Raw genomic sequence first — 144179 nt, forward strand, 5'->3', positions numbered from 1 at the left:
CATGAAGTAACTTCCCTCCTCTCTGTTTCCGCATCTCATTCCTGCCTGTCTTTCAAAATTTAGCTCCCATCCCACATCCCAAATACAGCTTTTTAAGCACCCATTTGGCTCTTCTCATTCAACTAAAAATCGTATTTTTCACATTCATTCTGGGAGAATGGCACAACCTTTATACCTCCTTACAGAAGAACTCATATGCAAACGTTTTCTACAAACAAGGCACTTGATATATATCTGAACGGCCTTCAGTGTTCACATTTTTTTTTTTTTTTTGAGAGAAGGAGACAAGCATCTTAAACATCAGAGCGCTGATTCATTTTTATAATTTATTGCTTCAAATGCTTCAAACTATGGGAAATCTTTGGTAAAAATAAAGACAGGAAAATTTTCACAATAACTTCACACAAAGCATTGCACAACAATATTCAGTACACACGAATAGAGGAATGTTCAGAGTCCTCAGTGAGGAGATTAACTGTACAATGTTCAGAGTTCTTCATTTAAAACAAAACTTCATAAATATTTAAAATATTTCCTAGATTCTTATCACATATCAACATTTATATTTCAAACAGTATGTTGTCCTTTAAAGGATTTATATTAAAATAAAAATAATTAACAAGTGGTTTTTTTTTTTCTCTTGCCTAATATACAGCATCAAGTTTCCTCCCCAATTCTGCTTAATTCACATAAAACTAGAGGGAGGTAACTAAAAGTTCAGTATGGTTCTCAGTCAAGCCCTCTGTGGAAAAGAGGAAAATGTTTCATGTCTATTTGTACAGACATTTCTCTGGTGGTTTATTTGTGCAGTCTCAAACCGGACAAGCTTTAAGTTGATCTAAATGAGTTCTCAGCTCAGGACACAATTCAGTTAGCAGCAGTTCCATCAGCACCTGAACCAAGAAAGAAAGAAAGAAAAAGTCTTTTTCTCTGAAGATTTATTCAGATATCTACATCTAAGACTAAAATCTAATTTTAAGCCTGAGATGCTCCTCAGTGAACAAGTTACTCTCCAAAGGAATCTGTATTCTATAAACTCCATTCAGATTGATTTATTTCATGGTCCATTAACCATCATCAGACCATCAGGGTATTTAATATTGCTCACTATTATAAGACAGACAGCTAGGAAACAGTTTGCTTTGTTGAAATAAGAAAGCGAAGCAGTCAGGCAGAGATGTTACAGCATAAGAGAGAAACAACAGCAGCTAGGAAGCGGAGGTGGCATCCACTGGGAGTGTTGTTTTTTTTTTAAAGCAAATTGAACAGACAAAAATAAAGCAGAGAAAATGGGTTCAGAGTTATAAGTAATAAAAATGATTACGAGTATAAAGAATTAACATCTACCCCCATATGTGAACAGAAATGTACAACTGAAGAAGCAGTGAATCCTCTGGGAGGCTTTACTCACATATAGCAGGTGCTTATTGGCTCTCTTTTCTTGAAGTGCATTGAATATTTTTATTATACCATAACGGGCATTTTGCTGTCCAACAAGGCTCTGAAGCATATCTGAAAAATTAAGTTTATATTCCGAGCGGCCACTGATACAAGTGCCCCATGCACAGACCTTCAGTGAGAGGCCGTGCCCTGCGCACACAGCACGTAAAGGCTCCGAGGAACCTGAGGGGTGGGTTCCTGCCAGCGTTTCAGGAAAATATAGTTTTTTGACAGGCATTTAAACAGAGTATAATTTTAATACCCCAATTAAAACCATAGCTCTCAAAACAGGGATTTTTAAAGTATAAAATTCTGTTATCTAAAACATTGTTCCAGTGAAATTATAACCAGTACTGTTCTTTTGGGGACTCTCAGTGTAATTTCTTAGCAAGGGACAAGACATGATTTGAGAGAAAAAGGTACGATCACTTTTTTTCACTGTAAATAATGTTTCCTAAGTGGCAGATGTCTTAGTGGGGCTGACGACACTCCCTTTCTGTCCGACTTTCAGGAGCAGAACCCAGGCCTCACCTGGAATGTTCTCGAGCAGCTTCTGCTGGGCTCTCTGCTTTGTTTCCTGGCTGCGCGCGCGGCTTTGTTCTTGGCGTGGGATTGTGTTTGGCGGCGCCAGCTTCCCATTGGGCCAAAAAGCATCCCGGAAAAGGTTGATGTAGTAAACCAACATTTGCTCACTGAAAATCCAGTTCACTGTGTCCCGAATTTGTCTTGTAAGAGAAAAATATGTCTCGGATGAGGTTTTTAAAAATTGTATTCTCTGTTTCTCAAAAGGCATTTATCAGTGGGTAGGTTAAGATACAGTGTGATCTTGGCGTTTGATGAATAAACTAGGAATTGGATTTTTAAACACTGACTCTGAAAGTTATTTTTCCTTTTGGTAACACTGATGGCCATTCATTCCTGCAGCTCACATTTCCACCGTTACTGACTTCTCTAAATGTTTGCCACACGGTGTCTTTCAATTTTGAAAGGCAAGAACTGAGAGGGGATGGATTCATTTGAAGCTGGCAACTACTCTAACTGTGCACGGTACTTAACATACTAATTTCTCCATAAAGTGTTGCAAACTGAAAACATCCATCCATGTAAAGACAGTGAAAAATGGCCTGAAGACCTTCCTGAGCTCTGGCAATCCCGGGGAGAAGCAAGCTTTTTCACGAGTCGTCCCTTGGGGCTGCTGTGGCACGGGGTGCTGGGTAGAGTTATCCAACCCTGGAGGCATCTCACAGGCTCACGAGGCAAAGAGGGGAGAAGATACCCCTTTCCCCACAAAGAGGAGCATTCTGAGAGGATACACTGCCGTCCAGCCACTCCAACCTCCCACAGGAATAAATACCGACAGACCCTGACCCGCAGAGTTGTAAGTAAGTGGCTTTCTCCCCGGTCACTCAGGTCTTCCATAAAGCTGACTTCAGCAGTCCAGTTCCAACCACCCACGGGATCACTGCTGTCAAGAGACCAGCAGAGCTCACAGGGGAGCTGAGCTACAGTCCTGAGGGCGGAGGGAGGTCTCTACAGGAAAGGGGAGCAGAATCACCTTTGACTCTTAGCACCAGGAAGGCCTGAGACTTCAAACTTAATTCACAAATAATCAATCAAACAGCCCTTTAAGAATGTGACATCCCAACCAGATTTTTAAAGGGATGATGTCTGGTTTTCAGGAACAGTATCTGCAATAGATGTTTCCAGCCCAGCACTGTGCACAGAGTAACCTAGTCACCAGTGAAGCCGAGTCCACCATGAGTCAGAACCACGGTAATCCTGTAACTGCATGTCTCCTAAGACACTTCCCAACACTGCTTAGACTAAATAAAATAACTTTATTTATTCAGTGGGACTTCTGCTTCAGGAGAGAACCTGCTGACCTGCCTAATAAAATCCACATCACTAAACAGTCTGTCTTGCCTGGAGTCTTTGGGTTACTCACTGGCACTGCATGAAGAAATGAAGAAGGAAAATTTCAATTCGCAACTTAGAATTAGGTGAGTGGCTTTTACCAAAGGCCATCTCCTACATATGTTCTATCAATTCAAGTCTGACTTTGTATTAGCCAAAACCATAGGAAGCTTCTGAAGCCATTCTGGCATGTGAATGACAGTCAGTACCAGGCAGGAGGCACGTGGAGCTGCTGCTGAACTTCATGGTGTGGCATCGTCTGCCTGAGGCAGAAGAGCAGAGGGCGAGGTGCTCCGCCACCTCTCTACCCGAGGACAAGCCCCCGGAGCCAGCAGCCTGGAGATGCCTACCCGGTGCCCCTCCCCCGGCCAGGAAAACCACTGAAAACGTGTTCACCACTTTCAACCCGCAGCTGCTCATCTTAGCAGTAAGAGCCAACATCATAAATCGGAGCAAGGAACATACACATGACTTTCTGAAACTGGAAAAGAAATGTGCAAGTCTGGAGTTCTGAGAAAAATGGGGCCATTCTGAAAACTTTATCCAAGGCCTGTCAGTACTAAGTTAAGAGGTTTTCATCAGACTGAAACTGTAAGTTAAACAGGGCATTTTTCTGTTTAAAACAAAAGCCCACGATACTAAGTCAACCAAACAAGTCACTAACACCATTAAAAAAAATTCTTAAACAGAAGTAAATTTTGAAATATACTCTATTTGCAAATGAATAAAAATATAAAATGTTCTTTATTATGTTTCCCACAAAATTTATAAGATTTGTGTAATAAAACTATCACTTTAGCCTTGTACATATATTTGACAACTAAACCTTTCACTTTGAAAAAATCTGATAATCATCTTAAAACGTATTTTGCTGTTAAATTGATTTTCCCTTCAATTTTAGCATTTGAGTCTCAGTTTTTCTTGTGTGGGGAAGTCATGTTGCTGCCAGTCTTGAAGAGTGCTGGGTATAGAGTACATAGAACCCCTTATGTATATGGATAATGTGCTACAGTTTAGAATACACATATGGCTTATATAGCAGTGTAACAGGATATACACACCCCTTCGATGGGGGAGCCTGGTGGGCTGCCGTCTATGGGGTCGCACAGAGTCGGACACGACTGAAGCGACTTAGCAGCAGAAGCAGCAGCATGGATACTCAGGTATCATCTAACAAGAGGATATACTATTTTAATGCCATCGCAACTCTAAAAAAAAATGTATGGTGTGCAGACCCTTCAAATAAATACCGGACATGTGATGCTCATCCTACTTTCCTTTGGCTCAAGAGTCTAAGCCTTTAAACTGATCCCCATCATGTGACATAAAAATGTTGCACGCATGGTACTAAAACCAGTCATTAGGGTCAACAGAGAACTTTATAGAACAGTCTTCTGACCCTCACCAGCCAGACAGCGGGAGCACGCGAGTCATCAGGGTCAACAGAGAACTTTACAGAACAGTCTTCCGACCCTCACCAGCCAGCCAGTGGGAGCATGCACCAGCTTATCATCTGGTGCACCGTGTGTTCTAGGGGAGAGATTCTTGCAGAAATTTGCTTCCCTCTCCAGTCTTAGAATCATATCAGAAATACAGAGAGAAACTAAGAGACCTTCATTTGTGGAGGTAATCTGACTGTTGAGGCAAAAGGTAGGGCATGAATTCAAATACTAACTTCATGCAACTTACTTGTTGATGGTTCTTCCAAAAGTGACCTGAACGAGAGCAATCAACGTTCTTCTCACCCATTTAAACACTGAAATACAAATCAGAGGGAAAGCATCACCATGGGCGATCACAGTCGTGACGTCTTCACAGCAGCACAAAGCATAAATCTCACCATGTCATTCAACCTGAGTCCTGACACCAAGTCAGAGGCGATGAGCTCCAGGATTTGCATCTAGGTTAGCAAACTTCTCTACCCAGGAGAATTCTAATAAGCTTTCATTTGCTGCTTAGCAACTGATGAAACCTACAGGTTTTTTGTTTGTTTGTTTTTTACAGCTTTTCAATGCCTAACAACAAATGAGCTAGCAAGTGGAACTAAAAACTTCATGAGTCCTTGGGCTGCTGATATCTTGTTTCCAACTAGTGGACGGTGCAAACCCAGACAGAAGATTTCTGTCTGGCTTCTTAAAGCCAATGTTCTAACAGTGCTGTGAATGAGAAGCATCTGCAGTCAAATGTTGACAAGTATTCTGAAATATTAATGAACTGCTGGGTCTAACTGCTCCCTTTGAATACTGCTGTGTAGACCAAGGGCTTTATATATTTTTATGCCTGTGGGGGAAGAAAGGGGAACTGGGAAGACCCAGGATCCCGAGTGAGCCATGGACCCGGCGCAGCTGCGCCACTGCCTGGAGCAGGCGGCCGCCATCCCCTCCTCCCAGCCTCCGGCGCCTCATCTGGGAAAGGGCAGTGTTAACACAGACTTTTTTTTTTTTTTGCTCAAAGAGTCGCATCAATATTTTGTGTCAGAGTTTTGTGAAGGGTCCTTCCTACAGACCTAAACTCTTAACTATTAGCATTAGATTAGGAGACACATTGCTTTAAGTGTAGAATATGAATATAAACCAAAAGAAGGCAAGGAAATGCTGTGAGGATATTTTTGACCTGCAAATTAGAATCAAAACCAAATATTCCCTTTATATATTCACCTCTGTGCACTGAAATGTTTAGCTCCTGACACACGGCTTGGCTATGATGGAGCCAGGAGTTCAGGTCTCCAGCACCAGTAAGGAAAAAAAGGAGTAAATTCACAAACACCTCTGTACAAATAGCAGCAGCAGTTAACACAGACTTGGAACTAGGCTTGAAAACATTCTCAAGTCATTTCTAACTTTTAAAATGTGTCCAGGTGCAGTAATGTCAATCCTTCAAGCAAGAGTCCTGTCCTGGAATCAGAACCATGCCTCAGAAGTGCCCTTCATGTTTGATGGAATTCAGAGCACCAGGGAGGCATGTGTCTGTTGGGGAGGATCACTGCTGTGCACCTTCTAGAGCAGCAGAGAGGTGGCCACACCCAGAGAGGGTCTCGGACACGAGCAGCTCCAGGAAGAATGCCTGACACCCGAGTGCCTGGTCATAAATATTTAAAACAGCTGTATTTCTGGTCCCTTTTCATAAACTGAACTAGAACTCTGCTACAAATTCTCTCCTGCTACCAATTCCCTTGACTCTGGTGTGTTTTCCTAACCTTCTCTAGTCCCCCAACACACACACACAAACCCATTATTCCTTCCAAGGACTCATCCCTTTAAAGCCACAAGGCAGCTGCAGCAACACTAGGACTTAGCTGATGGCAAACAAATCACATCTCATTATCAATGATGTTCTATTTATTGCCCTCTGAAATGTCACTAGCAAAAGAAAACATTCTTCTGAGCAGGCATGAGGAGGAAGTGCACACTGCAGAGACAGGACTTGGGGCCTGACTCCTGGCCTGACTGCCTCTGACACGTCCACCTCTCTCTCAGTCTCCCTGTGGCAGAGAGAACACACTGACCAAAGGTGAAGACGGTGCTTTCTCACTGTTACCAGCTCTGGAGGAGTCATGGTTTAACAGACCAGATTTCACTGAGAAAGAGTCAGACTCTCGGTGGGTGGAGGAGAGGTTTTTTCTGCCTATACAAACATTAGCAAACATCTCAAAGTGTCTAAAATATAGACCAGGTATAGCTTTTTCATCTGAAAGGATCCTTCAGGCTTAGACAATACTCCATCGTGTGGATAGTTCTTAATTTAACTACCACCTGTTTCTGAAGTTTGACTTAGTTCCAAATTTTCATTATTAAAATTATGCTCAAATGAACATCCTTATATATAAACCTCTGCCTAGAGTTTAGAATTTAATTGTGTCTGTTGCTCAATGTGAATTACATTTTGGGAACCCTTATAGTGTAAATATAACTTATAAATATAAAGGTAAATATAAACCCTTATAGTGAAGGAAGATTCTATCTCTGAGATGTTTCTGTTTCTCCTAGGGAGTTATAGCTAAAACCTAAGTTCCTAAAGTGTTTGCTGATTATTTTAGATTTGGTTTAGAGGAAGAAAGAAACCACTAGTGCTCTAGCAGCTCAGTCAGTAGAGAATCTGCCTGCCGTACAGGAGATCCAGGTTTGATCCCTGGGTCAGGAAGATCCCCTGGAGAAGGGCATGACAGTCCACTCTAGTATTCTTGCCTGGAGAATTCATGGACAGAGGAATCTGGTGGGCTATATAGTCCATGGGGTCCCAAAGGGTCAGACACAACTGAGTAACTAACACACACAGTAGAGAAAGAAAAACTTAAATGACCAAAGCAAGCCCAGCACCAAAAATTTTCTTGCCTATTCATTTATCTACCCAAGCATTTTCTTAATCACCTACTATGGATCACAGATGAGGCATTATAACAGACACCGAGGATTAAAAGACAAAAAAGATGTGCTCAAGTTTATAACAGCCCTTGAAAGTTTCTTCATCTGCACAGAATTCTTTAAGTGGCATGTTAAGGGGTATATAAGTAAGAAGCTACACACAGCCTAGGACCAACTCTCAGCACTCTTTGCCCCAAGGGAAGAAATGCTCATCCAAGGGGACAGAGGCCAGGACACTCTCAGGGCAACACATACTGGCTAGTGGCATGACTGTGCCTTGTGAAACCTGGCTCCCCCCATGTGCTTCCTCTTCTAGGCACTCAGGTGTGCCTTTAGGCACCTGTCGCATCTCTAGCTAGTACCTGAGGCTCCGGGTGTGCCTGAGTATGCTGGCCTCATGACTCAGAGCTGGGGGCTGTGCAAGGTGAGCGTGGGCAGAGGGTCCCACTCAGGAATCGAGACAAGAGCCGAGCAGTGCAGTCTGACCTTTGACCCAGTGCTGCTCTGGGACAGAGGCGCCCGTGCAGGTCTGAGCAGAACAGTCTCCTGATCCTCTCGATGGGGGCCGTCAGGGCAGGAGTTCTCAACATGGCACTGCTGTCACTCGGGTCAGGAGAACCCTGTGTGGTGGGGCTGCCCAGGGCGCTGGGGGTGTACATGCAGCAGCCCTGGCCTCCACCCAGAAGATGCCCGAGGCGCCACCCCACAGGCTGTGACAGCCAGGAATGTCTCCAGACATGCCCAGTGTCCCCAGGGACAAAAGTCCCCCACGCCTCTGTGGATGACCACTGCCCTGGGGCAGAGAGGTGGCTGAAAGCACTGTTGGCCACCGTGCATCCCTGGCCACATACCTTCAACAAGTGGCTCTTCCCCTGCTGTGCAAAATCAATTTTTGTATACCTTTTGGTGATGAAGTCATGAGGCTGTGCTAAGTCCCATGAAAAGAAATTCAAAGCATTCCAGCCTTGAATTCAATTCTTTCTATATTCAAATTCTATTTCTTTCAAATTCAAAGCTTTCTATATTCAGAGGAACAGGGGGCAGGGTAAATCAGGACCCTGCATTCCAGGAGCACAGAGATGATACCTGTCCTAAGAGTTGACCTTGGTGTCTGGCTGGCCTGTGAAAGTATCTGCTGGATGGATATAGATACAAGTCTGCTTCAGGAACAAAGGGATGTAAAATATACGTGTGTCCATGTGTGTATAGCCACCCAACCTGAAAACACGACTGAATCGTAACAAAGAGGCTTACTTCCTCGAAGCTCAAAAATCTCCCCAATCAACATGAAACAGGGTTCAGCCAAGGCATCCTTCCTTCCATCCGCATCATCACCATAATCTGATAGGTCACTGTCCTCCTCTGCCTCCTCCTGGGGGAACAGAAAAGTCACAGAAAGCAGGTCACTCACCCAAGACAGATGCAGGCACCATCCCTCTTGCAGTGTCAGTTCTGAATGACGTCAAGGTTCAGCCTCACACGGTCCTTCCACTTCCCTACATGCAGAACTCTAGGCCTTTTCCAAAAAGGTCAAAGTGTATCTAACCCCAGGGAAAACCTTGATCCCAAGGCCTTACTCAAGCTCTAAAACAATTCTGAAAAGCCTCTGTCACTGCATTAATGAGGAGTGAATTCGCAGATGACAAAATAGCTATCTAACCATTTGGGGTTTTAAAAGGCTTTTCAGCTTAAGTGATTTTAAATTCACTGTGTTTTACAGGCATGTATCATTTAAAGTAATTTATTTTTAAGGCTCTGAATCAAGCTGTTATTCTGTATTTCAGCTGGTCTCATTTCCTGATCTCCATATCAGCAATCTTCAGTTGAAAACTCATTATATGCCAGGCATCAGGCCAGTGCAAACGAGTATGAGGCGGCTCTGGACTTTGAGAGGCTCTGAGCTCTGTGCGGGGGTGACCAGGAGACACGTGGCTGTTTCTGTAGTGGGGTACAGAGCGGAGGCAGAGGTGCAGACATCAGCCAGAAGATGACAGCCGAGGAAGTCCACTCTTCTGTCTGCAGAGGGAGCAGCTGGCACTGTGGACCAGGGCTTCGGGGTTGGACAGCAGAGGAGCGGCCGGGAAGTCGCAGAGGAGGAGTCCTCCCACCACCAGAGGCTGCGGAGAGCAGGGAGGAGCCACAGACCAAGGAGGCCTCCCCTTCAGAGGGCAGATTTCTGCAGTAACTGGGCCACAGGGTACATGGCAAGAGGTTCAGGGATAAACAGGAGGTGGCAGAGGTGAGGGGCCAAGTCAGGCCAGACACAGCACGTACGGCCGTGAAGGAGAGAGGCAGGGAGATGCTCGGGAGGGAGGTGGGCATGGGATCCCCTGTGGGCTCTGCTCCAGCTCACAATGCAGCAGACGCTCCTTCTGCGGTCACTTCCTTCTGTCCGAACTCATTAAACCAATTCCGGTGAAGAGGCAGATTTCAGAGACGGGCTCGAGTATTTTGCTGGAGAGCCAGGTGAGGGCCACAGCCCGAGTAAGGAGCCCGCAGGAGGGAAGCCTGAAGCCCGGTTATGAGATGGCCCATGTCCGCTGTCTCCCTCTATTCACTCCTTCACCCACTAACATGACTGCCAGGTTCATCTTGCTTCACAACACGCCATGGCTTTCCATCCCCTGAGAATAAAGCTTGAACCCCACAGCCTGGCACAGCCTTGCCCCTCCTTCTACCCTCTGCCTCATCAGCCCCCTTCCTGGAGCCGTCCCCCAGTCCAAGACCTGCTGGCTGTCCCCTCATACAGCCTTGCCTCCTGAACCTCATTATCAGCTCCAACTCCTCCATAGTGAAGGTCCCCATCCCAGGGAATGGCCAGGCGGCTGTCCATAGAGGGGCTCCTGCAGAACTTCTGCCGCATTCCACCTACCTACCTGCTTACCCATCCTGTCCCCCAATACGACTGCAATGGTAACTCAAGGGGGTTGCTTTCTCCCCACGTGCAGCAGGCCTGCCACAAACACCTGCTACTTCACACGGCCTGCAAGAAGATGTTTGCTTAAATACGTTTCAAAGACATACAAGCTTTAAGACAGCTCACCTCCTGATGGGAGAAGAAGTCGCGAGGGAGTCTTTCCAAAAATGAGGCTAATGAAAAACTGGCTTTTTTCCCCTGCACGTCAATAACCTTGAGGTAGTCAGGAGAAGGGCTCAAAAAGGCATAAAGTGCTTCACTCTGACACAGTCTTTCATCCGAAAGCAGATTCTGTGGGAGAAAGAGGATTAATTCTTCCTACATGGTAGGAACACGTCCGTGCACTGGGAGCCCCCGACGTCAAGATGAAGAGCTGGCTGTCTCAGGAAGTGTACTTCCCTCGCGATTCTGAACCTAAAGCCATTATCCTTTCCCCCTGAAAGAAAATGCATTAGCCCAATTCTCACTGAATCTCAATGGCCAACAACTCTGGGTAGGTTGACTGGAGCTCCCTGACCATTCTGCTGGTGGGAGATGCTGGCCCACAAGAGAACTCACAGCTTGGGGCAACAGAAAAGTCTCGCTTTGCAAACCGCCTGCAGATCCAGGGGCCACCACCTTTCAAAGTCAACTTAACTGTCGCTTGTCTGTGTTGGAACAAGGTACGTATTCGCACAGCACACCAGGATCTCACTCAATCACTGTTTCATGGCTACCTGTGGACTTTGCACATAAGCTGAGCAAAGAGCTCTATGCTGCCACAAGGTGGTAAATGCCTGCCAGGCGGCAGCTTTCTGTCCCTGGGCTGCCACATTCCCCAGGTGGTGCGTGCTTACATGATTATGTAACTTTTTATTGGCCCCTAAACTGGAAATTTCCTTCAAGTTCTCTATGTGCTTGTCTGGCCTTAGGAGGGAGGAAAGGAGGACATCGTCAGGTTCATTTCTGTGCTAAGCAGGTGCTCCTGGTTGCGGGATCAACAAACCAGTAAGAAATCCTGCCCCATGGATGGGGTGACCCCCTGGGGGATGGAACTCGGGTTCTAACGGCAGAACCCTCTCTGCTGGGAGAGAAGAGAGAAGCTGCCCCATGAGATTTGCGTTATCTTTGTTCAGATGCAAGCTGACATCTGATAAACCCTATGACCCTCCCTAGAAAAGCCCCTCTGAGAATGCCTAATACTGCCACACTGGGGACTGGGGTCCCGGGGCACCCCACCCCCGGCCCCCCACATTCCAGCGGTGGTCAGCTCCCTGTGTCCTGCAGAAGACTGGCCTGAGGCTGCAGGTTCTGCCTCAGGCGTGGGAAGGAGACTGCGGGCACGGGCCGCTGGACTCACTACTGCCTTCCCGGCCCCTGAGCGTTTATTCCTTTCACAGAGCCTTAAATGCTCAGTGGTACGTGAGCATGGATGAGCAGGAGTGAGGTATTCTCCTTCCACCCTGACTTCCTGGCTAATCTACACTCTGACACTCTTTCATAAAGTCATGGAACAGGTAACTAGTGGTAAGCCTCAAATAATACAACAATCATAAACGTGGAAATGATTCAGGACGCGTCAAGTGTTTGGACTGAGTTATATTCTATTATGAAGTTAAATAAACAAATTAATTATGTATGAAAAGTTAGACATGTTCTCAAAGACTATGTCCATGGGGGAAGGTATAATTGGGATTTTATCACATTTTAATGCTGAGAACAGACTTCCAGTCCCAATCCTTCCCCCCGAGGGCTCAGAGCATGTCGTTGCATGTGGCAGAGAGTGGAGGAGGGCTGTGGATAGGAGGGGACAAGCATACAAGGCATTCTGGGAAGAGCAGATAGCAGGGTCACCCCCAGAAGCAGCTGCAGCGTAGTCGGGGGAACGGCTGGAGTAGTGTGTGAGGAACAATCAGCTAGATTACTAAATATCTGTTATTAGTTTGCCTCGACAGAGACCCATATATAAATATTCACATGAACACACACTCAATGGAAATCCTCTTTTCTAGAAGGTCCTGTGGACCTAATAATATCTGCCTTTCAGACTAAACCTTTTGCATTTTGCTTTTCCCATTTATGGGATGATATTATGAAACTTCAGTCGGCTGTGTAACCTACCTAAATATATCAAACAGTGAGCACTTTCAAATAAAGTCTTTGAGGAAACGAAAAACAGTTTACTAACAGTTACTTCCTGACTTACAGTCCTCCTGATTGGAAAACAAGCTGCTCCTTGGGAAGCTGTTGGACCTGCTCAAGCAGGTGGTACCGCCCTCAGCCTCACCCACGCCACCTAGTGGCAGCGCAGAGCACATGCTCCTCTTGGCACCAGGGCAGGAACCACGAACCTATTTCCATCACCAGCAACCCAAGTGGGGCAAGCCTGGCCCCTCTCCACATCCCCACAAGTGCAAGGGTGCCCCGGTCGCTAAAGTACAGCTGGAAAGGCAGCTGAAAGGCTGGCAGCACCGAACAACCCTCCCTTCCCAGAGACCCTCCCTCCCCCAACAGCAGAGGCTGCAAGGAAATGCAAGTGTCAGCTGGAGGGTCCCAGAGCCACACACGAAGGACTTTACAACCTGGAACTGTGAATAATGCAGATTCGTTTCACAAACAAGACCTTATATTAGTCTGAATGATTTAATCAGGTATGATGCTTGAGTGGGTTTAGTATTTCGGAGGAGCCTGGTAGGCTGCAGTCCATGGGGCCACTAAGAGCGACTTCACTTTCACTTTTCACTTTCATGCATTGGAGAAGGAAATGACAACCCACTCCAGTGTTCTCTCCTGGAGAATCCCAGGGACGGGGGAGCCTGGTGGGCTGCCGTCTATGGGGTCGCACAGAGTTGGACACGACTGAAGTGACTTAGCAGCAGCAGCAGCACATTCTGAATCAGCAACAAGATAGTAATATTTCTGTAAGACCACTTAAACATAAATGATTCTCTATCCCACTTCTGCCATAATTAAATTCAGAAAGTTTTTCAAAGCTGCAACTATTTTATTTCCTGATGGACACACGCACACACACAAATTTATATATTTATAACAACACATACATGTATCTTTAGAGAGAAATGAATATATGAGAGAAAAGCAGAAACTGACTGACACCTGTAAGGGAACTCTAGCTAAAATTTACCTAATTTAACTATGATCCGTACACCTGATTCAACTGAATATATTTTAATATAGCCTCTGCTGAGAGATGTTGCGCTGCAACATCTGTGAAGTCCCAGGACTTCCAGCTACTTCTTCATTGGCAAACAGTGTTTTATGAGGCGAAGGTTCATGCCTCCTGCCCCTGAGAACTAGGACTCGGGGGCCCACGGTGTGAGTGACTTAATTATAGTCTGAAGACAGAGGCCCAGCTATGGAAAAAATAAATAGTGGTTGCTACTGGAGACAGCATAGCTTTGTCCGGTCTTATTCTCTAAACATAGACTGAAGGAAAACAAGTGTTTAGAGGAAATCAGGAGACTATCTTTAGGACCATGCAGTAGGCAAAGAGCTCAAAAGCATTAAGCACAAAAAAGGAAAAAAAAAAAAAGGAGAGATTGGACTAAAATTGAGAATTATGCTCATTAAAAGAACTCATTAAGAGACTGAAAAGGCAACCCACAGAAAGAGAGAAGAAATCCACAGCACAGGCTTACACAAGAGACTTACATCCAAACCACACACCCAACTCCTGCAAAGCGACATGGAGAAGACAGGCGACATGACAGAAAACCAGACACAATTTTAACTTCACAAAAGAAAACGGTCCAGTGCGGAGCGACCAGAACCCTGCATGCTGCTGATGAGAGTGTACAAACTGCTTTGACTACTGAGGATAAAGGAAAACCCCCAATCTCCAGGGACCCCCCCAGCAGATATTCACCAAAGACCAGCAGTGGCAGCTTCAGCTTCACTCCCCTGCACAGCCTCTGGCTGCAAACTCTCTGAACGCCCATCAGCAAAAGGACGAATGAAAACAAGAAGGAGAAGGAAATCAAAGATGGTCTGCAATGAAGAAGTTCGGGACCACCACCCCGAGTGAAAGGAGTCACACAGAAGCGGGTTCACAACCTTCATTCATGTGAAGTTCAAAACCTGCTGTAACCACGCGGTTGGGAGTCAGGACTCTGGTCCCCTGTGGTGATGCTGGTGGGACAGAAGACACCCTGTTTCTGGGACTGGGTGCTAGTTACAAGGTTGTGTCCAGCTACAAAACTGGAGAAAGCCTTACATATGGTATCAGCATATTCTATATCTATACATCGGGTCCCATCACTTCATGACAAATAGATGGGGAAAAAGTGGAAACAGTGACAGATTTTATTTTCCTGGGCTCCAAAATCACTGCAGATGGTGACCTGCAGCCATGAAATTAAGGACACTTGCTTAATTTAAGGAACCATTAAGCAAGGACACTTGCTCCTTGGAAGAAAATCTGTAACAAACTTAGCATATTAAAAAGCAGAGGTATCACTTTGCCAACAAAGGTCCGTAGAACCAAAAGCTACGGTTTTTCCAGAAGTCATGTATAGATGTGAGAGCTGTAAAGAAGGCAGAGTGCCGCCAAAGAATTGCTGCTTTCAAACTGTGCTAGAGAAGACACTTGAGAGTCCCTTGGACTGCAAGGAGATCAAACCAGAAAATCCTAAAGGAAATCAACCTGAATATTCATTGGAAGGACTGATGCTGAAGCTCCAATACTTTAGCCACCTGATGTGAAGAGCTGACTCACTGGAAAAGACCCTGATGCTGGTAAAGACTGAACGCAAAAGAATGGGACAACAGAGGATGAGAGGGTTGGATGGCATCACCGACTCGATGGACATGAGTTTGGGTAAACTCTGGGAGATGAAGGACAGGGAAGCCTGGCGTGCTGCACGCAGTCCATGGAGTCACAAAGAGTTGGACAGGACTTAGCGACTGAACAACAACAACAATAGTTTAACCACAAACACACACACACACACACACACAATAATAAAAACAAAGAAGAAAAAAACCCCAAATACCCCAAACCCCAAACCAAAGGTATTTTGAGGATCTGGCATGATGTATGAGAATAGAAGGCGAACAGGCCAACAGTCAGAATGGAGTCAGTTTAACCCCAAGTTACTAATGTTTCCTTCCATATCCAAAAAGTTTTCAGTGGCTTACCTGTAAAAACTTATTTAATTGATTCTTTGACTTTTCCATAAACTTTTGATCTACAGATTTGAATGGCAGCTTGCTAAGAGAAGGCAACTGGACTTTTTTTAAAGAAGGGAAACACTGTGAGAGAAAAGAAATAAATGTTAGTTATCTCAAAATTACATTTAAATCTTCAAAAATTTATTTTAGATTTTTAATAAGAACAAACCAAGTAACTTCATCTTGTATTCATTTCCTCTGAGACTGAACACCTTGAAAACCTACCTGTTCTAACCAGGCTCAAAGAATATGGAGGAACAGGACACGTGACGAGAAAAGCTAAGACTCATCCCTAGACTGACAAGTGCCTGGAAGCTGGAAATCTTGGAGCCAGGCTGGGAAGATGGGTCTGCACACAGCACAGAGTTCTGGGTATGGACAACTGACTCACGGCAAGAGTTTTTCTCTTGGAATGTGTTTTGTTTACAACACATCTGTAAAACATTATCACAGTTAACCAAAGTAGAACATGGGAAGAACCAGCTTTACAGGGGCAAAGTGAAGAATGTAAAGATATTAATAATAATAATAATGGATGTTAATAAATAATAACAATAGGCTTTTCTTTGTGGATTAAATCCTGTGTCCTGCCAGGCACTGTGCGAAAAGTCTGGCGTGTGTAACAGTTATGCGTGTGTTTAATTGCTCAGTCGTATCTGACTCTTCATGACTCCACAGACTGTAGCCCACCAGGCTCCTCTGTCCATACGATTTCCCAGGCAAGAATACTGGAGTGGGCTGCCATTTCCTCCTCCAGCGAATTGTTCCGACCCAGGGATGGAACCCAAGTCTCCTACACTGGCAGGTGGATTCTTTACCACTGAGTCACCAGGAAAGCCCACTCTGACTGTAATTACTACTAATAAAAACAAATAATGTTTGCTATGTGTAACACATTCTTCTAAACGCTTTGTGCGTGGTTACTCCTTTCATTCTCCTGACAGCTCTGGGAGGCGGGTGAGAAGACACTGGTAGTATCTGTGCCCACTGATGAGGGCAGAGAGGCAGGAACAGGCGGAGTGGCAGGGCCAGTCACAAGCTGGTGACCGGGGAAGCGAGGATCGAAGCTGGAGGCAAACTCGGCAACCTGGCCCCAGAGCCTGTGCCTTCCAACGCCGCACTTCACAGACTCGATTCCTCTGTGTGATGCAATGCAATATGTTCTACCCTCTATTGCTGCGACCCCGAACGGAGCCCTTTATCCTCTAACGAGTCACAACCAGCAGCTTTGAAACCACTGGCCAGAGATACCCTCAGCTGTCCTCCAGCTCTGGGGTTCTGTTGGATTCAATGGAAGTCAGACAGCGATCTGTGTATTCAAGGACTCCGACTAGACTAGACGGTTGACCTACAGGTAAATTTCCAGCCATCAGGCTGAAAATACCACTGTGCCAGTGTCAACAGCAAAGGGGAAAGAGGGACCAGTTTCCCTGTGCCATTAGAACGGAAATGGGCCCTGAGATCTCTTCTCGCTCAGTAATTCTAAGCCTGTGCCCCAAGCGTTCGTACCTCACTAAGTCTCCGGTGTAAATTCTGAAACTCACTGAGCCTCCTGGGGACTGTCCAGTTCTTGGTTTCAACTCCTCCAACTTCCTGTAAGCTTACCGTGACAAAATAACAGGGCATTTGCTCGCCGTTCTCTTCTGTGACCTTGGAGAAACGGATAAACGCAACAGCAAGAAAGAGCACGGTGAGCAGACATGGCAGGCAAGATCCCCAGCACCCCTCCAGGCGCCCTCTCCCGGGCGTGCAGGTCCCGCATTGTCCCCAGGACTTGAAAAGGACAGGCTCTGCTCTGGCTTTAGGCTACCTCAGAGGGCACAGCCCACCTGAAACCGGGCCTATCCTAACCTCAGGGGCCCTTGCAGAAGCAGAGGGATTTCTTTGGTGAGTAGAAAAAGAATCGAGGAAGCACAAGAAGGATCTGACATGCGGTGCAGGCAGAAAGATGGACTGGGCCACGCAGACAGATCCGGAGTATCTCTAGGACCTGAGAACAATGCCAGGCTGACAGCAGGAGAACAGAGACCTCAGCCCCACTGGGAACCGGATTCTGCCAAGAACCTGAATGAACTTGGAGGTAGACTTCCCCCGGATTCTCCAGACAGGAACTTAGTCTGGCTAGCAATCTGACTTCAGCCTTACGATATAGCAAGCAGAGAACCCAATCACATAGCTGGACTCTCAACCTGCAGAATTGTGAGCTAAGAAATGGGTGGTGTTTTGAGCCATGAAATGCGAGAAAATTTGCTCTGCGGCAAAAGAAAACTAGCCCAGTGAACTCAACATCCTAACTGCGTTTCCTTGAAAAAGCAAATTAACAGTAAGCAGACAGGTGTGAGAGAGCACAACCTCTCTCAGAGAAGGATGGGAGGCTTCCCAGTTTAACACAGGACTCCACACACCGTGGTTTCTGTTTTCATGAAACTTCACGTTGGGAGACATGATTTCCTCTACCTCCCAACTAAAGACAGCTCTTAGGCACTCACACACACACACCCTGTCATAATTCAGAAAAGGCCACCATTGCTCCTAACATAAATGGATAAGAGAAGAAACAAAAAGAAAATATGCTCAACTGAAGCTTGAATTAGCGTCATGAACCGAATTAGAGACAAAGAGTAAACAGAAGAGCAAAGCAAAGGGACACCATTCTGCTGAGCACCAGCTGAGCCCACCGGGCAGGAGGACCACCGTCCCTCGTGGGAGGCAGGAGGTGGGGCACAGGCAGCCCACGGCTGTCCCGGGGGCACAGCTCACGGAGCCTCGCCTGGCTCAGAAATCCGGAGGGGAACACCCCCCCCACCGTTCCCACGGGGGCCTGCTTCGCGGATGCTGGGCGGTCAGACGACCCCTCTGTGTCCACTGCCGTTAACTTTCCAGGGACCAAGGTCACAGCAAGCTCCTGAGTAACAACTGATGACCAGGGCAAAGGGCCTTGTGAGGGTTCTTCCTCCTTCCCTCCCCTCCTCAGTATCTGCCTTTGGAAGACAATTATAAGCAACTGTGAAACGCCAGAGGCAGCTCTGGGCAAAGCTGAGGAGGCAAGAGAATCGGTTTGTACCCACCCCCAGGGGCTCCTCTTTCATACCTTTTGACACCACGTGCCCTGAGTGCCCCTTCCTAGACTTCTACACCAAAGGTGATTCCATCAGCAGTGAGCAAGCGTTTCTCACGGTGTTCCAGGCTCTGGGCAACCTTGCCTGACCCCGCTGTCCCCCTCCCCTCGACAAAGGCACCTGGTCCTGCACCTTAATGGGAGGACAGCGAGCACCAAAGGCGCACGGACGGCGCTGGGTAAGCGCTCGCGTGGCGTGGCTTTCAGGCCGGCACCTGGAGAACATGCACGGTTTTGCTTCCTAAACAAGAAGTGAATTTCAGGTTGTGAATTCTAAGCCTTTCCCCAAGAAAGAGTGTCAGGCCACTGATGATGGGAAAAGCAGGGATGGACACAGATAAGTTGGGCAGATGGGCCCTTGAAAATCTCAGGAGTTGAGTACTGGTCCAGACATATGAAACAATGATGGAGACCAACAGTCACACTGAGGATCAGTAGTGTGTGTGTGTGTGTGTGTGTGTGTGTGTGTGTGTGTGTGTGTGTGTGTGTCTGTCTGTGAGTATGTGTGTATGTGGGCACAAGTGTGTGTATGTATGTGTGTGTGTGTGTGTGTGACGGTGTGTGTGTGTGAGTGTGTGTGGGGGCACAAGTGTGTGTGTGTATGTGTGTATGTGTATGTGTGTGTGTGTGACAGGGTGTGTGTGTGTGTGTGTGTGTGGCACAAGTGTGTGTGTGTGTGTGTGTGTGTGTGTGTGTGTGTGATAATTGTAACCTCCTAATTTATACCTCCACCACCCTACACTTTCCCCTTTGGTAACAGTAAGTTTGATGCTTTTGAACTGTGGTGTTGGAGAAGACTCTTAGAGTCCCTTGGACTGCAAGAAGATCAAACCAGTTAATTCTAAAGGAAATCAGTCCTGAATATTCATTGGAAGGACTGATGCTGAAGCTGAAGCTCCAACACTTTGGCCACCTGATGAGAAGAACTGACTCACTGGAAAAGACCCTGATGCTGGGAAACATTGAGGGCAGGGGGAAAAGGTGATAACAGAGGATAATATGGCTGGATGGCATCACCGATTCGATGGACATGAGTCTGAGTAAGCTCTGGGAGTTGGTGATGGACAGGGAAGCCTGGCGTGCTGTGGTCCATGGGGTTGCAAAGAGTCGGACACAACTGAATGACTGAACTGAACTAATAGTTTGTTTTCGAAATCTGTGAGTCTGTTTCTGTTTTATAAACAAATTCATTTATATCATTTTTTAAACTCAGATTCCACGAGTGATATTATATGATATTGACTTTCTCTGCTTAGCGTGATAATCTCTAGGTAGGGTGGACCTGACTTTCTTCCCCAGGTGTCAACAGTCAGTTAGATGGAAAAGAAGTTTACACTAATGATATAAATGTATATAAGCATTTTTCCTTCAAATAAAATTATTTTTACACTCAAAAAAAGGGATATGGTATATTCTGAAAACTACTGTCCCATGTCCCTCAGAGAAGAGCAAAATATTTTCTAATTCCAGAAGGAAATATTCATTTTTAAAGATCTTAGAGCTACTGATGTTTGAGCCACTGACATCAGCAGGATGGATCAATCAGAAATACACAAAAAATTTTCATCTCCAAATTTCAAGTAGTGCTTTCCATTTTTTTCCAACCTCGGTAGAAAAGGAAATTGGTAATTTGAGGACATCAACTGTCTCTATCTGAGAGTTGCTTACGATTTGTGAACGAGGACAACCTTCTGTCTCAAGGGGAGGGAGACGAGATCTATACCAGGCAACCCGACAAACAGCTCTCGGCCAGGAAGAGAACGGAAATAAGGAGCGAGTCAGGCAGGACGAGGGCAGTCCAGAAGGATGAACATGAGCTTTTGACTCCCAACCCTAATTCTTTGGGACAATATCTAATCTGATAAAGTCAGACTTAACACTCTGGGAACAAATAGGTAATCAACTGGGAAGGGAAGCAGTCAGGCCTACCTCTCCGCTGGTGATGGAGGCTTTCCACAAGCCCAGGTTCTCACACCACCAGTCTGTTCGCGCCATGTGCAACTGGAGGTCGGTGCGTTCTTTCTCTATTAGAATTATCTCCTCTTTCAATTTAGAAACAATCTGTCACAGGGGGAAATATCCTGGGAGTTACAAAACCATCTAAAACGCTGTGCAGTTCATGAAAGTAGCACGTTACCAAATCAACACACACAAGTCAGCTTTGTTTCTATATACTGACACTGCATACTCTCCAAAAAGGAAATTAAGAAAACAGTTCCATTTACAATAGCATAAAAAAAAAATCACAAAATACTTAGGAAATTAAGTTTAGCAAGGAGGTGAAAGATTCCTACAATGAAAACTACAAAGACAGACAGACATTACGGAAGACACAGATCAAGGGGAAGACACCCCACAATTTACGCAACTCTATCATTTGAAGCCAGTAGCTTTGCCTCAAAACTCTCCTGATCATGCAGTCTACAAGGACCTGTTCCTTCTTGAGGGAGCCTGCAGCAGGTTTGTCCTGCACTGTATCATCAGCACGGGCTGTAATTGTTTCATCTTTGGTTCCACTGTCAGCATGTTTGTGCCCCCCGCCACCCCCCCAACCCCGACCAGGGCAGGTTTCTCTATTTACTCTGGTTCTTCATCCTGCCCTGCACTTACTCATCACTGAGGTTTCTGAACGCACATACAGAAGGTGCCAGAGGAGATCAGGTTGGCAGAGCAAAGAGGCCAGCCGTAGCAACATTAAGGGAAACCTCCTTGTCGGACCCAAGAAGCAGGAACACAAAGCAAGAGACCGCACCACTGCCTGGGTGAGATGCTGTTTACATTTTTTTTTAACTTTCAAATTCTGTTGGTTTCTAGCAAAACAATCCTCCTCCACCCCACTTTTTTGCTGCACAGCATGGCATATGGGATCTTAGTTCCCTGACCACGGATCAAACCTGCGTCAGAAGCAAAGTCTTAATCACTAGACCGCCAGGGAAGTCCCCAAACAATCTGTTTCTTGCATAATCCTATGAGATGATCTAAGCTGTGCTTGGAGTGTTTGAAAGAAAAAAAAAAATTAAGATGGTCCCTGCTTAGTTAACTCACTTCTAGAAATAACTATGGCACAAGGGGCAGTTCAGCCCCTTTCCCAAAGGCACTGCAGACAAGTCAGATAAAAGAGAGTTATAGCCCAGGATGGAGAACACAAACCAGACCATAACAGGTAAAAGACAAACGCCCCCTAATTCTACACTATAAGCGAAAAAGCCCAAAACCCATAAAAACAAAAAAAGTGGAACTTAAAGAATTTCTATCTATCAAATTAGAAAAATGGCAACTTTTACAGACAACCTTGAAAATGGAAGAGTTACCTTTTTGTCGGGTTTTGGCGCATTTTGAATAGAATTTAGAGCTTGCCTTTTATACTCAAGTTTCTCATTTAGTTCTCGTAGCTTGTTTACAGCAAAGCTGGCTTGTTCATTAACCCGACTGGAGCCTTCATCCACAGCTTCCTCACCGACCTCACCTCCCGAGTCCTGGGGGAGAATGCCACGTGAACCACCGTATCTCATACAGATGGAATTTTCCCTCAGTATTACCTACACTACAGGCTCTAGGGCATGACAGTACACCACTCCAAATCACTGGATTCCACTAAGGAAAGAACCATAGTAGAAAGCCTAAAAGCAGCCTGCTTTTTCTCAGCAAAGTGAAAAATCACAGTATTTAGAACCAAGGTAACTGGTATTTGGAATTGCAGTGAAAAAAGAAATATTTAATAGCCTAAAGAAAGGAGGAAAAAAAATTTCATAGTGCTATCTCCCAAATGGGAACCTGCACAGAACAAGGGAAGGCAACTGAGTTATCTTTCCAACTAAACCCAGATGTTCTGTGCCTAAACTCTGCCCCCAAAATGCTGAGACCTGGCTTGCTTGCTTTTGCTCTCCTAGGATATTATGAAAAATTCATACGAGTCTCTTTAAAATCAGTTCAGTTCAGTCGCTCAGTCGTGTCCGACTCTTTGCAACCCTGTGGACTGTAGCACGCCAGGCTTGCCTGTCCACCACCAACTCCAGGAACTTTTAAAAGAAAATTTCCAAATTCCCACTAGTGAAGGTATTTTTAGCATACACTTTGCTCAGCCCTTCTTTTAAAGATGTATTTTACTAATCAAGAGGTAGATTATTTTATAAGTTAGATGGTTAGCACTTGAAAGTGACTTAAGATTCATACAGAACTACATAATTTGGGAAAAACCTGAATAGATTACCAACAAACAGCGTGTTGGTAATTAGATTCATGAGCAGCAAGAGCATTGAAAGAACTGCTGAGAACTGTCTTCTGGTTCGTTTACTCCTTAACTTTCTTCCACGTTTTTTTCTTCTAGTTTTTCTTACTTGTAACAAACAGTAAAGAAAAAAAAATGTCAAAGGAAAATATTAATAATCATAGAATACCAGGCTGTTTTCATTTTTATATATTCTCCCTAATTCCTGTCCATGAGTATATGTATTATGACATTATTCTATGCCTTTATACATTCAAGAGGGTATTCTGCCTTGCTCATAAAATGTATTAATACAATGCTGCATATTTGAGGGTACTGTAATCTTCAAAATTATAATTGCTATGACTGCAGAGTATTCTATGAATTGATAGTAAATTGAGGCACATTCCTATTGCTACTCCTGCTGTGGGTTGATTTCTGCTTTTTTTGCCATCCCAGATGTGCTAAAATAAACTCCACAGTGCATAAACCTTTTCCCCCCTACATTTTAATTATTTTCATAGGATAAATTTCTAAAAGTGACTGTACTAAAACAAAGAATAGGAACTTTCAAAAGGTCAGTGACACATGTCACCCTTCTTTGAATCCTAGGTGACACCAGACATTTTTCATGTTTGTTTACGATTTATTACCTATCGTATCAACGGCAGTTAAGTCTTTATTCAATTTACGTGTTGGATACTCATGTTTTTACTAATCTGAATAAACTGTTCACAACATTTACACATCAACCATTTTAATTTTTGAGCTAGAGATAAAGACCAGTTTGTTTTAGCTGTGCTGCTACTGCTAAGTCACTTCAGTCGTGTCCGACTCTGTGTGACCCCATAGACGGCAGCCCACCAGGCTCCCCCGTCCCTGGGATTCTCCAGGCAAGAACTCTGGAGTGGGTTGCCATTTCCTTCTCCAATGCATGAAAGTGAAAAGTGAAAGTGAAGTCGCTCAGTCATGTCTGACTCTTCACGACCCCATGGACTGCAGCCCACCAGGCTCCTCCATCCATGGGATTTTCCAGGCAAGAGCACTGGAGTGGGGTGCCATCACCTTCTCCGTTAGCTGTGCTATTCTAAAAATAAAATGCAATGAGTAGTGACCAATTAGTTTAGTGGTTCTGTTCACTAAAAATGTAAAGATCCATAACAGAACTTTTTTTAAAAAGTCTGAATGAAGTTCAGAGACATCCACTTCTAAAACTATCATGAAGAAGCACCTGATTCCTCAGGGCTTGAGACACAGTGAAGTGGACAGAAAGAGAGAATCCAAGATAAATTACAATCTTTCTATGTAAAGTGACTCTAAAACACTTTTTCTTTGTACTTTCAAAACTTTCAAACTTATATAAATCATTAATAGCGAAAGGGAGATGGCCACTGGGCTACCCAAAATGATCTAATACACTGTAAGAAAATTAGAATTCAGGTATGGTTGGACAAGATTTGTTTCAAAACATCTTAATTTCACCTGATTGTGTTTAAACTCCAAAATATTCCCTGCAGGTCTTCCTACATTCTCTGCCTCTCATCCTTTCCCCATCCTTTTTGTCTGGTCTCAGGCTAGACTGTCAAGCTACTGATTCTCTTACCTGGCCTAAGTCGCAAATGTCTCCCCCACCCGTCAAGAGTCCTGCCCTCACTTTTCAGGCGTCAAACTCACAATGTGTCCCAGGCAGGGCAAGGAGGTCTCTGACTCAATGCTGGGTAGCGGTACCCAGCCGGTCAGAAGGACAAAGAAAGAAGCACCGACCAGAAGCAGTGAGGTGCTTCGAAGTCCTGTATATTACAAGACGAAGGCGCACACCCTATCTGACTCCCACCATCTGCGCCCACCTAGTCATGTCCAACGCGTAAGCACTCGGAAGGCAGCAAAGGTAAATGAGACTCACCACTTCATCCTTGTTGGAAACCAACTGTGAGACATGTTTTTCTTCCTCTTTCATCATCAGTCTCTCATACAGGTCGCTGACAATGAATGAAGGGTAATACCTATCCTTCAGGGTCTCATAAACGTCTCCCTGGATTTTGCAGAATACTTCGATCCCTTTATTGCCCACAAGACACTGCTGGATTTCTTTGTAAAGTGATTTTTCCACTGATATTTCTTTGCTCTCCACGAAGAAATTCTGGTAAATTTCACCAACTAATTGCGGGATTTCATTCTGAAAAGATGGGAAGATAAGGAAAGAGAAAGTACGAAATACCATCTCTGAGAAAAACTATTTTCTTCCGAATTCTCTGCATTTTAAAGGTGGAAGGAAGACACCTGGAATGCGGGGTGAGTGTGCAGCTCTGTGGGCACATTCAGGGCCAAGGGGTGAGCATCAGACCCTGAAAAAACACCAGTTGAGCCCTTAAAAGGAACACTTTACACTGACCAGTTAACAAATATAAATTCTTTTTAATGCTGAAAGGAAAAAAACAAAGAATGAGAACAGTTCTCTTCTTGCAGCGGATTCCCTTCTCATAAATCTCAGTTTCACAGGAATATAATTCATCAGCTAAATTCAATTTGACTTTTCCATCTAATATAAATAGAAGTGCCAACTTCCTACTCCAGAAGAAAGTCAATATAATAATTGTGGAAGTAAGAGACATATTCTTCAGAATGATGACTTACTACACTGTAATCAAGCTTGGTCTTAAACACTAGACTTAGGTCACAGCCATCCTACTTTGAATGTGCAAACATCTCTTTCGTCTGATTAATAGAACCTTTGCATTTCTGCTAGAGACAACTCTAGGAATGATACACAGTCTTTAACAGCAGCAATAAAATAAAGACAAGCGCCTTAGTGAATACTACGAACGAACATAAACAACGTTGTGGAGCTTTTACATCCTAATCAGTGTTGCTAGATCAAAATAGAGTTATTTGAGGAAGCTATACCTTCTTGCTGTACTGACATTTTTCAACTTGTTTCAGATTGCTCTTTACAGTATTCCTCTGATAGCAGCCAAATCCAAGTTGGTAGTCAAGTCTGGTAGATAAAATATGTAACAAAGCTGGCTAGAACAATATTGAGTAAAATGAGGTCATTGGTGGCTTATAAATTAACACCGAAAGAAATTCCTAAGATTTCAAAATAGTACAAGACTGGATTTAGTTCCTTAACCAACACTGCTGTGATTTATAATGTCTTCTAAGTTGGTGTTACGCTCTAGCAATATTCATATTAAGTATAAATGAGTAATTTAATGTAGGTAGTGCTCTTTGGGCTTATTTTAATAAGCCTCCCAGAATGTACATATTATATATGCTGTATATATTATTATACGTTTGTTGATATAAATTCACAGATACGTATTTCACATTCTTCAACTTAATTCTTAAATATATATTGAGAACTTGCCAAGCACAAAACACAATGCTCATTATTGGGCTTTCCTCTATAACAGGCATCCGTAATCAAGAATTATTTTTTGTCTTCCTTAACACAATCATTTAAAATAAAAGGACAGTTAAGTGTGCACATTACAATATTATTAAAAATAACAAGGTTATGAGAATGAGGTACAGGTGATAAAACCAAACTTATAATAGCAAAGTGGGTAAGACGTGCCTTTTGATAATGAATTACAAAAAACTACCTGAAATTAAATTCAGGAACTGGGTACATCTGTAAATCTTTTCTCCTTGACTACACATTTAAAAGCACTTTCTATAAAAATAAAATCTAATTTTTATTTACCATTGTGAGCTAGAACATAATGCCAATAATATGTCTGGTTTAAAGTATTATTTTAATGTATAGCTTATCTTATGCTTTATTGAAAAACACAGATACACTGCCTAAAACACAAGTTTTCATCAGCCAGTGATTAACATTCCTCTGGACCTATATATCCTACCTTGCTGGCATTCTTCAAGTACTCCACAGACTCCCAAAAACTAATTAGAGCTCTCTTGTCCATCCTTTCCATGTACGTTCGAAACTGCTCTCGGTAGGCAGTGTTGGCCAAGATATCTTCGAACTGAAGAATCTATGAAGCAAATGTAATTAGGAGTTTTAAAAAATCTAATTTTAAATATCAGTTCACTTTGACTTCCAAAGGATTTATTTCCACATTCAGGGAAAAAAAAGCCTCATTTTCTAAGGTCATAGAGTGCCTGTTTCACCTTCCTAAACTTTAAACTGAAAAAGCTTACTGAATATTCAAAGTGCACATATTCAAAAAATACCAATTTTCTATTAACCATTACCTCATTCAGCAAAGGATTTATTTAGCTTCTATTCTGTATCAGGCACATTTCTAAGAAGCAGATAAAAATCCCTGCCTTGCGTGATGAACTGCTGAAAGCAACCATGCTCATAGTAGAAAAAGTCAAGAGAGATGTTTAAAAGACCAGGTAGCTGGACTCTAATAAATTGGTATTTTTGTTTTCCATCCTATTTTCATATAGGTAAGGAAATCTACGAATGATTTCATACCTTGCCTTTTTGTTTATAATATCGCATTCATTTTAAAAAAATCTCTTGTATGTATCATATTATTTTCATTAACCCATATAAAGTCCATTGTATGTCTAGCATTCTATTCACACTAGGTCAAACAAGTGGAATCAAAATGTCATAAATTCTTTAGTTAGGCAAAAATTCATAAATTTTCTAAAACATATATATTGTACACATTATTTATATGTAACAAAAACTTCCCTACTATGCTTGATAAAGGCTTGAGATTTCTAATTTTAAAAAACAGACATGAAACAAGCAACAAAGGCTTACTGTGAGCATGGGACGTATAGTCAATATCTTGTAATAATTTATAATGGGAAATAATTTCAAGAGTGATATATGTGTATATGTATTACTGAATCACACACACAAAAATTCTCCTTTTTGAAATTAAAAAAAAAGTCCAATGTATGGAATTTTCAAAATTACCCCTTCATTTACTATTTTGAGTGCTTACATCTTAAGAAAAACCACTACCTGAAGACACAGTGCGATCAATCTTGAGCACGGACCACTGAAGAAAAAGTGAATAACCTTTATAGTAATTTAGGACTTAACAAGGAGAAATGCCGCAAATTAGTTTAGAAGGGATTTAACTCCTATATCCTTAGTTATCTATTTAGTAATAAAAATGATGTCTAAGTATAATGCGGAGAGGGCAATGGCACCCCACTCCAGTACTCTCGCCTGGAGGATCCCATGGACAGAGGAGCCTGGTGGGGTGCAGTCCATGGGGTCATTAAGAGTCAGACTTGACTGAGCAACTTCACTTTCACCTTTCACTTTCATGCAATGGAGAAGGAAATGGCAACCCACTCCAGTGTTCTTGCCTAGAGAATCCCAGGGACGGGGGAGCCTGGTGGGCTGCCGTCTCTGGGGTTGCACAGAGTCAGACATGACTGAGGCGACTTAGCAGCAGCAGCAGCAAGTATAAGGCAATAAAAAGAAAACTTAAGGTTCTTTAGACTTTATTTTTTGGGGCTCCAAAATCACTGCAGATGGTGACTGCAGCCATCAAATTAAAAGACCCTTACTCCTTGGAAGAAAAGTTATGACCAACCTAGATAGCATATTCAAAAGCAGAGACATTACTTTGCCGACTAAGGTCCATCTAGTCAAGGCTATGGTTTTTCCAGTGGTCATGTATGGATGTGAGAGTTGGACTGTGAAGAAGACTGAGCACCGAAGAATTGATGCTTTTGAACTGTGGTGTTGGAAAAGACTCTTGAGAGTCCCTTGGTCTGCAAGGAGATCCAAACAGTCCATTCTGAAGGAGATCAGCCCTGGGATTTCTTTTGGAAGGAATGATGCTAAAGCTGAAACTCCAGTACTTTGGCCACCTTATGCGAAGAGTTGACTCATTGGAAAAGACTCTGATGCTGGGAGGGATTGGGGGCAGGAGGAGAAGGGGACGACAGAGGATGAAATAGCTAGATGGCATCACTGACTCGATGGACATGAATCTGAGTGAACTCCGGGAGTTGGTGATGGACAGGGAGGCCTAGCGTGCTGTGATTCATGGGGTCGCAGAGTCAGACACAACTGAGTGACTGAACTGAACTGAACTGAACTAAAACTAATATTGTAGCAGATGGAAAAATTTCAGAAACGTTATCAGTAAGATTTTTCTAAAATCAAGTGCATATGATCAATGCATGTTCACCTCCTCTGCCATGCACAGTAAGTCTTCAATCTGTTTTGTGGGCAGAAAGGGGCAGGCATTTTTCTAGCAGCTTTTGGTAACTAATTAAAGGAATGACCATCCCTTGCTACAGATCATTAATACTTAGGATGTAGTGTACTAACTTTGGGAAATCATAGAACGTACCCTCACTTCAGGTAAACCTACCAGTGAAGCATTTTAAAGTACAAATTCTAACTGTACAGGCTCCAAAGAAGTCTGAAGGTTCCCATATCAACTCTGATAGGAATGACAGATTACTCGGAGAACAACCCATTTTCAACACAGGGAGGAGCTGAGCAGGAGAGACATCCAACAGTTCTAAGGAAGTCTTCCCAGTCTAATCTCATAGACTGAAATGAATTCCAAGTAAGATACAAATTCTTGTATTTGCAAAATTAAGCCCAAAACATCTAAAATAATAGCCGCTTTTATTTTCTTATCGTGTCTTATGAACACTCTTATGTTTAGTTCTAAAAGCACACACATAAACAAATAAATGACTAATTTAACATCTGATGCATCTCACATCTTAGCTGGTGAATTAACCTTAAGTTCTCTACTCCAAGTTTTTTGTTTGTTTCTAATCTTCTCTTGAAGCCTGCATAAGCCTTTCACTGAGTAACGCACACTAACGGTGCGGGTCTGGGTGACCAGGACGAACAGATGGCACACTTGTGAGTCAAATATGTTAACGTGCGGTGAACCCAACCTCCCTGCATTAATCTGAGATGAGCTATTCTCAGAAATTCTGAGGCTTCGTACCGAAGTGGGAAAGAGAACACTGGGTAGGTCAAAGTGGACACCACTGCTCAATAGATGATTTAAAAACACAAGTATGTATACACAACATAATACCAATTACCATTTACTAAGGGCTTCCATACAGCAAACACTATGCTCTTGTGTTAATTTCCTCTGTTGGATTAACACATTTCTTTCTGTCCTAAAACCTCTGGTAATTCTGGGAGGGGTGCTGCCACAAATAATCTCTGGGCAGAAAACAAAAAACTGTCCTGGTGGATGTTTCCTGTGCCAAAGGCCACGGAGTGTTTCAGGCTGGAAGGTGCCCTGTGATCATTCTTTATTCCCCGTCAGGGATTTTTATTTACTTCTTTTCACTATGTCCCAGTCCCACCAGATCTGGTTTCATGATGCGTATGCTATTAACTAGTTTTATGTTTTGTGTGTGTTGTCTCTTAACCCACAGGCTAATTTTTCTATAGGAAATACATCCCTATAGCACTCAAAAAGACCACAAGGCCTAGAATAGTAAATAAACATTCTCCTAAAACACCCAACGTGTTACCAAGAGGGACCCAGGCCCAAGATTCTCCGGCCATGGAATATCCACAATATACTCATCAAATTGTCTATAGCAGACTAAAGAGAATGTGGAGAACCAGATCCTGGGAACGATGTTTTATCCTGAAAGGAGAGTTCACAACTGGATTCCTCTTACATTTATGACATCACTAAAACATACCCCGAATAATTAATGCCAGTTGTAACAGATGTTCATTGAGTGCTCATTATACACCGACTACTGTGCTTATCATTTTATGTGCATTATTTAATTCCATAATTATCATGCCCTGTACGGTCTGTATACCTATTGTTACTTTACAAACAGAGTACAGAGAGGCTAACTGACTTGCCCAAAGTGAATCCCCAGTGAACCTGGCTTTCTGACTCTGTAGCATAACTTTTTTGTTGTTGTTGAAACTTTTATTTTATACTGGACTATAGTTGATTAACAATGTTATGATATTTTTCAGGTGGACAGCAAAGGGACTCAGCCATACATATACTTGCACCCTTTCCTCCCATCCAGGCTACCACATGACACTGGGCAGAGCTCCCTGAGCTCTACAGTAGGTCCTTGTTGGTTACCCATTTTAAATAGAGCAGTGTGTACATGTCCATCCCAAACTACCCGTTCCCCCCATCCCATAATAAAAGACTTACTCTTCTTAAGGAATTACCTGATTTCTATTCAGGCCAAAAGATTTAGCAAACTAAAAACAGTACGGAAGTCAAGAAAGAAAGGTGGATTGAGAGCTCTGTAAGAACTTCAGGGGAGACAGAGCCGGAGAGTCTTCGCACATTCAAGTGCAGGATCCTCAGCTACACTCAGACTTGTGAACCAACCAGATCCGGGTTTTTATATAGTTCTGGCTCTTCCTATCCACATGGCCTTAGTAGGTAATTTACTTACACTAACTGTTTCTTCATCTTTTGTAAAATGGAGACACAGAGTACATATTCATAGCCCTGTGGCGAGAGCTAAGTAAAATAACCTCTAGGAGACTTTCTGCTTCGCTGCTGGTAATTTCTATTCAATTAGTAGTGAGTAATCTGATTGGGCCCTTGAAAATATAAATATGCTCCTCTGGGATGGCGGGAGGACAAAAGGGAGATAGGAAAACACACACAGGTGTGTACACACACACACACATGCGTCTCACACCTCCCGATCACACCAATTACCACTCGCGGAAGTCAAGGACACTAAGAAATGTGGATTCTTGACTCCTAAAAGTCAACATGTGAGTTTGTGTTAGGGAATACATCTTTTAGGTTACATTACCAAGAAGTGAAAGCACTGTCTACGTGGTGACATCAGCGTCCATAGCAAACACAAAATGGCCAAACAAGAAACCGCCAAGCTCTACCTTCTGGCTCTGAGGCCCTTCCCCCTCGTCGAAGGCCCCGTCCTCTTGCTGGCCATAGGCAGGGCCTCCCAGGACTCTGATCCTCTTCTCACACTGCTTCTTCGCCACAGTCAGCTGGTTAATGTACCTTTTCATGTTCCTGGCTCTCAGGAGATTAGCCTTCATGGCGGCAGTTTCCTTACCTTGAATGAGACAGATGGGTGGCAGGCAGTCAGAGGAGAAGGTGCCCAAGAGGGAGGGAACATGGTCACGCTGGGCCAAATTTGTGAAAATGTGGGGCTGAAAACTTGCCATTTGTGACACGGATAGACCTGGGGGTCATTATATTTAGCGAAGTCAGTCAGAGAGAAAAAAAATAAATACTGTATGCTTTCACTTATATATGGAATCTGAAAAAAAGAAACAAATGGATACAACAAAAAAGAAACAGACTCACAAGTAATAAACTAGTGGTTACCAGAGCGAAGAGGAATGTGGGGAGGGTCAACACGGGTGAAGGGGACGAAGAGATACAAACCGCCAGGTATAAAACAGGTGAGTTACAAGGACAGAACACACAGCGCAGGAAACAGAGCCAATGTTTTATAATAACTATATGGCGTATAACCTATAAAAACCATGAATCCCTAGCTACAGGGCTGTCTTCGGATTTGCCTCTCCTGGACGCTACATGGTCTCCGGTCACCAGCTTCCTGAACACACTGTGTAGCTTCCTGTGGGGCTTTAATAGCCATTATCTCAGCAGATCCCCCAAGAATCTGCCTGGCTCCGTTCCCTGTCCCCTTCAGGTCCCTAGTTCAGAGCTCAGCAAAGACATCTCTGGTCACCCTCCTTCTCCCTGCAACCTCCACCCTAAAACACCAGTCTTCTCCCGCACGGCTTTATACTTTCTCTACAGCACGGCTGCCATACTACCTACTTTACTTACTTATCCTCCAAGTGTGTCCTCAAAAAGCAGCATTTTGTTTGTTTATACATGGCTGTGCCCCCAGCACCCATAACAGTGCCCGGCAATACCGTCGGGACTCAGGGAACTTGCTGAGTGGATGCGTGATCTATGTCAGATGTTACCGAGGGTTCAATATAGCAGAGCTAATGTTCTGCTGAGTCCTCGCTATGCATCAGGTACTCTGCTCTCTCTCGAGCCCTGGCTGTGAGAGAGAACCAGGGTGAGACTCCTCACCTCCTGCTCCTTACCTTACTCCAACACGGCATCTAGCCCTCCCTGCCACCAATCAGCTGTGGCCAGGACCACAAGCAGACAAGTCCTGTGGACGGCTGTCAGTAGAGTCTGGAATCAGACCAGAAGCTGGTCTCTGCCACCCCGAGCTCTGTGGTCTTGGGGAGAATTTTTTTAAAAATTTAACTTAAAGATATTTACAATGGTTTGCTTCCTTAAGTTGACATTGTGTAATTTAAAGCAAAAGCAAAAAATTCACACAAAATTGCTTTTTAAAAATGATTAAGCATCGAGCACCTCCTTGTGGAGAAGGGACTAGCTTTGTACATATAACCTGCAGGCAGGGAGGGGCAGGGGTTGAGGGCAGGCTTTTTTCTGTTAAATGGGTGAGAAATGAGCTGGTTTTAATGTTGGTGGAAGGAAGCAGTTAAGAAGGAAACAGGCTACAAGTTGGGAGGGTGGTACCCAGTAGACAGTGAGGAAGGAGGCTAGCTTTGGGGGAGGCCACCCCGCCCTGTGGTGACAGGAAAGCACAGGGACGGATGCGGACACCAGCCAGTCTGGACCTGGTGTCAGGGGCTGCAACAGTTCCCTTCCTAGGGGTCTGCTGTCTGGAAGCAGCGAGTGAGGTTATCCGCTCAGAGAAGTGTTAGCCACTGTCGTGTCTGACTTTCTGTGATGTCAAGGACTGTAGCCCACCAGGCTCCTCTCTCCATGGAAATTTTTAGGCAAGAACACTGGAGTGGGTAGCCATTTCCTTCTCCAGGGGATCTTTAGACCCAGGAATCAAACCTGCATCTCAAGCTAGGCAGGCAGATTCTTTGCCATGAGCCACCAGAGAAGCCCTCACACACCGAGGGAGACCTCCAGTTCCCCAGGGTGGTCGTCACACCCTCAGGTCACCGAGTCAGTCTGCGCAGGTGCTGACAACCATGCCTGGACAGGCTGCACACGTCCAACAGGAAAAGCTCAGGCAAGGACCACAAGGCACGAATCTATCAGAGCAGCCTTTCCGACATGCATCACCAATGGTCAGGCACAGACTTCGGGTCAACAGTCGGCCCTGTTCAAGGGGGTCTGTCATGTCCCAGGGTGTTTTCAAACGTGTAACTGAGGAGAAGGGGACGGAAGAGGATGAGGTGGTTGGATGGCATCACTGACTCAATGGACATGAGTTTGGTGATGCACAGGGAGGCCTGGCGTGCTGCAGTCCACGGGGTCACAAAGAGTCAAACACGACTGACCGACTGAACTGAACTGAACTGAACCGAGGAGGCACTTTCATCTGATGCCAATGATGGGTTCTCAGTGTGTCCTGTGCTTGGCTGACAGGGAGGCCCTGCTTGAAGAACTGAACTCAGCATCTCGAGAGGAAAAGTAGTAATTCAGAGCCCTCTTTGTGGGAAGATAAACGTTTGATGTATGGCAGAAACCAACAAAATACTGTAAAGCAATTATCCTCCAATTAAAAATTTTAAATAAAGTAATTGTTAGTCTGTCTCCAAATTAGAACACTGCAAACTGAAATTATTTGTGGGTGTACCTGAAGAAATACTTGCTTGGAATTGTGACTTTTTCAGAAAACCTTTCATTTGTTTTTTTCTGCTTCCAAAACTCACGTTATTTCCATTACACTTAAATTCCAAGGAGCTTAAACTCCCACAGTTGCATTCCACGATTCTGCACTGATTACATTTATTTTAAAAAGATTTGAAGCATATATCCTTAAACTAGTTTGCATTGGTTACATTTATTTTAAACATGCTACACGTATATTCTTAAACTCTAAATTCTGTGCATAATCTTTAAGCTATTTTAAAATGCGAGGACAAAAAGTTGCCTTTTATAAAATAAACCTAGACTACAATTTTAACTTTGGGTTAAAACAGGCTAATCAAGAGAGACACAGAGGAAGAAACTGATACACAATTAACAACAAACACATTCTTCTCCTGAGAAGGCTTAAAAGTCTTTCTAAAAGGACAAAAACAGGCAAATTCCAAAGGGAAGGGAGAAAGAGAATAAACCTTCCCCTAAAACCCAGCTGCAGAGCTGAGGAAACATCCCAGAGTCCTACTGGAGTGCCCCTGCTCGCGTGAATGCCTTCTGTTTGTTGAGGGCCAAAGTCATTGTCTGATCACAAAGCTTGTTGCTAACAAATGCAATGGCAGTTTGTTGCTTAGACAATTCTGTTTATTTTTTTGCCTCGGAAAACTAATGCCACATTCAGAGCGTAATGCCTAACAGGGCGCTGCTGTAGTGCGTGCGACTATTGTGCAAAAATCCTAGCAAATCCAGCGAGAGAGATGAATACACTTCTTTGTGACCTCAGGACCCGTCCAGTCAAGAAACCCTCTGATCAAGAGAAGCGCGGGCCAGCGGGTGGACGACACACTGCCCGGTTCATGCCAGCCTCCTGCGGCCGCGTCTGCTGAGCCCTAGGTAACACATGTGCTGTTGAGCCGGGTGAATCACACAATGTTTATCCAGGTTAAGGAAGAAGGCCGCGACCACGAACGGTGGCAGGCGCCACAGTGGGTGCAGCGGCTCTTTACATGGGTGCCCAGAACAGGTGAGTGCCGTAACTGTCTAAAACAATCAGTGTTTACTGGCTTCCCTCCCAGCAAGTCCAGATTCTGCTCAGGTGAGAGCAAAAGGGAAGGGGGTCATTTGCAGGAAGAGAGAGCTGGATCAGACCTCGGAGGAACCCCCTGCGGGCACTGCAGGGGACCGGTGAACTGCGTCACAGAGCCCTTTGGACCGCAAGCCTTCCGCCCACGATACCGGTCCTCCTTGAGGGAGTAAAGTGACTCGCTGCAAAGCAGAAACACGGGGGACAACCGGTAGGCGCCCCCTCCAACGTGGCAAAGGGCAGTGAAGTGACTCACAGAGCAAACCAAGGGCCCCGAAGCGGCACCAGCGCAGCTGGATGAAAACGGCACCCCCGCGTCTGTCGAGCACTAAGAAGCACCCACAGCAGAGTGTTTCTCTTCTCACGTCAGACTCCAAGGCGCAGCCTAACTGCGGCGGCCTCGGCGGGCTAACTGAGGACACAAAGGACACACGGTCTTGGAACCAGTGACCTTCCGGGCGGTGAAACCTTCCCTGTGGGGCTGTCCCACGTGTCGTGGGATGTCTCCCAGCATCCCTGGCCTTTACCACTAGCTGCCAGAGGCACGCCTTCCCCCTGGGTGACAACCAGAAACGTCTGCAGACCTTGTTAAATCCCCCGTCCCTTGGAAGGCAAACTGTACCCCCCACCACATTGGGAGGATTACTATAGAGGCACAGCTCCGAAGGGGGTGCAGGAGGCAAGGCTGTGCTTGCCCACCCCCACGGGGCTCCCAAGCATGTGATTCCACCCCCCATGATGCACAGGTCTCCTCAGGCCCCCCAGGCAGTGGAGAGAAGGGATTATCGGGGCTCCTCGCTGGCAGAGGTCAGGCCTCCATCCACACTGACAGGCTGACAAGTCTTTGAAATCTCTCCTGTACACTGAAACAAATGTTTCAGTAAAAGGTCCTAAGAAGGGGGTTCAAGAAATGGGTGTGTATTTACTTAGGGATTAGTGAAGTTTCAGCGGAGAAGGCAATGGCACCCCACTCCAGTACTCTTGCCTAGAAAATCCCATGGATGGAGGAGCCTGGTGGGCTGCCATCTATGGGGTCGCACAGAGTCGGACACGACTGAAGTGACTTAGCAGCAGCAGCAGTGAAGTTTCAGCAGGAGAAATGCTGTTTCCTTCTGAACGCAGAGCTGATGGCAGTTCTCGGCAGTTACCGATCATCACAGACTTCCTCAAAGTTATCTGAAGATCACCTCAAAAGTTGCCCAGGAACTAACGCAATATTTACCTTACTTTCCAACTTAGGGCCGGTACGCTTTGAAAAAAAAAAAAAAAACAGAACAAGTGGGATTCTCTTATCACAGCAAACACCTGAAGTTCCAGAGTCGAGTGTGCCGCTCCTCTTCAGTAGGAAGGATATACTTGAGGAATGAGCAGAGGCCCCAGCAGGAGCTCCCGGCGGAGCCTCTCCTGTTACAGCGGAGAAGACGACAGAGACCTCGAGGGCTGGGCAAGGCCTAGGCCAGGGGCCTGCAGCACACCTTTTATTCATGTTTCCTTCCTTAAATATATCAAGTGCTGAAACTTCCAGCATTTTGCTTGGTTGAAGGCCCTCCAACACGCTGGCAACAGATTTTAAAGTAATAAGGCCCCATCAGTTAAATCCACATGCCAGATTACAGGAGAGGCCTGCTCCCAGATGAGAATGTGACTTGAGCAGAAAGGAGTCAGAAACCGAAGACACAGCTCTGGCACATGCAGCTTCTGAGTGCCGAGCGCGACCCTCAGAGCACCCGCCTCCGTGAGTGAGCAGGGCAGTGGGAAGAGTGCAGGACATGTGGGTTCATGCCCCAGATCAGCACGTGACTGACCACACACTTGCTGAAAGCCTCTGGACCTGAACTTTACTTGAATAAATACAGGTTCTTAGGACGTACGATGACTCAAGTTTTCTGTGGGGGGAAGGTGGGAGCAGAGTTGGATATATAAATTATGAGACTAGAGAGCATTCCCTAATGGCTCAGCCACAATGCGGGAGACCTGGGTTTGACCCCTGGGTTGGGAAGATCCTCTGGAGGAGGGCATGGCAACCCACTCCCATAATCTGGCCTGGAGAATTTCATGGACTGTGCAGTCCATAGGTCACAAAGAGTCGGACACGACTGAGCCACTTTCAATTTCACAGAGAGCACAGGGCTTCCCTGGTGGCTCAGACGGTAAAGAATCCTCCTGCAAGGAAGAAGACCTGGGTTCGATCCCTGGGTTGGGAAGATCCCCTGGAGGAGGGGATAGCAACCCACTCCAGTATTCTTGCCTGGGGAATCCCATGGACAGAGGAGCCTGACGGGCTGCAGGCCACGGGGTCACAAAAGAATGGGACGTGACTTAGTCACTAAGCCACCACCACCAGAAGGTGCGTAATGGAAGCAGCTGGCCCTTGGCCACAAGCGAGCGATGGGACAGGGCTGCGCTGGGTGCTGGGGAAGGGACCGCAGGCTCCGGGCACCACCGTGCTCAGGGTGGGAGGGCCGGGCAGAGAGAAACCCTAGCAAAGGCCCTGCGAGCAATGGCCTGCGGTGTAAGTTTAGGTCATTCATAAATTAGAAATGTGTCAAATTACTGCAATACTACGAAATCAGAGCATTAGAAAGGACTCTGAAAAGTCCTCTAGAGTCCACAGAATAGCTCCTTCCTTTAGGCAGGGACACTTTTAAATCCAAAATCAGATAAGAAATATGATTCAAAAATTATTCCTAATGGAAATCGTTATGGTTTTTATCAACAAGTAACTGTGCATGTGTGTATACATATTCAGTATATTCTGAAGTTCTTCCACCCTTCTGCTTGGTATACTCAATTCCAAAACTCTCTACTTACACTCTATACAAGGTGCACGATGGGCACGGCACCCCCACGTGTGCAGCATCTATATAGAGCAGTTTCTATTAGACTCAGATCAACATCCTGTCCTTTGTTGCAGCCAACTAAATAAATATTACTCTTGAATCACTTTATTCTTGCTAACATTTCAGAACCCAGAACAACAGTGAGGGAAACAAAAAGCCTTAAAGGGAGCTGAAATAGAAAATAATAATTTAGGGTAACACACAGGATACAATCAGATGTTCTGGGATTTTTCTTTTAAGTTTCCCACTAAATTGACCTCATACCCCTCTTAACGGGCTGACAGGTTTTGCTCACTGCAGATGTGACGGGAACAGGGAAAAATAAACTACGGATAAAAAGGGGTCCATGCATTGGGGAGCTATGGTTTCTCAAGCAGCTGTTCTAGTAGTTAAAGCCTAAATGTCCACTCTCTTAATAACATGTCTGAATTTCCAAAGCAGGATTCTGATTCATCCCTGTTGTTACATGTGCTGACAGGATCCACCCTTCAAAACAACTGACCCAGGGGCCAGGTCTGGGGCGGGGAGGCTCCCACCAACCAGCCCCGTGCAGACTCCCTGCCCCCTCCACTGCCTTGCAGGGTAAGCGACATCAGACTAGACATCAGGACAGTAAATCCCAGGGCTTGCTTAAGGAACTGTATGGTGATAACTCGGCCGGCTTACACACCTAAGAGAAGCCCATATAGTTTAAAATAAAGTTGCCAGCCAATTAAAAACTATAAAGAAAAAAAAAAGAGGGAGCTAAAATACTGGGCTTATTCGCCTTCAACAACAAAGAAGTCGTAGCATATGTCTATTACTACCAGAATGCCAGCTCTTGGCCAGTGTCTTAGTTTGGGCAGCTATAACCAAACACCACAGACGGGCTGGCTGTAAACAACACAAACGTGTTTCTCACAGTCTGGAGACTAGGGCGCCAGGGCGGTCCTTGGTGAAGCCCCTCATGCTGGCTGCAGACTGCCAGCTTCCTGCTGTGTCCTCATGGCAGGGGAGGTTGGGGATCTCTCTGCAGCCTCTCTCATAAGACACCAAGCCCATTCATGAGGGCCCCTCCCTCCTGAGCAAAGCAAACTTCCCAAATTCCGTGACCGTCAAGCAGCTGATGGGATTAGTGGATAAAAGTCATGCCTCAGTCAGTATGTTTGGCCAGAACGAATGATAAAATAAGGTCAGAGGCAAGGAAATTCTGTGAGCGCACTTAAAACTTCTGAGACCAAGTACTTCAAAAAATTTATAAATTGTGCAGTATTTATAAATTTGCTCTAAGCACCTGTTTCTCCAAATATTCCTAATTTTTCTTTCTCAGAGGACAAAGATCTGGGTTAGATGGTCTCAAATTTTTTTTTATTTCTATGATTACTTAGTTTCCTTAGAACAGTACCAGCAATTAAACTAGTTAAGAGATTGTAAAGAATTCAAAAACCACTTGATACCTTATTTCTTAAAAACATCAAAATTCCAAAAGAAAAAAGCCACCAAAAATCAAATTAAAATTTCTACATTGTTAAAGAGAGTAATTTGGTCTTCTACTATGAACCTGAAACATTCTCAGAGTGTTGTGTGGATTTGCTGGAGTTTATTGAAGCCTCAGAAGCTTTATTTGAACATTTCTGAATATACAAAGTAAAGAGGTCCTCCCAGCCCTCCTGTGTTATCCTGAGAAAAGTCCATGCAGAGTCAGCTAGTTGATTCCTTAAGGTTTTAGAGGGCACGCAATCGGGTATTTTCTCCCTTTAAATCCTCAAAATACTTTCACAATTACATACCAATTCCTAATCAATGAACAATTATAATTGAAAAAGACTTGCCTGAAATAAACATATTTATATGTAGCAACAAAATTATATTTCAGCATATTCATTCTACCTTCATTTAAAAAGAAAAGTTCTCATCTCTAGTTTGAATCCCAAATATTCTTAGGATCTTCCATCAGTCCATTTTTTTTTTTTAACACTTCTTCAGTTTACTATTCACAAAGAGAACACGAAACTAAGGCTAAGGAGAAACAACCCTGGACATGAGATTGCTTAGAGCCGCACACACAGCCTGGCGGCACCGCTACATGGTCACTTCAAGCACAGCCCGACTGTCCAGCTTTAAGGACACAGTGCGGGCAGGTGGGGCGGTGGGGAGAGGTTACCATCCAGACGAGGCGCTTCCCAGATGCTGACCAGATTGCACTCTCTCTAAAACAGAGCTCTCCAAAACCTAACAAAACAATTCTATCTGGGGGGAGCCTTTTAATATGAGAAAAAACTATGAAACTACGTTTAGTATGTAAACAGAACAGCAGCATGATTCTACCCGCTGACTTCAATATTCTAAAAATCATCAACACAAAGTGTATCAGGGAACACAGAACTACAAAGGTTTTTGTTAGGATGAAATCATACTTACTTTCTCTTTTGCTGATATAGCAATACTGTAACACGTCTGAAATACTTAAGTGTATACATGTCAAAACTCTGACAGGAGAGAGAAGATGGGGAACTAGACCCAGGACCTTCGGGATGTAAAAGCAAAGAAAATGAACTGGTTCTTACCTTTGTGCCTCTTCAGCTGTGGGAAGCTGCTGATTGTTGTTGCCTGGATTATCTCCACTACAATTTGATACCTGAGGATTGAAAAGAGAGAACAATTAAAGATGGAACAGGAAGGAAAGACTATTTTCAGGGAGAATTTCAGACTCTATTTGTAGTGATCCACTGTAACATGGTGAATCCTGCCTAAGCATCCTGAAAACCATCCAACACGGATGAAGTCAGCGGGCTGGGTGCTGCGCCATGGGCTCCTCATTCCTGGGGCCTGAACACAAGAGTCGTGAGCGTACCCCCACCTCCTTTCCCTGTACAGAAGCATTCCCACCTGCGTCCCGACTGAAGAGGGAAACCCTGAGGTCATGAGCGACTCCTCCCCCTCCTTCACCCCCCACCAGAGCCCTCCCCGACACTGGTCACCGGCCCCTTCCACCCCCCCTGCCAACCAGAGCCCTCCCCGACACTGGTCACCAGAGCCCTACTGATTCCACCTCCTAGACCTGCACTGTCCAGGAAGGTGACCATGAGCCCTCCCCGTCGGCTACTTAAATCACAATTTTAGTTCCTCGTTGCACCATCCACACTTGAAGTGCTGAGCCGCCTCACGGACCTCATAAACCACAGTGGACTGTGCAGATAGAACACTTCCATCTATAACCTTTACTAGAGGTAACACTTAGGGAATACTCCATCATTATAAGATATGGTGGTTCACAGGACGTTTTCCCCCAGGACCTGGGATTGTGTCAATGTGAGGAAGCTGTGGGTGACAGACGGCTCCAGGAATATGTATGTGTGACTGAGAACACCTCTGCTTCAGGAAAAAGAAAACCTTACATTTTTAGACCAAGTATAATCCTAGAACGATGGCTATTTTGAGCATGTTCATGTCAGGTAGGTTATAAACCCAAGTTCTCAGGGGCTATTCAATTATTATTAAGTATTTCCCTAATGAAACTCATCAATCCTGAGTGTTTCTCAGCCCTTAATTATACTAAGAACTTGCTTATAATAAAACTATGTACATTAACTCTTTATCAGAACACAATCTTAGCAGCATTTTAAGATTTAATGCTACATCTAGCTGGCTTTTTTTTTTTTTTTAACCCCGCCACCTGGCTTGCTGGATCCTCATCCCCCAGCCAGAGGTTGAACTCAGGCCTACGGCAGTGAAAGCCCCGAGTCCTTAACTCCTGGGCTGCCAGGGAGTTCCCTTGGCTGGCTTTTAGAGCACAAAATATGTTCTTCTGCTTTTCAACTAATACCTGGATGACTCGAATTCATCAGTCATAGCTCTTCATGGGTTCAGATTCACATCTTTTTATTTCTTCCTTTGCGTCATATGAGTATCAATGCTACCCCACCCCCTCAGAGGAGAACGGGCTGGCAGGAGCACTGGCCAGTGGTCGCCTGTGGCAGACTGCCGGTTGCCAACACCCTTCATCTCCTTCTTCCCCACTAACTGGATCACGCTGATCGGGGCAAGCAAGGCCCCAGACAAAAATGCTAACCTTCTTCCAAGCAGTTAGGGACAGCCATCTGAAATAGTTCTAGCTGACGAGACATGAGCAGAACTGGCCGGGAAGGGGTTCCAGGAAGGCTTCCTACAGGGGCGGACTCCACGGGAAGGCCCCTTCGTCTTTTGTCCCTGACTTTCCTTAATTCTCCTGCCTGGGACAAGGATGCAGTGGGACAGAGGCGCAGCACCCCCAAGGATGAAAGCCATGCGGTGATGGGAGAAAATGGAAGGAGCTCAGGTGTCCAGAGACACCACTAAGCCGTGACTGCAGCCCTGGCCTGGCCATCTCAGGACTTTCTGGTATTGAGGGTCATAAAGCCCTGACTTGTTCAAGTAACCGTGCGTCAATGTGTCTTGTGGCCAAATGCCACCTGACTGGCAGAGAACTTTCTGAAGTCTCTGTACATGGAGAAGTTATCTCCAGGCTGAACACACACTTGGGTGATGCTCTGCAAAAGGAAGCGTTGCTAGGACATTAGTGACCATCACAGTTGTGGGATAGAGCCACCTGCATGCCTTCATTAATGGTAAAACACAAAGACAGTTTTTCACGTGATTTTTCCCGCCAGTTACTGAACAGATGAGGAAACAGCTTATAAGAAGCAAACACAAACCTGGAATCATCAAAGTCTAACACTCCCTAACCAAGCCTTTATTTTAACCTTGGACTTAGGTTCTACAAGCAGAAAGCACTGACTTTTTCCAAGCAACTCAAATGCATGTCACCAAACTCCATAGGCTTGTTGTAGCAACTTCTACAAAGAAAAAGCACAAGAATAATTTATGTGGTCAATATGCTTTCATTAAACAAACACTTGTTAATCGTTTCCTAGGTTCTAGACACACAGAAGTAACACCAGTATAGTGTCTGCTTTCAGAAAGCCCCAGGGATATATCAGATGGAGAAAACAGCCTATAATTATGAAGACTACATAATAGATTTTAATGATTCTAAAATGCAAAATGGCAGGTATATTTATGATTGCAGGTATCTAAATATGTGGGTCTATGAACCAGGGCTACAATGCAAAACAGAGATATAAAGGAAAGAACAACTGCATTAAAGTGGTAGAATTATAAGTCATCTTAAAACTGTTCCCAAACTACTTCCCTATCTGAGCCAGTTCACACTAGACTTACCTTCCTTCCTGCACAGGAAGCTTTCCTCCCCTCTCCATTTCCACACGAGCCCCATCATTTCTATCCTGTAGGCTCGAAATACCATCTTTGATATCCGCCCTCCCGTAAATATGAATCCCCAAGTCCTGAATCTTTAAACAAGTTCCTCTCGTCCTCTTCCTCTAGACACCACCCTTCTCACCTGTGGGTCAGCTGCATTAGCTGGACAGCCTGTTTCCTTCATGTCAACCTATCTCCCACCCAACCCACACTGTGCAGCGCTGTCAAAGCCCCTTCCTCAAGGACCACTCTCAGCGCCTCCTCCTCCGGGGAGGTCCCTGGAGGGTTTGAGCCTCCTCCCCAGAAGAGGACCCCTCTGCTCCAGCCTGTGGGTCCCTCAGCAACCGGCGCTGGCCCCCTCGCTCAAGCCCCATAGAAACCTGAAGTCAGGATGGCTTCCACACAGCTCTCCTCAAACTGTAGCCACTTGCCAGGTTTTGGCTTATGCTGTTTCATTCTGAAAACAACCTCCCTTTTTGACCACCTAATCAGATCTTGCATATATTATTTCTTCCCTCAGGTTATCCTCAATCCCTCTCATTCACATCAACATTTCTCCTCTCTGAAATCCTAAATTACTTCTGCTCTATAATATCACCCATTTATCTACTATTTTCCACAAAGAATCTTGTGAATGAAGAAAACGGTGTGTTTGGGGCTTTCGGGGCCTCACCCTTCTTTTTAACATGGTAACAAGTCTTGTACTTAAATGTAAGCAGTGAGCTTAATGCCATCTGAGGAAGAAGTATGTTCAAACGAATCCACAGAATTCTAAAGTAATACCAGCTAACAGATTCCTTTCATCAGGTACCAGGTGCCGAACTAAATACTTTATTTTACATTATCTCATTTAATTCTCACAAGGTACTATAATGAACCCCACACTACACAGGGAGAAACTGGAGTTCAGGGGGATTAAGAAATCTATACAATATTAACGCATACTTATGGAATTTAGAAAGATGGTAATGATGACCCTATATGTGAGATAGCAAAAGAGACACAGATGTAAAGAACAGACTTTTGGACCCTGTGGGAGAAGGCGAGGGTGGATGATTTGAGAGAATAGCACTGAAACAAGTATATTTGCTTATGTGAAACAGATCGCCAGTCCAGGTTCAACATGTGAGACAGCGTGCTCAGGGCTGGTGCACTGGGATGACCCTGAGGGATGGGATGGGGAGGAAGGTGGGAAGGGGGTTCAGCATGGGGAACACATGTACACCCATGGCTGATTCATGTCAATGTATGGCAAAAACCACTACAATATTGTAAAGTAATTAGCCTCCAATTAAAATAAATAAATTAACCAAAAAAAAATCTATACAAGGTCTCAGCGCTTTTAAGTACAAGTAAAGCCTAAAACAAAAATATTGGAGACTAAAACAAAACTGTAGGTTTGTCTGTGAAAAAAGACAGATCTATCTCCAACTAGATCAGGAGCCTTTAGAAAATAGGGACTGAGTCTTGAATTCTTCAACCGAGCCTAACTTGGCAGTAAATATTTCAGAGTGCCAGGGACGGGGTGTGTGTGTCCCCTGCAAAAGTCACAGGTGAAGCCTAAACCCCAGTGTCATGGTGTTTGGAGGCAGGACCTCTGAAAGGTCATTAGGTCTCAAGGGTGGTCCATGCCCATATTAAAGACCCCAGAGAGCTCTCTCCACCTCGTAAGGACAGAGCAAGAAGACTACTGTTGAACCAAGAAGCAAGACCCTCACCAGACACCCAGTCTGACTACCAGCGGCTTGATCTCGGACCCTCCAAATTCCAGAACCGGGAGAAAGAAACGTTTGTTCTTTGAGCCCCCCATTCTATGGTTTATTTGTGATAGTGGTCCAAACCAAAGAGCTAAATTCCTAAGTGTTAACATCTGTAACAGTTAACAGGTGCACATAACATCCTGAACAATCTGTTCTCTGGGTGTTCTCAGTGATTCACACTCCGGAACAAATAATTCATCAGTGGTACTGAGATAATACATGCCATCTAAGGAAGAGGCATGTTCAAACAAGTCCACAGAATTCTAAAGTAACATCAGCTAACTGACTCCTTTCATCAGGTACCAGGTACCTAATTAAATACTTTGCATTACCTCATTTAATCCTCACAAGGTACTGTAATGAACCCCACACTACAGAGGGAGAAACTAGAGTTCAGGGGAATTAAGAAATCTATACAAGGTTTCACTGCTTTTAAGTAGATGAACCAGCATGATAACCTGGGGCTTGATGATGCTAAAGCTCAAGCTCTCAGCCATTTTCCAGCTTCCCTAAAATTCAACAGGTTAGTGTTTAGCATGTCTAAGGCCCTTCACAGCTTATCAGCACAGCCAAGGCCAGACCATCTTTCCAGCCAAACTGCCTTCCACATCCCTCTCGGATACCATTTTCCGGGCAAACCAGGCCACATGCAACACTCCAAACACACTCCAGCTCTTTCCTACCAGCCGGGCTCTGCTTCGTTTCTTCTCCCTCCTACACCTCACCTCGCCTCTTCACCTGCTGAAATCCTAATCACTCCAAAACATTCAAGCCTCAGCCAACTCCTCTGTGAAGCTTCCTAGATCCCGCTCACCTACAGCAGGAAATATGTGCTCCTACCCACTTCTTTAGCTCTTCCCACTCTACTTCTGGCCTGACTGTCTTACTTCACATTTAGTGATTTACATCCACAAGGGTCTCCTGTTTTGAACAGCAAACACCCTGATGACAGGGGAAAGAATCGAGGGTCCAGAGTCAATTCATCTTTACAGATACCAGACCCTCCTCACATGGTGCCCAGCACACAGGAGGCATCTGAAGATGCTGACTGAATCTGCGGAACTCACTTTCACTTGATACCAAAAGGCAAAGCAGGAAAGGAAGGACTTTTCATTCCGAATGCTGGCCAAGGCTGATGGCACAGCCTTGCTGGCTGTCTGAGGAGCTATCGGGGGTACCTGGCACTCACTTGGCTCGTCCCCTCCAGAGAACGACACAGCCTTGCTGGTGCCAAGTTCAGTTCAACCACTGGGAGGACTATCAGAAGAGCAGATTGTTAGTATCTCTTTTTCCAAAATGATGATGTGAACTTAAGTCTTAGGAGGAAGCAGTATAGTAAGAATTCAGCTCTTTCCAATCCTCGCAAGGTCCTACCCAGAGCATCTTTGTCTCAAGGATAATGAAAAAGTCACCCAAAGCTTGCTGGTGCCTGCCACTGAGTCGCCACCTCACCTCCCTTCACTCTTTTACACTTAGCTAAATTAATAAAGACTTAGACCAAGATTATTTTTATAAACTCTCCCCAACGACCTTAATCTCGCCTGAATGCTACACAGTCCTTCAAAACGTGTGCTCGGTCACTCAGTCGTGTCTGACTCTTTGTGGCCCTGTGGACTGTAGCCCTCCAGCTCCTCTGTCCATGGGATTTCCCAGGCAAGAATACTGGAGTGGGGTGCCATTTCCTGCTCCAAGGGATCTTCCCGACCCGGGGAATGAACCTGTGTCTCTTGCGTCTCCTGCACTGGCAGGAGGACTCTCGACCACCTGCACTACTTGGGGAGCACCAGCCTTCAAAATAATTACCTTGGAAATCAACACTTTCTACTATCAAATGTTCAGAACAGCTTTGGGATCCTATCAGACTTGATTTCAAAATTATTTAGAAGACAAACCAAAAAAATTAAGTCTCTCCACTTCATTAGGCACATCCTTGAAATATGACTTTAGAGCTGTCTTGGGAGGGTACATGCTGCAACATCTTAGGAGAGCCAAAGGCTGTGGACAAATTCAGGTGTACAACATGGTACATGGTTTAAAATACCATCTTATATTAAAATGAGCAAGGTTCTACCATGGAACAGAATATCATATACATACAAATGTTTTAAGAAGAAAATCAGAAATTTTAAAATAGTGTTTCAGAACTGCCACAGGCTACTCTGTACTAGGCTAGGGATAATGTTTCCATTAAAGAAACTTCACGTAAAATGTTAAAAAATGAAGAGATGGCGATTTCTGCTAGCTAAGCTGGCACCATCTCCCATGTCCATGACACTACCAAGGTCTGCTGGATAATTTAGAAAGTATACCAGAGTAGTTAAGAATGTGAACTTTGCGGACTTCTCTGGTGTCCAATGGCTAAGACTCTGTGCTCCCAATGCAGGAACCTGGGTTCAATCCCTGGTCAGGGAACTAGATCCCACAGCCAAATATTAATATATAAATATAAAATATAAAGAATGTGAGCTCTGGTACCAGATGGGCTTTGTTCGAATGCTGCTTTCAATGCTTACACTGTCACCCTGGGAAAATTTTTCAAGCTTTTAAAACTCAAGAGTCCTCATTTGTAAAAAGAGGAATAGCAGCATTTTTCCTCATAGGATTTTTATGAAGTTACATGAGAGAACTTAAAATATCTGGAACTGCATCTGCCTCACAGTGAGAGTTTAACAATTATTACAATTATTGTCCTTTAACACTGCTGCTGACTCTTTAGATGTGTGTTGTTTAGGGGGATGGTGTGTGTGTGCTTGTAAAATATATATAGAAGCCATTTTATAAGAAGTAACCTCACTTTTTTTTTTTTTTCCTATGGGAGTCTCAGCCTGACCACCAGGGTCATTATAGTCCCAGAACATCAGGCTTCCTGACCCACTGCCAGGAACAAGAGGAACCATGTGGCACCTCCCCAGAGAAAAAGATAAAAGTTACCATAGGATTCTGGGGAAAGGCAGGGTGTGGATGGAATGTAAATGAAGCGGTGCTGTGACAAGCTCAAAGCAGGGCTTGTAAAAGGGTCAATTTCAGATGAACCCAGGGCCCTACTGCCTTGGAAACTACAAAGTTAAGGTCCGTGTAGGATGCTGAGTCCAGAAACCCGTATCTGCAACTCTGGGTTAAAATGTGGCTGCTGCTCTGTGTCAAAGTGACTGATACCCTCCAGGCAAGAATAGGATGTGTCATTCCTACTGATATAATTTCAGGCAGCAAAGTTTCTGATAAAATTTAGAGAGGCGTGCTTTTTAGTAAATAAGAAAGCAGGGGTTGCTCAGAAGGGAGTATCATCATGACATATTACAGGTGTATTTGGAAGAAATACTATTTCCTGTTAACTTGGTAGCTGGTTTTAGTGTCTGCTCCCACCAGCTTGATAAATGGACAGGCAGATTTTACTTTCTCGGTCTGAGTCAATTTTTACTTTCTCTGAAGTAACATAACGCTCTTTCAAGAAAATGAGAAAGTACACAAACTACGGAATTCAAAGTTAACTGCTATTAACATGTGGTATCTTTATAACATTTTTTCTATGCAAACATGATTTTCTTTCTGTTTTATATATGGAATTTTTGCTATAAATACTGGCTTCAAACCTCTTTTTAGAATTTATTTATTATTTATTTATTGGGCTGCGCAGGTCTTATTTGCAGCGTATTGGATCAACTTCCCTGACCTGGAATCAAACTCAGGTCCCCTGCATCGGGAGCTGGGAGTCTAAGCTATTGGACCACCAGGGAAATTCTCTATAAATTTATAAATCAATAGTTCAGTTCAGCTCAGACACTCAGTCATGTCGGACTCTTTGCAACCCCATGGACTGCAGAACGCCAGGCTTCCCTGTCCATCACCAACTCTTGGAGCTTACTCAAACTCATGTCCATTGAGTAGTGATGCCATCCAACCATCTCATCCTCTGTCATCGCGTTCTCCTCCCGCCTTCAATTTTTCCCAGCATCAGGGTCTCTTCTAATCAATCTTTTCTTTGCACCAGGTGGCCAAAGTATTGGAGTTTCAGCTTTAGCATCAGTCCTTCCAATGAATATTCAGGACTGATTTCCTTTAGGACTGACTGGTTTGATCTCTTTGCAGTACAATAGTTACTGTCTCCCAATAGTATTAAATATTCTATTTCCACACTATTATTACATGGCAATCCACTGTACAGGTGAGCCAAAACTTCTTTAACCGACCCTTATTGTTAGATGTTTTTAATTATCTCAAGCATTTCTCTATTTTAAATAAAATTACAAGAAACATTCTTGGAGAAATCTTTTCTTATATTCCTGATTATTTTCTTAACATAAATTCTTATGAATAATGAATCTATCTGAAAGAATGCATATTTTGCACCCTGTTGCTCAGATTATAAAAGCTGTAACGGAAAGGACATAATTTCAACCCTCAGGACACTCTTGATAACACACTAGGTGTCAAATTTTTAATCTTCACTAATATTATGAACAAAGAGAAGTATCTAATTTTAGCTTTTTGGTCTGAGTACTACTGAGGATGACAACAAGCTCCTGAGCTATCTTTCCAGGAGGTATATTCAATGGTCTTAAGCAGGAAGTACCCAGAGCTATAGCACAAACAGGGGAAATTTTCAGTTAAGATTCAGGAGAAAGAGGCACTTCCCCCCCCCACTTTTCCAGTGTGCAGAAGGTGGCTGATTTCACCGAGAGTCCAAGGCACGTTTTCCCAGCCTTTCCCCACTCGCAGCACACACAGCGAGTGACAGTATCTGATCAGGACACGGGGTGACGACCATTCTGGCCACCTTGTTTGCTGAGGGCACCCTCATCCCTGCACACCCACACACTGTACTTTAGTCATACTAGCTGGAAAGTTCTGCACCAGAGCAGCCTGAGGAATCCAGAGTGTATGTAAACACACACACACACACACACACACACACACACACACACACTTCATGTTATATATACAGAAAATAATCTGGAAATGTACATGTCAAGTAGTCGTAGTTTTTATCTGTCTGCAATAAGTAATTTCTATTTTCTTAATCTTGTTTGTATCTTTTAATCTTCCTAAAATAACGACTGTACATTCATTTGCTAGTTTCCAGAGTCTACAGAAATTGCACGTTACAGAAGCAGCCAAAGCTCTGTCACCGCTGGCCAGCTGGTGCCCTTGAGTTAACCTCAAGAATGCCAAAGTTTTCCTCTGCCGCCAGTATCTCATTTCTACCCGTGTTCCTCATATTTTTATGACATTAATATTGTTATAAAGTATTTACAGATGTATTTATAGCACCACTGCTATACGTTCCATTCCCAATTCTTATATAAAGCATTTTCATTGAGAATGTCTTCCACGTATCACCTTCAGTTGCCTAGTTTTATCTTCTATACCAAAAATGTCCTAATGACTTTTCATACGTTTTGAACCAAGTTTTTCTGCAATAAGATATACTGTGTCACGTCATCACCTCCATTAATCGTGTCCAAGTCAGGACCTGATAGTGTTCCTCCTCCTTCTGACAACTGTTATTTTTTCAGCTCTTACCTGGAGCCTAGCATGCCCTGCCTTACATGCGTTATCTCAATTAATTATCATGACAACCCTAGGCAATAGGAACTATTTTCTCTGTTTCACAGTTAAGACTGAGTCTCAGCATGGAAGCGACTTGCCTCCGGCCATGCATGCAGCAAGCAGTGAAGCCACAGTGCAAGCCAGGTCAGTGAAATCCAGGCCTGTCGGACCCCTGAGCCGGTGCTGGTGGCCAGGGTCTGCCTCGATGCTTCACAAGACGTTGACCTCTTACGCTGTTAACGCTCATCTGCCTCTAGAAGAACTGCATTAAGTGCAGGACATCGAAAGACAGGACATGCGTGGCCTCGACTTACTCGCTGCAGGGCTGGAGTCAGCCCACCAGTCCTGGGCGGGCTCTGGAGAGCCGGCTGCTGTGTTTCAGGAATTAAGCCCACCATTATTAAAATTACACAAAGTCATGCACGGATGTAAAAGCTGGACTATAAAGAAAGCTGAGCACTGAAGAATTGATGCTTTTGAACTGCGCTGCTGGAGAAGACTCTTGACAAGTCCCTTGGACTGCAAGGAGATCCAACCAGTCCATCCTAAAGGAGATCAGTCCTGAATATTCATTGGAAGGACTGATGCTGAAGCTGAAGCTCCAATACTTTGGCCATCTGACACAAAGAGCTGACTCATTTGAAAAGACCCTGATGATGGGAAAGATTGAAGGTGGGAGGAGAAGGGGACAACAGAGGATGAGATGGCTGGATGGCATCACCGACTTGAGGGACATGAGTTTGGGTAAACTCCGGACGTTGGTGATGGACAGGGAGGCCTGGTGTGCTGCAGTCCATGGGGTCGCAAAGAGTCAGACACCACTGAGCGACTGCACTGACTGAACTGACCATTTTTTTTAGGATTGAAAGTACTCAAAACTGACTGGTTCCTAATGATTTCATTGATTTCTTATCTCTGTGGGAGGTTCTTTATACCCACTGGGTCAATGTACTGGAAATGCTACATGAACACATACTCTGTGGGTCTCCTCCCAGCTCCGCATGTGCTGACATCATGCTGGTGGCTTTCCACTGGCCGTGCTGGCAGTGTGGACACTAGGGGAACCGCCAGATGCTGCAAGTCAGGGCTAAGAAAAACCCTCCCGCCACAGAAACCAGCTGCTCACAAGGACCAGCAATCCACCTCCACCAGCCTTCACCACTCTTCACTACTCATAAATCACAAGTTCTTTTGTTCCCGCAATCATCTGTAAAAAAATTTTTGCTTTCCTTTTTTGCGCCACACTGCGTGGCATGTGGGACCCTAGCTCCTCTGACCAGGGGTTGAACCTCCTGCAGTGGAAGGGTGGAGTCTTAACCACTGGATGGCAGGGAAGGTCTGTGAGCACCACGATGTTTGTCTCTGTTTTGTTTTTTTTTTAACAAGACAGGCAGTACCCACAGACCTCACCCTACTCTCAAACCCTTCATGTTTAAAGTCCGAGAAGCTCCACCCCTGGCCTCTCTCCATCTGTCTCTCAGTCCTCTCCTCCCGAGACGAAGAGGCTTTTCATGTGATCACAGAGGAGGAGGAACTGGGCAAGTGCCGTGCTGCCCTCCCGTGCCCTTTCCTCTCAGGGGCATGTGTTCCTGCCTCCGGGAACCACATCCCTGCGGCAAGTGGACCACGCCCGCCAGGGATGAGCAGGCACAGGGAGAGGGACTCCAGTCCGGCAGCGCTGGGCAGGAAAGAACGTCTAATGCTGAAACTCAGTTTTAGCCAGTGTGCTGCCCACATATGTAAACCATGGTCTCCATGATCCATTAGTAATAAAAGTGACACTGAGGTCTTCATTTGCCCTATGCCTTTACCCAAAGATGGATCAGATTTCAAGATAGACAAGACCATTGCTATCGATGTTGTTCAGTTGCTCAGTCATGTCTGACTCTTTGCAACACCATGGACTGCAGCACACCAGGCTTCCCTGTCCTTCCCTATCTCCCGGAGTTTGCTCAAACTCATGTCCATCGAGTCAGCTGTATCATCCAACTGTCTCATCCTCTGTTGTCCCCTTCTCCTCCCACCTTCAATCTTTCCCAGCATCAGGGTCTTTTCCAATGAGTCAGCTCTTCATATCAGGTGGCCAAAGTATTGGAGCTTCAGCTTCAGCATCAATCCTTACAATGAACATTCAGGGTTGATTTCCTTTAGGATGGACTGGTTTGACTTCCGTGCTATCCAAGGGACTCTCGAGAGCCTTCTATAGCACCACAGTTTGAAAGCATCAATTCTTCAGCGCTTAGCCTTCTTTATGGTCCATCTCTCACATCCGAAAAGGATTACTGGAAAAACCAAAGCGTTGACTAGATGGGCCTGATCACGACAGCTCCTCAAACCCTAAGATGAAATGCTGTATCCTCACAGGCCTTGATGAGCTGCCCAGTCTTCACAATCATATTAAGTCCACCTGCAAGCCTTGGTCTAGTGATTACAAACAGTAACAATACTAGTACCAGCTAACAATTAGAAATATGCAGGTCTTGGGCCAAGTGCTTTACATAAACTGACTTGGGGTTCTGTCATTCGTAAAGCAGGGAACACTTACCCACAACTAACCCAGCGCCAGAGCTGCTCCAAACACAAGCACATAAGAGATCCTTCACTTTCAGCGACAGCATCAACTTCACACCAAAATCCCCCTTCTCATGTCGCATTTTAATTGCTGCCAACACTTAATCTTGCCTCCTAAATAAAAATAACTTGGGCCCTGGGATATGTTTAACCCTGCCTCAGTGCCCTCTGCTATTTCTCAGACATTGGAAGCAATTATATTCTCAAGTCAGTGCATTTTTATTTTTTCATAAAACTGAGAGATCTTTTAGACATTTTCATAGGCAGTCTCGCATTTTAATGTGTGTTTTAAAACTAAATTTGTATTCATTTATTCTTTCTATAAAGACTTGCCAGGCCTCTGTTTTACCGGTTGCATTTCCATCTCCCTGTCCGCCCACACGAGCCTTCCGTAGCGGTTTACACATGCTCACTGATTTCTGACACACTGCAATGGGTTGTCTTAAGTATGCTTGACTTCTTTTTTTCTTGTTCCTCAATAACGTGACCCTATTTACTGCTCAAGATTCATATTTTCAGAATCCTGTTCAAAACACTAAACATTCAAATAATTTGAATTTTTCCACACAGCATCATGAGATTTTAAGAATTTTATTATTTTTAATATCTTATCTTCATGTGCAGATGTACCTAAACTGATTCAGAGTTGAAAAATCCAATGCATTATGATAGCCAAAGAAAAAATAATTAGAAACCCTCTCAGTAACCCATTAGCAGGCCCAAGACCTGCTAATGTTAGTCACGCTCTCTTCAGTTAATCCAGTTAGGCCCACTGCCTCTTGCTTCAGTAAAACTGAAAACACCATACCAATCTCAGTATGTGCTAGATAAAAGGTTTCCTTCTCTTCTCCAAGCTAAATAATCTTTAATTTTAACCTTTCACTTATTATTAGAATTTCCTCTCTATTTTTAGGTTCTCCACACTGCTCTCTAAATGAGGGTCAGAAATAAACAAATACAGAACTGAAAAATCTAATAAAGATCAGGCTGGCGGTAAATGAGATTATGGCAGTGATAGGCTGCTCTGATTTACTTTATTACTACTCGTTTCTCTGGCGGTCACTGTCTTAATAAAAGGTGATGGTACTTCTGATGGTTATTGCCTGAGTTATACCTAAGCCAGGGCTGGTGCCTGCCAAGCCCCACCAACAGTAGAGTCGTCTCCACGCCAGCAGGCAATCCCACAAGACTGGGGCCGTGTCTCACTGCTGTTCTCTGCCCGCCTGGCTGGCAAGTCACCCAGCTCTACAAATGCGTGTGAAGTCAGACAGACTCGAGTTCAAATCCCAGCTCTGTTACTGATTAGCTTTGATCCAGGGCAAGTCGCTTTGCTCTCCTCAGCCAAGCCATGAGCAACACACACCTATTGTACACGGGGGTTATAAGGATCAGATTATTACAAAGAATCTTGCATTGCGCTGGATACACATTAGATTGTCAACAAATGGTAGCTTAAAACAAAAAGAGCTTTCCTTTCTTGAGTAATTGCTTGGCATCTCCTTAACCCTGGCGAATGTCCAGGCCAGGAAAGCACCTTCCCACTGCCTGTGTGGGAAGCAGCGCTGCTCTGCCTTACTCTAACCCACAGCACATAGGACCGGGGCAAACATGCCTACCTGCCTATTCCATACCCATTCTTTAGTCTTCCTTAGTAATAGAACCCTCCATTTATAACTAAGCCTAAGGGTGCCCAGAAAAAGACTACTTGTTTTTTTTCTCAATTGTTTTGACCAACACAACATAAACAAAAATGTCATGCAGCAGCTTCTAGAAATTTCCTTAAAAGACAAGCAGTGCATGCATGACCTATGCCACCATCTTTCCTGGCCTCCCTCCCACTTCCTGGGATGGGACCCTAGAGAACATCCCGACCATGAGGCCTCTGGAATACAGGAGGGCAGAGCAGTGAGCTAGGAGGAGCCTGGGTCCTTGAGAAGGTTGGGACCCCCACTGGGCACTCCAGACTTCTGTGTAAGGAAGAAAACACCCTGTGTTCTTTGACAAGTTGTCATTATTCTGTGGGTTTTCTAATTTTCAGCTGAATCTAAACCTAACTAATATAAGACAGGGCTTCCCAGGTGGCACTAGGGGTAAAGAACCTGCCTTCCAATGCAAGAGACATAGACCCCAGGGTCAGGAAGATCCCCTGGAGAAGGGCATGGCAGCCCACGCCAGTATTCTTGTCTGGAGAATTCCACTGACAGAGGAGCCTGGCAGGCAGGGTTGCAAAGAATCGGGCACAACTGAAGAGACCAAGCAAACATGTACAATATAAGTACAGTTATCTCCAAACTGTTCTTGGAGTTACACCAGTGGCTCTTAAGCAGGAACATTTTTGTCCCCCAGAGGACACACGGCAATGTCCAGAGACATTCTGGGCTGTCACAACTCTGGGGGTGCTGCCGGCATTCAGCAGGTGGAGGCCAGGGGTGCTGCTTATGTTCTACACTAAGTTGAACAACCCCCACAACAAAGGATCATCCAGCTCCACGTGTCAGTTTTGCCAAGGCTGAGAAACCTCAGGTTAAACACGTCTCTCGGGAAGGTCGGGGGTAAGATGCCCTTTGCTCGTGACAGTGACCCTGGCAGAAGAATGAGGGGCCCAGATCAGTTAGTATTCCCACATCAGAGTTACCGTGCACCTCATACAGTGTAAGTCGTTTTCAAAGAATCAGAATAGGATGAATTACATGACAAGACATCTGCAAAAACTTCAGACTGGCAGCAGGTGAGAGGACATTACATTTAAAAGAGATACCACATTCTTGGGGTCCTAATTGCGTGTTATGATCCCCTGGGAAGCTGACGCCCCAGTTCCACTCCAGACCAGTTATAACAAAGTTCCCAGGGCTGAAGCCTAGGCATCTGTACTTTCCATGGAGGAGCAAATAATTTTCACAGATAACTTTCCATTGAGGAGCAAATAACTGTTCACAAATAACCTTAAGAATTTCAGAAGGCAGACAGCCCTGGATATGCCGGATTCCTGGACCACAATCTGCCTGCTGCTGCTGCTAAGTTATTTCAGTCGTGTCCGACTGTGTGTGACCCCATAGACGGCAGCCCACCAGGCTCCCCCGTCCCTGGGATTCTCCAGGCAAGAACACTGGAGTGGGTTGCCATTTCCTTCTCCAACTGCATGAAAGTGAAAACTGAAAGTGAAGTCGCTCAGTCGTGTCTGACTGTTCGCGACCCCATGGACTGCAGCCTACCAGGCTCCCCCGTTCATGGGATTTTCCAGGCAAGAGTACTGGAGTACTGAGTAATGGGTGCCATTGCCTTCTCCAACAACCTGCCTACTTGTTTACAAAAGGTTCCATCAGGGACTTTCACTTCTCCTTTGCTTAATGTTCACTTTGATGCCCGCTTTATCTTCAAAATAAAGGAACATGCGGTCTTTTCTCTAGTCCGGCTGTAACCGCCGCATTTCACAGGTGGGTGCATCTTAGCTCTGAACGAGGCTCTCTGCCTTTCCTTTACGGTGGCCTCACCCCACCAGCCACTCCACCACTGGAATCTAATCAGCTGCCCTTTAACATCCTGCATCAACACAACATTTAGATTACCGGATCTTGTTTTGTTAGCAGAGCTGCTCACTGCTCCTACTAGAAGACCCAGAAAATTCAAAATATTAACCCAGTCTAGCTCCCATATCCTCAGTTTGACATCTTGGAGGCTAGAGAAGAAGAATGAGGAAGTAGCCTCAAAGAAACAGTGGGATCTCAAGCTGCAATTTTTAAAAGTCTGGTTGATTCTAATATACAGCCAGGGGTGTGCCTGCCGGATGCATTTCCAGCTCTACAACCCTACCATGAAAGCATCTCGTGCTGACTCAGAAAAAAAGAAAACAAAGTTTTTTTTGTAGTTCTACTGCAGAACTGCAAATAGCACATTCAAGGGTTTTTTTGCTGCTGTTTGTTTATTTTTAATGCATTCTAGTCTAGCAGAGCTGAGTGACTATCTCCTTTAAAAAATACTCATCTTTCTTCCAGGCTTCCCAAGTTATGCAGTGGTAAAGAATCCCCCCGCCAAGCAGGAGATGCGGGTTTGATCCCTGGGTCGGGAAGATCCCAGAGGAAGAAATGGCAACTCATTCCAGTATTCTTGCCTGGGAAATCCTATGGACAGAAGAGCCTGGAATGCTACTGTCCAAGGGGTCGCAAAGAGTCAGACACGACTGAGCAACTAAGCACGCACCCGCGCATCTTTTTTCAAACATGTGTGAAACAAAGATGGTTTCACTTAGTCTAAATAAGATGCAATTCCTGCTTTAGGCAGCCTAGCCCAAAATTTTACTGGGGGCAGTTTGAAGACAGGGACCTAAAATGCTAATAAAAGTCGGAGAGCAGAGTCCTCTAACTGTACAGGGAAAACAACGGGACAGTTGAGATTATGACTGAAGAAAGCAGCTCCATTTGTGCTGATGAGCCTCATCGATGTGGGTTTCAGACAGAAGTCTGATAAAAAGCAATTCTGTCTGTCAATACGAGTGGGCAGAGTTGACCCTTAAATAAGAGGGCAATTTTTTTTTATCAGATGAACAATAAGTAGCTAAGTAACAAGATACTTTATGCAGCGTCACCTCCTCTTTGAGCAGAAAGATCAATCCCTGCCATCACAGAGTTGTTCCTGGCAGCCTCTCCAGTACAAGAAGCAGAGAGTAAGAACTGGTCCTCAGGTCTGTGCCTCAGATACAGCGAACAGGGACAACCACCCAGAGGATGAAACATACACCAGTGCCACCTCAAAGAGAACTGCCCGAGATGCTACGTTTCAGCAAAGCCCACGGAACTCTCCCAGTCACAGGTCAGGGAAGGAGACTAGACTCCCCTATGAAAGAGACTCCTTGGGTGTTATTTCCAATGTGTTTTCTCAAGACAATCAGTCAAGAACCCCTTTATTCCCCAAACTGGGCCTCTGTGTTTTCTAAGAAAAAAGAAAATCAACACAAATGTTCTACACTGTAATTTTAAACACACATCAGTTCCTTCCACTGCTTTCCCCAAGGAAGCATCTGAGCAGCTACACAGGTTCTAACAACTGATCGACTTTCTGTTATAACCTAATCATTTGAAAAACATGGTACTTTGAACAAACGAACTCCACTACTAAGGGAGAAGCTCGATAAATTTTGTTGTTACTGATTAGTGAGATTTATGGACTTCCTTTATTTCTGCTTCCCTGACAAGCACTTTTTTTTTAAACCTAACCAGGCAGAGAAGGATAATTAGTAGCATTGTCATGCTATAATTAAAGACCAAATACCTGAGCTGCTTCAGGAACTCAACATCAGAGTTGCTGTTAATAAGCTTGATGAACTCTTCATAGGAAGGCGCGTACGTGTAGGCTCTCTTGTGATGCTCGTTCATGTGCTCCCTGCGCTCCAGCTGGGCGAGCAGCATCTGGTTAATGTAATCTGGGTTACTGAGCAGCTCCACCACCGGCTTCAAGACTGCGGGACAGAGAAAAGAGCAACACTGAAAAGGCCTTCTCCTTCAGAGGAGCTGTGTTCATGCTTCCGTAATTGAAACTGCACCCGGCAAACACTGTGAAACTACCCAAGTGGGCTGCACAAGTGTGCATGCATGCATACACACGCAACACACACATACACACGGACCCATCCTTCTGGGTCTGCTACCAGCTAAGGCTACAACCAAGCGGTCATTTTAACAAATGAGTTACACGGAAAAGGATGATGAAAGAAAGTCATTCGGAACCCAAGCGGTTAACAAAGCTATCAAAATTAAGTACATCCTTTTTTTTTCCTTTTATTTCCATTATAAGGCTCAACATGCTTCATCTGCCAAAAGATTGAAAGTTAACATTCTCCCAACTGGTGAAACCTCAGGGAGAAAGTTGTGAGAAAGCCAAGGACACCATGAAAGAGTCATCCTACAAACTTCAGGTTAAAAAGGTCACCTTCTCTCTATGGTTGGCTGTATCAGCTAATGGGCAGAGCTGGCTAATCCTGAGACAATAAATGAGACATTAAATCAATGCATATAAACACAACGTTCTTTTGAGATTCTGCGGTAGGAAAAGTTTCTCTTTAGATGATATTGTCTTCCATTTTTCTTATCCTAGCTAAGCATTTCCTTGGATACACTTTTTTGCTAATAACCACATTATATTGTGGTACAGCTCCTTTTTTATGTATTCTAAGTCACATATGTTGGTGGTGGTGCTGTGCTCAGTCGTGTCTGACTTTTTGTGACCCCATGGACTGTAGCCCGCCAGGCTCTTCTGTCCATGGAATTCTCCAGGCAAGAACACTGGAGTGGGTTGCCATTTCCAACTCCAGGGGATCTTCCTGATTTAGGGACCGAACCTGCATCTCTTGCATTTCCTGCACTGGCAGGCAGGTTCTTTACTACTGCTCTACCTGTAAAGACCTAAGTCACATATAGGTATTACCAATGAATATTGCAGCAAAGGTATTTTAAGTGAATGCATACTAGACCTTGAGTACAGATATTCCTTTGTTTACGCATATAATGGATGCTACATTGTGAAGGGCATAAGGACTGGTTCAGTTCAGTTCAGTTACTCAGTCATATCCAACTCTTTGTGACCCCATGAACTGCAGCACGCCAGGCCTCCCTGTCCATCACCAAATCCCAAGGTTCACCTAAACTCATGTCCATCGAGTCGGTGATGCCATCCAGCCATCTCATCCTCTGTCGTCCCCTTCTCCTCCTGCCCCCAATCCCTCCCAGCATTAGAGTCTTTTCCAATGAGTCCACTCTTCGCACAAGGTGGCCCAAGTATTGGAGTTTCAGTTTTAGCATCAGTCCTTCCAAAGAACACCCAGGGCTGATCTCCTTTAGAATGGACTGGCTGGATCTCCATGCAGTCCGAGGGACTCTCAAGAGTCTTCTCCAACACCACAGTTCAAAAGCATTAATTTTTCAGTGCTCAGCTTTCTTCACAGTCCAACTCTCACACCCATACATGACCACTGGAAAAACCATAGCCTTGACTAGATGGACCTTTGTTGGCAAAGTAATGTCTCTGCTTTTGAATATGCTATCTAGGTTGGTCATAACTTTCCTTCCAAGGAGTGTCTTTTAATTTCATTAAGGACTGGTTATCTATTATTTTAAAAAAAATGGACAATATTTGGCAATATGTTATATAAAAAAATTTATCACATAGGGCCAAGTGATGTCTTCTTCAAGTGACATTTAAAACTTGATCTTTTGAAAATACTTCAATTCCCATATATCCCACAGTATACAAGGTCTGTACAGGTATCACATAAAGTGTTCTCACATTTGTATGGAGCACATTAGTTTGCATTAAGCATCGCATTAGTAATATCGATTAGTTATGAAAGTCTACCTTTTGTTGTCAGGATTTCCGCGAGCATTATGCGTAGGCTGAGAGACTGGACGTTCTTCGAAGGAAGGAGACAGAGCACCAGAACCCGAGAACACGTCTGCAGAAATCTGACTTCATCGTTTGAGTTCCTCAAGCAAGAATGCAACACAAAAGGCCTCGGCTGCTCTTCATGTCTGAAAAAATAAATACATGAACAGAGGGAAAAGGAAGGAAAGAAATTTCTAGAAACAATTTGGTCATGTACCATTAGCTTAAAAAAAAAAACACTTCAGTTTTAACAACTATGTTCACTCTTCGACTATCAATAGTCAATAATTTTCTCAACCACAGATTAATCTGGAAAAATGGGCTTTTGGGATTTCTAACCTTAAGTAGCATGAACGGTTATACAGAACTCCTGAATTGTAGCAACAACTATCCAGAAAGGGGTGAGTGTCTTTTTAATTCAATTTTAAAATCTTCTAGCTCTCTTTTTAAACGTCATCTAGAGTTTCCTTTAAAAAAAAAAAAATCGAACAAAGCATAAACCAGGGTCACCAGGTCCTGACAGCATCCTTCCGTCAGCGTCCTTACTGCAATTCCTAGTACTTACCTCTGGGTTCTCGTGCCTTGAGTAAGCAAAAGGACATTAACCTTCTATACATTTCATATGCGCAGTCTTACTTCATCTTCCCACCTACATCAAGGAGTGTATTTATCATCGCCATTTTACAGATGAGAATATTAAGGATCTGAATGATCGAGTGAACAGTTCAGAGTCACAGAGGTAATTAATGGTAAAAGCAATTCAAGTTCTGCTCTGACCCGCACATCCCCAACTCTTTAACACAAAGCCAAAATTAGAGATTAAGATGAAAAGGAAAAAAAAATTCAGAGATAAAGAGAAAAATATGTGAAGAAAAGCATTATTTTGTCCCTTAAACAGCATGCCTGGGCTTTATGAGTAAAAAGAACACACAGACTGTAAAAAGGAGGCTATGAAATTAAAAATGCTATTGATTTAATAGCATAAAAACAATCATTTTTAAATTTCCTCGAAACATGCTAGAACAAGACAGATGGGGCAAAGGAAGAGGAAACAGGCAAGAATTAAGTGTGATCTGGATTGACTCAGGGCAGCCAACGGCATGTCGGCTGGGAAATAAATACGGGCTGACCGGAAAGCTGCCTCCACACAATTGCCCAACAGTCAACCAGAGGATGTGTCGCTTTTATTAATGCAATTTATTATTCTCTTGCCTGACTGTGGTCAATTCAATTGGGTGCCTCCTGGCTGCCACTGTCATTTTGCAGTCAGTGGAAATCTGCACCCCAATGGCGATCTCCAGGGCGAAGGCACAGCTTATCTGGGGCAGGTGAGTGCAGAGATAACCACAGAACCTGGATGTATTTCTGCCCAGTCTCATTGTGATGTGTAGAAGGTGATGCACAGATATTAGATCCCCAGCATTCACCTCCAGGGCACCACCATCTATATGCAAAACACCAGTGACCTACTGGCACTTTTCCAAATATCCATAATCTCAGAGAACAATGATAAGAGTTCCTTCCTTTAATAAGAATCATCAACTAGAGCTTCTAGGCATAGCCCAGACACCAATAAATCTATCCTTGGCACAAGAAAACTGGAGGTCCAAACAGAAGGCACTTCTAAAATGCAACCAGGTCTCTGTTTCTATTATTCTGATGCTTACTCATAATATCTTTATATAATCCACAAAGGCAGTCATTTCGCAAGATGGTAAATAAATGTCTCAGTGAAAAATATATTCTCATGTTGAAATCAGATAATCATAAAAACACTCCATTTCTCTAACCACTTGCTCTTCTCCCAAACCTAAATTCATCAGTCTTCTAACTGGTATAAAACAATAATCTAAAAATACTGTCCTCTAGTGAGCCATAATTTAAATACTTTAAAATGAGCTTCCACTGATAACTGTATCCACCAGACAGAACTAGGGAGCACTTTATGGAGTGGACGCCATAGCCGATTAGGTGCTGCACGGGCCTCAGAACACTCAGAAGGAGAGGTTGAAGCTTCTGAGACTCCAGCAAGGTGACCCTTATAACTTCCTCATCGGTTCACATACCCCCTCCTTACTGGAAGTTACTTTCTCTAAAAACAATGGTTTTCAAAGGGTGGTTTCCAGGCTCCCGCGTGTCCCCCAGACACTGTCAGGGGGTCTGTGAGATCCAAACCCTATTCATAGCAACGAAACAATTCCCGGTGTCTTGCCTGCTCTCACGAGTTGTAGCGGAGTTTCCCAGAGGCGACAGACTGTGTGGTGACCTTGTCACTGTTGACGGTGAGTGGAAAGTGAACTGTGCGTTCTTACACTTAAAAAAAAGTCTTAGTTTAATATCTGATATGATAAGTATTGACAGATATGATGAGTGCTGAGCTGGTCAATGTTTAACACCGGCCTCTCCAAAGGGGAGAAAAGCTCCCATTTGGAGCATTTGCCCCATTTCACGGGGTCAGTACTCCTGCTGTGGCCAATTACAAAGTGACAAGGTGCTGCTCACTGACCTCAGGGTTGCTCCTGCACCAGAACAAGCCGGCCCCAGGACCCCACGGCTCTAACTCACACAGACAAAAGCTCTTTCAGGTCCTCAACAACCTTCAAGAGCACAGGGCTATTCTCAGACCAGGAAAACTGAAAACCGCTGCTCCACAGTAAATTTTTCAAACTGTGGATTGGGACTCAAGGAACAAGGTAAAATTTAATCTCAGATGCCATTTTTGCTAATGATAAAGAACCAAAAAAAAAAAAAATCAAAGTTATCATAGGTAATGAGCATTATTTGATGAAACTGGATCACAATATAAAAAGTATTCCCAACTCTCACAATACTGTTAACCCGCTATATTGTAATACAAAATAAAAAGGTTAATAAAACAAAATTTTTAAAGGTATCCCCCATTTTATTTTTAAAATCTGCAAAAAATATGGACATGTACACACCGCTCTATTTAAAACGGATAACCAACAAGGACTTACTGTATAGTACAGGGAATCCTGCTCAATGTTATGTGGCAGCCTGGATGGGAGGGGAGTTTGGGGGAGAGCAGATACATGTATATGCATGGCTGAGTCCCTTTGGTGTCCATCTGAAACTATCACAATATTGTCAATCGGCTATACTCCAATGCAAAATAAGTAGTTAAAAAAAAAGAGAGTTTGCAAAAAACACTGGGGGCAGTGAGCTGGAAAAGAATAGGCATACGGTGGCCCTGTGGATTCTGGCCTCGTGAACCTAAGCTGGGTGAGCATGGCGAGAGAGATGACTCCTGGACAGCTGCCACTGCACGACCCCCCTTAACAGCCAGGAGCCCCCACAACCTCATAGGCAGGGCAGCAAGTGCTTGCAGACCAATCCACAAGACAGGGCTTCTTAGAAGGAGGAGAGCTACCACATGCCTGAGGAAGATGCCTCTGCTTCCTCATCCCCTTACATATTGCAAATACTTTCTCTTCTCCCCTAAAATAGAGGCAGCGCTATATCAGCGAGAAGAGGCCCCAGAAACTGCTGGGACCCTGCTTCTACTCCAACTGAGTGAGTATCCAGTAGGTAGAAGGCTACTCGCTGCAGTGAGACTGCTCTTTATGTCCAGGTTAGAGGTACTATGAGTCGTCATGCTCTCACTCAGGCAAGAGTAAGACAGACGTTTAGGATCCTATCAGCAAACCTAAGGAAATAACGATTTGTTATGAGCCCCGAGGTCTTGTTGAAGTCTTCTTCCAAAGAAGAGTCACCTCTCGGGCACAAACCTTTCCTGGCTAATAGTACAAAAGGCTGACAAACGTGAGAGCTGGAAATTTTCACATGAAAACACCTTCTCTAATCACAGCCTGCATGCTCCAATACTGAGTTCCTTTTAAAAATTAAGTTTTAGGATACTACGATGCAACAGAGCTCTTAACAGAGGACTCACAAAAAGAAACATTAACTTTATTTAAACTTTCTCAAAAACTGAAAACTCACTGACACTCTTCAGAGTGTAAAACAACTATATTTAAATGTTCTGTTTCTAGGCACCTTTAATGCTATTAAATACATTCATGATAGTGCTGGCTCTGTAAAATTAATCTCACTGCTTCAGCTATTTACAAAATCAAACAGGTCTATATCGTGGTTTTCTGGTAAAAAAAATTTTTTTTTATTTGCTCTATCAGAATATTATAATGATTCCCCGCAATGTCAACATTTCCAGCCAAGGGCCAATAAGAGGATGAATATGCACGAGTTCTGTCTTGACTCTGACCCCTTTTCTCAACAAGGAAAACACTTTAACGTGAGTAAAGGGAGGACAGGCTGCTCCCACTGTAACAGCTACCTGGCACTCGCCGCCTTCAGGTCACAGAAGTGAGTGAGCAAAGCTCGCACAACATCGTTGCAGACGACTTTGACCACGTCCATGTGGCTCAGCCGGTGGCGCAGCTGTCTGGCGACTTCCCAGAAATCCTCGGACAGCAGGTGGTAGAGCCGCCCCTCGTCTCTGCTGAGGTTTCCGTACCAGGACAGAATGTAGTCTCTGTAGCTGTAGTCAAACACTACCAGGAAGAGAAAGGCCACGCATCAAAAGCAGGCGAGGGCCGCAGACACTGAGAGCACGCTCCTGCTGTCTGCTGCTATTTAACAGTCACTTTAAAATATAAAGAGCGGAAGGCAAATCAAGGGAAGACACACTGTTTCCTGAAACCTTTCAAAGAGAGATTCTTATCTAACTCGAATTTTGGGGGTGTGGAGACCCAAGGTATTGGATTTTCTTGGATAGCCCAATCTTTAAATAGTCTACCTTGATACCCAATTCCCTGATTGTGTGTTTAATTTCAAATTGCTCTAGATGGGCGGAAATCACAAGGAAGTTGCTTTTTTTTCTATTCAACACAAGGAAGAGCTGAACAAAAACATTAAAATTATTCAAGAGATTGCCAAATTAGATGATGGATGCGCCATCATAAGAAATTTCAACACAAGCGGAGCATTTAATGGATAAGGATGACATGGAAGAAAGCACTTCCTGAGATGGTAAGCTGGGTTACATGACCTCCAGGCTTTCACATCCTTTTATCTTCCTTCTGGGCACCCCAGTGCCAAGCAGCAAGAGCGTGATGACACACACTTTGCCAGTAAAAACACTGCTAAGCTCTTCATGTGCAATCCCTTCTCTCTTACTCTTCTATTAAACTAAAAGTTTTCACGCCAGGGATTTTTAGCTAATAGCAAATAAATCTGCAAACCAAAGCATTTGGAAAATAGAAGCATTTTTTCTTTCATTAAAATTTAATTTCAAATTAAAGCAGGAAATTAAGAGCAATTATAAGAGACTTAATACTTAAAATTAAGATCTTTTCAACATGCTAAAGGATTTATGTGAAGGCCATATTCACCCATGTAATGTTTCATTACATTTGTTAACCACATTGCATATTCTGATTACTGTAACTCTAAAACACTCCTCTGATAATACATTTTGGTGAGAAATGGATAAAAATGAATACTGGCAAAAATCTGTACTTAGAGATATGTGCTAGTCACAGGTATATCTTTTTTCAATAGTTCATCAGCACCCCTAAGTATCATAAAAATATAAAAGTACAAAACAAAGACACGATTCTAAGTATGTGTTATATAACTACAGACACTCATTCATACAAGTACAAAAACACCCAAAATATTTTAAAATATATCATCTGTGTCAATTCAAGGAGACAGAGAAATTCATGATAGTAAAATCATTTTATGTTCTTCATTAAGAAATATGCATGAGTAATATAACAAACCACAGTAAGAAATGAAGGAACACTTATTCTCACTGCCAAGCAAACAGCTTTTCTCCTAAAGGTGTAACAGCCCACAAAAAATCCAATGCTATTACGACTTAAATACATCTATTTTCTAGGACTGCTCTTCAAGAAATAAGCAGGTAAGAGGGGATCACAGAAGATTAGAGAGAATGGAATAACATGATTAGAACTTCAGTTTTAGTTGGATTAATCTGAAAAGACGATTTAGGGTAACAAGAGAGAAATACTAGAGGTGAGGAGACCAGTTTAAAAGCTACCATTCAGTCTAGAAAATGTGATGTTAGGTAAATCTCTGTCTATACATGTTCAGAACAAGGAGTGACTCTGTCTAAGTAAACGGTATGAGAGAGAGCCATTTTCCACCTCTGCCTTCTCCCCACGATAACTCAGGCACAGTCTTCCATGCCCAAGAGGGTAGAGCCCCACAGGTCAAAAGTAGGGTCCATGACCCGAGTCTCTTGGAACACAGAAACAGTCATTCAACCAGGCACTGTCCTAGTGGCGATGACAACAACCGCAATTCCATTGATCACACAGATGTCCCTCTGTGGTTTGCAAAGTTTTCGAAAATGCAATTAGTAATTGCTCTCTGTGTGCAGAAGAAAAGTCATCTTCTGGGAAGATCTGAGGTTATTAGCTTATGTCACTGGTGGATCTATTGATTTACTCAAGAAAAATGAACATGTATTTCATACCACTGGGTAAAGAGACATGAACTAGATAAGTTGAGCCTATAGAGAGGGGGAAAACCATGCTCTTTGAGGTACCAGCTATGCTTCTTTTGTGTCAGCATCTAATCCTTGGACAGTCTGAGTTCTACTGAGCGAACAGCAGGTACTTAATAATTGCTGAATTACATTTCTTGCCCACATTACTGAGATAATTCAGGGCAGTCCAGTGAAAATTGGGCTGCAGATCTAGTGAGATTTCATATTAAGTCAAAGAGACTTTTAAAAGTCTACCTTCTGCCAGTTTTCCAGGAAATGTAACTTGAGGAAAAAAACTTTTAAGGGTATCTGATATAGAAGAGTAGTTGCCAGTTCTCTCCTAACTTCATACTTAACACTGTATATTTTCATCTGGAAAACCTCAGACTTTTTTTTGTATATAATAACTGAAACTGTCAGTTTTTAGAAATTTGATTTTTAATGCACATTTTTAAAACTTTAATTTGATCAAAATATAGTCTCTTTTAAACTTTAATATTTGTAATTACACTTACTCATCCCCATTTCCAGACATATAACACTGTACCCACCACAGTCCCCTTTTCAACCATCTTTAATACAAGTTTCACGTCTCTGTCCATTCTTTTGTCAAGGTTGGACAAGATCCCTTAATTTGGTTAACTGGTTTGTCCATAAGCAAGCCTGAGTGTATTTATTCCTAACACACTTTCCCTATGTATATCTATTGACAAAAGAAAAAAAAAATGGCTTCCTGACACCCACTTCAGGTAACAGTCAACAACAGATTCTTGCTTCATATCGTGGAAGCACCCCACTAAGCTGGCTAGTTTCATGCAATCTGCAAATTCCTGTTTAATCAATGTTTAGATCCCATTCATTTAACTGAAACACGGATATATTTGGGGGCTTCCCTGGTGACCCAGTGGTAAAAGAATCTGCCTGCCAATGCAGGAGACACAGGTTTGTTCCCAGGGTTGGGAAGATCACCAGGAGAAGGGCACGGCAACCCACTCTGGTATTCTTGCCTGGAGAATCCCAACGACAAAGGAGCCTGGCGGGCTACAGTCCATGGGGTCACAAACAGACACAGTTGGCTGACTAAACAACAACTGGATGTATTTACTATGTCTTCAAGTAAAAATTCATGATGAAAAAAAATCCAAATGCCATCAAACAGAGAGAGGATAGATAAATTTGCTGGAAATTACTATCTTCCTTTTAGAACATAATGAATTGCTTCCCGTGGTAATTATATACCCTCACTTAATCCTTACCTTCTTTTAGAGCTTTGTCCATATTATGAGAAATGACTACCCTTCTAGACTGAACTGACTCATTTGAGTCTCCATACACAGGACTCTGAAATATAAGAAAAAAAGATACAGATTACTGAATAAATCACATAAATATAAAACCAAAAGTATGAAAAACCATTTAAACAGATGTTAAAATATTGCCTAACAGATTATAAAGTTCTTCTGGAAAAGTAAATACATGCTTAAGGTTAATAAATTTTTGAAAAAGAATTAAAGAAGGATTTTCCCTAGCAGATATCAAGACAGTGTGATGCCAGTGTAGAAATAAACAACTGAATGGAAAAAACATCTATACAGAAACGCAAATATATGAGAATTAAGAACATAATGAGAAAAATTTGAAATCTGTGAGGAAAACACAGACTATTCAATAAGTAGGGCTGGCATAATTTGATATTCATGTGGGAAGAAAGTTTAGAGTCTTACGCCATACTTCATACATTAATAACTCCAAACTGATTAAAAACCTAAATATTTTAACTAAAAACGTATTTAAAGGAAACAAAGGAGATGCTGTGTTTAATCCTGGGATGGAGAAGCCCTCTCCAAAATAAGACACAAAAAGATTTATAAAGGAAAAGAAACCTGACAAATATAACTACATAAAATAGGAAATTCCTGTTTGACAAAAGGTAACTATAAAATATAACTGGCAGACAACATCTGCAAGATGTATAACAAAGGACTATTATTTCATATATACAGAGATCCCAAAACAAGAAAAATAACTCAAAAGAAAAAACTAGGCAAAGAAATTAAAAGAGCAATCATAAAAGATAAACAAACCAATCAATTCATGAAAAAAAATTGCAACCTCTTTTTCAATGAGAGAAATGCAAATAAGTGCAATGAGACACCATCAGACTGACAAAGCAGGGGCAAAGTGTCATCTAACCTAATGTTGGCAAAGACATGTGGAAATAGCCATTTTCACACATCGTGAGGGGAAACGTCCATTTCTAAAAGCTTTTAAGAAAACAACTGAGCACATATCAAAATTTAAAAGCACTCTGTTTATTCAGCAATTCTACTTCTAGGAATCTAGCTAAGATAAAATACTTGCACATTAAAAAAAAAAAAGTACACATACCAAGACTTTCACTGCTTTATTGACTCTAAGGGAAGAAACTGGAAATAAATCAAGTGTATCAGTTCAGTTCAGTCACTCAATCATGTCTAACTCTTTGCGACCCCATGGACTGCAGCACGCCGGGCCTCCCTGTCCATCACCAACTCCCAGAATCAAGTATATATCAATAATCAAAGAGTTAAATTGTAATGGTTCATGTTTTAGAATATAATGCAGCCATGAAAAAAGAATGAATTAGGGATACATATGCCTTCATGAAAAGTTTTCCATGATGGAAAATGTTTGGAAACACATATGCTAAACAATTAAAAATGGTTTCTTCCTCCATATATGTCTGTATAACACAATTTAAAATTTTAATTATAAAAAGGTACTAGTTGGCAAAAACAGAGGCAACATGCAGGATTTAAACCCCACTATCAGACAGCTAAGAGTACTTTAAACAGAAAAGCTTCTTAACTGATCACATTCCAAAGTGATCAAAAGTATATGTATATTGTAAGCATATGCTGGACCATGAAGAAGGCTCAGTGCCGAAGAACTGATGCTATAGAAATGTGGTGTTGGAGAAGACTCTTGAGAGTCCCTTGGACTGCAAGGAGATCTAACCAGTCAATCCTAAAGGAAATAAATCCTGAATATTCACTGGAGGAACTGGTGCTGAAGCTGAAGCTTCAATACTTTGGCCACCTAATGTGAAGAACTGACTCATTAGAAAAGACCCTGATACTGGGAAAGATTGAAGGTGGGAGGAGAAAGGGACAACAGAGGATGGCATCACCGACTTAGTGGACATGAGTTTGAGCAAACTCTGGGAGACGGTGAAGGACAGGGAAGCCTGGCGTACTAGAGTCCATAGAGTCGCAAACAATCGGACACAACTGAGCAACTGAACAACAAATACTGCAATGGGTGTACTTATTGGTTTTAGAGGCTTCCCTGGTGGCTCAGTTGATAAAGAATCCACCTGCAATGCAGAAGACCCAGGTTTGATCTCTGGGTGGGGAAGATCCCCTGGAGAAGGAAATGGCAACCCACTCCAGCCTTTTTGCCTGGGAAATCTCATGGACAGAGGAGCCTGGCAGGCTACGGTCCATGGGGTTGCAAGTCTTACAATGACTTTGTGACTAAACCACCACCACCACTGGTTTCAGAGCATACAAAGAAGCTAGTTATTAGTGGAATGTACAGAACATTTTTGTGCATGGGAAATATTACAAGTGCTTGACTACACAGCCACTGTCACTCAGGAGGTCTAAATGGCTAAGGGCCCTATCAGCTTCATTCAATAAATGAGGGTGAGGAAAGCCCTCCATTCTCAGGCAGCCATCCCAGCACAGCAGCAACCAACACCTGGCCCTGGACCGCCCAATCCTGAGAGCAGAATTTCCAATGCTCAGCTTAGGTTCAGACCATCTGTAGGTCAAACGCCAAGACCATCATCCACTTTTGTGATCACTGTTACTAAAAAAAAAAAAAAAAGTCATAGTGTTAAGATTCCTTAGTTGAAATACTTTTAAAAGCCTTAAGATATATGTGTTACACTCAGAAAAGAATCCCTTTAGGCTACAAATTGGGCTTCCCTGGTGGCTCAGACAGTAAAGCATCTGCCTGCAGTGCAGGTGACCTGGGCTCAACCCCTGGGTCGGGAAGACGCCCGGGAAGAGGGCATGGCAACCCACTCCAGTATTCTTGCCTGGGAAATACCACGGACAGAGAAGGTCCTGGCAGGCTACGGTCCATGGGGTTACAAAGAGTCGGACATGACTGAGTGACTAACACATATATACAACGCTACAAATTAATACATAACATTCAATACTTTCTCAAGGAATCATTTTTTAAAAAGACAAAATCCTTAATCATAATCGTATAGACAAAAGCCATCTTACCCTAAAAGAAATATACTCTCATCTATCGAAAACTACTTTCTAGTTTCTGAGTAACTTGTTATAAACTTAAATGGTCAGGACATTTTACTGTAATTTTTAAAATTTTAGTTCATGAAAGGAAAAGACTGAAGAAATGAGAAGAATTTTTAAATTCTAGTGCTTTTTAGAACATCAGGCAGGTATTTAAACAACTTAATACTGTTAGAGCACTATACTGATAAATAACTTTAACCACAACTTCTCAAGCCTTTGGCAAACACGCTGGTATAGTTTTCCAAATATAGGTACGGCAGTTTCGTGCACAATACTAACCAAATGATGAAACCACAGCCAAATGATGCTTAATTGAGAAGTTCCTGAATTTGGGTTCTTAAAATGGAAACTGTGGTTAACGGCTGGGAGAGAAGCAGGTGTGAATATGACAACACACGCCTATCTGAGCATATTTTGTACTTATGTGTCTATCTTTACAGCTTCCTTGAGAACAATTTTGTGCTTATTTTTTACCTTTCCTTTCTCTCCCTAGTTGCAGCTTTCCCAATTCTTACCATCTATCTGCACATTTCTTTTCTCTCTGCTTCCCACTTAGACGCAATACCTACAATAAACATGTTTGTCCCTACTCACGTTTATGCGCTTTAACTTAAAAAAGTTTATGAGAGTAACATTTTCTATGTTGGTTCTTTCTCTAAAAGCATTATCAGTTTTTCTATCTGGTTCTGGATTTCCCTGCACTCTGTCCCCCAGGACTCTTATCAGGGGGGAAAAAACAAACAAACAAAAAAGAGTTCTTCCGCCCTGTCACCCCACAGCCTGATTGAGAGTCTGGAAGTAAGGAGAACAGGAAGATCAAAGAAAACATCACGGGCCCAAAGTAACTGGGTAACCACACATGGAAAGTCCTTTTTTTAAAGGATTTAATATTTCTGGAGCCAGTGGCAGCTAAGACTCAGGCACATGAGCATGGCTGTGGCCCAGAGGGCGGTGAGGCGAAACCTGCCTTCTCTCTCCTTCCATTTATAGGTGTGAAAAGAGGAACCGCTCACGGAAGGGACTTCCGCAAGAGACGTGTTCCAGCGAACGCTCGCCCCCGGGTCTGCGCCTCGCAGTCCCTCCCCCTCCTCAGGGAAAGCCTGCCTCAGACAACCACTTTCCCAACAGTGCTGGTCCTGGGGAGGGTGAAACACGTGCGTGCTGTCCTCAGCCCTCTGCCACAAAGTGTAAGTGACAGGAGGCTTCACCACTCCATCCAGAACTGCAGACTTCGAGTGTCGTCTGAGCAGTCAGCCCTCGCCTGGAGTCTGGCATCAGTATCCCAAAACTGGGCTTCCCTTGGTGGCTCAGACAGTAAAGAATCCGCCTGCAATGCGGGAGACCTGGGTTGGGATCCCTGGGTTGGGAAGATCCTCTGGAGGACAGCATGGCAACTCACTCCAGTATCCCTGCCTGGAGAATCCCATGGACGGAGGAGTCTGACAGGCTACAGTCCATGGGATCACAAAGAGTTAGACACAACTGAGCATGTGCCAATACTAACATAGAGAGACTTCTGGTGAACCAGAATCCCTGCCATGTAAAAAAGATATACCTTATTCTCCATTTCATTAAGATAAATGAAACTTATCTTCATTTTAAGATTTAAACCTAGCTTGGACCCTACTTGTTGAGGTCATTTTAATCACTCAGTGAGTTCTCTGGAGAGAGAAAGTGAAAAGCCTCAACAAATAATTGCTCATTCTGAAAACGTTCTCCAAAGACAGGGCAAAACCTGAAGGCTTTGCTCCAATATACGAGTCTCAGCATCAGAGAGTAGAAGTCGGATCAACAGATGCTGTCCTGAGTACCTACGTATCAGCTTTCTGTTTACTCCTGGATGTCAGTTTTTAGTCTACAGCCATAATACGCTCCAATCGTCTTCGTGTCAGAATTAAGACACCCTCTCCTGAGGGAACAACATCTGGAGAGAGAATCCACGCAGAGAGCTGGGTACCCTGACACCATTAGCAACGAGACAGCCAGGGGTGACCTGGAACCCAGCCGAGACACACATCTCATTTTCCACTGTTTACACGGACGACAGTGCTTACTGTGTTGCTTCCTGTGGGAGCAGAGACAGGGCTGGTAATTCCTTTCATGCCTATTACCTGGACGACTCAAATAAACAAGTGTCTTTCTCCTTCACTATATGCTTCTATAATAAAAAAATTTTTTTGTATTTTGGTTTATTTTAAAAAAGAAAAAAAAAACTGTTGTACAGAGTTGATGGCGTGATGGGCATAATTTCCTGTAAAGCTACTGAAATGGTGATTTATCTTAGGAAAACAAACACAAAACCCCAACCATCATTACCCACATGGAGCTGTCACATGGCCCAGTCTTCCCAAGTATTCCCAGCATCAGACGGTCTACTGGGATCTTGTGACTAATATTCTCATTCTTAAGCTATGTTCTTCTCAAAACCATAGCTCCTTTCAAACCAACCGTATTCTGCCTCATCCTCAAAACATCATGTAATCAAAAGCAAAGAAACAAACGACCCACACAGATCCCTTCTCAGGAAGACAGGAAGGGACTGAGGTACGGAAAGCCCACCAGACTTCACTGAGACCCTGAGGAAAGAGCGTGACGTGACAGCAGCCCTTCCAGCGATGGCGTCCAGTCTGTAACTGCTGGCTTGCAGAAAGCATTTAGCAGAGGGCCTGGCACCTAGTGGCAAAGTACAACTATCATCACTAATAAAACTCAAAGCAGGATCAACTTTCAACACACTGAAGTATTTTTGCCTTTGAGGATGTACTTTCCAGAGAGGAAAGTGTCCGTTTCCTGGAGACGTTCTATTGTGTATGGGCCTTTACATTCTCTATCACTGGTGAAGTATTCAAGTGTTCAAACAAAACCTGGTTTGATCAGAACCAGTTTCTTGGATTGTGCTTTATAATGTTTAATTGTGAACTAACGAAGGTCTGGTTCACCTTATCTGTATCCAATATATACCGAAAGGTTATCATTTAGGGAGATTGTACTGATAGAAAGTACTGGTTTTTGGTCTTTTTCCCCCTCTTAATCAAGTATAATTTCTGTTTTAGATAGAAGAAAAGCTACTCTCTGAAATTCAAACCTACAAATGTTCTCAATATGCTTCAATTTCTTTTAAAATTGCTAGTTCTAATATATCACAAGTAGAGAGGGACACATTCTATAAATGTAAAGAATTAAATCAGCCTATTCACACCAGTATCCACAGATAATCCCTACTGATATTTTGGTCTATTTCCTCCTAGTTGGTGAGTCCATTTCTTAACACGTAACTGTGGACAACTTACTTTTCCGTAATGGCTTCAAAGGCCTCATCCGTAAAACAAAGATAACAACGGTACCTACCTCTTAGGACTGATATGAGCATTGAATTAATACACATGAAGTCTTTGAAACTGTGCTGGGCAATGTCTTATTAATTATAAATTACTATTGGTACTTTATTTTCATATACTTTGGAAGAAATTACAACCATCACATTCACACATTTCTGCACCTGGTTTTTCACACTCAGTATTTTATCCTGAGCATCTTTTATGTAATAAAGATTTGGAATGTTTTGTTTTGAATGATTTACATTGCATTTTAACTATTTTCTTATTACTCTATTTACTTTGTCCTCAATACGTTTTTCCAATTTTCCATGAAAAACCTATTCATTTCCATGCTATCGACCTAAGTGTAGTATTACCAAAAATGATCTAAACAATACTGGAAGTATCTATGAACCATACAGTGGATTTGAACTCTGACTTCAAACCACTGTGTGCCTCGAGAATGTTGTTCTTGTCTTTAAGGAGAGTCCTCTACCAGCTAAGGAGAAACTGATCAAACAACAGGGCGTGGTATGTATAGGATGCTGTGAAGCACAAATTACGCAAAGGTTAACAGGAACAGTCCCTGTCCAGCCTTTTGAACCAATAGTAAGTAACCTACGTGCCTTGAAAGTCCAACATTGCAGGGTGTTTCCAGATGGGAAAACGAGTAATGGCCACAAGAGGCAGGTGCAAGTCAGGCTTTCCCTACCCTCGGGGACACTCTCGGGGAGCAGTAAAGGAAACCACCTGTCTTCTAGAAGCATAAATCCCCACCATGATTTCACCTGAAATGAACTTTGGCAAGAGATGAATGGTAGATTACATGGTGAGTACACACCAGTTATCGGAAGTATTGCTGTGTTCAGGCTAAAGGCCAATGCTGCCTGCATGCAAATGTAGGAATCAAGGTTCTGCTTCTATTTCTATAAAGAAAGATAATCAGTTAGGTTAGCTCCTGAGACCAGATCCTATGACTGGGTATGAAATCAATTAGATCTTTTCTCTGAACAAATATGAAATTCAAGTGTGCTTCAGGCAAGGGCACAATCCCAATTTTACTACAAGGGCAAAAGCACATGACATCACACGACAGCGGCAAGACTTAATTAAGACCCAGAAAAAAGTTGGTTGCAGTCGATTCTTTGCCATTTTCTTGCTGTGTTATGATGAATATGTCCATTTCTCTGAGATTCAGTTTAAATAATGTCTGTACTATTTATACGAAAGGATTGTTATGCATCCCAAGAAGATAATGTGCGTGAAAGGGTTTTTTAAAGTGTAAGACTCTTAGTTGCTCAATCGTTGTCAGACTCTTTGAGACCCACGGACTATAGCCCACTAGGCTCCTCTGTCCATGGAATTCTCTAGGCAAGGATACCGGAGTGGGTTGCATTTACAAAGCAGTATTCAAATACAGATCATTTTTACAGTGCCAAAAGTCATAGTCCAAATTTTTTGCAATGTTAATCAAAGAATGATTATTGTTATATTACATGTAATTAATGTTATGACAGAACATACTTTCAGATTTGACTATCACAAGCAAATTCCTTTCATAATGTTTCTCGGTTATTAATCTACTAAAAAAATGATTATTAATCCAAAGGCAAAATCTGTATTAACTGATTAACAGAGGTATTTTTTGAGACAGGTTAACATACTAAGGGTTGTTTTTCCATTCAGCTGGACAAATTAGGCTCGTGGGAAGAAAAAAAATGTGCTTCATTTCTAATGTCAAGGACTCAGATCTGAAGCTCCTGAGAAAACACATTCCACTTGATTACAAGAGAAATTTCAGTGTATTTCAAACCAGACACAGATTTAGAAACTGAAATTATAACGTGCACTTGACAGGACACAGGCAGACAGCAGGATGTCTAAACTGGCAAGCACAGAACAAGAGACTAGGGCTGGGGGAGGAGGAGGAGGAAAAAGCAAACTGGCTTAGGGAAGATCACTGATGCCTGGCAGCAGCTTTTTGCATTCCTACGAAGATGTGCGTAAGAAAGATTCTGCAGCCATTTTCTTACTGACTCACACTGTAATTCTGAGCTCATGAGGGAAATCAGAGGTTTTCACATTTCCATCAACTCATTCAGTCATCTAACCCCCAATGAGGACTGTGCGTCTGCCACTTAGTTGGGTTCCAGAGACAAAGGTAAATGCATTCTCTGTGCTCAAAGGGGCTTAATCTATCCCTGATGGAACAGAAGCTCATCATCGAATAACTGATGAGCCTGAACACTGTGGGAGGCTCTGCTTAGGAATTCTAGCGTTCTTCCTATTCTAGTCTCTCTTCTACATCTCACTCTCCAGCCCAGGTCACGGAAGAAAACTTACTCAAATATGCAATCAATCCAAGAGATCATTTCATAAGAATTCTGAAGTTCAGACACAGTGAAGCAAATTATAAAAATTATTTTCATAAGAGTTCTCACTGAAACCACTGAACTGAAATGGAGAAGATGCCAGAGTGGTTGCCCTCGCTGCAAAGCTACCATGTAACTCAACAACTCGATGAGTCACACAGAACTGCTTTTTTTCACAGAGATGCTTTAATGAAAGCAATCACTTTTTTTTCTTCATTACTGTCCCAAATACCCATAATACCACTCTTATTAAATTTGTTGACTGGCTTTTAAATGAAAACTGGTGATAAAATATTCAGGATCTAGCTGGAAAAACATCACATTGGTGATTTGATTCAGGGAGATTTCTAATATTTTCATAGCTCCCTTGAAGCAAAAAGCTGAGCTCCAGGCAGCGGCTTTGATAACATACATGTACTAAATACAGATATGCGTGAGATAGATTACTGCCATATAAATACTAGCTGCAAAGAAGAAGAAAAGAAAATACAATTCAATGGAATCTACTCAAAGAGATGGACTTTCACGTCCCTTATAACTGGAGAGTAAAAATTATCTACCCCAGCCTAGATCTAGATCATAGAAATTCTTCTGTTTCTATATAAAATAAACGTATAGAAATTCAAAGAATAAAACCTTCTCCTTATGAGAAACGTGGTGTTAAAGATAAGCTTCAGTGCAGCAGCCACTCCACCTCTGAGCAGAGAGGATGGCTGGTGAGTGTGGGTCCACAGGACAGGACCGCCATAGTCCTCCGTCCATGGGATTTTCCAGGCAAGGGTACTGGAGTAGAGCCATCGTTTTACGTCAATTGGGACAGAGTCACAAAAGACTCACGGAATCGCTTACGACCTCAATAAAATTACCCCGACACATCATCCTCCTCACTATCAGCAATCACTCTGCCTCCCACTTACCAAGAAAGTCGAGGCGACCCAGTTTGAAACATCTCAATTCCCTGCCAGCCTCGCGGCCTACGAGCTTCTCTCTCTGCTCCTGTTTCTACCTCCTTCCCGTTAGTCTCGAGCCTGAATCCTCCACCCGTGCCCTGACCCTGTCCACCCGGACACTGCCCTTGCCTGTTACCATCCTGTCTCTGGGATCTTCAGACTCTTCCTCTCTACTTTGCAAGATTTCTCTTTAACCCAAAACTGCACTCAAGTCTCTCCTCAACTACAAAACTGCCCAAAGCACGCCCAGCACATACACACCTGTGAAGGCCGCCTTCTCTCCTTCTCAGCCAAGCTGCTAGGGGGCACCGTGCGCCCCATCTCTGCTTCCTCACCTGCCCCTCACCCCTCACCCAAGAGGATCAATACCATGTCTGCCCCGTGTCCACCCTGCCCTCCCAGACGCCACCCACATGGTCTCCAGTGTCAAATCTGGGGTCACTTTCCTCCCTCTTTCTGGACCACTAGCCAGGGAGAGCCAGGCCCACCCATGGGGAGGGTAGAGCTAACAGAGACAGAGAGGAGTGGTCCTGAGGGGTTGTGTCCACACGCAGCCTGACCTCCTCCGCGACTTTCCTACCTCTGGGTTATGTATCCTTTTTTAAAATTTTTTAAGAGCTTCACTCTAGGGATATTGAGAGAGGTGGATCCAGGTTTTACAGAGATTGGAATTTACACAGTATTGAAGGCTTACTTAGGAATAAAAAATACACAATTATGAGCACAATGTTAGAGACAGAGATGGATGCTTATTCCGAATAAGGAAATAAATATAAGAAACTAAGCAGCCCCTGCAGGTGAACTCAAGCTTCACAATCTCACCTACATCCACCTCCAAGATGTAGGTGTTCTCCTTAGCTCCATGTTTATAGATGAGATGACTGAGACCTTGGTTGAGTAAACCAATGTATCATAACTTAAGATAATAAATCTCATTGTTTAAAAAAAAGGGGGGTGGGATTTACAGGTATAAGTCATGTTTAGAAAACATATTTAGAAAACACCAGGTTAAAAAAAGTTAAATGGGTTCCTTTACTTGGATTTCTCAGAACGTTAGTATAGCAATACACAGTGAAAAGCTTCAAGAACTTACGTCTTCAAATTGATGTGACCCACTCCCCTCGACAAGCCTCTCATCTTGCCTCTTCTGTTTTTGCAGTGTATAATGACTAAAAGCATCTCCAAAATTAAGGGTTTACAGATTACAGTTTAGAGAACTCTGATTTTTCCCAGAACAGAAGAAAAAGAACGTAAGACTAACTGTTTGATACAGTATAGAGAGGGCAGAGTGGGAACCCGGAGGCTTCACGGTCGTTCCACAAGGTTCTCACACAGAATGGCAGATGGGTCTCACATTATATGCCAACTAGTAAAATCTTAGTAGCCTCCTGGAATCCTATGTTGAAAAGGATTCTGAGACTTCATCCGGACTGGGGGGCAGGGGAGAGAAGCAGCCTTACCTGATCAGCAGTGACTGTCATGAGCACAGAAGGGGCAGTTGTGACGTCATTCTGAGACCTCTAAGGTGACACTAATTCCTAAACAGATCCTAGAACCATCCCAAAGATGCTCAAGTTTTCTAAAACCTGAATCAGGCCAGACTAATCTTTAATAATTAAAATCTTTCTTTAATAATTAAATAATTAAAATAACTGTAGAGGCTCCAAAATAAGAAAGACTTGGGTTTAATTTAGCTCTTCCGCTTGCTCTGGGCACATGCTTTACCTCTCTAAACTTCAGTTTGGCCTTCCCAGGGGGCTCAGTGGTAAAGAATCCACCTGCCAAGCAGGAGATCTGGGTTTGTTCCCTGAGTCAGGAAGATCCCCTGGAGAAAGAAATGGCAACCTACTCCAGTTTTCTTGCCTCAGAAATCTCATGGACAGAGGAGCCTGGCAGGTTACAGTCCATGGGGTCGAAGAGAGTGATACGACTGAACGACTAAGCAGCGGAACGGCAAACCTCAGTTTTCCCACGTGTAAAATGAGAGTAACTGGTCCTACCTCACATGGAAGACAAACATTTAACCGGGTAATGCATATACATACATACATACAGAAAGTGCAATAAACATTCAGTTTAGCTACAGCAATTACTAAGGCATTCACTTTATGACACTCACATTATGATTCCTGTGGTGCATGTGTTTGTCCACTATACTCAGAGCCATTGGTTACAGTAAAATGACTCAAACGTCAGCCATAGAAACCATTTTCCAGAGGTACCACCTCACACCAGTCAGAATGTCTGCGATCCAAAAATCTGCAAGCAATAAATGCTGGAGAGGGTGTGGAGAAAAGGGAACCCTCCTACACTGTTGGTGGGAATGCAAACTAGTACAGCCACTTTGGAGAACAGTGTGGAGATTCCTTAAAAAATTGCAAATAGAACTACCTTATGACCCAGCAATCCCACTGCTGGGCATACACATCGAGGAAACCAGAATTGAAAGAGACACATGTACCCCACTGTTCATCGCAGCACTGTTTATAAGAGCCAGGACATGGAAACAACCTAGATGTCCATTAGCAGATGAATGGATAAGAAAGCTGTGGTACATATACACAATGGAGTATTACTCAGCCATTAAAAAGAATTCATTTGAATCAGTTCTAATGAGATGGATGAAACTGGAGCCGATTATACAGAGTGAAGTAAGCCAGAAAGAAAAACACCAGTACAGTATACTAACATATATATATGGAATTTAGAAAGATGGCAATGACAACCCTGAATGCAAGACAGCAAAAAAGACACAGATGTGTATAATGGACTTTTGGACTCAGAGGGAGAGGGAGAGGGTGGGATGATTTGGGAGAATGGCATTGTAACATGTATACTATCATGTAAGAAACGAATCGCCAGTCTATGTCTGATGCAGGATACAGGATGCTTGGGGCTGGTGCACGGGGATGACCCAGAGAGATGTTACGGGGAGGGAGGTGGGAGGGGGGTTCATGTTTGGGAACGCATGTACACCCATGGTGGATTCATGTCAATGTATGGCAAAACCAATACAGTATTGTAAAGTAAAATAAAGTAAAAATAAAAATTTTTAAAAAAAGAGAGAGAAAGGAGAAAGAGGAAAAAAAAAAACATTTTCCAGAACCCATTATCAATGTCAATTTATAGGCTATAATAAGCAAATGGCAAAGCGCTATTCAAAGTAAGTGTTACCTGCCTTGAAGGAGACACAGAGGATATAAATCTAACTACTGAGTGGTTATTCTTTGCAAAAGACAGATCTCTTACATATTTTTCCCAACCTCTCCATAGAGAAGGCCAAGACACAAAGACCAAACCAACAGTAGCGAACCTCCCTAACACCTGGACTGGGTCCCCCACCCCCTCGGGGCATAGAGTTTTCGGTGTGAGAACCTTGACAGCCCTGAGCAAACAGGGACAGCTGCTGAAGTCCCAACAGCTACGTCTGAGTCTGGCTGTGCTGCTCAAAAGTGAGACAGAATGAATTCTTGAAATACTATTTCCACTTAAAAAATATCAGGGCTCTTTGTGGAGAAATGGCTAGTTCCAGGTGTGAGCAGAAAACACTCACAATGAACCTGATCTATCTTGCTAGACCAGACAGCAAGAAAACTCTCAGATTTAGTGGGGTCATATCAAAAGGACCAAGGAATCAACTTGAAAAGACTTCCACTGGCCAGAGATGAGACTGCCTTCAAAAAAGAAACTATGTAATAATAATTACAACTAATTGGAACCCATAAAATATATTCGAATTCATGAGTTCACAATATTTTTTTAAACACATAACTAACTGGCCACCTTCAGAGGATGAGGGGGAACCAATCATTATCTTGGAAAACTGATAATGGGAAAGAATCTAGTATTTATCCTGCTTTTTTATATGAACTGTACCACTGTGCAACCAAACAGCAGATGATTGGAAAATGTCTCTTTCCAAAAAAAGTCAAACCAATAAATGAGAGAAATGACAGAATTAAAACACCCCTATTTGTCACCCCTAACAAATTAACAGATCCAAGTAACTGAGCATCAACAGCTACTAATAAAAACAAAGAAAGATAATCAGATATTATGCGCCTCCTGATTAAAGTTCACACACAACCTACAGTCCTGCCAAAGGGGTCAAACACAAGTCTGATCTGGACAACAGGCAGGACATACAAAGGAAGAAACAACAAGCTGAGCTGTATCATTCATATATTGTTGTTTTAGTTGCTAAGTTACGTCCGACTCTTTTGCGACTCCAGGGCCTGTAGCCCACCAGGCTCCTCTGTCCATGGAATTCTCCAGGCAAGAATACTGGAGTGGGTAGACATTCCCTTCTCCAGGGGATCTTCTTGACCCAGGGATCAAAGCTGTGTCTCCTGCTTGACAGGTAGATTCTTTACCACTGAGCCACATGGGAAGCATTCATATGGAACTGGCAAAATCCAGATTACAAGATGCTAAAAAAAAAAAAAAAATGCTCCAGGTTCTTCAATAGATAACCCACAGGGAAAAGAAAGGATACAGGGAAGACAATTTTTTTTCAAATGGGCAAGACTAAACTATAACATCCACAGATGCCCATTTGACTGATAAAACTGTAACAACACACAAAGAAGTGATTATTATGGAATCAAGAAGGCGTTACTTAGGTGGAAGGGAAGGGGCTGCCATTGGGGTGGACATATAAGGGAGCTTCAGGAAGTTACAAGAGTATTGTCTTTATAATCACTCACCCAACTATACATTTATTTTGTATAATTTTTTTGAAGCTGGATCTTATTTTAAAAGGTTTTTTTTTAAAAGGTAAAAGTGGGTAATTCCCTGGCAGTCCAGTGGTTAGGGCTGGGCATTTTTGCTGCCAGGTCCTGGGTTCAATCTTGAGTTGCAGAACTAAGATCCCATAAGCTGCATGATGCGGCCAAAAAATAAATTAAAAGGTAAAAGTGTAAAATCCACCTTTTAACACCTTCTAATTCAAAGCACTTTCACAAACACCAGCATTTGTATCTTCAAATACCACCACGTTGTTCCAAACAAACTCTGAAAGTATTTACTACTTCCACGTTTCAGACTGGCAGACTGAGGCTTAGAAATCTTAAGTAAGCTGCCCATTGTCCCACCATTATCAAGGCAGAGTCAGATTGAAATTCAAATGTCTGGCTCACTCCAGGACCATTCTCTGAATGCCTGTGCTCCGCTGATTCCCAGCTATTCATTCACTCAAGAAATGTTTACTGCCCACCTGCTTAATTATGCTAGATGTTAAAGAGACAGAGAGGAGTGTCTGCCTTCATGGAGTTCAGGGGTTAGTGAGAAAGACACAAGGAAGTGTGCAAGTATCTACAACTGAGCCGAGTACAGTGAAGGAAAGGTGCATGGTGCTATGAAAATATATGCAGTTGGAAGACAGGGAGAGCCGCTCTGCAGAAGTGACGGCTGAAGTTAATTAGGCAAGCGGGCATCGGAGGCTAGAGACAGAGCAAGCAATACTCAGAGTTGACGTCGACAGAGCGGGCTTAGCACTCTGATGGCTGAGGATGGAGCATGAGGAGTAAAGGTAATTATGACAGGAGACCAGGCTGGAGAGCTATGAGGACCAGGAAGCTGCTGAGGGCTTTTAATTAAACATGGTGAGGAAGAGGGATGGGACTCGGCTTGCATCTTTAAGAGACTGAATTGGAGGAGGGACAGGGAGGCAGACAGAGATGAACTGAGGGGCTACTGCAGTCACCTGGGAAGCACACGATGATAGCTGGGACCAAGCAGGAGAGATGGGAAGAAGTAAGTGGACGTAAGATACTCCAGAGGTAAGGAGACAGGTCTGGGGGATGGGACTGCATGTGGGAAGGAAGGAGGAGATGTCAGGAAGGCCTCGGGCTTCCGGATGGAGGTCTTGCAGAAGGTGCCAAACGCGGACAGGAGCAGTGGGAGAGGGACGGGGACCAATCACAGGACTCATGGAAACTTGGACTTGATGATTTCGGGCCCCACTGAGAGCACCAAGTGAAAAGATTAGGGTAAGCAGTTGAATGAGTGAGTCTGAGCCTGAGCAGATGGTTATTTGGGGGTGGGGGGCCGCCCAGGGTAAGACTGCCTAACAGCCAGATACTTCCACAAATGGGACCTCAAGAATGATCAAAATTCAAATGTAGGAAACAAAGCAACTTCCTGTGCTTATCGAGGGGTTGAAAACTCAGAAAGGTTCAGTGAGGTGGGGGAAAAAGAAAATCAGAAGGACAATACAAGATTAACAGCTGCACCTCAGGAAAAACCCACTGCAATTTCTGGAATGTTTAGGATGTTAATTTCACGTCAAACGAGTTGGCACAATCTGCACAACTATATCTGCATATGAGGAGAGGCCTATAGAGTAGTGGCTCAAGGTTGGAGACTCCCAGCTGCTCAGTCATCTCTTTTGCAGGGACAGAGAGGAGGTAGACAGAGGCGATGAAGTATCTTCACAGGAGATGCAAACAGAGACGTAAGCTCCTCTCAGCTTCCATTACAAGGTAAAAACTAAGTTTAATTATACTCAGTGTGAGAAACAAGGCTATACTGTCAACTTCCTTAAAGCACATAACGTGGCTTCGGCTCAGTGGGAAAATAAAAAAGGGCCAAGCCCTCCTGGATCTCCAGTTTGAGGGAACTGAGAGAGCAGGAGCCAAAGGAAAAACATGCTTTTTCACAGACTGGCTTGGTGACACAGAGGAGCTTCTCTCAAATGTTCTGCAGTCACCAGGTACAGAAGAACATACGTGAACGCACTCATGTGTGCAAAATCCTGCCTGTGGGCTGGCAGAAATAAGAGGACTGCAGGACGAAGCTCGGCGTGAGCAGACAGGAGCAAACTCTGTACACTCTGAGTTACTACTATTAACGTAAACTCACCCATACCTACAAGGTGGGTGCGAACTACAGCAAGGCAGGTTATTTTAGAAATGAGTACTTGTTAAAAATGCACCCAAATTTCCAAGAGGTGTAGTCTACACTAAAACAGAAAGCTTACTATTAAATAGATCCTAGTGACCTAAACAAGTTCCACTGTCTTATTCTAAAAGTGCACAATTCTTTCTGGCTTCCCCCTTGGCCTTGGAGCCATTTTACTTGGAGTTACCATATTCATTTTTCTCTACGTCCAGCTCACAGGTGTTCATACATGGAAGCCTCGGGCTGGCTGACAAATGGACTGGGACTGGCCAGTGCCTAGCATCACTAATAAGCACGGGCCAGCCGTGGGGACAGAGCCCACACACGTCACCTCCTAACTGCATTCTCACAAAGCATTATTCAAGCTGAGGAGCCCACCAGAATGCAACCCAAAACCCACTGGGCTTTCTGGAAAGCTCCACTGTGTTTGGAGAAACTAAATAAGCACACACGCTAGGACTAAAGGAGGGTGTAAGAATGACTAACTGAACTCAACCCCCAAGGTGCCCAGCAGAGTCCCCAGGAAGGGCTGTCTATCCACCTCTGTCATCGGTCACTTCCATGCAAACAAGCAGCCCTCATTTAGAAAGTCACCTAACAGTGAAGTTGGTAAAAAATACAAGTTCCAAGTCTGCAAGTTTTTCTTTCAAAAGCAAAGCTGCAATTAGATTTAAAAAAAAAAAAAAGGCAAGTTTGTATGTCATGATTTTAATACTAACAGGCTTCCACAGACATTTCCTTTTCTAAAACCTAAGCCCTCAGCACCAAACTTGCTGAGTCACTTTTTTTTAGTACAAATGTGTGCACTATTCTGAATGCACGAGGGCTCAAACATTCTAAGAAAAGTAGGGCAATTCCTACCCTCAAAATGATAAGGTTGGGAAATGAAACCTAAGATATCTTTAAGAAGGCAACATTTAATTATGAAAGCTGACATCGTAGCATGTGTCCAAAACAAAACTGGCTTAAGATTCAAGGGAATTAGAAATAAATCTCTTGGGAATGATCAGAATTTAGGCTCCAAGTAGCATTGATCAAGCTTGGAGACTTTGGTCTTCACATTTGTGAAGAAATAGTAGGACCCTTAAGTTTGGGGCTGAGTTTATTATATAAAGAGAATGTTAAGATGCTCTTGAGAAGATTCTTGAACCCATCTGTAATGATAACTACTGATAATTATCATGAAAGAAACCTCTCACAGGAAAAGTCACTGGAAATTTCACCCATCATGACATTAACATGAAAGAAACATGAAAGTCACTCTTGGCTGTGACCTCCCTTCACACAGCTTCCGGTCTCCCTTCACACAGCTTCATTAACTCTCACTTTGAATCACTGCAACTGATTAGTGCTTCTCCTCCAGTATCCCCTAATCACATTTCCATTTAGTATGTCCATAACCCAGCTTCGATGCCACAAAAGGTATGAGGAGCTGCCCCAACAGCAGGCAACAACCCAGCCCTACTCTCTCACAGCTGCAGACTTCCACAACCCTGCCCAAGCCACCTCTACAATCCTGCCTCCTAGGATTCATCTGATTACACTCACAGGCAACTCAAACCCGGAACAGTACGTGTACTCTGTCTCTAACACAATTTCCTAGGGGTGCTTCCCAGGTGGCTCAGTGGTAAAGAATCTGCCTGCCAAGCAGGAGACACAGGCTCAACCCCTGGGTTGGGAAGATCCCCTGGAGAAGGACTGGAAACCCACTCCAGTTTTCTTGCCTGGGAAATCCCATGGACAGAGGAGCCTGGCAGGCTACAGTCCATGGGGTTGCAAAGAGACAAGACTTAGGGACTAAACAACAACAAGGGATCATATTCAAAATCTTGTAATAATTTAGGATACAATATGAAAAAATACAATTTTCTAGGTTTGTTTTGAAGTGAAGTGAAAGTCGCTCAGTTATGTCCAACTCTTTGCGACCCCATCCCATACAGTCCATAGAGTTCTCCAAGCCAGAATACTGGAGTGAGTAGACTCTCCCTTCTCCAGGGGATCTTCCCAACCCAGGGATTGAACCCAGGTCTCCCACATTGCAGGCAGATTCTTTTCCAGCTGAGCCACCAGGGAAATCCTTTTGGTTTTGTACAAATTGTGAAAATATATATATGCTTCCTTCAGACAGCTTTGCTAAATTCAAAAATACATGTTCATCATTTCTTAGAATACATTTGCTGGTTTTGATGACCATTTTTTTAATGTTCCAGGTTTAATCATGAATTGTAGCTTCCTACTTTGAAGTTATCACTCTTCACATGTAACTTCTGATGTCTACTAACCCTAAGAAATAGTTCCTTCATAATAAAGATACAGAAAATAATTTTCTTTTATGTGTAATCACTGTTTATATTGTTTTTGAGTATGTATTTGTATTTGCTTGTATATACATAATACATATCTAGAACAATCAACTGTTAATAATGGTTGCCTATAGGGGAGATTTTTTTTTCAATGCATATACTTTTATATGTTTTTCTTTTTTCTATTAAAGCCATGTGAATCCATAACCTGCAAAAAAAGTTAAATTCAAAAATTATGAATAGATGAATTTAAGGTAAACAATTCTTACACTACAGTTAGATTTAAGGGGGTTTCAAAAGCCATTTTGTTCAAAAACATTTTTCCCAGTAGCCACCCTGACTTAAATCCCCCGGTCAAAAGTCAACCTAATAATCTGAAGACAGTAAGTGTATTACCCCACTATCCACTATCAAATTATTGAGGATCAGTTTATCACATTAGCATAATAAAGGAGCATCACAAAGAGGCTGTGTATAGTCTCCCTACATCTTGGTTCTTTTCCTTTTTCCCTTGAGTAACTAAATCGAGTTTGTTTTACTCAAAAGAATTTTTGTATCAGTAAAAGAACTCATTTAGGGATTCTAGAAGTCCCACCCAAGCCAAGTGGCGCCTTGGATTGCTGTGTGAATGTTTTTACTGTCTCTATAAACATCTGCCCTCCCCTCCAGTTCTCCCTATCAATTTAATCTACTCAGCCTGAGAAGGAAGAGACACAGGGCATCTTGTTCATCTCTGGATCCTCCCCAACACTGAAAACACTGCCATCCACTTAATGCAAAGCAACTATCGAAGTTCTCAGTGACACCTACCTTGAGATATTCTTGCCTGGGAAATCCCATGAACAGAGCAACCTGGAGGGCTAGCCCACGGGGTCCCAAAGAGTCAGACAAGACTGAGCAACTACACACCGCGAGACTATGATCCCTTCTCTAGGGAACTGTGGCTGAAATTTCAAATTTAAAAATGTCAGTCCGATACTCAAGTCTGTTCCCATCTCAAACAATAATCCATTCATTAGGGACAAAAACCCATCCATAGAGAACCTACTATGTGCCTGGCACTGACATTTACCAACTAACTAGGCCAAGATGATCTCCCAAGATCAGAAAAGCAATATGCAGCAGATATACAGTAAATGCTTATGAGCTTTGATGAACTTCTTGAACTTTTCTGTCTAAACTTGGAAAAGTCTTTCACTAATACTTTCTTCACATAGCAGTGGACTTTAGTTTCCCATTATGCTACTAAGCACCTTTGTGGACCTTCTTGTATCAGGCCCCCAGTCTTCATTTGTCCAGTGCTTATTTTTAACTTAATGGTATAAATCAAGTGTAAATCAAGAAACATCTAATAAATTACCATGTAAAAGAGAAAAATCCATAAACTATGTGAATAACTGACATCTTAAAAAGTTATTCCTTATTTTTATCACCAAAATGTAAGAAATTATTTTTCTTTTTTCCATTATATGAAGATACACTTTGTACCACTGGTCTAGTAACGAAAGTAAGGTTTCTAAACTATTGATTCATTATTGTCATGTTTTTCTTGCTGTTGCTTTGGGTAGATCATGTGCTAGGGTCAGGTAACCACAGCTAGTGAATCTGAGGCCTTTCGTCCACGTGAGTTGACAGGTCTGGCACAACACCAAACTACAACGTTGGACTAAGAAGCACGACTCTACGGCAGCCTACTCAGCAAAGCAGGGCTAACAACTGTTGCCCCAGAAGCAGGCCAACCCCAGAGCATCACAGCTCCAGCCAGCTGGCCTGCAACAAAGTTCAAGTTTTTCTAAAGTGGGGCCCAGAAAGCAAATGTCAAGACTTAACCGTCAACCTTCCTGACCTTACACAAAGCTTTTCTTTTTTTTTTGCCACCTGAATATACCACTGGATGTTCTTTCCACCCGAGTTGAAAAATCAGTTTTACTACTTTAATCAGTAATGATTACCAGACAAGCAAAATAAAATTCCTTGCACATAAGTGATGCTCAATAAACACTAGGTTAACTGAAGGGGAAAAGCCCTCAGTTAGTGACCACAAACTGACCAAATTTTTTTCATTATCATCAGCAAACACTTTTTGGAGCTCTTGCAAGGTACAAGGGATAACAAAAGATATCAGTCAAGGATCTCAACCACAGAGAGTTATGACAGCCAACAGCTACCTTATAAAGCGTGCAGGAGCATTTGAACACGTCTAGACATGAAAATGCCTTCTCTCTTCTAGTTTAGTCTTCTCTGGTTGCCTACTTTTAATAGTATATGCATTTTTTTCCCTCTAGAGAAGTCAAGAAGGGGAAAAAAGAAGGATGGACAGATAGGATAGATCCTAGTGTCTGACACGCTCAGCAGATACGAGAAGAACCTGAAATATACAAGAACAAATGAGGATTCTTTTCTTAATGCTGAATCACAATTTCTGTAGTAAAGTAGTCACTGTATCTTAAGAGACACCATTTGGTTCACTACAAAACAGCCTCCCCCTCCACATATGTTAGATGACCCGTGTGGTCCAGCTCCTACCCCCACAGAACTGACAGATATTTTACACTACACCACATGCTTATGCTTCCATTCATAAGGAGCATTTTTTTAAAAAAAGCATAAGTTATTGGAAATACAGCACAACGAAAGGCTTGAGTAAACTGCACTGGTACTGTAAATATATATAAATAATTTTAGACACAGGCTTGATCCCTGGGTTGGGAAGATCCCCTGCAAGAGGGCATGGCAACCCACTCTAGTATTCTTGCCTGGGAAATCCTATGGACAGAGAAGCCTGGCAGGCTACAGTTCCTGGGGTTGCACAGAGGTGAACACAACTGAGTAGGCACAGACATATGAATAGCATATGTGCATACACTTTAATTCTAGGTAACAGAAAGTAAACCTCCTAATGTACTTATTTTCCTACTTAATGCTGTAGGAATCTGAATTCAAAAAGAATGACCAATCATCGCCTGTCCTTAATGTACACGTATACCTCTTCCGCTGCCTGAAATTTCAGGTAGTATACACAACAATCACATAAGCTACTTCCTTTTCTGTCACCTCTAATGTAGTATTTTCTCTGCTTCCTCTACTAAAGCATCTTTCTGGATGATAACCTAAGTTTTATCAGAGGTACAAGTGAGCTGGGAGCTTTGGGGGAATGTATTTTCCAGGAAAAAGGGAGGTAGATCACCCGTGAGGCTTCCAGGACAGAAGAGCGACAATACTAAGGCTTAGACCCTGACCCCACCATCTAAACTTCCTGCCCCCACACACCAGGCACTCTTAATCACTTAACTCTTAACTAGTTTTGCTTTCATAAGCATTTAAGCATTTATCACTATCCAAAACTAACGCATTCTTTGTTTAATGCCTGATTCCCTCATAAGTATATAATCTCCAGAAAGCAGGGCTTTTGTTTGTCTTGTTGATTCAACCCCAGCTTCCAAAATAATACCCGGTTTCTGAAAGACTCAATAAATACGATTAAATACACATGAAATAGATTACAACATCTTAAAATACTCTAAAGAATTGTAACGTCATTCACACATCAACAGTAAAATTCTGGGGTCTTTTATCATTGTAGGGGAAAAGCAAGAGGAAAAATACACCTCCTCACCAACTCTTGCTAAATCAGATATAATAGCTGGGTGAAGGTTTTTAAGAGAAATAAACACCGCTAGTTTGGGGCTATTTATGAAAACTGAAGTTCCTTTTCCTCAACATACTGAACAGCTGCTTAACTTAGTGGGGATAGGCGCCCCTTTATCTACACCTCTTTACCCATTATTTCAGCTCTGCTTTCTGAACTAACACACTGAGGAAAGGGTCCTTTTGGCGAAGAGGGTGAGATTTAAAAAAAGAAGAAGCAGCAGGTCGTATTATAAACAAACACAAAACCCAGGGAGTAATAATGCTTCTAACAAAATACTCTTACGAAGTTGAGCCACAGCCACTTCTCTTACTACAGAGTGAGCAATTTCAGGTTAATGACGGTAGAATTCAGTCAAGCGGTAAGTCAAGCTACGACAGAACCGAGTTTCCTTTCAAGGGTTGTGAAAATGAAGCTGCTGGGAGGTAGAAAAAAAAGCAGCGGTTTGGCACTAAGGAAGTGGAGACCTCATTTAAAACACTGTCTTTCCCTGAATTCCTTAACCACGGTCCTCCACTAGATCGCCACACCCCACTGATGATAACGTTCCTTTCGATGCAAACTACAGTGATTTCGGGCATCCGTTACCTAAACCACTTAAACTGCGATACTTATCCACACGGCGGAAGACAGGACAGCGTGATTTAAAAAAAAAAAAAGCGTACCCGGGCTTTCAGCATGAGGTATACCGGGCAGGGGACCTAAGAAAAGTCAGCCCCTCTGCGCCAAGTTTCCCGGTCTGTACAAGGGCATAAAAGTTACCTCCCACGGGGAACGGTTACCAGAACCCAGCGTGATGACCGGCCCCAGGCGCAGCGCCTGCGTACAGCGGCCGCCCCGCTCCCCAGCGGCAGGGCCACAGCCAAGATCTGGAAGGATTATTCAGCTCCCGAGGCTGGGACTGAGGATGGAGTCGAGCAACTAAGTACATCACCTGCTAGCGTGCATCTCGGCCCGCCCCACGCGGGGGCCGAGAGGACGCGAGCATCTATCTCCCCGCCCGGCCGGCCCGGCCCAGCCCAGCCCCCGCTTCCCCGAGAGGAACGGCCCACCGCGACCCCCGGCCCTCCCAGAGCGGGCGGGCCGGGCGAGGCCGCGGGCGGACGCCCAGTACTCACCTCCGGCCGGCGGCGTGCGGCCAGCCGTCTCCAGGCGGCGGCGAAGTCGGGCGGCGGGGCTCGCGGGCTCCGGCAGACCAGGGAGAACACGGTCCCCAGCAGGAAGGCGGCCGCGGCGCAACCCAGGTACAGGCTGAGCCTGAGCAGGACCGTGCCCGGCCCCGCGCCTCCCGCCGCCGCCGGCCACCAGCCGGCCAGCAGGCAGGAGGCGCACACGGCGGCGAGGGCGGCCGCCGCCACCCACCAGCTCCCGCCGCCGGGTGCCCCTGGGGCCGCCGCGACCCCCCGGGGCTCCGGCCGCCGCTGGCCCGGGGCGCCCGCGAGGCTGGCGCCGCCGCTGTCGGAGGGATCGGGGTGCATGCTGCTTGCTGGGCCGCTAAGGACAGGCACATCTCCCGCCCCGCTGTCCCCCGGCGCTGCCCCGGACGGTGGCCTCCGCGCGGCGCCTCCTTCCCTCCCCGCTCCCGCCGCGCCGGAGGCAGGAGTCCGCGCTCATGCCCTCGTCGGCGGCCCCCGCCCGACGGAACGGCTCTCACAGACGCCGCCGGCCGGCGCCGGGCCCGCAGCTGCCCGGCCGGGCGCGCCCCAGGTAGCCGGACCGGGATGGGACTCGCGCTGGCGGAGCCCCGGGGGCGGAGCGGGGGCGGGGGCGACCCGGAAAGCGTGTCGGGAGGGGGCGGGGTGGGGGCGGGGAGCCACCGCGACCCGCTGAGTGACAGCCGGGGGCGCCCCGCCCCGCCCGGCCCCCGCCCCGCCCACCCACCGACCGGCCCCGCCCCCCACCGCCGCCCCCCAAGCCCGGCTCCGCCCCGGCCCCGCCCCACTCCCGGGTAGGGGGCGCCGCCAATCACGCGAAAACGGCTCTTTCCTGCGCTCCTGTCCCCGCCCCCCCCAGGATACCGTCTGTTGATGGAAAATTCTGCTGCAGGTGTCAGAAGCGTTTGCAGCTCTCCAGCTCAGGTGATCCCTTAATTCTCGGCCCGCTCATCTCTTGACAAGTAACCTCCCCGTGGGTGGGGGTTTAACAGCCCTTCCTTCAAAATTTCTGCCTCCTTTGCACCTGCTGTTTGAATAGGCAACCCTTCTTGATCCTCACTTTTAGCCTAGTTCCCCTGACAACCTTCTTTTTTCCCACCCAGCCGCCTCCGGGACGGGACCAAGACAAACGGGGAGCAGTAAATGCTGCCTGCAAAATTCCTAGGTACAGAGAGGTCCCCCTCAAAAGTCTGCCTGGCGCCAGGGGGCGTGCACAGCTGCCATCCTCACTGTGGCTCCAACTCCCTGTATTTTTGTCGCCAACGATTCAGTACAAATGCCAGTGCCCACACGCAAGTGAAAGTGCTCCAAGTAATTTTGAGAATACATATTTTCTTCTTGTACCACAGCCCCCGTGTTAATATGCAGATAATGCTTACTGAGAAGATGCCAATATGCTAAACACTAGAAATTACTAAGATCAACAAAACAGATATATCTTTAATGAATAAAGGAATTCTAAGGGAGATGAAGGAACTGGAAAGAGATTAATGCTTACTTAAAAGGGGGTGATAGAATAGAGAGGGCAAATCAAGAATAGAAAGGGGAAGAAAGGGAAGGGGGTAAATAGATGAGGGATGCCATGGAGGATGTGGGAGACAGACATCAAAAAGCCAAACAGTTTAAAAGCACTAGCATTTTCCAATAAATTGAGTTACAGCCTGCTTCCTAGGAAACAGAGTTAAGTAAGCATTAAAATATATTTTCAAATACTGTGACTATACTGTGCTTTTCTATAAGGAATCTCTATAGTTTCAACTGAGAAAAAATACAACATTCATACAAAGTAAACTAGTGGATATTTTATTATTTTAACTATTAAAATTTGGCTGGGCCCGATCTTTATTGCTGCACGTGGGATCTCCAGCTATGGCATTTGGGATCCAGCTTGCAACCAGGTGATCAAACCCGGGTCCCCTGAATTGGGAACGCAGTCTTGGTCACTGGACCACCAGGGAACTCCCTGTTTATTCTTTTAAAACAAAGTATTATCCAAGAGGTTATCTTTCAAACAAAAAAATACTAGTGTCCGTAGACATACAAAGGGCACCCATGTATTCATGTTTTTGTAATAAATTTCCCTGGAATGACATGGATTACAAGTGGGAGATGAAGTAGGAGGCCAAAAAAAAAAAAAGCATCCCTAATATTAAGCTCTAATAAAACAGCACAGAAATGAATTATTTTACGTATCTACATAAAAACAAATATGTTCACATTTGTCATTTTTAAAAAGCTGATTGTTTTAAATATTAGTATTCATGGACCACTTTATTCTTATTCCTTGTAAGTCAAGGACAAGGAGGTAATGAGTGCCTTAGGCCAGATGTGACTTTGCCATGCCTAGGTGATGACAGGGGATGACTTCAAAAGTAGTTACTACCTTCCTGTCTTCCTTGTCTTCTCTTTTTTATTTTTAAATTAAGCAGTGTAACTGATCTTGAAGGAGCCCTTTTGCCCCTAAAATAGTTAATGTTCATCCCACTGGGGGTCCTCAAAGTATACCCTACAATTCCAAATTATTTCAAATAAAGCATGGTAATCTGATATTACCGACAAGAAGATACATTTGTGTGTGTGTGTGTGTGTGTGTGATCCTTTACATGCAAGGGACAGCATGCTGAGCGCTTTACATACTTTATACATATTTTAAATTTTACAAAATATGGGTTTACTGCAGTTGACAATAATAGTAACTAACTGAGCACTAACTGTGTCAGATACTGTTCTAAGCACCAGATATACTTCATTTAATCTTCACAATCACCCGTGAATGGAATCTCCACCTATCCGTGAGGAAACTGAGGCACAGAAGGCAAAATAACTTGCTCAACTGTTACAGAGTTATCAGACTTTGGTTTTATCACCCACCTGCTCTGGCTCTAAGGCTTGTGCATTTAAGCACTAACTCATGGTACTTTCTAAAAACTCTGTCTCGTTTAGTCATCCCATATGACAGACGAGAAAAAAACAGGGTTTAAATCCATGAGCTTATTAGTCCCTGTATTCCATGCTTTTATAAGTGTTTAGTTTTGTTGCTTTTTGAGTATGGCTGGTATCATAGCCAGCCACCCGACAAGTGCAAAATGATTTATAGTAATCCCTAAAGTTGGTAAAATCGTATAATCACTAAAGAGGAAACTGTCTAACATTTATTGAGAGCCCTGGTCTATAACTCATGATCTTTCCAGCACACTATATATATTGTTCCCAAGAATGAGATCTGGAGAAATGTACACTTGTGGTCAGGAAACTGCCTTAAAGCAAATGTCATATTGCTGCGAAGTCAGCACGGACAATTCAAACATTTATTTAAAAGTAGTAGTTTGGTTTCTACCCTGTGCAAGGTTTGAGGAACACTGGGAGGTGACAAGGGAGTGCCTGAGATCAAGAGGTATTGAGGGAGATGTCAGGTATTAAATTAGAATCCAGGAAGTCAGTTCCTTTCTGGAAGTCAGTGCTGAGTCCTCCCAGGTCTAACTTAAGACCAAATTAAGTAGAGATGCCTTATTTATTATATTCCTTATGGCCAGCACATTCTGACAGCTTTGTAATTAAACACTCCATGGGCTATCTTCATTATTCTTTTTGGTAAGCTGGGAATGGTGTCTGTCTGAATTCATTGGGATACTATAGGGATAAATTAAGTGAAAATTTGACATTTAAAGTACTAGAGTGTAAATAGGTATACAACACCCAATCTCTGTCGATAATATGTAATGAATCTTCCTCTTCACTATTTAGTATTGTACTAGCTGCTCAGTCATGTCCAACTCTGCAAACCCATGAACTGTAGCCCGCCAGGCTCTTCTGTCCATGGAATTCTCCAGGCAAGAATACTGGAGTGGGTTGCCATTTCCTTCTCCAGAGGATCTTTCCAACCCAGGGATTGAACCCCCCTCTCCTGCATTGTAGGCAGATGCTTTACTGTCTGAGGTACTAGGGAAGCCCATTAGCATACTTCTTAAAGCCCCTGGATCTCCTTAAAGGTAGCCGTAGGGTTAGAGAGAAAAACACTGTATTTGCCTTTGCCCACCTTGGGTAAAATTTTGTATAGGTATTAATAGGAATCAAAATACCTAGATATCATTATCGTTTCTTCTGCTGATTTACCACAAGAACATAACAGGTCTGTTAACCTAACTCTCTCTTGTAAACTTTCAAGCAGAGTGTAGTTTACAGAAAATATGGTTGTAAGTGGGGCCAAACTTCAAAAGGAGAAGTGAAAAAATTATAAAACACTTTAAAAACAAATAGACTGCTAAAGCTTAAAGGAAACATACTATAGCATTTGGAAGAGGAAAAGTAATCTGTGAACAAAATTTTAGGACATTGATATATAAATTACGCTGAGTGGGCCTCTTCAAGTAAAAATATTCATTTTGGGAAACTTTCAGGCAGAAGTGTCTTTGTATTAAACTTCAAAGAGAAAAAGAATTACAAAGCAAAGTAGTATACACTGAATTAGCTGGTATCAAGACAAAGAATTGACAAGGGTAGATCCCCAAAAGAGGATAATTTCAACTTATCCAAGTTTTGACCTGAAATTTAGGGAAACAGTATGTCAATTATCTACTGTCGTATAACAAACTACCACCAAATAACCATCACTGGATATGCTTATGATTTTGCAGGTCAGTCAGTGGTCTGGGGTCAGTTGGCTCAGTTCTCCTCTTCTTGCCTGAGTCACTAACGATGCTGTGATCTCCTGGTGCACAAGCTAGGACTACTCTGGTTATGGAGCCTCCATTAACAGGGCTTGTCTCTGTTCCCTGAGTTCTCATCCTTCCAGAGATTGCTTGGGTCTCTTCACATGACCAAGCCAGAGATGTGATATACAAGTTCTTTTTAAGCTTTTGCTTGTGTTACATTTTTTAACATCCCATTGGCCAAAGCAAATCATATTGGCCCAGCCAGGAATTAAATGAGAGGGGGCCTACATACATGTGTGCTCAGCTTTGTCTGTCTTTGGAACCAATGAATTACATCTCTCCATGTTTAAATCCATGTGAAGGTCCCCTCCCAGGTGGTGCAGCAGTAAAGAATCTGCTTCCAATGCAGCAGACTCAGGTGCAGTCCCTGGGTGGGGAAGACTCCCTGGAGGAGGGCATAGCAATCCACTCCAGTATTCCTGTCTGGAGAATCCCTCGGTCGGGGGAGGTTCACGGGCTACAGTCCATAGGGTTGCAAAGAATCCAGCACGACTGAAGTGACTGGGCATGCATGATATGGCTTACCAGGTGTTCCTTTCTCTACACTTTCATGTAAAAAATATTGGGTACCTATTGTATTAATTTCCTGTTGCTGCTATAACAAATTACTACAAACTTAGTGGTTTAAAACAACATGAATTTATCTTACCGTTCTGGAGGTCAAAAGTAAAATTAAGGTGTGACCCGGGCTGCTTTCCTTCTGGAAGCTTCAAGGGGAGAATCCTTTTTCTTCCCTTTGTCAGTTTCCAGTGCATGACAAGTTGCCTCAGTGGTGTCGGACTCTTGGCAACCCTATGGACTGTAGCCCACCAGGCTCCTCTGTCCATGGGGAATCTCCAGCTTCTATCAAATATACAGCAGGGTATTAACTGTAGTCACCACGGTGTATATTACAAGCTCTTGCTTCCATGGCCATGTTTTGTTTTTATTACTGACCTCAAATCTCCTGTCTCCCCTCCCATAAAGACACTTGGGATTACATTGAGCTCACCTGGGATAACCTAGGTTGATGTTCTCATCTGAAGATCCTTAATCACAGCACAGGTTTGAGATTAGCAGGCCGGCATCTGTGGGGTGCCACTGCTCTGTCGCACCTACTATGTGCTTGCGAGTTGAAACACAAAAACGGGCTGCATTCAATATAGTGGACGGAGATCATTTTTCCCAGATTGTTTGAACTACCCATCTCATTTACCAGTAGTCAGAGGACTTTCTCACGTGTTTACCAGCCCCTGGCCCACAGGGCTGTTTAAACCGAACTTTGCTGATATAAGCATATTTATATCAGCTGCCTCCATATTTATTATTACTCTTGCTGTTTGGGTACATCACAAGACCATCAAAGCGGCTTTCCTCGTCAGCAGCGGAGGCGGCAGCCGTTAACACCTGGGCGGTGCAGGACACAGCCGAGGGTCCAGAGGTCACTTTCTTCCCGCGTCCCTTTCCATCCGAGAGGGCGCCCGCTGGCCAGGCCCCGCGCGCCCGGGAGCGGGGCGGGCCCGCCGCGCTCTGTGACGCCCGCCTCGAGAAGCCTCGGCACCGCCCGGTTCCCGCGGGACCAGCGGCGCGGACCCAGGCGACCTCCTTTCCCGTTCCGCTCTCTCCGCCTCCGGAAGCTCGGGCGGCCGCCGGGGCCGCCTTGGGGGGCTGCGGGAGCGCGCGCGCGGGGGAGCACGCCCGGGACGCCGGCGGCGCGAGGAGGTTGCGGCTACGGCGCCCGGTGAGCTGCGCGCGGGCGACCCTTCCTCCGCGCCCCGCGCCCCGCGTTCGGGATCCGTTTCCCCTCTCCGAGGCCCAGGCCGCGGCGAGCACACAGGGTCGGTATGCGGAAGGCGGACCGGCTAGGCCGCCCCCCGCTCTCCCTGCCCCAGCCCTCCAGGCCCCGCCGCCTCTGCGGCCCGGGCAGCCTTGTCGGTAGGCGGGTGTAACCCACACTGAGGCGTCCGGAGCCGGCGCGATCGCAGGGCCAGCGCCCCTCGTCGGCCGCGCTGGGATGGCCGGGCCTAACTCCGGGGCGCGTTCGCGGGTGGTGTGGGGTCGGGGTCGGCCGTGAATTAAGATGTGATCGCCCCCCACCCCGTCCCGGGAGATCCTGGCTCAGGTCTCCCCCGCCCACCTCCGCAGAACTTGACCCTGAACTCAGAGGAGGGAGGGTGATGTCAGTTATCCGCTACCTCGTGGCTTCCGGAGTGGGTAGTGTAAGGAACCTCAGATCCTGAAAGACAGGTGTTTCCTTTGGGCTGAGATTTTTGGGTATCCAGTAGGTTACCTTCTTTGGACCAAATCATATGTCTTAACTACAGAAACGTCATGTCCCAGTACCTAAAATGACAGTTAAAAATGCCGGATTCCTCCGTGTGTTTTCCTGATGTAAGGCGAAAGCGTTGGTATTTGTATTGCTGGTTCTGCAAGGGCTCTACGAACCATGAGTGTCTAAATGAAAAGCAAAGATTACTTTACCAACAAATGTCCGTTTAGTCAAGGCTATGGTTTTTCCAGTGGTCATGTATGGATGTGAGAGTTGGACTGTGAAGAAAGCTGAGCGCCAAAGAATTGATGCTTTTGAACTCTGGTATTGGAGAAGACTCTTGAGAGTCCCTTGGACTGCAAGGAGATCCAACCAGTCCATTAAGGAGATCAGCCCTGGGTGTTCTTTGGAAGGAATGATGCTAAAGCTGAAACTGCAGTACTTTGGCCACCTCATGCGAGTTGACTCATTGGAAAAGACTCTGATGCTGAGAGGGATTGGGGGCAGGAGGAAAAGGGGACGACAGAGGATGAGGTGGCTGGATGGCATCACCGACTTGATGGACAGGAGTTTGAGTGAACTCTGGGAGTTGGTGATGGACAGGGAGGCCTGGCGTGCTGCGATTCATGGGGTGGCTAAGAGTCCGACAGGACTGAGCGGCTGAACTGAACTGAACTGAACTAACTCCTGGGCAGCTTTGGCAAGTACTTGTTCTTATTGAGTATCAGCAGGGTTATTGCAGACTAATGAACTGTCATTTGATTTTTACGCTTTCCCAATATGTTGTAAAGAGAAACTTTACTATCTTATTAAGTCCATGTTTTTATTACTCTTTAATGTAAATTGAATCTCACTAACTGAAGTGATGGTTATCAAAAGGACTGCTTAGTGGTTGGGACAGTTAGATATTTTTTCTGTTCATTTAAGTCACCTGAATGCTTCAGTTCAGTTGCTCAGTCATATGCCAACTCTTTGCAGCCCCATGGACTGCAGCACACCAGGCCTCCCTGTCCATCACCAACTCCCTGAGCTTACTCAAACTCATGTCCATCGAGTTGCTGATGCCATCCAACCATCTCATCCTCTGTCGTCCCCTTCTCCTCCTGCCTTCAATCTTTCCCAGCATCAGGGTCTTTTCTAAGGAGTCAGTTCTTCGTATCACGTGGCCAAAGAATTGGAGTTTCAGCTTCAGCATCAGTCCTTCCAATGAATATTCAGGACTGATTTCCTTTAGGATGGACTGGTTGGATCTCCTTGCAGTCCAAGGGACTCCCAAGAGTCTTCTCCAACTCCACAGTTCAAAAGCATCAATTTTTTGGCACTCAGCTTTCTTTATAGTCCATCTCTCACATCCATACATGACTACTGGAAAAACCTGAATGTTTAAGTCTTTACAATAACCCATCTGTTGGATGTTAGGAACCTAAATCTATAAACCTGAAAAGTCTCTCAGACACTGATCTCCACATCCCTTCTCATGAACTGTGACCATGTAGGGAGACAGAGGCTTACAGTTGTTGGGGACTACAGGGACCTTGTGGGGCTTCCCTGGTGGCTCAGATGGTAAAGAATCCACCTGCAATGCAGGATAGCTGAGTTTGATCCTTGGGTTGGGAAGATCCCCTGCAGAAGGGAATGTCTACCCACTCTAGTATTCTTGCCTGGAGAATTCCATGGACAGAGGAGCCTAACAGACTTCTGTCTGAGGGGTCACAAAGAGTCTGAGTGACTTTCACACTCACAGGGATCTTGTAAATGCAGATAAGGGGATAGTTGCTTCTAGTGTGTGGGGTAGGAAGGGAATGAAGGACAGCTATGGAAAACTATCCAGGAAAAAAACTCAGGTGAAAGAGGTGGTTTTTCGGCTTACATAGCTAGCTGTGCTCAATCGTGTCCAACTTTGCAACCCCATGGACTGTAGCCTACCAGGCTTCTCGCTCCATGGAATTTTCCAGACAAAAATACTGGAGCAGGTTGCCATTTCCTCCTCTAAGGGGATCTTCCCGATCCAGGGATTAAACCCATGTCTCCGGTGTCCCCTGCATTGGTAGGCATATTCTTTACTGCTGCACCACCTGGAAAGCCCTACATAGCTGGCTCAATCTTAAATCTCCTAACTCCAAACTCCTTCATCAGATAAACATTCTTTGAATATCTAGTATTTGTCAGGTTTGACTTTAGATGCTAGGATATAAAGATGAGCAAGGTACCAGGAGTTCCCAGTTTGGTAAGAAGACAGGGAAGGCAGGAAACAGCTATGAAAAATGGATTTCACAGAAGTATCTGTAGTCATTTGGCTTAGGGATAGACTTTGGGATTTAGACCTAGCTCATGTTAGGGTTGTGAAAGGTCATATCCTCCAGACAGACAAATTCCCTCTGCAGCACCCCAGCAAATAGCCATCTCGTCTTTGCTCCAGCAATATTAGTGACTTGTGGCTAGATGACTTATGGCTCATAATCCTTGAAGGGAGCTCATTCCATTTTTGAGCAATTCTAATGTTAAACTCAGAACAGCTTTCTTACGCATTCTATTTGTTGATGCAAGTTCTGCCTCTGGAGCTGCAAATAATAGCTCTCAAGTCTGTTTCATATCACTACTCTTCAAGTATCTGAACACACCCTTTCCCTTAGTTATTTCTTTTATTTCTGTGAACCCTTGGTTGGTAAACCATTAATTATAACTCAGGTTCTAGACTCTTTGCCATAGCACTCAAAGCTAAGTGCTTCATCCAAAAGATGGTTTGACCAAGCAGAATATGATACAGGTTGTACAGTGCTACCCCAGGTTTGTCACCCTCCTTGCCAGAAATACCTGGGAAAATGTTTACTGTCTTTGGAAAGGTGGTTTGATCACAAGCTCAGTTTGGGATAGAGAGTCACAAATCAGTTCAAAGTTCTGAATTCTTATTACCTACGTTAACACTTAAATTTACCTAAGGCTACTGGTTTATGGCAGAAAGTGAAGAAGAACTAAAGCACCTCTTGATGAAAATGAAAGAAGAAAGTGAAAAAGTTGGCTTAAAGTTCAACATTCAGAAAACTAAGATCATGGCATCCGGTGGGGATGGCAAATAGATGGGGAAACAGTGGCTCACTTTATTTTTCTGGGCTCCAAAATCACTGCAGATGGTGATTGCAGCCATGAAATTAAAAGACACTTAACTCCTTGGAAGGAAAGTTATGACCAACCTAGACAGCATATTAAAAAGCAGAGACATTACTTTGCCAACAAAGGTCCGTCTAGTCAAGGCTATGGTTTTTCCAGTGGTCATGTATGGATGTGAGAGTTGGACTATAAAGAAAGCTGAGTGCCAAAGAATTGATGCCTTTGTACTGTGGTGTTGGAGAAGACTCTTGAGAGTCCCTTGGAGTGCAAGGAGATCCAACCAGTCCATCCTAAAGGAGATCAGTCCTGGGTGTTCATTGGAAGGACTGATGGTGAAGCTGAAACTCCAATACTTTGGCCCACCTGGTGCCAAGAGCTGACTCATATGAAAAGACCCTGGTGCTGGGAAAGATTGAGGGCAGGAGGAGAAGGGGACGGACAGAGGATGAGATGCTTGGATGACATCACCAACTCGATGGACATGGGTTTGGGTGGACTCTGGGATTTGGTGATGGACAGGGAGGCCTGGCGTGCTGCGGTTCATGGGGTCGCAAAGAGTCGGACACAACTGAGCAGCTGAACTGAACTAGTTTATTCAGTTTGTGATGCCAGTGAGATTTGTTCCAGATTATTTTGCTAGAGGAAAACTGCTGCACGGCAAATATATCCATCAAAATGTGTGGCAAACACTAGCATGTGTATCTAATTTTCACTGGGCAGGCCATCCTTTTTTGCAAAGAACTGTTTCTAAAGCCGAATTGCTAAACAAATCCCACTTTCTCTTAAAACTTCCTACCATGGGAGGGATTATTTTACTATCTTGGCCCCTGTTTACTGTCAAATAAATCATAGATAACACAACAATGTGTTTTACAGTTCAAAGAAGGAAGGTCTCAGTTTTTTTCTTTCCATAAGGCTAGGACCATATTTCTAAAGCAGAATAGAACAGTGGTTAGTCACGTGATCCTCAAAGTTGCCCACTTTAGAATCCTGGTAGGTCACTTAACTAGCTGTGTGGCTTCAGGCAAGTTCCCACTTACCAGAGAGTGACAAAATATCTTAAAAGTTGTTGTCAAAAGTCCGTGAGTTAGTACTTCTTTTGCACTTAGAACAATCAAACCTGAATATTCATTAGAAGGACTGATGCTGAAGCCCCAGTACTCTGGCCACCTGATGTGAAGAGACTCATTGGAAAAGATGAGGGTAGGAGGAGAAGGGGATGACAGAGGATGAAATGGTGGGATGGCATCACTGACTCAATGCACATGAGTTTAAGCAAACTCCGGGAAATAGTAAGACAGGGAAGCCTGGTGTGCTACAGTCCGTGGGGTCACAAAGAGTTGGATGTGACTTAGCAACTGAACAGCAACAGCATATAAGTACTCAGTTAATGAGTACTAAGTTAATGTTTTAACTATTAGTAGTAGTAGAAAAACAACACTAATACAAATGAGACTTAGGTTAGTAATTTTATTTCCTGAAAAATGTAAACAAGTTTTGCAGAGGGACGGAAGTTGGAATAATTTGGATGATTTGTTTTTGAAAAGATGTATGTTTTAAACTGGCTAAGAAAAGTTGCTCTGGGCTGTGCTATGAAACTGTTTGATTTTAGAATTTGAAGAAACTTGTTAAAATTTTTTTAATCCTTAAAGGCATTAAGCAGTGGGATAAAACGGCTACCACAGCTCTTTTATTCCTTGACATTTTAAAGTGTGAATTATCTTACAAAAAAGGATAGCTTTGGGGAGAATTTAATGACTATTAATAAGCACTGTCTATCATTCAATAGCTTATTTGCTGTTTTTTTCTTTGAACTCAGGTGGGCAGAATTAGATCGATAATGATCAGTCATACCTTTTTGTATTTGTAATGATTCATGATCACAGAAAACAAATTCTTAATTCTTCCCCTTTGTCCCCTTTTCCAGCTTCATTCCTCCTCCCTCCCTGTATAGGCTCATACTCTTAGATATTTAATGCATGTCTTCCCAGGCCAGGCTGGTAGAATTTTATGTATATGTTTGTCTGCTTGAAGAGTTTAGCGCTGTTTTGTCTGTGTGTGTGTATGTGTGTTAAGTTTTTCATGATTATATTGTCATTCAATTCTACTCTCTCGGTAGACATGATTTTTGTGGCTCTCAGCTCAGCATTTTTGACTGATACACAGTATATGATACACAACATTTCTCTTCTCTGCTTTCCTCCGACTGGACATTGAGTTTTTCCCTCCGTCAGCACTGTTGCAGACAGGGCCGTGATGCCCCTTCTTGTCCATGTGCCCAGGAACACACAACTGAGAAGCAGTAACACCAAGTTTTGAGCCTTAGTATCTGACCCAGTTGGTTCTTTTTCACTGTGCAGACTCCCTGTCATCGCTTCCTTGCTTAGTTTATTACATGAACACTATCACAATAACAGTAGTAGAAACATTAAAAATGCAGTGGGATTGTTGATTTTTCAACTCTTCATTGTTTGTCCAAATGTCTAAATTGTATTATTAATCCAATATAGCCAACAAATTTATATTAATGCATTTTCACGCTGATAATAGCACCAACATCAGGGGGCCACAAAGGATCCATTGGTAAATATATTAGGCTGTGTGGGCCCTGTGGTATCTGCCACAGCTACTTAACTCTGCAGATACAGTGGGAAAGCTGTCAGAGACAGTTCTTCAACCTGTGAGTGGGGCTGTGTCCCAATAAAACTTTTTTTTAATGAAACAAGTGGTGGGCCAGATTTAGCCCATTCGCAGTGGTTTGCTGACCTGTGATTTAAATAATGATTTTAATGGGCTCAAAATATTCCTCTATTCAAGTTTTGGGGTTTTTTTTTTTTTAGTATTAAAAGTAATGCTGTAATTGCACATTCATAGCCAGTAACCATCAAGGGTTCTCCCTAAGACTGAACCTCAGAAAAATGGAGAAGGGAATGCCTGGCTTTAAGACTGTGAGCCTGAAGCTGTGACCTGTGACTGTCACACGGGTTAACCAAAAATGCCATAATCTACGGATGCCACACAGAGGGACAACAAAAAGTTTAAGAACTTAAGAACAGCAGCTGAGACTGTTGCTAATGCCTTAGATTTTGATCACATCTCTCATCTTTTAAACTGAGTCTGATTGAAAACTGCAGGCTCCAAATGGAGTCCTGACTGCTGGGCCATCCCACCAAACTGGGGCTTTCATAACTAACCTTGAAGCTTCAGCCTGCCCCAGAAATGTGAGTCTTTAACCGGCCAGTCTACCAGAATGATGTCTGTTTGGGCTGGCTTAGCATTCCAAGATCTGCTGCTGCTGCTAAGTCGTTTCAGTTGTGTCCAACTCTGTGCAACCCCATAGACGGCAGCCCACCAGGCTCCGCCGTCCCTGGGATTCTCTAGGCAAGAACACTGGAGTGGGTTGCCATTTCTTTCTCCAATGCATGAAAGTGAAAAGTGAAAGTGAAGTTGCTCAGTCGTGTCCAACTCTTAGCGACCCCAGGGACTACAGCCCACCAGGTTCCTCCGTCCATGGGATTTTCCAGGCAAGAGAACTGGAGTGGGTTGCCATTGTCTTCTCCGATTCTAAGCTCTATCTGTATTTAATTTATGGAAGTCAGTTTTTCTTTGGCGTTCATCTACATATCCACGTTTATAATATACTTGCCTTGATGATCTCTTATTATTGTTCAGATCATTGGTATAACTTGTTATTACTCCTCTAGCCCCCATTATCATTTCACTGAGTTACCGTTTTTATGGTAGGTTTTTTCTTTTTCATATTTCCCTTTATATCTTACCCAGACTTCTCAGTTTGGGAAAATTTGCAATTACTGTATAAAAATAAAAAGAGTAATTTGGAAACTACTCTTAGTCTGATGGTCACACTTTCCTCCTTTTCAGATATATTGTTGCCAGCATGGATCGGTTTGACGATATATCAGAAGGTGAAGTGGACCATTCTTTCTTTGACAGTGACTTTGAAGAAGCAAAGAAAGGTGACAGCAGCTCAGTTTTTGACAAGCAGGATGATGACGCTGAAGAGAGAATAGACAAAGATACGGAAAATGTAAACTTGAAACTTGGACTACAAAGAAAGGAAGATGATCTTACTGAGAAGGGAACGGAGAGCAATGGGGAAACTCCTCCAGAGGATCACCCTATAGAAGATGGTAATGCACAAGCGGAAATTCCTCGTCCTCGACCACTTCTTCAGGATCAAAACTGTGTGATGCTAGAGTGGAACATAAAATACGCTTGCCCACTCCAAATAGCCTTCCCCAAACTGTAAAAGACGGTGAGCACGACTACTACACAGATGGAGAGGAGAGCACTGACGATGAGAAAAAGCATCATGTCAGGTCCAAGTCAGCTAAGCTGCCGAATAACGTCAAGAAAAGCCTAAGTAAAAAGTATTCCAGAAGCAGTTCCTCTTCCTCTTTGTCCTCCTCTTCAAGTTCTGATACAGGCTGTTCAGATAACGGATCTGATGTCGGCCTGTCTGATTCATCTCCATCACTGAAGAAGTGTCTCCCTGGCGCCACCCACTTGTCACCCAAACTGAAATATAAACCAGGAGAAAAATCACCAGGAGCCCACACTTCAGGTACAAAACCCAAGGTTGGTGATGACACCGAAGAATCGGAAGACACTGTGACGGACGTCACTCCTTTATCGACCCCGGACATCAGCCCGGTTCAGTCTTTCGAACTGGGTGCCTCAAGCGACCGAAAAATGAAAGTTAAAAGGCAAGAAAATGTGAGGCAAGAAGTATATGAAAATGTTGAGGATTCGAAAAATAACTCAAAATCTTTGAAATCAGCCAAAAAAGGGAAGGAAAAACATGAACCCAGTCTCACCTCAAAGTCAATGCCGTTGGATTCCAGTCTAGACCACAGATATAAACAAAAAGTCTTACATGACACAATGGACCTGAGTCATCTCTTAAAAGGTAATTTTCAACACTGTGTTTGGAATTTATTTTTTAAATCACTACATCTGGAGATAGGGCCTTTATTTTGTAATTTATTTTTGGCTGCATGGACTAGTTGTGGCAAGGGGTGGGGGCTACCCTCTAGTTGGGGTGCACAGGCTTCTTATTTTGGTGGCTTCTCGTTGCAGAGCGCCCGTTCTAGGTGCATGGGCTTCATAGCTGCAGCACGTGGGCTCAGTAGTTGTGGTATATGGGCTTAGTTACTCCTTGGCATACGGGATCCACCCAGACCAGGGATCGAAACCCTGTCCCCTGCATTGGCTGGTGGATTCTTATCCACTGTACCCCCAGGGAAGTCCTGTGTATTGAAGGTAAATATTAAACCTAATATTATATTGAGCTGAAATATTAAATGCTATGAATTTGCCTCGATTTTTCTAGTAGGTGTGTTTTATTGTTTGAGATCATGGATATATTATTATAATGTAACCAAGTTATTTCATTTAAAGATACCTGGAATATCATTATTTATACTACTGTAAAACTGATCAACTGGGACTAGAAAGTACTTCACAGTGATTCTTAGAAACTCAAAATGCCTCAAAATGTGTGGAGAGCGGATAATGTTTTCCTACGTTTGATGGAGACATGGGTGTAAGATATATTTCACTTTCTTTAAGAAAGAAAGCAAGAGCACCAAGTTTAAGGGAAGGTGGCGTGAATGCTGGCAAATTAAGAGAGCTCAGAGTCAACTGTAGGAGACAATTCAGATTTTAAGTTAAGTCTAGAGAGAATTACTGGAAAATAATTACCAAGTTGATGAAATAACATGATTCAAGTTTTAGTTACTTTTAAGATAGAAGGATTTAAGAATTAAGATAATCCTGACTACTGTATTTCTGACTCAATATATTTATACCCATTATTTAGTTTGAAAGAAACAATATATTCCAGGTGAAGAAAAAGCAACCTCAAACTTCATCTTTTTCTAGTTAATACAAAACTAAAAATATTGAGCTTGCAGGTTAGGTTTTAGGGCAATTGAAGATAAAGTTTTTAAGTTGCAAATAAGACTCTCTTGTCTTCATTTGTTTGAAATGTTAGTTGAAAAAATAAATCTTCAGCTACATAATTTACATTATGTAAATTCCTATCATGGCCTGATAGAAGGGCATAAATAAGTCCCTTATTTGGTCAAATGAGTCTCATAGATTGATAAAATGTATTTTGGAGCAACTTACACTTGTGAATGTCCCCTCTTTTATAGGTTTTCTTTGATTGTTACTCATTGACTATTTAATTATTTAAAATATCAATAGTATAAGGAAGAATACTCAGAAAGTAAAGTCTTGAAAAAGATATACCAGGCTGATAAGAAAGAGAAAATAAAGTATCAATCTTGTTAGTACACAAAGTAGAATTCAAAATCAGATTCTTGACATTGCCTATTACCATCTGGTGGCTAAGTCTCCACTCAGCATGCCTTTCCTGATAAATGCTCATTCAATCTCTTAAAACTTTCAAGACTGAGTTTTCTATTCTTGCCCATCTGCTTCTTCCCCTAACAATGGGAATAATCTTTAAAAAAAGTAGATCAGACCTACTAGTTTCCTTCTTAACTCTTCAGTGGGCTTAACTCTTAGGTTAAAAATAAATACCAAATTTCTTACCATAGGCTAACAGACTATTTAAGGGCTTCCCTGGTGGTGCAGAGGTTAAAGCATCAGCCTGCAATGTGGGAGACCTGGGTTCGATCCCTGGGTCAGGAAGATCCTCTAGAGAAGGAAATGGCAACCCACTCCAGTATTCTTGCCTGGAGAATCCCATGAACGGAGGAGCTTGGTGGGCTACAGTCCACAGGTCGCAAAGAGTCGGACACGACTGAGTGACTTCACTTTCACTTTCAACAGACTATTCATTCAGTGACTCTTCATCCCAGGAAGTATGTGAGCATCTCTTGGAGAACTACGCAAATTATTAAAACAAACTGTTAAGTACTGATGCTTGGGCCATGGAGAGCCTGGTGCACTTGTCTAATATGCAGTTAAAGTTGATGAACCATGGCTCGCCATCATATGTTTACTGCCTTCAGCTCCTCTTTCTCTCATTACCTCTCTGTCCAGTCACAGTACTTCCTTACTGTTCATAGAATGTTAATACTTTGCACTCGTGGAGTATTTGCACTTGAGGTTGGCCTCTCTCTCTGTAGAGGCTACTTCAGTCTGTTGCCCTCAGCTTATCCATCCCCTTCTCAGAAGTACTCTTCTGAACGTGCTGTGCAGAAGTTTCACACCCACCCCTGCCTCACGGTCACAAAAGCCCATTTCCTTTCAGGAGACTCTGGAGTTAGTGTAAGCAACATGAGGGCAGGATCTTATTCTTTGCTGGAATCCCCGCATTAGACACTATTTGTTACCTAAAGGACTGTGGGACACTTCTGTCCAAAGTGCTAACGGTCAGGAAGTATGCATCTTAAGTTTCACTGAAATTGGATTTTGTAACAGTTACTCACTAGTCTTAGGTTTGCCGTCTGAAATACACACAGTAAGTTTTTGCCTCCTGCTTCTACCTTATAATCTTATCCTGCTTTGACTTGGAAACAGAGCTAAAATGTGGCTCAGTCTCTAGGCACATGGGCTAGAGCTTTATTCAGTCTGCTGCCCTCTGGGGATCCCTGATCCCAGGACCCGCCCATACAGTACGTGGTGCTCAGGGTTACTACAAGCCCAAGAACAAAGTGGCATTTTTCCCCCTTGATGCATCTGTTTTTGGAGTCACCAATATATCCCACCAAAGATTCTTTATAGCAGTAGAGTATGTTTTAAATACTAATTGTGGCAATCAGTCTATGCATACGGTGTTTCTTGAGGTTTCTCAAATTATTATTCCTGCTGAATTTGCCCAGTGAAGCTTTCAGATCCAAGAACATTTTTGTTTTCCTTTTTTTCATTTTCCCCATGGAGCTAAGCCAGGGACATGTGAGATGTGTGTGCGTGGCCAAGCTGTGTCGCTCTGGCCGTCTTCTATTAAGGCAGGCAGTAAAAGATTACAGAAATGTTCAACTCTGCTTCTCTTCTCACTGATTTTTTATTTTTATAAAATGTGATATTTACATAGAACTGGTTTATTATTTTCAGGTGAATTAACAGATATCTTTCAGTTTTTTACCATTAATTTCTAACATGGTAAATATTGATAGGTATAACCTACATAAACATTATTTGGGGTCCTCAGTAAACTTGTGGTGTGAGGTCTGTTTAAGAACTTCTATTCCTGAAGAAAGGATTTATAATCTATTAGAGAAAAAATAAATTAGCATAGTCAGTCTTCGAAAAGGGGGAAAATGGGGGAAAAGAACCCAAAAAAAAAGCACTTTTTTGAAGATATAAAATTGTGAGAAGAGATCAAACAATATAAGTAAATTGTTTTGACTTATCAGAAGGTATTATCAGAGGGGATAAATTTTTTTAATCAAGTCCAACCTGCAAAGATGTTTAAAATGTCAATAGTATAGGAAGAATAAAAGTAAAGGTTTGAAAAATTTATGCCAGGCAGGTAACAAGGAGGAAATAGAAATATCAATCTTATTAGTACACAAAATAGAATTTAAGATGTGAAGATCGCTGAAAGGGACAAAGAAGAGTATTTTACATGAACCAACTGACCAGGTACACTAAAAAAGATTTAACAGTCGTTGAAGTGTTTGATAAAAGCCAAACAGAGCTAGATGATGAAATTGATAAAGCCGTAATCACTATGGAAGATTGGTAGATGTTAGACAAAAAAAAAAAAAGTATGAACTACCCACTTATGGGCTGCACTTGGCCCATGGGTTTTTTTTTTTTTTCTAATACATAATATATATTTTTAAGTGATGAGATAGCAGTTTCTATTGCTACATAACAAATTACCCTAGTACTTAGGGTATAGTCATAGTCGCTCAGTCATGTCCAACTCTTTGCCATCCCATGGACTAATGTGGCCCACCAGGCTCAATTCTCGAGGCAAGAATAGTGGAGTGGGTAGCCATTCCCTTTTCCAGGGGATCCTCCTGACCCAGGGATCGAACCCCGGTCTCCCACACTGGAAGCAGATTCTTTACCGTCTGAGCCACCAAGGAAGTCCCTTAGGGTATAGAGAGAGACTCAAAGGTGGGGGTGACTTGACAGGTGGGGCCTGGGCTCATCTGAGTGCTGGTGTACTCACACATCAAGTGTCTGGGCTTGGGGTGACTTGGAGACCCGGACTTGCTGAGCAGAGGGCTCGTGCGTGGCCTCTCCCTGTGGTCTAGCTACTTCAGGTACCGTAGCCTCAGTGCAGATGGTTCAGAGCCCCGAGGACAGTGTTCCAGGAAACAAGGCGCAAACCTTACCACCTTTTATGACCTAGCATCGGAAGCAATGTGGCATCATTTCTTCCATGTTCTATTGGCTATACACCTTACCAGATTTAAGAGCTGGGGCGTAGACCCTCCTTCTTAATGGGAGGAGTGTCAAATAACACAGACACTCTGCAAAACTTCTTTAGTCCACCCTCTGGCCATACATTGATTTACATTCCTCCCAAGTGCAAAACTTTGTTCCCCCTTTTCAAAGATCCCTCCCACCTGGCGATCCAGGGTTAAAGCAAGTCCCAAGGGCAGCTGTGGCTCCTTGGGCGTGGTTCCTCAATTTTAGCTCAAGTACTTTGAGAATCTTCTGCCAGGAGAAACTAGGAAGCCGACATAGTAATAATTTTGAACCCCAAAAGTCCCAACTGTGATACTCTCTATAAATCCTGCTTGAAAACTGACCGATTCCTTTTTTAGTTCATCTGTTTTCTATCCTGTCTTCTTATGGTGGTAAAATAAACTATTGATACTTTAAAGATTTTCCCTGGAGATCTGCTTAGCAAAATCCACCAATGGCGGAAGGTACGTTTTCCATTTTCCTTGCTGTCAGAGCCAACAGTGTTGCTAAAATTCTGCCACTTGATCATCTTCACCAGCAGTCTCCTCCAACCCTTTCTAGCTCCACTTACTATCTGGTCTCAAAGCTAGCGCTCCAGATGTTAGGTTTTTGTTGAAGTAGTACCCTACTCCTGGTACTCTGTTCTGTGTGTTAGTTACTATTGCTCTGATGACAGACCACAATCTTAGATGGGTAAAGTGGCAGCCTAGGATGACCTGAAGGCTGGGATCACAGTGCCCACGCCACACATAGCCCCTCTATGTGGTTTTGATGTCCTCACAGGGTAGTCAGCCTCACAGCCTCAGGGCAGCCAGACACAGGGTGGCCCAGGGCCCCAAGCACAAGGATTCCAGAGACAAGGCGGGGTGGGCTGCATCTATCTCTATTTTTGCCCAGCCTTGGGCTGTATCATGTTGGTCCGCGCCATCACAGACCTGCCCAGATGCAAAGGAAGGAGACCGGAAGAATGTCTCAGAAGTTCTCATCTGACAAGATGTTCATAAAGAAGATAAAGAAACTTAGTAAATTTAGTTATTATTCCTTGAATCATCACCTCTCAGTTACAAGAGTTGGGATTAAAAAAAAAAAAAACCTTTGAAACATCATTTTAAAAAGCAAATATCATTGGTTTTTTTAAATTGGGATCATGAATATGCCTACAGGGTGGATTTTTTTAAAAGAAAAACTAGTATTATGTAAATAAGGACATAATATGGCTTGGGATAAATTTTCCATTAATAGTATTCACATAAACATTTAAAGTGCTGTCTGTATCACAGTTTAGGTGCAAGTTAAGCTGGTACTTCTAGTAAATGGTGTTACTGAGTCAAGAAGTGGCTCTAGTGATAATGGACATATTGAAATACTGTAAAGAGTTTGAGCAAAATGTTTCATTAATGAAAATTAGGGAAAAGCAGTATTTCTTAAATGTGTTATTTAAATAATATACATATTTATATTAATATATTTTTATCCCTGAAATTTTATTCAAATTAATATTATTTTTGATCTTAATTGGAAAGACAGTGGATCATATATTGGAGGTTGCCTCATACTAAAGTGTATAGTAGCCACTTTAGAAAAATGTGTTAATGATACCTGGCATCAGTATGTAAGCACTCAACATATACTTTTCCCATCAAGGGAGGTTAGAATGCTGTTTTGTTTTGTTTTTTTAAATGAATTAGTTTGAAATCCTTCTTTTATTTTATTTTTAGCTGTTGCCTTATTTTACTTATAAAAGCTCTTTGTAAATGACATTAGGAAAATAGCTTACTTTTAATTCCCTCTAGAACTTAATTTTAAAGGCTAAATTAATCTAGAAACCTTATTCAATTCTACAAAATAGATATTTTTTGGAAGTAAGATAATTTATATATCTCCTTCTAAATGTGTTCCTATTCAGGTTTCGTGATTAGTTTGGTGTGCTTTTCAACAAATTACTAGTCATTAATTTCCTAATTTTTTCTATCAGGAAGTCACTGTTAATATTTTTTTTTAAAGTTTCCTTAATCTCTGATCGTCTTTGGTTTAAGCGTTGAGATATAGATTTACAGTTTTGTGACCTTGCTCAAAGGATTTAACTTTTCTGCACCAGTCACATTTTTAAATGGGGTTAAAAATGCTTGTAACAGCATAAAATACTAAGCAGGTAAAAGAGTGTACTTGCTTAGTATAAGTACAACAGCAAGATGGTTGTTCTTCAGTCACTAAGTGTGCCTGACGTCGCAGTGCCGTGGGCTGCAGCACGCCAGGCTTCTCTGAGCTTCACTATCTCCCGGAGTTTGCTCAAATTCATGTCCATTGAGTCCATGATGCTATCTTAACGATCTCCTGCTCTGTCATCCTCTTCTCCTTTTGCCTTCAGTCTTTCCCAGCATCAGGGTCTTTTCCAATGAGGAGGAAATGGCAAACAGCACCAGTATTCTTTCCATGAGAACCCCATGAACCTAAAGGTACTCTGATATAATGAAAGCAAATAATGGGGGACTTCCAGTGGCTAAGACTCCACACTTCCAGTGCAGGGGGCCTGGGGTCAATCCCTGGTCAGGGAATTAGATCCTGTATGCCTCAACTAAGACCCAGTGTAGCCAAATAAATGATTAATTTAAAACAAACAATGGTTACTTTAAAAAGATATTGTTAAAACAAATGTACCAAATTTGTTCAAAAAAATGTACCAAATTATATCAAATGTTAATCTGATATAATACATTCATTTTTAGCAGAAACTTTAGGTGAAACAAGCTTAATATGTTTAGAAATTTCTGATAACTGTTCAGTAATAATTATGACTTGCTGAAAATTGTTCTAGTAATATGAAATACTGATAATTTAGCATGTTGATAAAAATTTCATTTGATAATCATAGTATACAAAATATTTTTCTTGATTAAAAGCTCTTTTTATATAAGGTATTCATTTGGCTTATGTCTAGTCAGGAATAATAGTTTGACTTTTATAGTAGAAGTATTTGTTACAATGCCAATATCAAGACCGTAAGTCTTGTAGAGTAAAATTCTTTCAGGTTAAGTTGAAAGTTTCAGAATATTCTAGGTTTGCTTTTGCCATTTTCTGGCCACTGTGTGGGTTGCTGAGAACATGTTATTTTATTGAATTGTGTGTGTCAGTGTGCTCAGTCGTTCAATTGTATCCAATTCTGTGCTACCCCATGGACTGTAGCCGGCCAGGTTTCTCTGTCCATGGGATTTTCCAGACAAGAGGACTGGAGTGGGTTGCCACTTCCTACTCCAGGGGATTTTCCCGACCCAGGGTTCGAACCCGCATCTCCTGCATTGCACATGGAATCTTGTGCACCACTTGGGATGCCTTTCTGACTGATAAAAACCATCTCAACTGAGTATTCTGTCAATGCAGTCCACCAGAGGTTTCTAACTTTTAAGCTTCCTTTAGGAGAACATACAATGAACACGACAAAAGCATTTTCCATAAATTATATCTGCAGTCTACACCCAGTGCCTTGTTCATTTCTTATTAAAATGTTTTCATGGTTTTGTGTATAGCGTTTATTCCCAAAGAACCCAATGAGCATAAACCTCTAAGCTGCCTCTGTATTTTTTTCTACCCAGTTGTAGTCTGGATGTCGTTGAAATTATTCCATACATCCCTTATCATGAATTAATGTAGTTTCCGTTTATAAAAGTTAAAGCATTATGCCATCATATTGCTGTTTATTTAGCCATTTTTCCTTTTTTTGTTCACTTTTTTTTGTTGTTCACTTCTGTAGCCTTTCTGCACTTAGATAAAAAGAGACCACAAAAACATCACTTTGATCAGCCTTCAGTAGCACCTAGGAAAAACTACTCTTTCACAAGAGAGGAAGTGAGGCAGATTGATCGAGAAAATCAGAGGCTTTTGAAAGAACTGTCGAGACAGGCTGAGAAACCAGGAAGCAAGAGTATGATTCCAAGATCGACTGGTCCTCCCCCTAAGTTGTATCATAGTGCTCTCAACAGACAGAGGGAACAACAAAGGATTGAAAGAGAAAATTTGGTAAGTGACTGATTAACATTTTAGTCATCAAATAAAGTGCATTTGTACTGATTTGTAAGCCCAACTTTCAGCAAACCCAATGCAGCCAAATTTTCTAAATGATATGAAAGTAGGAATAGGTTTGTATGGCATAAACTATAGGACGAGCCATGAGCCTGGAAGGTAACAGTATGTGCTTTTTCTTTATCCAGGAAACTATATTTTAAGGGAGTATTAAATGAAAATACTGCAAGCTCTATTATTTATTTGACTAGACCTGTTAAATTACTGTAGCAATATAGGAAAAGGTATCCAAGGGTTAGATACTTACATCTTCTGTGAAGTACTCAGTCACTAGCTTAATCTATTTTACTTCATTTTATCCTCAAAAGCTAAAATAATTTATATATCATTTATTTTAAATAATACACACATTCTCAGAGAGGTGCCCTGCTGCTTGAATGTATGAAAGACATTGATTATTAAAAGTCATACAGTAATAGTCCTTTGATATCCTAAGAAATATATATATGGAAACTTGAAAATCTTCACATTAAAAAACTACTATTCATAGCATATCATTTTCTTTATAAAATACAATTCATAATTGCTGATATTTACAGAGCTTTTTAATGCTGGGCATTGTTCAAAGTGTCTTCTAAATATTAGCTAATTGAATCCAGACAATAATTCTTTCAGGGACATACTTTATTTTTATCCACATCTTACAGGTAGAATAATTGAGACCTAAAAGGGTTAAATAATTAACCCATGGACAAGGAGCTGCTAAGCAAGTGACTGAGCCAAGATTTTAAACCCAGGTAGCATCTTCAACTAAAGTTAGACTCTTAATGAACACATACATTCAAAATTAACATAAGTGATAAAGCTGTTATTAAAATTACTAGAACAGTTCCCCAAATTCATCCTTATTATGTTTCATCATCAGTACAGTTCTACTTACCCTGAATTTGTAAGAGTAACTCTTATGAATTTATTACTATCACTAACACCAAGAGTTGGTGAGCTAGGGTAGTATATTTGCAAAAAATAGTAAAATATTGGTCAAGAGAGTTACCCTGAACATGGCAGGGAGTAGATTACAGCAGAACAAGTTGAAATGAGGTTGGTGGGTAGTGAACTAGATGGTAACTTTCTACGTATCACTCTAGCAAGTTCAGGATTCATTTACATTTTATGATAATGGGTAAACAGCTAGAGCAGGTGGTAGAATCATATCCGGGTTTCCTCGCTTCGGGATTACTTTTTTCTTTTTAACATCTTTTTTGAGGTATAATTTACCCATCCTATACCCATCTAAAGTATACAGTTCAGAGGGTTCTGATAAAGTACATGATTCATTTTTTTAAGTCATATGTAAACGTAACAAAATTTGCCACTTTAGCTTTTTAAAATTTTCGGTGTCTTCTTTGTTATTATTTTGGTATGTGCATACTGCCATGTTTATTTCTGGTCCACTCCTGGCGGGGCTGTGTCTTTGTCGCGGCGCGCGGGCTTTCTCTAGTTGCGGGGAGCAGGGCCCCCTCGTTAGTGTGGCTTGAGCGTGTCGCTGTGGCAGCTTCTCTCGCTGCAGAGCACACGGGCGCTCGGGCACAGGGGCTGCTTAGCTGTGGCTCACGGGCCGCAGGGCGTACAGGCTTCAGTTGTTGTGGTGCACAAGCCCGGTTGCCCCACGGCCCGTGAAGTCCTCCTGGACCAGGGATTGAGCCTGTGTCCTTTGCATTGGCAGGCAGGATTCTTATCCATATGCCCCCAGGGAGGTTTGCCGTTTTACCTGTTTTGAGTGATTGGTTCAGTGACATTAATTACATTCACAATGTTGTGAATTGTGAGTAAATACTACTTATTTCCAAAACTTTTTTGATCACTCCATACAGAAACACTGTGCCAAACAGTAACGCTCTGTTCTCCCTTCCCCTCAGCCCTGGGCAACCTCTACTCTACCTTCTGTCTCTATTTGTCTATTCCAGATACTTCATGTTAGTAGAATAATAGACTCTTCGGTCATTTTGTCTCTGGCTCATTTCGCTCCAGTATGTTTTCAAGGTCCATCCTTAGCCTGCATCGGAACTTCATTCCTTTTTGTGGCTGAGTAATAGTCCATGTCTGTATATATGCCACAGTGTGATTCCAGGTTCATCTGACCATGGACTCTTGGATTGTTTTCACAGTTTGGCTGTTGTGAACAGTGCTGCACTATAGGTGCCTCTTCAGGTCCCAGCTTTCAGTTCCTTTAGCTGTGTGCCTATGAGTGCAATGGCTGGGTCATATGGTAATTCTATAGTTACTGTTTTGAGGAACTTGGGTTTACTTTTGAGAAGTTGAAGCCATTCATATCTAGGGACTATTCTAGATACAAACGAGATGAAAACTGGCAAACAGCTTCTATTATACCCCATATCAATTGCACATCTCAGCTATTTTAATAAGCAATGGAAAATTACCGCTTTTTTTCTTTTTATTTTGTTACTTAGTAATTTGTATATGTGAACAATATTTGTCTCCATTTCATAGTAGGATCTTATTTGTTATACTCAGAACAGTAGAACATAAAGTGAACCACATGTTTAATTTAAATTTTCCTAACAGTTACATTAGAAACATCAAAGAAACAGGTGAAATCATTCTACTATAATATTTACCTGACTATATAAAAAATATTACACTTTAACATGTAATAAATATAAAAAATTGTTGAGAGATATTTTACGTTTTTTGGTACTAAGTCTCTGAAGTCTGTTGTATATTTTATACTTAGAGCATATCTCAATTTGAACTAGCCACATTTTAAATGTTCTGTAACAATATGTGGCTTGTGGCCTTGGACAGTGCAGCTCTGGATCAAAAGCTTAATTCACAAGAAGTAGAAAAAGTAGCTTAAAGCTAAATGGTGAAATAAGCATAATTTATTAAACAAATTATTATGTTATTGTAAGGAATAGTATCTTCATGGGAAATAGATGGGGAAACAGTGTCAGACTTGATTTTTGGGGGCTCCAAAGGAGATCAACCCTGGGATTTCTTTGGAAGGAATGATGCTAAAGCTGAAACTCCAGTACTTTGGCCACCTCATGCAAAGAGTTGACTCATTGGAAAAGACTCTGATGCTGGGAGGGATTGAGGGCAGGAGGAGAAGGGGACCACTGAGGATGAGATGGCTGGATGGCATCACGGACTCGATGGACGTGAGTCTGAGTGAACTCCGGGAGATGGTGATGGACAGGGAGGCCTGGCGTGCTGCGATTCATGGGGTCGCAAAGAGTCGGACACAACTAAGCGACTGAACTGAACTGAAAATCACTGCAGATGGTGACTGCAGCCATAAAATTAAAGAAAAGTTATGACCAACCTAGACAGCATATTCAAAAGCAGAGACATTACTTTGCCGACTAAGGTCCGTCTAGTCAAGGCTATGGTTTTTCCAGTAGTCATGTATGGATGTGAGAGTTGGACCGTGAAGAAGGCTGAGTGCCGAAGAATTGATGCTTTTGAACTGTGGTGTTGGAGAAGACTCTTGAGAGTCTCTTGGACTGCAAGGAGATCCAACCAGTCCATTCTGAAGGAGATCAACCCTGGGATTTCTTTGGAAGGAATGATGCTAAAGCTGAAACTCCAGTACTTTGGCCACCTCATGCGAAGAGTTGACTCATTGGAAAAGACTCTGATGCTGGGAGGGACTGGGGGGCAGGAGGAGAAGGGGATGACCGAGGATGAGATGGCTGGATGGCATCACTGCCTCGATGGACGCGAGTCTGAGTGAACTCCGGGATTTGGTGATGGACAGGGAGGCCTGGCATGCTGCGATTCATGGAGTCGCGCAGAGTCGGACACAACTGAGCGACTGAACTGAACTGAGGGAATAGTAATTGTCCAGATTTATGCTTAACTCTACTTTATTAAGCAAATATTTGCTTTATTAAGCAAAATAAAACTAATTCTATATATTGTAATGTTTTTTTCTTGGCTGGTCCTTTGCATTTATTCTTCAAAATAGCTGATTATTTTTTCTTTATAAAATTTTTAAATTAAATTTTTGTTGGAATTGGGTTGAATTTACATTTTAATTGCAGAGTGTTGGGTACTCTTAAAATATTACCTTTTAATCTAGAAATATGGTATGTCCTTCTGTTTACTCAAGCCTTCTTAACACTCGACCTTAGTAAGGTTTTGTAGTTTTCTTTAAAACTGTATTTTTTATGTTACTGCCATGACATTTTTCATTTTGTCTTCTGATTGGTTATTTTCATAAACCATCAACTTTTGTGTATTCCTTATATAACTAGCCACCTACCAAACCCTTATATAGAGCCGAATTGGCTCAAATGGTTCGTCAGTGTGAGATAATACACTTTTTAACCTGTTTGCCGGAGTGTTGTAATCAAAACACACATGCAAGGGTGCACACGTGCACACACACACCACTTTTGTGTCCAATGTACTGCACAACCAGGGTCCATTACTTTGTAATTTTTATAATTCATAATCCTTCATTTGCTCCATCTCCAGTGATAGAGACCAGTTCACATGGCCCACAGGCACGATGACTAAAGCAATTCTGTTCCAGTTCCCTAACATCAGCTCCTTAGCAATCCCAGAGGCTGCAAGCCTCCAGGCAAAAGGAGTGGTGCTGTGCAGAGCAGGTGAAGAGGACAGCCCTCTCCAGTAGAGGGCGTACTTGCGACATAAAGACCCAACTGTATTAGAACTTTGTTACTTCAAAAGGGGATAATTTTTTTAATTCATAAAATTTGAAACTGTTCTTGTTAAACCATGTTTCCATATATTCATTTGGACACAATATGAATTCTATTTTTAAGAAAAATTGCAAGAATAATCTTAGCAGAAGGAGAAGGGAAGAGGTCAAGGAGGGTACTTTATAGTTTCCTATAGTACGGTTTGGTTTAGTTTCACTTTACTCGCTGAAAGAAATGACATTATTTCATGCTCTTAAATGTATATATGTCAGTTCCTCTCTAAGCATATGTTCACAGTCATTTCTAGGGTTGAACACTGGGCTCTTAGCATTATTACTCCCATAATGTAATTTCTATGAGAAAGTAAGGTTTAATATTTTTCAGCTTACAGCATCTTTTCTCTAAGATTGTAACCTGACAAGCAAGAGAGCTGTGTCTACAATTAGTTGTTAAAATCATAGTGGTTTTGATTAGCTGTAGGACAGGTAGAAACTTTTAGATTTTCCACATTATTATTGAAATATCTTTTCCGTATGACTTGAAGTCTTTTCTACTTTATTTTGTGAATTTCAGGTTCTAGAAAGTGTTTGCCTTTTTAAAAACCGATTGTGATTTATCTAACGTTAGCTTTTAAATTGTTCATTTAAATGAAGGCTTTTCTGAAAAGGCTTGAAGCTGTGAAGCCAACGGTTGGCATGAAACGCTCAGAGCAGCTGATGGACTATCACCGCAACATGGGTTATCTCAGCTCATCCCCAATCTCCAGACGAGTGAGGTCCACCCTCAGCCAGTACAGCTCACTAAGTAAGCACACGTATACGTGTTTTGTACTTGTTCGTACCCTTTTCCCTTTTAAAAGTATATGACTTAGCTTCTTCTGATAGAGTTTTAAATGCTGACTTCCGGGATGCAGTCTGTTCTGTTTCACTGGCATGCCTTATTTTGTGTTAGTTCACTTAACTTCAGGTTTCATTTTTTTACAGCGTATAATGGCAACATAGGAAGGAAACCAGGAGGTTAAACAACTGAAAATATCAGTAGTCTCTTAGGTAATGAGGAGAAACTTTTAATTTCAGTGTACTTATTAAAGGAAGAAATAAACAGATAGACTGTTTAAAAGTTGCCAAAGCAGTCTCTTTAGCCGGTGAAGAATTTTCAGTAGTATCTTCCGGCCCTAATGCATGCTGCTGCTTCTTCACTGGTAACTAAGACAAGAATTAGCAATCTGTAGTCCTCAGATCAATCCCTCTTAATGCTCAGTATATGATCTGTTACACACCCAGAGAATACAGGTGGGAGTGACCGCTGAATGTTGGAGTGTACAACACACGGAAAGGCCAGACCGCTTTCCCTACAGAAGTCTGTGCCATTACTTTATGTATGTGTTCTAAGCTATAAAGTCTGTAAAAGTTAGTCCTAACAGAAAGTTGGAACCACTTGTAGTCTTAAACACTCTGATAACTAGTTTAATTCCATTCATTCATCCTCCATGCATTATTTCCTTGGTAGAGTTAGTGACTAAGACAGCATCTTATTCCAATAACTCACAATATCGTGCCTTGAATGTGCAAAATTATTTGTTGAATAAATGTGTAAATGGTTATACCAAGAGATTTTATTTTTCCCACTTGAATCCTTTGAGAGGCTTTTAAAAACACTTACTCCCACCCCAAATCTATTGCATCAAAATGCCCTTGTATAGAGTTTGGTTATGTTTGTTATTTTAAGTTCCACAGGGAATTCTGAAGTACATTCCTGGTTGAGAATAGAATTAGACTATTAAAAACACATGTGAGATAGAGAAGGCAGTTTTATTTTAATCTGGGCTTCGGATTAGGAAAGGAAGTGTATCAGTTGATGATTTGTGTATTTAGTTAGTTCAGATAATTTCTTGCTCTTTGTCTATTTTCAGAAGGAGCTTCCAGGACATCCAGTGCTACCAGTGGCCTCAGCTGTAAGAGTGAGCGATCTGCTTTTGACACAACTGGTGGTGGCCTGTTGCTAAGACCTAAGCCCCCGAATGTCCGTACAGCTTGGTTATAAAAACTCTTTTTACTTTAAACATTGTTCATCCAATTCTTAGTTGAAGTGCTCTTGTATAATGCTGTCATTCTCCATGTAGACATCTAAATACTGGTTTAAGCAATTTAAGGTGTACAAATAGTGACTTGTAATTCGAGGCAAAATGGTTTTCAAAAAGACAACTTAATATAAAAATCAGTGTTTCCTGCGAGGAGGTGTTTATATGAGCCATGTGTATATTTCGTAGAGACATGGTAGTATACCTGTGTCTTTTCTCAACATAGAAACTGGTTCAGCTGTCAGACTGATGAAGCAGTTGTGATAGCATCCTGCACGTTGGACCAAAATGTTAGCTATATAGTTCTCATTTAACGTGTTTCTGTTTTGTTTTCATTTTCTGTAAGTTTTATACAGTGAGTGTAGCTCTTGACTGACTTGGTTTTCTATTTGCTTCAGGACTTGGGTGGTGTGACTTATACCTTGATTGTAAGATAGTTATTATGAAACTGATCTTGAAATTTGTTCTCATTGGTGGCGCTGATTTAGATTTGAGGAGAAGACAGAAGCTTGCACTAGGGCAGTCCTTGTGATTCATCAGAGGTGCCTACTACCTCTATAGATGTGTGCACTGAGTTAGATCTTAAAAATTTTATCAACCATTCCAGACCGTTTCAAACTGTGAGTCTTAGAAAGCTCAATTTAGAAGCTCCTCTTTTGTGTTTTCCAGGGGAAGTAGGTAAGGATTCTGAGAAGTTAGGTTTCTTTAGAGCTCCTGCATTGTGAATAGTTTGTCCAAGGACCAGATCCTCATAAGCAAAAGCAAGTATTTGTTGAATTAGCAAATGAGCACCACCAGCTTGAGGAACCAAGAAGCAGATCCCAAGTTGTGTCAGGACAGCATTTTAAGGGGTGTTGTTAATGGGTTTTGCTGTATTCAGCGTTTATTGTTTTAAGTGAGAGGAAACATAAGAAACAAATGCATTGTTCTCAGCCCTTTAGAAGCTCCAGCTACTGTTTTTAAAGGCTGACAAAGAAAACTAAAAATATGAATGATAAAGGAGGAAAAAAATCCCGTATTTGTTGAGGCTACTTTATAAATGTCAGCCAATTTTTTTGTTTTGTTTTGGCCTTTTGTATTGAATCCTGGAAGTACCATTTTTGCCAGTTTCACTTTCAAAGACCTTTTGAAATTAGTGATGTGTGAGTAGGGTGTAATATAGTTGACTCTTGAAATCAGAGTGTTTTTCCTGTCAATCTGTAGGCTCTTGTACAACGAAGTATATCTCGGTCATGTTGCTTCTGCTGTTCTAGTTATCACCATTTTCACTGCTGGCCTTTTCTGTATACATTAAAATGTATTGCAAAGTTTCTATATTAAATGCCAAATCTGTCTTTTTTTTTTTTTAGTGTGAATTTTTGATCTGTAAACACAGTAAGATTTGTTTTTTTTCTGGGTTGCTCAAGCTCTGTAGCGTGTATGCCAAACTTAACTTTTCTTAAACACCTTCAGCAGTAAGCCAAACTGCATTTTGCTAAACACCAATTCAGAATGTCTTGGTCTTAGTTTGTATTGATAGATTTTGTTTCGGGCAGGGCTTGAGAAGGGTGGGGAGAATGGAGTTAAAAAAATTCATGGGAAAACAACCTGACCGTAAATTTTTCCGCTGCTTTCCTTGAGTTATAATGTTCATTTGTTGTTATTTGATATTCTGGTGTATAGGTTTTTACATCACTTAGTGCTTTACTTTATGAACTTTAGCTGTACTAAATCGAGGTTTTGTTTTTTACCTTATTGCGCTTTTCGATGTTTGTGTAACAACCTGTGTTTAAGGAGAGATAAGATAATGCTAAATTTTAAAATTCAGCATTTGAATATATTCCCAGTAGTGAGTTAGCCAATTTTATTCAATTGGTTTTTAAGTTGTTAGGGGAGAAAAGAATCCTTTTATGTAATAGCATTAGTCTCTGAATACATTTTATATAGTCTTTGCTGCCATATGTCATATGCCATATGGTACAATTTTAATTTTATACATAAAAGCTGTACTTTTTTTTTCTTTGATCTTAAAATTTTTTTTTTCCTCTGTACTTTGATTTTAGATTCTAAATTAACGCCTTCAGTTTTTACTACTTAGGCAGGGGAGTTTTGTCTAAGTGTTACTGATAACAGGGACTCAGCTTGAAGCAAAAGTCAGAAAGAACAACAATACTTATCTTTTCAAAGAGAAATTTACAACAGTTGTCATGATTAGTTTACACTGATAAGTATAAGTAGAGGGATAGGGGTTGAAAAATGTGACATTCTCCGATGTAAGTCAAGATACCTTTTAAGTTGTTACGATTTAAGGGATATTTTTATGAAGAAATCAGAAGCCTATTATTTTCATTTTCAAGAACATAAAAAATGTGGACTGTCTAGCACTGCTTTATATTTGGTTCACTTGTACCTAAGATATATATTTTTAAGATTTACACATGCAACTAGAAATGATACTCATCCAAGGTCAGCAATTACTAGGCAAGGTTCTTATTGAGAGTTACTTTCATGTCTGTTAAATGTTATACTGGTATTGCATCCTTCTTAATAAGATCCTATGAAAAATTTTGAATTATTAAAGTTATTTCCTAAGGATAGCAATTACTCTCATACTTCCCCTACTTCCTTTTTTTTTTTTTTTCAGTCTCCATAAAAAGCTGCTTTCTTAGCTACTACCCCAAATAAAAGTTTTCTTGTTTGCTTGTAAATGTAGTTGTTTTCAGCCCATTAACCCAAATGTCCAAAATGGACATCTAGGTAACTTTAAAAAGAGGTCACTGGGATGGATATGTGTGTGTACTTTCATCTTCAAATTCAAATCCTGTACACTATGAAAAGTATTATGGCCAATGTAAAGTTGGGGGCACAAGTTTAAGTTACTCTATTATTTTAATAATTAAATTCATAAAATGTTTAATATCTTAAATGCCAAAGTTGGAACCTATATACATGATTGTAAACCATCCAAAAAAAATGTGCTTAATGCTCCTGACTACTTTATTTGTATGAATAAAGATAGTAAGAAACTTAAAAATCAACATTCTTTTTTAATTTCCCAGTCTGCTATAATGTCTTTTAGGCATGAAGAACTTATCCTTGGCACAGTGAAGAAAAGAGTCAAAGATAACTGAGTTTTGATCCTATGTCTGTCTCTCAAATGCACTGTCTTCTTGTTCCCATTGTAAAAATTAAAAGAATAACTTTTACATGTCTCCATGACTAAGAATTAGTGAGAATGAAATTGGAAAGCGGATATTAAGTTATTTATATCTTTGGAAGTATGATGTTTATGTGGGAAAATGCTTAAAATTACATTCTTGATCATCTCTTTAAACCACATCATAATTGTCATGTTGCTACAATGTTGTTCAGTCAGTAAGTTGTGTCCAACCCTTGGTGACCCCACGGACGGCAGCACACCGGGCTCGCCTGTCCTGCACTGTCTCCTGGAGTTTGCTCAAATTTATGTCCCGTTGAGTTTATGGTGCTATCTACCCGTCTCATCCTCTGCTGCCCCCCTTTCCTTTTGCCTTCAGTCTTTCCCAGCATCAGGGTCTTTTCCAGTGAGTGGGCTCTTTGTATCAGGTGGCCAAAGTATTGGAGCTTCAGCAACAGTCCTTCCAATGAATATACAGGATTGATTTCCTTTAGGAAGTCACTCTTCTATAGCTTGAATACAATAGACACTCTTATAGCTTGAAGGAGTGTTTTTTTTAAAGTTCACATCAACATTCCATATGTATAATGTGTATTATGAATGATAAGAAATACTCTCTTTAAAACTTGCTGCTAAAACATTATGAATTTTTTTGATGAGAGTTAAATAACAATAGTGCCATTGGAGTATAAATTACTGAGTAGTTCCTGCTGGTAGTATATTTGAGCTCTAGCAAATGAGACTACATTATAGCAGAAATTTGTACTTGGTTTTAAAATTCTGCTGACTGTTTTAATCCACTTAGAGATATTTCTGGAACCCCCATAATACAGTCTTAATGTTCTGTGTCTCTATTTCAGAATCTGATTTGTCGGTCTTTTCTTGCACGGTTAGTACTTTTTTAAATGTTAGATTTTATAAATTTTCATTTACCTGAGGACTTGAAAAAATGCTGTTTTATGACTTTCTGGAAATGTTACCTTTCACACTTAGATATGCAGTTCACCTAGCATTGTTGGGTGTCTCTTTTTCACTCATGCTGTTATCTAAGTTGTTTAGTACCAGCTTTATTCTTTGGGCTTAATTTGCTGTCATTTTTTAAGACTTGGAATGGACATATAGTTCACTGATTTTCAGCCCTTCTTTTCTAATGTTGTTGTTGTCTTTTCTAATAAATGCATCAAAGGCTATAAGTTTCTTCTGAGCATAACTTTAGCTGTTTCCCACAAGTTTTGATAACATGGTATTTTTGTTGTTTTGTTGTTTAGTGATTAAGTCATGTCTGACTTCTGCAATCCCATGGAGTGTAGCCTGCCAAGGCTCCTCTCTGCCCATGGGATTTCCCAGGCAAGAATACTACAGGATTGGGTTGCCATTTCCTCCTCCAAGGAATCTTCCCAACCCAGCAATCAAACCTGAGTCTCCTGCAATGGCAGGCAGATTCTTTACCACTGAACCACCAGGGAAGACCCCATTTTTATCAAGTTCAAAACATTTTTGAATATCTCTTCTGATTTTCACGTTTTACTTTGTGGCTGTTTAGAATGTATTTTTATAGGCTGTTTTAAAGTTATATTTGTGGTTTTGGTTATGTTTATATGAAAAATTGTAGGAAAAATTTGAAGCCCTAGATCGGGGTACAGAGTTACAGCCTGTTGGCCATTTCAGCAGCCCAGAGCCCATTTTTGTGGCCTTTACCTTTTCAAGTATTTTGTAAAATGAAAAGAATATTTTTGTGACATGTCAGTACTCTAAGAAGTGCACAATTCAGTGTCTGTGCATGAACTTTTGCAGACCAGCCACCCTGGGTTCGTGTCTAGTCCAAGGTGCTGTTGCAATAGGGCAGAGCTGCCCTATCAAAAACCATCTGGTCGACACAGCCTGAACTATTTACTACCTTGCCCTTCAGAGAAAAAGTTTGTTGACCCCTGCTCTAGGTGGTATTTTCTTCCAGAGATTTACTTTTGCTTTTGACAGCAGGCAGCAGGGGTGCTCACGATCTCCAGTCTCCCATATCCAACTAAAGGGATGAGATAGCTGAAAGCCGGCCTCTGGGACTGCAGGGGCTGCCCTGTCCCTGGTTCCCTCTTCCTGCTTCGGGAGGCCACCCAGAGGTGTGACCCTTCCCTCCCCACCCGCAAGACACTCTCAGAACCACACTCCAATTCTCAGCCTTCCAGCTGCATCTCCACAACTTTCACACACCTCCTGGGAGAACAGACCCTCAGTGAGGGGATTGAAAAAACAGGGCAGTTCAGGGCGGTGCTGCCCATCCAGGGTTGAGGGGCCTGGGGGCTCCAGGTCGTTAAGGAGCTGGGGTGAAGGCTGACTGCACAGGCTCCTTATACATCCATTCCTGAGGCCACGGAGGTTAACACTCGCAGGAAGCGGGGAGGCTGACTTGTGGGTCACACGCAGAAGGGAGATAATCACACCGTTGAGTAAATGTTGAATCCTCTTCTCCACTTCTTGATCCTGCCAGAGAGGGCTCAGGGGTCTTCCACTGCTCGCACTGCCCACCTGCTTGCATATCCTCCCCAACCACCCCCCCCCACCCTCCCTCCCCCTGCGCTAGCTTAGGGCGGGCCTTCTCTGGAGAGCCACTCCACAGAAGCATTTGTCCTAGCCTGCCCTCTTTTCTCTCCATCAGCAGCAGCGCTTGGACTTTTCAGATCACCTTTAGGACAGAAAGCCAATGAGACACGTATCCAAAGGCCCCTAATGACCCATACTTGTGACCTGGCTTTGAGATGGGCTTGAGAGGCTTTCTGTTGGCCTTTTCTGTTGGCAAAGACAACTGCTAGATTAAGATGGATGTAACCTTGGACATGGCAAAACTCAGACCTTAGCTACTGGAGTAAAACAAGGCAGCCAATTTTTTTTTTTTTTTCTTTTAACCGGGGAGGCAGGAGTGAGAAGGTGGGAGAGCTTGGGGAGGAGGCAGGTCAAGAACAGAGCGTGCAGAGGCACCCCTCAGCCACCTGTCAGGACCGCGGAAGACACGTGCCTGCCCTCCAGGCTTCACCCTGCACATAGGGGCTTGTGTCCGCAGGCCACACCCAGCAAGCGAGGAGCCTATGAACCGTGTGGTCTTCTGGACCCAAAACGCTTGCTTTCCAATGTGGAATTGTCCCTGTTTTCCTCTTGCTCACAGACTTAACCAGGGTCAAGTCCCAAACTGACTTTTCCTCCAGGTCTTGATAAATTGTTGCAGAAAAGAAGTGCTGGCAGAGATTTTCTATACCCATGTATCTAAGTCTAGTTATTTTCTTTCAAGGCCTATCTTCTATCCTTCCCCCCAGTTCCCTCTGGCTTCTAATTCTCCTCAGCCAAGATTTATTGTATTGATATTAAATATTACACTATTTAACAATGCCAACTCCGGCCTCTCTCCTAACCCCACTTAAGCTTTTTTTTTCCCCAGTTGGCTTCTGCCTTTTTGTATCTTCCACAGGATCCAACAGGATTTCAGTGCTAGCTTGCTAACTGATTTCAATGACTACTGTCCACCTGTCATAAAATTCCAGGTATCACAGTTCTCTAAAGGCACTGATGGCCCTTCCTAACCATGCAAAGCTCCTGAAACTCTGATCTAAAGCTTTTAGTGGAATCTCAGAATTCCTGAAGACTGTGTGAAAAGTGCATAAAATACGCTGAGATTATGGAAGCCACAATCCATGTTACCACTACGAGGCTACAGCAGTATGGTGTAAAGAGAAAGAACATAACCTATTTCAGTTTGAAAACCATAACTCTGAAATACTCTAGGTGTTCACATGATAACACAGTGTAATATCTGATATTTAGAAGCTTGTCCACTGAGTTATATAAATGAGTCATGCTAGGAAATAAGATTTATGGTCTTATGATTTTAATCCATTTGGCAGTTATTAAGAATTCAGTAAAATAGAGAACATGCATTAAGTGGTCTTTATTGACATTTCACATTAAGTTATTCATGATCAGTTCTTCAGTTAATTATATAAGTATGATAAGTTATTTTCTATTGGCTGTGGAAATTTAAATGTAAAATAAATACAAAATACATTTGTGGTTTAATGAATACTCAAGCTTATTTTCCCCCCTCTGAGGTATTCCTTTCAATCTGGTTTCATCCCAGATCTGTCTTTTTACTTCCCCTTAGGAAGAGTCTATTAAACCACACAATGGATCTCGAACCAATGAAATCGAGTTTTAATCACATTAGACAAACTTTTTGATCTCATCATACAATACCAATACAAAAGCACCACCCATGCCTCTCAATACATTGGACCAGGCGCCTTTGAAGAAAGCCTTGGGTCCTTCATCTTTTGCAATCTTCCGCCAGCAGTCCACTGTCCCCGTGTACATGATATCCGCTGTGGAAACAAACATCATTGGTAAGGGCTGCATAATTCTGGAGGAAAGAGACTTTTCCTCTGAAAGACACCTGCACAGTTTGTTTTCAGTGTTATAAAAGGTCACTTCGAGTCTTCTGCCCAGCTCTAAGCACATTCAATGGGACAGCCCCTCCCCTCGCGTAACTGCTGGGTAGGGTCTCTAGATTCCTAGTGCAACTCAAGATCAAGTGAAAAATGGGCAATGAACCAGCTAATTCACATAAGTCAAACAGAGAAACACGAAGGGAGCAGTGGGGAGCAGAAGTATTAAGCTGGGGGGGGGGGTCCTGTTTATTATTGATGAGAAAATTGAGATCCAATCTCCGATTATACTCTTACAAAGCAAGAGATACAATTATTAGGTTGAAGCTGCTGCTGCTGCTAAGTCGCGTCAGTCGTGTCCGACTCTGTGCGACCCCACAGACTGCAGCCCACCAGGCTCCCCCATCCCTGGGATTCTCCAGGCAAGAACACTGGAGTGGGTTGCCATTTCCTTCTCCAATACATGAAAGTGAAAAGTCAAAGTGAAGTAGGCTGAAGCAGATGAAACTAATTATACTCGGTGTTTCTTACTGTTACAATGGCAATTTCTTATGTTTCAACCTGTTGAAGCCAAAACTTCCTATTGCCACAAACTGCTGGAGGCCATCTCTCCCCCAGCTAAATCACTCTCCCCAATAATACGTGTAAAACTAGGTAAGAAACATTTAAAAATAAACTAGCTGATTACTTCAATTTCTGCACCCAGGCTCTAAGGGAAAAAGGCCTAAGGCCTCTGTGATGCTAGCTACCTAGTTAAGTTCACAAACCAGGTGAACCAAACAATATCCCATTTTTGGTGTTCTTCTTTGATAAAAACAAACCAAATCTTTAAAGGAATAGTTTAGAACATTAGGGAGGATTCATCACAATCTTTCTTAAATTTTTATCTCAATTCTAACAACTTAGAAGAATGCAGGCTGTAAAGAGCACTGACTAGCGTTCTTGAGCAGATAAGTAAGATTCTCATGGGTCTCGGCTTACCCCCTTTCCGGCCAGACTGCATCATCATCCTACGGCGGACGGTGTCAAAGGGGTAGGACACCAGCCCCGCGACCGCTGTCACAGTCTGGGCGATCATCCAGCTCACGATAATGTGCACATTCTTGGGGTCAGGCAGCATCCCTGTGGGCAGAGCCAAGAAGCCAAATGGCCATGACGCGATTCCTCCTCCAAGCAGCTGAGCAAAAAGCAGGTGGGGACGGAGAACAGGGCACTGCAACTCCATGCCCCACCCTTCCAGAAAAGCCTGCCCCGTGAGGGGTGTCTCAGGAGTAACCAAGCAGCCAACGCAAGTTGGTGCTGCCAACCCTCCCTGGACCCGCAAAGCCCGAGCGGTGCCCCGCGCACAGGCCGTGTTGAAGTGGCTCCAAGTTAAACTTGGTAACTGATAAAAGGAGCCAGGCACCCCCTTTGCCCTCTCCGAGTAACTCAAGGCCAGGGTAGTTCAGGAGAGGACAAGGAGAGTCCCCCAGCTATTGATCCCCACCTCACCACCCTCCGCAGTTTAGCCCAGGGACTAGGGGAAAGTGAGATTAACAAGACAAAGTCCTTTATGAGTTAGACACCCCTCAGGATCCTCTCTGCACACATCCTCCTCAGCTCTGCGCCCCCTGACGCCCTTCTCTCACCCTTGGCCGTATCATAGACTCCAAAGTAGGCGGCTCTGTAGATAATGATGCCCTGGACCGAGACGTTGAAACCCTGGTAGAGACCTCTCAGGCCATCAGACTTGAAGATCTTGGTGATACAGTTGCCCAGACCAGTGAACTCCCGCTGGGCGGCACCCTTGCCCACGTCGGCAGCCAGCCTGGTCCTAGCGAAGTCCAGCGGGTAGACAAAGCAGAGGGAGGTGGCCCCAGCTGCCCCACCGGAGGCCAGGTTACCAGCAAAGTAGCGCCAGAACTGCTTATGCCGGTCCACACCCCCCAGGAAGATCTGCTTGTACTTGTCCTTGAAGGCGAAGTTGAGAGCTTGGGTGGGGAAGTAACGGATCACGTTGGCCAGGTTACCCCTCCAGAAGGAGAGAAAGCCCTGCTCTTTGGGGATTCTCACCACGCAATCAATGATCCCTTTGTACTGCTTCTCGGCACTGATCTGTTTGCTGGCATGCTGGACCTGCAGCAGGGAGAGGGGCGGGGGAGGAGGGAGATGGGGGGGACAGGGAGGGCCGAGAGAAGAGGGCAGGAGAACAAGAAGGTTTGTGCTTCCTGATTTCCTTATTTAAAAAGTATGGGGAAATCAAATGAACACTGCATAAACTGAGGTCTTAGCTACTTGGACACTGAGTCCCCTAAACCCAGTTTGCCTCAATTACCAGGGCAGGGCATTTGAGAGAAACAGTTCTGCTCCAAAATACACTGAAAAGGATGATCTGATTACGTAAAGGGAGACATTGATTTGCTGCATTTTCCCTAGGTGCCAGAACTGTACTAGGGGTTTATTACTGGGAGACAGAAATAATTAAAGATCCCTGGCCCAAAGGACACCTGCTCTGATCTGACAGATATGATCGGCAGGAGGTGAGGATTCCTCAGTCTTAGTGTCCCTGAAGACACAATCTCTGAGTAGTAAAGAAGAAGGAATCCACTCAGCATTGGAGCCTGACATTTTCCAAGCATATCCAAATAATCAATTATTGAGGAGTTGTTGCTGTGGGCCATTTGTTGGGGTTTTTTCTTGTTATTGATCATTTTGACTCCCAAATTGAGAATGCCCAGTTCCTCATGGAGGGGTCCTTGCTTTTTGCAGGGGGGGAGCGGGGCGGTGAGATGATGAGAACAAGCCATTCAGAGATCAGGGCTGGGGAGGAAAAGATTTGGGGAAAGGATGAATAAGGCCATCTGAGTTTATTTTGAAAAGTGTTGGTCTCTCAAGACCTGTTCCTTTATGTGCAAAATGGGGGAAACAGTATCTGTTTTACAGAGGTCATACCAAGATTAATGAATAATAGAATAATGTCGGCTATAGCATGGCACACTGGACACTGTAATAATCTTGAGTAGTAATTATTTCGATGTTGTTAATCGTAAAAGGTGGATGCTGAGAAGAGGGTGCAAGGGGGTCTGAAAATCAAGAGGTGAGGCTGACCCAAGAGGCCTGAGTGCCCGCGCTGTCCCCGGAGCAGGATCTGGCTGGCTGCAACCTACTCGGGGTGGGTTTCCATATATAGACACCCGCACGCGGGGCGCCACCCGACACCAGGAATCCGCTACTGACGCTGGACCTGTCTCTGCGCAGAGGGCACCTTCCACTTCGTGCAGGCCGTGCGCCGGGCCCGGGGCCTAGCGCGGATCTGGGGGACAGCCCCGCGCCCCGCGACTCGCCGGGGCCCCGCGCGCCCGGTCCCACGCGCCCGCGCCCCGCTCGCCGCTCCCGCAAGGTCCTCACCTGCAGCAGCAGTTTGACCCTCTCGATGGGCGCGACAGCAGTCTTGGAGATGGCAGCGGCCACGCCGCCGGCCAAGAAATCCTTCAGGAAGCTCAGAGCCTGATCGCTCATGGTGACAGCCGGGCGCACACCCCCTCCGCGAGACGCGCTCTCGCTGTCTCCGCCCGGGCAGCCCCGGCTTCCCCTGCTCCAGACCCTGCGCGACGCAAAGGGGCCGCTCACCTCACCCCGCTGCCCGCTTTATATACCCCGCCCAGGCTATCGCGAGAGGAGGCGGGGCCCCAGGGCCCCGCTCGCCCCTCTCATTGGCTGGGCGGGTGCTCGGAGCCCCGCCTCCTGGCCCGCCCCCTCCTCTGCAGAGGGCAACGGGGGCGAAGGCGCTTCCGGGAGGCAGGGGTGGGCTAGGGGCTGTGCCTGTACTTGGGACGTTTAAAGGGCAAATTCATGTTATCTGTCCCGCGAGTGCAAGGAACACCGTGTCTCTGCAGCATGTGGGCCGCTGTATTTATAGCACAGGAGGCCTAGGCCGACCTGGACGCGGACACGGGACCCGCGGCCTCCAGCCCCGCTCGCCTTAACCCCGGGTTTGCACGCGACCCGCCCCCGGCCGAGGCGTGGAAGGCTCTCTTTTCTTCTTTGTTACTGTGTCCCTCCCCAGAGCTCCCTGCCTGTATGCGGGCCCTTAAAGAGTCGTGTGCGCTCACAAATAAATTAAGATCCGCCAGAATAAATACACTAACGTCACTTGATGCTGTGATTGCTTCATCTAATGTGGCAACCTGCTGAATCCCCTCTTCTGTCCATTCAGATCGGTCAATCATTCATTCCACCAGCAAGTGTTCCTGTGCCCGGCACTCAGCGCCACCAGGACAGGCCGAGTGGTAGGGGGGCCACTAGGTCAACACTTATTTAGCAAGTATTTAGTATGTGTGTGTGTCGTTTGTCTATTGGATCTGCCTGTCACCCCATGATACACAGCCCCTGATAACTCAAATAACGAGGACCTTATAGGTCTCTCTCTTTTTTTTTTTAATCCCTTAAGGGTTTAATGTTCCACTCTGCTCTCAATAGAATCTCAGCAAATATTCTGGGCAGAATGTTCGCAGGCAGCTGGCAGCTTCTTGAGAGTCGATGCTGTTACCCTTCCCATCAGAGTGGCCGGATGACTGGGGAATGTTAAGTAAGAGAAGGTCGAATGCTTGACTGCTTTTGCCTCTTTTTTAATAGAAACCTGGCTTTGGGGAGATATAGTCTATCTAGTTCTAGGAACTGATTGCAATTAGTTTTTGTATTTAAGAAAAAAAATTAGTGTGAACTTTGATTTTCCTTTTTTGACAGTTCATAGAATCATACAACTTTTCAAATACAGCTGTTCTTTCCCCTAGAATGATTGATCTAAACTCTCTTCAGTATTCAATCTCTTGCCATGTTTGTTAATGTTCCTTTGTACACTGGACAAAGTTTAATTCATTTTTTTTTTTTCATGAGCTTGGTGCAGACAGACATCATGCTAGGCACTGAGTGAGCAGCAGCCATGTGTCATCCTGGGTTTGGAGGCTTTAGTAGAGCAGAGGTCACTTAGCTGGATGCCAGCAGCATAAAGGGTACACATTTATTTGAGGATGGAGCAGGCTAGAATTCAGAAACCCAGGTGAGCTGTATGAGAGTGCACATTCACCAAGGTCAGGAAGAAGGTCAAGAATTCAGCATAAACAGAAAAGTCATTTATGCATCTATTCAACAAATACTTGAGCACTTACTGAGTACCAGGAACTAAGTTTGTCCCTGTGGATTCAATATGGCTCAGTCCCCAAGAACCCCCAAATACGTCCATGGCTGAAATAAGTTCAGCCAAGGACATATTTGTTACTTGTTCAGATTTATCACAGCTTCACATAGAGATTTCCATGGATCAACATAATCCACATATTAGTCATTTTAATTAAATAGTGTAATTAATTACATTCTGTTGATACAGAGCAGTTGTCTAAACCATTTTTCTTTTAACTATGCATTAGAGATGTTTCTTGTTTTTATTATGAAAAGTAATGCTGCTATACAGATTCTTCTGCACAGATTTTATTTTCCCCTTCAATTTTTGCTTATCATGTATCCCCAAGATGAAATTAACAGACTGAACATTTAAAACTTTTTTTCTTAGCTCCTGCTACAGACTGACAAATTGCTCTTCAGAAAAACTGTACAATATGACTTTTATGTAGAATCTAGAAGTTACAGCAAACTAGTGAATATAGCACAAAAGAAACAAGCTCACAGATACAGAGAACAAATTAGTGGTTACCAGTGGGAAGAGGGAAGGGAGGCGGGGCAAGAGAGGGGTAAGGGGTAAGCTACAAAATATGGTACAACATGGGGAACATAGCCAATATTTTATAACGACTGTAAATGGACTATAACCTTTAAAAACTATGAATCACTATGTTGTGCATCTGAAACTTATACAGTGTTGTACATCAAGTACATTGCTGTTCAGTCACCCAGTCGTGTCTGACTATGGACTCCATGGGCTGCAGCATGCCAGGCCTCCTATAATTCAATTTAAAAAAAGAGGAAGACGAAATGTGGAGTCCACCAACTATGTAAACAGGCTCATTTCCCACAGATCCTCCACCAACAATGACTTAAAAAAAGAAAGATCTTTTTGCTATTTGTAACATTTTATGAGTTCTAATTTGCACCTCTTTAATTACTATGAACCTATACATATTCCACATGTTTCAACTTAGTTTGCTAGCATTTATCTTTTGTTTAAAATCTTAATCTTCCTTGACTACTTATGGCATGAAAGCAGAGTATTTATACTTACAACTATTCTTTATAGATTTGGGACAATAAATATGTTTTGAGTATTTTCATTTTTTAAAATATTTATTTTCTTGCATTGTTTTAATCATGTTATTTATTTAAATAGGAGCAGATCCAGAATATGATGATATACTTTCTGTTCTGATGTAAATGTATCTCTTTTGTAGATATACTAGTCTGTTTGCCCTAAATCATGATTAGTCTATCTTCTACTTCTTTTGGTAGTCATTTTTTTAAAAATATAACACTACATTACATATTATAAAGTGGTATAATCCAACTTCATTTTTCTCCATACCATTCTTGGGTAACCCAACACTGATTTTCAAGTAGATATTTTCTCCTCCCCATTATTTGTCTTATATTACTAATTCTAGTTTGTTGTATAAGTGCTTATGATAGCTTTAATTTAGGAAATCACCAGTCACATTTATTTGATCATCAGTCTTTAAAAACAACTGTTTTTTTAGTCTATTAAGAACAACATCAGTCTAGGAAGAACAACTTAATAGGTGATTCCACAGCCACTTAAAACAACAAGTTTTATCTGCCTGTATGCCTGGATTTATTTTTTACTGTCAAGGCGTTCAATTATTTAAACATAACAGACGTTTACGTTAAATTAGCATATTGATTCAAGAAGTTTTATTGTCTTCGTTACACTTCATTTTACTGATCAGAATTTTTTGTATTTTCTAAATGGGAGATACTGTATTTCTCCTTGGCTTCTGTCTGATTCTCCTGTCACCTCAGGGGAGCTGTAGCTGGAATCCTTGACAGGGGTTTTTCCATGGAAATCCATACACTGTCCTTTCCCTCCGTGGACTTTCTCAGAAAAGAGAGGCCTCAGATGCCCCCAGGAGCATGAGCTGTCTGTGGTCACAGGGTCTGGGTATCACCTTACACAGGCAGGGGAGAGAATGGTGCTCAGCAGAACCATGTGTCTGCCCGCCAATCCCAGTACGTGGTGGCTTTCTGCCAGCCTGAGAATGGACACGGCATCTGAGATAAGAGAGAAAAGTCTGCCTTCAAATGTGGCGTGGTATCCTGGAGATTTGGGTGGGGTGGGGGGAGGGTTACATAGAAAAGAGAGTAGGGTATTGAGAAAGTCTTTTGGATTTTAATGGCAGCTTATACACACACACATATGTATTTTGTATATAATATTTATATATTATATATAATATAATATACAATAGATAATAGAAATATATAATATATATATTTTTTAATTTTCTGGCTACACCACACGGCACATGGGATCTTAGTTCCCTCACCAGGGATCGAACCTAAGTGCCCCGGCTTTGGAAGCACTGGAGTCTTAACTACTGACTACCAGGGAAGTCCCAGTGGCAGCTTTGAAAGAATTAGTGTTTTCTTTTTACCAAATTGGAGCTAGAGTCTGGGAGCTACTAAAGAGGAAAAGGACACTAGAAACAAAAACACTTAAGAACTTGTTGACAATGGGGCTAACGAATTGCCTGCGTGTAGTCAGCTAAATACTTTTGATTGAAATTCAGCAATTCATGTATGGTCTTTTATGGTCAAAAAATAAATTTTCAGAATTCATTCCTCTTTGCTTAGGGCTGAAGTTTATGATGGGAACAAATAGTTATAGTGGGTTCTAAGCCATACATTGATGCATTGTTTCAAAAAGACCAAACAAAACAAATGCAATATTTCTCTACCATTCTCACTTAGGGTAGCTCCATTAATCAGAACAATACCTTAATTAACAAACTCTTTATAAGAATCTTAATAGTCAAGCCCTTAATGAAGTGCACACACACATCACATGCCTTCAGAAATCATGTGTATTCATGCAAAACACTCTAACTACCAGTTCCTAGTTAGCTCCTGCCAAGAAAATTATGCAACTACAAAATGTGTCCTTTTTTAACCCATTGTTTCATTGTAGAAACGTTTAACCCTTTAATGATAAACTCCCTTGGGTATCTACTCTCCTCCTACCTTCATCCATCAAAATAGAAATTACCTGAACCATTCACACATCATTCATTCAAATTCACTTCCTTTTCATCTTTCGACAAGCATTTTTGCATGCCTAGTCTAGACACCAAATACTGTTGAGCCCTGGTGATACAAAAACCAGAAAGGTAAGATTGTTGCCCTGAAGAAGCTCACTTGGCAGACACAAATATACACGTGCTGCCTGCAAGGCTGTTCCGACATCATGGGACAAGATCCAAGTAGGACTTCTGAGTGAATGACTTTCATGTGCTACCCCAATCAGACTTGTGTTCTTAACATTTTAGGAATGCTTCTGACACAAAAGTTTTGTTTAAAAAGATATTAGGCATTGTTTTTTTTCCTAATCCATTCTAACTCGAAAACAATTATTTATTTACTTGTTTTGGCTGTACTAGGTCTTCATTGTTGTGCATGGGCTTTCTCTAGTTGCAGCGCATGACGGCTACGCTGGCAGCGCACTGGCTTCTCATTGTGATTGCTTCTCTTGTTGCACAAAGCACGGGCTCTAGGCGTGCAAGCTTCAGTAGTTCCAGCGCCCGGGCTCAGTAACTGTGGCTTACATTCTTAGTTGCTCTGAGGCATGTGGAATCCTCCCAGACCAAGGAGTGACCCAGCGTCCCCTGCATTGGAAGGCACATTCTTAACCACTGGATCACCAGGGAAGTACCAGGCACTGTTACTTAAAGGAGGTGATTTTGGAGGCAGAGGAGCCCCTGAATCATGAAAACAAAAGATGTTTAGAGGGATTTCTTCTCCAGAAGGCCCTCCACCCTGGAGAAGCTGGCTCAGCAGTTGCTGAAGGCAGGGAACCTGCATGCTTTTAGCCCCAGCAGCCTGTCTCCCACAAGCAGGGGTGGGTATCCCCTTGCTAAAGAGATCCATAATTTATTCTCACCCACCCAATCATAGTACCCCTCCTTTACTTTATCCATGACCCCGGTAAGCATTTTCAGTCTTCTGTAGTACAGTTAAACTTATTTCTATGATTGTGTAATAATGTCTTCCAACCATAATCATCCACACTTCATTTTTCACTGACTTCTGGTTTCACCGAATTATGGCTTCTATGAATAAAGCCACTACTCACCTGGAGTTGACTTGATGGTTTTCTAAGTACATTTTGAGCTGGTTTCCCCAGTATTTAGTGTTTCCTTATCCTAGGATTTTTTTTTTCAAAACACTTGCTTTATTCCTGTTATTACTGAAATCAGTGTTTAATAGATGTTATCCAAGAGACCTGTTTTGTTCATCTGTGCTATTGAATAGCAATATGTTGCTATTTTAATATAGGATACCGTTTTCTCCATATACTTGCCTTTACCCTCTCTTTCCTTTTTCAGTCAGCAAGACATTCTGTCGTTACCTCCAAAAAAGAAAACATTCAGAAAACAAAGAAAATAAGGAGTCTATTGTTAACATTCAGATTTCCCAAGGAAGAGAAAGAAATCGCATCTACACAGGAGATTTGGTGGAGTACCAGAGGAAAAGCAGAACTCCCTGCCCATCCCACACCTTTCCAAAAATTATATCAAGTTCCGGAACCTGGGGAGAAGGGAGGCGCTAGAGAGAACGCAAGGAGTGAGATGTTCATTTGGGTCTTGAGAAGACCAGGCCCTGTACACTTCTCAGTCCAGGGAGGCAGCGAGCAGCCAGGGAGACGCGGCTGGGTGGAGTTTTAGGACACAGACCAGAGACAGCCTTGCAGAGTTCATTCAGCATGAAACGGAGAAGGAGAACACATTCCAGGCCCCTGCAGGTTAGCCTGTGTGCGTGAAGGACTCTAGAAAACCCCAGCGTGTTCCTCCTGCCCCCGCGTGGTGTGAGAGCAACCCCAGAACATTCTGTAACCAAGGACACCAAAGTCAGCTGAGGCCGAGCCAGAGCCGAAGAGCCCCGGGGCTGAAAATGAGGCGAGTGTCGGGCGTGACCTTGAGGGGCAATGACAGGAGATCAGAAGGAAATAAGGAAGGGCCTGGCAGCTGGGGCCAGCGCCGGGAAATCCAGGCCACACGCCCTTCCTCCCCAGCGTTGGCGCTACAGTCAGACATCCCTGGAATGTAGATGGAATCCATCCAAAGGCGGTGGAGAAATAAACGGGAACCCAAACTTCCACCGCTCGGCAGAATGGAGTCCGCTGAGTTTGTGGGGCAACTTTTATACTTACAATAGTATTTTCTTAGTTTTAAAAAACAATATACTAAAGGCATATCATGATTTTGGAAACCACTGAGGTTCATCCCATCAAACAGATTTCTTTAAGAAGGAGATGCAGAAGACTTAGTTGGGGAGGGGAGGACCTTCAGGGCGGTGTACGCTATAAATCTCTGCAAAACTCCAGCTTATGCCTTCCTTGTTCTTGTTGTTGTTTAGTCTCTAACTAGTGTCTGACTTTTCTGACACCCACCAGGCTTCTCTCTGTCCATGGGATTTTCCAGCAAGAATACTGGAGTAGGTTACCATTTCCATCTCCAGGGGATCTTCCCGACCCAGGGATTGAACCCAAATCTCCTACACTGGCAAGCAGATTCTTCTCCACTGAGCCACCAGGGAAGCCTTTATGCATTTTCATTATATGGCTAAACTAAATAAGTGCAGTAACTGACTCTTTTTAACATATAAGCTCCATGATGTGTTAAACATAATGATTGTTCAACAAATGGTTGTTAAATGAATAGGGAAATAGCACACTTAAGTTTCTAATCCACTGGTTCTTTTATTTTTTTACAATGAACCTGTGTGACATTTTATTTATTTTTATTGAAGTATAATTGATTTACAATGTTGTGTTAATTTCTGCTATACAACAAAGTGATTTAGCTATATATGAATCACACATATATATATAAGAATACATCTTTTTAACATTCTTTATATATTCTTTTCCATTATGGTTTATCACAGGGTATTGAACATAGGTCCCTGTGCTATACAGTAACACACTGTTGTTTATCCATTCCATATGTAATATGTGTGTGTGCGCACTTAGTCGCTCAGTTGTGTCCGATTCTTTGTGACCCCATGGACTGCAGCCTGCCAGATTCCTCTGTCCATGGAGATTCTCCAGGCAAAATGGAGTGGGTTGCATATTCCAACCTCAGACTCCCAACCCATCCCTTCCCCGTTTTCCCCTCCTTGGCAACCGCAAGTCTGTTTCTGTCTATGAGTCTATTTCCATTTTGTAGATAAGGTCATCTGGGTCTTATTTTAGATCCCACGTATAAATGATGCCATATGGTATTCATCTTTCTCTTTCTGTCTAGTGCACGAGCTCTTAAATTTGTCAATAATGGAGCACCTGAAGCCCACCCTATCTTCTGTGGAGCACTATGAAATGCAGGTGGTTGAAATTTCATCAGAGAAAGCAGGAGTAAACTAGCAGAAACACAATGTCTACAATGTGTGTCTGCCGTGCAAAATCATCGCCACTTCAGGGGTTGATTTGTCAGTTTGTCCTTGTAGTTCTGTCAAATTTTCCTTTATATATTTTAAGGCTTTGTTCTTAAAGACATATAAAATTTGAATTCTTATACCTTCTCGGTGAATCCAGCTTTTATCCTTAAGTTTCAGTCCTCTTTATCTGTAGTGATATTTGTCCCCTAAATTCTCCATCTCCTAAAGGAACTGAGCAATAACTGATTTTCATTGGTTCCCGTTTGTCGTTCCTCCTTTTCTACTCCTTTTCTTTCAACCATGCTGTATGTTTGAGGTATGTTTTCTTTTTCCTTTTTTTAAAAATAGTCTAAATCGATACTTTTATCTTTTAGTTGGAGAGCCTGGATCCATTTCCATTTGTTGTGAGCACTGGTATTTTTAAAATTTTATTTTGAAATAGTTATAGGCTCAAAGGAAGTTGCAAAGGAATCACTACACATCTTTAAAATTTTTATTTCTGCCACTTTATTTTATAATTTCTATTTGTCCTACTTGTTCATGTCCTTGAAAGTTACAATTTACATTACTTTTTACCATGAATATTCTATGTCAACCATTATATATGTATCTGAGTTACATATCAAGGTGCTAATAACACTATGCTGCTTCTGCTAAGTCGGTTCAGTCGTGTCTGACTCTGTGCGACCCCATAGACGGCAGCCCACCAGGCTCCCCCATCCCTGGGATTCTCTAGGCAAGAATACTGGAGTGGGTTGCCATTTCCTTCTCCAATGCATGGAAGTGAAAAGTCAAAATGAATTCGCTCAGTCGTGTCCGACTCTCCGCGACCACATAGACTGCAGCCCACCAGGCTCCTCCGTCCATGGGATTTTCCAGGCAAGTGTACTGGAGTGGGGTGCCATTGCCTTACTGGTGGTTAATTATTTTAGGTGGCTACGGTTTTGCCAGGTTCTGAGAGTGCCAAGTTTCCCCTCTTGGTCTATTTAGGCACTGAGTATCTCTCTGGACTGTGACGCCAACTTACTGCCTGCTGCAGGAAGCACTAAAGTGAAATGCATAAGGAATTGACACAGCGATCAAGTATGTGTAGCTTGTCCTGAATAGTAAACGCTCAGGAAAAAGTTTGAATGTCATAGCATTACTCAATGTGGCCACTAGAGGGAGATCTCATACAGCCATTATGTTTGTGAGGGATAGCATAAGAAAATTCTTAACGCAACAGATTGCTTGGCTTAAATAAAAAATGGATTTTCTCACAATTCTAGAGGGTAGGAGTCCCAAATCCAGTATATCAAAAACTTTGGTTTCTGATGGCTGCCTTCTTCCTGTGTCCTGATCACATCTCCCCTGGGGGAGGGAGTGGGGTGCCCTCGGGCCCGGGGCGGCAAACTTACAGCCAGGGGTGCCCCGAGCCGACCTCCTGCACGCTTCGCTCCTCTCCGTCTTGCCAGGCCTCTGCCTCCGGCTTCTGGAGAGGCGATCCGCGAGGGATGCTGGGGCTGGCGTGTTGCCATGGCAACCCGATCCCTGCAGGGAGCGGCGCCCAGCGCCTCCCGGCTCCTCGGAACAGGAGAGAGGACTCCGGGGGACCTGCGACCCGGCCGCGCGGCTGAGGGTGTGTGCTCTAGGGGCGCGGCGCGGGCCGCAGGGAGGCCGGGAGGAAGCCGGGTGAGAGAGGTCAGCGCCTCTTGCCTTCTCAGCGCCTGGCTTTCAGCCCCAGGAGCCCCGCGCGCGCGGACTCCCGGCGGCGCCGACAGGCCGCTGGGGAGCGAGGGTCAGCCTGGAACACTGGTCCGGGATGCGCGCGCCCCCTTCCTCTCCCCTAGGGCGGTCTGCGCGCGGACCCGAGCAGGAGAAGACTGTGCCCGGAGAGCCTCGCAGTGGCTCCCTGGGGTGGGGGGTGGGGGGCGGGGTGGGGGTGGCCCCCGGTGGCCCCCGGTGGCCCCCGGTGGCCCCCGGTGGCCCCCGCCCGCAGGTACTGGCGGGCAACAGGCATCCCAGGGTGAGCGCCGCCGAGCTTCCGCGGCCGCGCACAGGATGCTCGTCCTGCATCCGTGAGACGCGGAAACACCTGCATTATGAACTTGCTAAATCCAGCCTCCTACCCACTCCAGTACTCTTGCCTGGAGTGTCCCATGGACAGAGGAGCCTGGCAGGCTACAGTCCATGGGGTCGCACAGAGTCGGACACGACTGAGTCGGATACACACACACACACACACACACACACACACGCACTGGCCCCTCATCCGTTCCC

General features: G+C 43.3%; 3 protein-coding genes across 3 annotated transcripts; 1 reads left to right on the top strand and 2 right to left on the bottom strand.

The window, feature by feature from the left end:
- On the bottom strand, positions 308–92754 carry SNX25 (sorting nexin 25). The gene is made up of 19 exons (XM_018042009.1): positions 92514–92754; positions 68848–68932; positions 65411–65627; positions 61069–61241; positions 58990–59176; positions 41155–41225; positions 31957–32138; positions 26993–27124; positions 25030–25302; positions 22231–22395; positions 20849–20980; positions 17311–17451; positions 15769–15882; positions 10759–10923; positions 8970–9087; positions 5044–5110; positions 1972–2165; positions 1412–1512; positions 308–893 (listed from the first exon to the last, which is right to left on the bottom strand). The coding sequence occupies exons 2-19, from the start codon at positions 68867–68869 to the stop codon at positions 813–815; spliced, it is 2535 nt and encodes an 844-aa protein (XP_017897498.1). The 5' UTR covers positions 68870–68932; positions 92514–92754; the 3' UTR covers positions 308–812.
- CFAP97 (cilia and flagella associated protein 97) lies at positions 98877–125782 on the top strand. Its single transcript, XM_018042089.1, is given in 6 exon segments — positions 98877–98981; positions 106500–106777; positions 106780–107547; positions 115726–115991; positions 121339–121489; positions 122598–125782. Coding segments are annotated over 5 exon segments (1578 nt in total). The 5' UTR covers positions 98877–98981; positions 106500–106515; the 3' UTR covers positions 122729–125782.
- On the bottom strand, positions 129756–134163 carry SLC25A4 (solute carrier family 25 member 4). Its single transcript, XM_018042040.1, has 4 exons — positions 133713–134163; positions 131954–132440; positions 131307–131447; positions 129756–130262 (listed from the first exon to the last, which is right to left on the bottom strand). The coding sequence occupies exons 1-4, from the start codon at positions 133821–133823 to the stop codon at positions 130105–130107; spliced, it is 897 nt and encodes a 298-aa protein (XP_017897529.1). The 5' UTR covers positions 133824–134163; the 3' UTR covers positions 129756–130104.

The sequence above is a fragment of the Capra hircus genome, chromosome 27 (genome assembly GCF_001704415.2).
Source record: "Capra hircus breed San Clemente chromosome 27, ASM170441v1, whole genome shotgun sequence".
Classification (NCBI taxonomy): domain Eukaryota; kingdom Metazoa; phylum Chordata; class Mammalia; order Artiodactyla; family Bovidae; genus Capra; species Capra hircus.

Excerpts from the sequence above, each read along its gene's own strand:
- SNX25 (XM_018042009.1), bottom strand. The coding sequence starts at position 68,869 with ATGGACAAAGCTCTAAAAGAAG. Across the intron at positions 65,628-68,847 it reads GGACAAAGCTCTAAAAGAAG|TGTTTGACTACAGCTACAGA; the intron begins GTAAGGATTAAG and ends TCTTCCTGGTAG. Across the intron at positions 27,125-31,956 it reads AAGGGCCTCAGAGCCAGAAG|ATTCTTCAGTTCGAAGATAT; the intron begins GTAGAGCTTGGC and ends TTTGCTTCATAG.
- SLC25A4 (XM_018042040.1), bottom strand. The coding sequence starts at position 133,823 with ATGAGCGATCAGGCTCTGAGCTTCCTGAAGGATTTCTTGGCCGGCGGC. Across the intron at positions 132,441-133,712 it reads GGGTCAAACTGCTGCTGCAG|GTCCAGCATGCCAGCAAACA; the intron begins GTGAGGACCTTG and ends TCCCTGCTGCAG. Across the intron at positions 131,448-131,953 it reads AGTCTATGATACGGCCAAGG|GGATGCTGCCTGACCCCAAG; the intron begins GTGAGAGAAGGG and ends CTCTGCCCACAG.